The following is a 110184-nucleotide window of genomic DNA, read 5'->3' as shown; positions in this document are numbered from 1 at the left end:
CTAATGCAGCTAATGGAAACTCGTAGTCTGCCAATTAGCACGGCACTAACTGCATGACTACATCATCACACACTTGCGTCAAACCGTGTTGAGTTGTTCAGTAACCTGTAATAGATGTGATTATGTGGTGTCTGACTCTATATTATGTATGTTGTTATATATTGTATATTATCTATAAACAAGGACGAAACTACATCACTTGGCTGAAAACAGCTGTAGCACTTAGTGTTGTAGTGCTGAAGTCTGGCGTGGGTTGTGTCTCGGTCTCGGGGTGAGGCTGACTCAGAAACACGCTCAAAAAAAGGCACTTGTGTTATTTCAGTGGAATTAAGAGAGTCAGATTCACTTGATAAGCATTTGTTTGGTCAGTGTTACCTTGTTTCCCATTGGCTCCTGGCATTCTCTATTTGCATATTGTTTGACTTTCCTCACCCTTTTCCTGTTTTCTCAGATGGACTGAGACTGTAATCTAATAATTATTAATAAAATTTTTAGGCTATATTTTATTTAATATTCTATTTCAATCCAACACTGAATGTCTTCTGTCACTATGTCTCCATTTCTCTGTGTGGTAAAGAGTTATTGTTGTTAGCATGGCTGTTAGCCACCCAAAGACACCTTGGGTCAAGTCTGTCAACTAATCAGAGTGTTCCTGTGATCCTGACTTGCCGCCAGAACCACACTACCCACTACCACACTGCTATTCTTTTATCTACAACATCCTTTGAAGCTGCATAAGACATCAACGATTATATCTACAGTACATTATATAATGGAGTATATAAGTAGTGCTGACGCATCACGTCGGTGTGAACTTGGTGTTGTCTTGACACTGAACAGTAATATATGAAGTGGGGTTTATAAACCTAGTTAAGTAGTTTAATAGTGATTATAAAACAAATAGTTCCGGTCCTAAAATCTGATTGGCTGAAGAAGTTGCATCAAACCCAGGCTGAATCCCAAACGGCTCCGTATTCCCTAAATAGTGTTCTAACTATGAAAGTTTAGAAATTCTAGCCTTTACAGTCAAATAGTGCATCATTTATCAGGTATGAATGAGTCCCAAATGACTATTTCTTAGCTGTATTTTGCTCTGTTGGGCTGCAGGTTCCAGTATTTAAACTCCTACGTAGTGCACTTTGTAGGGAGCAGGGAGCTGTTTGAGATTCAGCCCCAGTGTGAGAAGAGGAGCCACTGGATTGGTGCTAAATAAAACTTGCGGTGTTAATTTGGTGACCAAAAGTACTTATAAAGTGAAAGTTTTTGCATTAAAGAGTGCTGCGTTATCATATGTTCTTTGTTATATGACTTAAAGTTAAAAATTAATGAAAATAATATACAGCAATGGGCGACTGAATGTTCTCCTCATTCAGCGGTCCATAGTTGCTTGGCAACAATACCAAACTCTAATGTAACTACATTTCTTGGCAGAATACTTGTTTATGTCAATTATTATTAGTAATAACGTTTTTTTCTGAAAAAGTGTATTTTATCATAGTTTATGTTAAGCCACTCAAGGCGGAGCATTACAGTGATTTTATCACAACAAAGGGAGTTTTACTCCACTCTGCGTCGTGCCTAACAACACCCTTTCACCGTGATAAAATCACAGTTACGCACAGCCTCTTATGGCTTATTTCTTCATTGTGCTGTGTTAGTTGACCATTGTGGTTTAGTCTCTGAACAAAGTATCGTCTCATATATGTTTCGTACAAACACACACACACACACACACACACACACACACACACACCTGGGACTCAAAACAGCTGCTGTTCATCACACACACGTGCACAGAGCGAGCACATGGTCTGGTTGGCCCCTGCCCTCGTCTCTAAGTGGTTTGATTATGAGGTGAGGGTCAGGGCTTCCCCTGAGGCCAGCAGGCTGGATGCTGGGGGGTGTTTTGTGTGCTGAGTGGGGTCAGCCTGTTGCCTGTTATGAGTCTTCCGTATAGGACGATGCCGTCTGCGCAGATGCTTTGTGTATGTGTACATATGTATCTGTTGAAAGGAAGCTGATCTCGGGGCTCGATCGATCTTGGAGCCGGCAGATGGAGTGTGTGTGTGTGTGTGTGTGTGTGTGTGTGTGTGTGTGTGTGTGTGTGTGTATTAGGAGATAAAAGTGTGAGGTTTGCAGTGGCGCATGTGTGCACATCAGTGTGTGTATGACTACTAGAAAGAGGCCACCCGTCATTTATTTCAGTTACCATCAAAACGACCATTAAGTACAAACTATTTATTTTTCAGCATCAGGGAAAAAAGCAAAAACGCAAAATTACACAGAAGTTTCAACAACTAAAGATGTTTTTTTCAGTATTTATTGTGTCACTCTTTACCTCTATTACAGCTTCCATTCTTTTCAGGAGACTCACTTTAAGTTTCTCAAAGAAATCTGCAGACACGCCTCCAAAGTTCAGTCTAAGAAGTTATCAACATTTAGTGATGTTGAGGTCTGGGTCTCCAGGGCAGGCAGATGGACTGTGTGGATGTTTATGTATGTAGATTTTAGGATAGAGTGTCATATCCAGGGTCATGTGTTCTGAGGATGTGGAGGGAAGTGTGTGTGGTGGCCTGTATGAGTGTGTATAGTAATGTCAGAGAAGTAATGTGTAGGTGTGTATATATATGTGTGTGTGGGTGTTTGTGTATGTGTGTGTGGGTGTTTATATGTGTGTGATCAAGTTGATCTGTGTATGTTAGTGTGTATGTGTGTACATGTGCGCATGTTTGTGTGTGTATGTGTTTGTGTGTCTGTATGTGTATGTGTGTTTGTGTGTGTTTATGTGTGTGTGTGCATAGATGTGTGTGAGTGTGTATTTGTGAGTGTATGTGTATGAATGTGTACAGTGTATGTTTGTGTGTGTGTTTGTGTTTGTGTGTATATGTGCATCTGTGTGTGTGTCTGTGTGTGTGTATAGGTATGTTTGTGTATGTAAGTGTGTGTTCATGTGTATATATATATATATATATATATATATATATATATATATATATATATATATGTGTTTGTGTATGTATGTATGTATGTGAATGAATGTGTATATGTTTGTGTGTGTGTGTGTGTGTGTGTGTGTGTGTGTGTGTATGAATGTATTAGCTGTGTTCGGAATAGCTCTGCAGTTTGTGGGGGGTGCGGTTGAAGGCGCTCTTGAATGTAACCATGGTTGTGTTGGGTTTGTGCGCAGTGGAGAGGAAGTTGCGATAGTCCAGCTCTGTTAGCGTTTCTGAGTGGATTGGAGTAAAAGTTAGCCATACCAGCCAGGCCTGGTTGAGTCCCAAAGCTGTGGGTGCGGTTCAGATTCGGGCTTCGGTGTCATACCCCTGCAGACCCCTGTGTCTGTCCTGAGGAAACTGGTCTTGCGTACGTCCCTGGGGGCAGGCAGATGGAGTGTGCGTATGAGTGTGTGTGTCCTGTGGGAGCTGGTCTGCAGGCCAGGCAGATGCCATGACGTGTGTGTGGTGTGTGTTTGGGGAGACGTCGGGGTGGAGATCCATAGAAATAGGATCTATTGAGGTCATCTGTTGAAGACAGAGGAGACGTGTATGTGGGGGCTTTGTGTCTGCGTGGCTCTGTTCATACCTGATATACCTGATAAAGAACCCTTAAGGTTGTCATTTCAGCCAATAAAATATGTGTTAAGAATTGTATTAGTGGTGTTATTGCGATGTTATTAACACCACAATTTTTTAATGCTGTTAAAATATTTTCCTAGTTTGACCGTTTAACTATTTGTAGTTCCAGCCTGAAGCCCAGCTGCACACATGCGGTAGGTTGCATTGACTGATCCATGATTGTAGTCCAGCTTTTAAATGGCCAGTTCTATTGATGGCCCACTTGATAGAACATTTGACCATTATCTGTTTATCACTGTTGTGCAAGCTTCACACTGCAACAATAGAAGAACCCTTTCTGGAACAATTTTCTAAATGGTAGTATATAGACCCATCTACAGCACGTTCTCCATCAATTTGAAGAACTCTTTCACGATGCAAAGAACCCTTCAATTATGCAAAGAGTTCTTTGAGTGTTCATGGTTCTATATAGAACCACTTTCTTTACTAAAGAACCCTTGAAGCACCATCTTTTTTAAGACAGCAAGAGATTCCACTGCTGTTCTACAAGTACACGGCAGTTTTTGACCTGACGTTTTTCTTTCTTTTCTTTCACTCGGCTACTTTTGCTGATAATAATACATTTTATTTTTATTTATATCATATATATGTTTTTAGTTATACCACTTTTTTATTTGAGTTACAAGAATTTGCACAATAATATGAGTAGAACATTGGAAAGAAGTATTGTCAAAATAAAAATAATAGCACAAGTTCAGATCACAGACAAAAATGAGGTGCAGCACTTGAGGGAAACACTAGCCTAAAAAATTGTTTTTAATCTGGATTTAAAGACACCTCCTGAGCTTGCATATTCTCTGGGATGCTATTCCAGATTTAGGAGCTGTGTAAGAAAATGATCCTCCGTCAGAGCTGTAAGAGATCCTAGGAGTTTTCAGTTATCTGCCTCAGCTGAGCGAATCGGTCCTGATGGACTGAAATGTTTCAACAGGTCAGTAAGGACAACCAGAGGCCTTGTAGTGAGTGAGAAACTGAGCAGGGACAGTTCTGACTGAGCGACTGCTTCGCTGATGTACGTCTCTTTATCGGAGGCTGATTCTGTGCTGATGTAATTACCTCTGCTCTCTATTCTTTAGGTGCAGGTTTGCAAATGAGTGTATGGAAATCTAAAGTCTCCATATGTGTGTATGTGTGTATGTGTGTGTGTAGAGTAGTTTCCTCTATCTTTCCCAGGCTCCTGCCACGCTTGTGTCACCACCCAGGGGACCAACCACCCCTCACCCCCCTACAGGCCAGAAATCACAGTCACTACCCATCTGCTGCACACACACACACACACACACACACACACACACACACACACACACAGTGTTCAATAACAGAGGAGACACACCCAAGAAAATGACCCTACACACACAAAGCTCCACACTCAGCCTTCAGGGGTGAACAGTGTACAATCAAATCATATCACGATATTGTCCGCTGTATGACATCGACAACAACTACATCAACAATAACAAATAATAACAGTAATAATACACATTTACAAATAATTACACATTTGGGTGTTGAAGCCAAACTTTCTCACTCATGTGCTGCACTATGTAGGGAGCAGTGAGCCATTTGAGATTCAGCCATAGGATTTTCAGACATATGATCTTACAGACGTTTCATACTGACCATTAACGGGCTTTTTCTGTTGCTATTTTCAGCCCTTTACCTGCTTATTTAATAATACTTTACGTTTGACGAACACACACACAATGTTGAACTGTGTATAGAAAGTTCATTGTGTGTGTGTGTGTGTGTGTGTTGTGTGGAGGAAGCTGATCCCGCAGGCGCTCCTGAGCAGGCAGCTGGAGTGTGTCTGTAGATTTTAGAGATAAGAGTGTACGTGTTTGTGATGGTTTGTAGATGTACTGATGTATATCAGTATGTGTGTGTATTCACAATGGCAGTGTGTATATGTTCTAGAATGTGTGTGTGTGTGTGTGTGATGGTGTGTATATATGTGTGTGTGTTTGTGTGTGTATATGTAAGTGTGTGATAGTGTGTGTGTATATTTGTGTTTGTGATGGTGTGTGTGTATATAAATGTTTGTGGGCATGTGTGTGTGTGTGTGTGTGTGTGTGTGTGTGTTTATGTTTCTAAGGCAGTGTGTGTGTGTGTATATAAGTGTTTGTGGGTGTGTGTGTGAGAGTGTGTGTGATGTGTGATAGACTGTTTGTGTGTGTGTTTGTATGGGTTTATGTGTGTGTGTGTTTATGTTTATAAGGCTGTGAGTGTGTATATAAGTGTTTGTGGGTGTGAGAGTATTTGTGATGTGTGATAGACTGGGTGTGTATGTGTGTGTTTATGTTTATAAGGCAGTGTGTGTGTGTTTATAAAGCAGTGTGTGTGTGTGTGTGTGTTTATGTTTATAAGGCAGTGTGTGTGTGTGTGTGTTTATGTTTATAAGGCTGTGTGTGTGTATATAAGTGTTTGTGTGTGTGAGAGTGTGTGTGATGTGTGATAGACTGTTTGTGTGTGTTTGTATGGGTTTATATGTGTGCCTTTATGTTTATAAGGCTGTGTGTGTGTATATAAGTGTTTGTGGGTGTGAGAGTATTTGTGATGTGTGATAGACTGGGTGTGTATGTGTGTGTTTATGTTTATAAGGCAGTGTGTGTGTGTGTGTGTGTGCGTGTGTGTGTGTGTGTTTATGTTTATAAGGCAGTGTGTGTGGGAGATCATAGAGGCACGCTTCACTCATTAGAATAACAATACAGCAACGATACGCACAGAGGACAGATCAGCATAAGAACCACAACAAACACACACAAACACACACACACACACATTCATCTCTGCGTCTGCAATGAAAACTTTATAACTTGCCTATTGGAGCCTGTTTGACTTGTCGTAGTGTTTATAGCTGTTTAAAGTATCTTTAAAAACTTTACAGTGGTGCTGATGGGAACCAGGAGTCACACAGTCTACAGCACAAATATAGCCACTTTATTTACTATCAAACCCACCAGTGAACCTACACGAGTCTTCTGAGTTATGAAATGTAATGTTGAAGATGGTAAAATAGTCATAAATCTGAAAAAAACACGTTTTCTTTGGGGACTATTTTGCCTGAAACACCCTGCATGTACCCCTCTGCCATGAATGGGTTAGAAAAGTATTTAGGCCAAATTCTCATCTTAAAGCTATTGAACAACAACGTCTCAGACATCAGGCAGTGAATTCATAACCACTCCATGTACCAACTTTCTGTGTGGGAGCTTTTAGAGGCATTGAACTCATGATTAAGCTCTGATTTCACATCAAACCTGTCTGAATGACCTTGTTTACATCTTATTGATTGAATCTTCTGGACATTTGGAAAAGTTGGTTTATTGTCGATTTGGCTTTAAAATGTTAAGGCATTTACTGAGCTCAGTTTAATGAGTCCTGGCTTTTAGCTTTTTAGCTATTAGGAATTATTTAATGCCAGTCCTTGTCGGGCCATCAGTGCTGGAAGTAGCAGTTACATGTGCTGAATTAAGAAGCGTCCAGTCGCAGGAACAGATGCTGTATAGGCCGGACTCTCTGGAGGAGGACAATAGCCGACCATGTGCCGCCTATTATCATACAGCTGTGCGTGTGGACCCTGACAAAAGCACACGCACAGCCCACCCTTCCACCAACCCCCAACGCAGTCTGTGCTTCACTGCACACCCCCTCCGACCCCCCTGAAACCCCCACACACCCAAAACCACACGACAAAAGCACAAAGAACAGATGAGGCTGAAGCCCTGCCCGCACGCGCCGGGGTAATTACTCCAGCTAAAGTGAATGGAAAGTGGGTGGAGCCAAGGACACCACCCCCATCTCTTTCTTTCCCCTTCTTTCTTTCTCTTTCTCTCATTTCTTCTTCCGGTTGGAGAACAGAGGAAGACTTTAGACTTCAACTTCAGAGAACAAATAAGCAGGCAGAATTAGCATTTAGCAGTGATGCTAATTAGCAAGGACGCTCATTAAAAGAGGCTGAAGGAACAGAGGTGTGAAATTATTTACAGCGTTAGCAGGATAATTATAATGACCACTTTCGTCCACTTCGACATACAAAGCTGTGACTCAACCGGACCTAAACGTTCATATTGATATTAATGTTACACATTTAAACTTCAAAAGTTCAGTTAAACTGTAATTTTCTTTTAAATAACTGCAAGTTTTCTGTTAATCTAATCTTAATCTTAACTAACCCGTTAGCTTGTAAATAATTTTGAAAATAATTTTTCATTATTTGGTCATTTTTAATTTGGTAATCTTCACAGTGTTGATAGAGGCTGCTCGGGTGTTATTATTGGAAAAACAGATGAACAGTAAATGTTTATTAAGTATTTCACATTGTCCTACTTACCTGTTTCTTGTTTGTTTGTTTACAGACGTACAAGCACCATTCTTAAAGCAAATCAGCAGTGTTGAAGAGTTTGATGAAGAATGTGTTGTATATTTTTGACAATGGTTCTGTATAGCACCTAAAAAGGTTCTGCTACTGTTACAAATGACAAGCTGGTTACAATTGAAGAACCCTTTTTGGTGCTACATTGAACCCTTTTCAAAAAGGTTCCATATAGATCCATCTACAGCACGTTCTCCATCAATCTGAAGAACCGTTTCATGATGCAAAGAAAACTTTGAGAACTTTGAGAGCCCTTGAAGAACCATGTTTTGAAGTGTGTAGCTGACTTTGGCCATAGTGTCTTTTTTCTGAGCTGTTATTAATAAACCCCAAAAAGATTAAATGTACATTATACACTATTATACATAACAAAAATATAAATTAACCCTTTATTAGATTACAGTGTATGTTGTATACGATGTATATGATGCGTATATTGTGTATATCATGTTTCATGTTCATTATGAGGTTAAACTGCTGGTCTACACGACAGCCTCCTTCAGCTTTCTCCACAATCAGAGAGCTAGAAGACAATTGAATAATGTTTTATGTCATTTTTCATTTTTTGACCTAATTTGAAAATCACTGTTGTCCTTTACACTGTGTGTGAATTTCATGATAAACGGACCAACAAAAATAACCAAAAATTACTAAAGACGTCTGGTTCCATTGACTTACATTAAAAGTAAAGCAGGTTTTTTCCTTCTCCTGTAAAGTTACCATTTTGGAGACACGAGGTTTTGTTCGGACAGCAGTGATAAGTAGGTTTACACAGTCATATGCAAAAGTTTGTGCACCCCTGGTCAAACCACATGCTTTGTTGGTTTTATTAATGAAAATACAGAGAAACTTAAATATAACAATTTTCTTCACATTTTCATGCACAAAATCTATTTATTGGCCACAACTCTTGCACAGACCACATTTAACGTTCTATTGTTATTATCAATTTGCTAAATCCAGCAAACAAACACTAATTGTGTATTGAAATGTGTATTATCTGTAGATAAACGTGGTCATTTATTTTCACATAGACAATCAACAACACATGGAATTTGACCAGGGGTGCACAATCTTTTGCACATGACTGTAAATGCAGATTATACACAGATTAATATATACATATATATGTCACAGAATAAACCACACCACTATGTCATTTTTCAGCGCTTGAGTTGATGCTGACAGAAATCCATTATATACATTTAAGCTACATTCATTTATATTGGAGCAAATGAAGCTAAGTCAGATTGGCTAACATTAGCATCTGGCCACATTTCCTTCCATTCAAGTTTAGTACTGGTGGTCCTCACTCTATGTGCCCTCTTGCCCCTCCCTCGCACCCCGATTTGTGACATCACCCCCAGGGTGGGGGAGTGGGGGTATTTAAACCTGCTCCATTCAGTTGTCTCAAGACTGAAGAAGCGACAGCAGCGTGAAGAGGACAAAGGAGCTGGATGTTTGGATACTGACTGCTGGTTTTGGAGCCACACGGATGTTTTAAAGCAGCCTTAACTGGATCTCTGGGATTAAAACGTCGGATGCGGACAGCTGGAGAGGCTTTTGGCTCAGGACCTGAGGAGATATGGCTAATGTAGCTTTGTGTTGCCTCCTGCCTCTGTGGCTACTGCACCTGGTCAGTTCAGCAGAGATGTTTCGCTTCTATTTGGCTGCAGTAACAGGACCGAAGTTTTAGACTGTAGTTTTTGAGCGTTAGTGTTAGTATTGATCTCAAATCAAACTTTTGGAGTCAGTTAAATGTGTTGGTTTTCATTAAGGAACTTTCTGCTCTCATATTCTCAAAAATATGTTGCCAAAAATGTTTCATATTTTAACAAAACTCTAAATTCAGTTATTTAGATTAGCTGGGTTAGCTGGATTTGATTGAACACAACAAATTAAACCAATGTAAAGATATCCAAGCAACCTCTTGTCCTAAAACTTAGTCTGTAACCTTTTTATTACAGTGTAATAACAATTATAGGCTGGTTTTAGTATTTGAATATCATTAGCATGATATTCAAACGACTTGCTGTGGTAACTTTGTTTTTGTTTATCAAGGTAACTTCACCAGCAGTGTTGAGTTGCCTTTTGTTAACTTACTACTTGAGGTTTAATGAACTCAGAATTGTGACACAATCGAGAGAGAGTTTAAAAAAATCATTATTTAGAATGTTTGTATGGTCTACATATCTTTTATCACAATCTATATTATGATAAGACATTAATAAAGATGTTAAAGGAGAAGTTTACAACATTCTGGTGTTAATTCCAAGCTTATTCAGTTAAAGGTGCTTTATTATGCTATTATAAATTAGTTATTATAGCGTGATTACGTCTTACTGTCATAAATTCATTGTTATTAGTTTATAGAAAATACTTTTATTACACCCTTAAAAACAAAGGTGCAAAAAAGGATTTTGTGCAATGTGAGAGAGAATCTCTCAGTGGAGGGTTCTGCAGAGAACCATTTTTGTAAATGAGATGTGTGAGAATGAGGAAGCTTTTAAAAGTTTAAAGGACCTTTGCATCATGTAAAGGTTCTAGGAAAATCCATAAGTTGCTAAAGAACCTTTACATTATGTGAAGGTTCTTCCCTTACAAGGTTCTTCACACTCTCACGTCTCGTTTACAAATCTTTTTAAAGCGGTTCTTCGATGGCATCACTCACTTTTTTTAAGATTGTGGATTATTAATGACTGTTTTTTGTTGTTTTTCACATTTTGTACAGTAATAAAGGAAATGATTCTCATGTGTGTAACTCTGTTTTTCCTCTAGGTGGCGTCCTCAGGCATGTTTGAGCTGAAGGTTCATGCGTTTAGCACCTCGCGGCGTTTCTGCCGGCGGCTGCGCGACTGCAACATCTTCTTCCGCATCTGCCTGAAACACTCGGAGGACGTGATCTCCGCCGAACCTCCGTGCACCTACGGGACGGGGCAGACGGGCGTGATGAGGGCGGAGCATAGTGCCATCGCCAACAGCGCCGCCATCCGCGTGCCTTTCCACTTCAAGTGGCCGGTAAAGCGCCTTTACATTTGAAGTGCTAGTGTGTGTTAATACAGTACATCACAATAGTGTAAATATATGCTACTACTGTAGTGGTGATGTAATGACTGACCCACCCACTTTTACAATTGGCCCACCTGTTTTTTGTCACCTTCCCACCCTAAATCCATTTTAACATTAAAATCTTTAGACATTATATTGTGTATAAATGGAAGTCAAAATGTTTTCTTGATAATTATATGAATATATTACTGATATAGAAGTTTAATATAGAAGTTGTATAATACACACTTGTAATTTCCAATAGAGTACAAAAGTGTGTAATAATCATGTAATAAACTTGTAATAAAGCATAATAAGCATGTAATAATCATGTAATAAACTTGTAATAATAGCGTTTTTGCTATATTCTAGTAGTGACAGAGAAATCAACACCTTAGGGCCATCACTACAATGCAGGTTACTCAATAATCCCAGGAATTAATCTGTAATTGAATCTTTTTTGTAATGTACGTTTCTTTTGTTTTTTTATTTAGGGAACCTTTTCTCTGGTCATTGAAGCCTGGAATGCAGAGTCACCCAAAGAGCATCCTGACTACACAGGTATTTACACTCACACACACACTTTTACTATCATTGTTCTAAAGAAATGTCCAGATTTTGAGTGCATAGCAGAGCATGGGGTCCTGTGCTGTTACAATAGCCAACAAAGTGCTACCGTAGGTTTTTCCTTGAGTTGATGTACAGCTACACAGGAATCACGGTTCAAAATACAAGCAAAAACTACAGTATTTTCATAAATTTGGGATCCAAACAATCCAACTCAGGTGACTTAAGTTTTTGTTGTGCATTTAAAAGTGAATTTTTGATGCATTTTCGTAGCAGAATGTGGGATAAATACATTTAAAAACACTCCGTTTGGCCCTCAGCCCCACAAAAAACTTGCCTTTTGGGCGCCTCTGTTCAGTGACGTCACTCCAGTAAACTCTTTTTGCACCTTCCTTGTTGACAGTGTACATCTGTGTGGTTTCTCTTTCCAGAGAACCAGAATAACCTGATTAGCCGTTTAGCGACGCGGCGGCGGTTGGCCATCGGGGAAGACTGGTCTCAGGACGTTCACTTTGGAGAGCAGAGCGAACTGCGCTACTCTTATCACGTCTTCTGCGATGAGTTTTATTATGGAGACGCGTGCTCGGATTACTGCCGGCCTCGGGACGACACGCTGGGACACTACACCTGCGACGAAAGTGGGAACAAGCAGTGTCTGGACGGCTGGCAGGGGGACTACTGCTCTGACCGTGAGTAAACTCCTTCACTGCTTCAGCACTGGACTCAGATATTAGTCTAAACTGTGACAGAATGTTCACTACAGACCTGAGGTTTGGAAGCAAAACTTCAGTAGGGGACAGTAGGAGTCCTGCCCACCTTTAACTGACAGTAATGTATATATATATATATATATATATATATATATATATATATATATATATATATATATATATATACATAGATATATATTTTTAAGCATAGAATGGATCAAATCATAAATATTGTCTAAAACAATGATGCTGAGATATAATTTAGCTCAGAATGATGATAAATAACAAAGAAAATTACACAGATTTACACACTCAGCAACTAAATATAAAGAAATTTGCAGGCAATTTTTTCCACACCTCCAAAGTTCAGTATTAGATGTTGGTTGCCTTTCAATTCCAGTCAAAATGTCCATTAAGTACAAATTAAGGCCTGGTAGACCCCAAAACTGCCCCCATCAGATAAACAGCACTTCAAGCTTTCATCTCTGAGAGAGAGGAGAAAATCAAGCTGCTTCAGATCTGAAAACATCCACAGGTGTTTCTGTCCATCCTTCCACTGTGAGAAGACGACTCAGCGCTGTGGGTCTGAAAGGATGTGTAGCTGATCAAGAAGAACCTCATTGAGAAAAGGAGACGGACACATCAAACAAAGAAGCTGAACAATGGACTGACCACCCCAGAGTCCAGACCTCAACACCACTGAATGTGTTTGGCATTAGTTGGATAGAAATAAGTTTTTAAAAAAAAGGTTAAACCAACTTCTTAGGCTGAACTTTGGAGGCGTGTCTGCAGATTTATTTGGGAAACTGAAAGTGAGTCTCCTGAAAAGAGTGGAAGCTGTAATAAAGGTGAAGGCTGTTTTTGACCTATGTAGTGTGTGTGTGTGTGTGTGTGTGTGTGTGTGTGTGTGTGTGTGTGTGTAGGAAGCTCGTTGAGTTCTTTTGTTTGTGTGAACAATAGAAGCGCAGCACAGGACTCACTAAACACATGCTGGAGACTCGTTCAGTGTGTGTGTGTGTGTGTGTGTGTGTGTGTGTGTGTGATCACAGAAACAAAAGACTGTCAGCTCACCAGCTGCCGGCCTCAACACTTAACACTCCCATTCATCTGCTCACATTCACCAGGGCGTGGAGAGTGTGTGTGTGTGCGTGTGTGTGTGTGTATGCGTGTGTGTGTGCGTGTGTGTGTGTGTGTTTTTGTACACTTTCTGGTTTTGTGCTGTTTATCTGATGGGGACAGCGTTGGTGTCTGCCAGGTCGTCTGGGTGGCTGTTAGGAGTCCCAGTTTTCTCTGTAGCTTTTAATCATTTTTGAATTCTACTTTGGAAACTTTTTCCCTGTATTTATTTTCTTAGTTTGTCTTCTATCTGATTAATTTAGAAGTATCTCATAAAAATATGAATATGAATAATCTGTACTTAACTCAAAATTAAATACAACCAACTTCTAAGACTGAACTTTGGAGGTGTGGAAAAAATCCCTGCAAAAGAATGAAAGCTGTAATACACAATCTGTATTAGTATCAGTATCAGTGCTAAATACTGTTTTTTCTCTTTGGCTTCCTCCTTCCTTATCTCTGCAGAAAATCTCTTGAAAATGAAATAACTTACACTTAAAGGCTGTTTTACTGGAAACTAAGTACCGAAGGTTGATCTCTGTTTTATTAATACATACAGATATTTACATATGTAATACATATGGGATGTGTATGACCCCACGTCTCAACATTGTATATAAACAAGCACGTGAGTGTGTGTGTAACCCCTCCGCTCCTCCCCTCCTGCAGCCATCTGCTCGGCCGACTGCAGCGATCGCCACGGTTACTGCGAGTCTCCTGGGGAGTGTAAAGTGTCGTCTGGGCTGGCAGGGTCCGTCCTGCAGCGAGTGTGTGAGGCACCCCGGCTGTCTCCATGGCACCTGCACGCAGCCGTGGCAGTGCGTGTGTAAGGAGGGCTGGGGGGGACTCTTCTGCAACCAGGACCTGAACTACTGCACCAACCACCGGCCCTGCGCTAACGGGGCCACCTGCACCAACACGGGCCAGGGCAGCTACACCTGCACCTGCAGGCCAGGCTATGGCGGCACCAACTGCGAGCTGGAGATCAACGAGTGCGACTGCAACCCCTGCAAGAACGGAGGCAGCTGCAACGTGAGTCCGCAGGGAAATGCAGCGTTACCGGTGTAAAGTTCTAGCTAACAGCTCCTAAATAGAGCACTGCCTCACATATGGAGAAGTTTGTGCAGCCCTGGTCAAATTCCACATCTTGTTGATTTTTTAAGGGTAAATTAGTGAATTTATTTTAGGAAAAACACACAAAATGTGACCTGTGCAAAATTTATGGCACCCTTTGTATTTTGTGCTTTATTTTATTCCAATATATTTTAAACATTGCAGAGCAGTGCCGTATTTAAGTGACCTGTAGAGAATGTGTTAACCGATTTTCACTTATAAAATCAAACAAAACTGTAAATCGACATGGGGCCCCTTTACATTTAACTATTTAAAAATGCAGATTTTTTATTTTTTTGTAAATTAAGTTGCCTATTTTTAACAGGTGGTTAACTGATCTTTTGCCATGTGACCCTAAATTTGACCTCTTATTAGTAACTGCAAAAACAAAAACATTACTACATTCGATGGTGAAAAATAAGAAGACTCCAGATCACAAAAAGAAAATACAGTCATTAAAATTTACTATTTTCCATCTCAGCTCTCATCTGCACCCCCTGAAACCCATTCACCCACCACCAGGGGGCAGTTTGAATACCAGTGCTGTGTAACAGATGGCTGCCGTTACTGTTTTGGAGCATTTCAACATATTTTCGACAGCAGTGTGTACAAACAGTGTCTATATTAAATTACTAAACAATGTTATCACTTTCAATAGATATTATTTATATAAATATAGATGCTGCAATTGTTTCTTGTTCACTACATTAGCCATGAGCTCCAGTGCACGTCCCAAACTCTGCCCTAAACCAGTGGGGTCTTCTCCACTGTTCTTGCTGCTTCCTCTGTTCATCAGTCTTATTTATAACTCTATTAGAAAACAATCTCTTTAGATCTAGTCTTAATTTTTCTCTTGTATGGATTATAATGAGTGAATATGGAGATGGTAACCACCATGTCTCTCTCTCTCTGTCTTGTCCAGGATCTGGAGAATGACTACTCCTGCACGTGTCCTCAGGGTTTCTACGGTAAGAACTGTGAGATAGTGGCCATGACGTGTGCCGATGACCCCTGCTTTAACGGCGGAACGTGTGAGGAACGCTTCACCGGAGGCTACGTGTGCCGCTGTCCTCCAGCCTACACTGGCTCCAACTGTGAGAAGAAACTGGACCGCTGTAGCCACAAACCCTGCGCTAATGGTGAGTGTGTACAGACACATGATCAGTACTGACCATCTTCTACATGCGCACCAACCAAACGTACCACACACTTAGCAAAGCTAAAAGAAATGGGAGAAAATAGAGCATGTGAGTGTCGTGTGAGTCAGTCTTGAATTATTATAGAGATTTTAAACAGTGTTATTTATACAAATGGACAAAAGGACACAGCTAAAACAGCAGCCATGTTGGTCTCTGACACTTGACGGACTGTATTTACATTGATGTGTATGGCAGACACTTCAGTCCAGAGTGACTTACAGTTGTGTTACAGAGGTAAGTGAGTTTAGCATTAGGATCTTGCCCTAAGGGCTCTTAGCATAGAGAAGCATGGTGAGATCTTAGCATTGTGTGTGTTGGTTGAGATTACATAGACAATATTTGAGATTACAACCTCAGATGACTTGAAGCAAGTGTGACTGATCTAGACATGAACTCAGCACAATGCTAATTGGTGCATTATGAGTTTCCATTACTTTTTAATGACTTTTACTGTCCTTGTAGCACCAGAGCAAACCTCTGATCTGGCTGATTGAAGACACTCAGAGTGTCTCATAGTTAAAGTTTACATCGACATACATGTTAAATTTCACATTTTGTTGACTTTCTAAGTGAAAATAAGTTAACACATCCTCTACAGAGAACACACTTAAATACGACATCTTACTGCAAATTTTACAGCATATATATATTTTTTTTTTGGCTGTCTTTAACATATTGAAAAAAAAAAATAATAGAATATTAAATGTGCCATAACTTTTGCACAGGCCACAGTTTATGTTGTAATCTTTTCCCCAATGTGTTAAATTCAGCAAATAAACAGTGATTGTGCATTAAAATGTGCAGTGTGTTCTCTGTAGAGGATGTTTTCACTTATTATGACTTAAAAAGCATGAAATTGGCCAGGGGTGCCCACACTTTTGCAAACAAGTGTTTATAAGTATAAAATGAAATGAGAAATAGTTTCTGAACGTGACTCACAGAAAGAAAACGACTCAAGACGAGGCTCCAGTTTTAAATACTGCAAAAAAGTTGATATTGAAAACTGTGCTACTGCTGACACCTAGTGGTCAAACCTTGTAAATTCATGTTTGTACAAACTGCTCTAAACTGATGTTCCTCTCCCTTCTTTCTCCCTCCAGGTGGTGACTGTGTGGATGTGGGGTCTTCCGCTCTGTGCCGTTGCCGTCCCGGTTTTTCCGGCCCGCTCTGTGAGCTGAACGTGGATGACTGCCTCCATTCTCCATGCCAGAACTCAGGCACCTGTGTGGACGGAGTAAACGACTACACCTGCAGCTGCACGCTGGGCTTCACCGGCAAGAACTGCAGCGTGCGGGCTCACGCCTGCCTCACACACCCCTGCCTGCACGGCGGGACCTGCTACACACACTTCTCGGGCCCCGTGTGCCAGTGCGTGCCGGGCTTTATGGGCCCCAGCTGCGAGTTCCCCGTGCTGGAGCGGTCAGCGGCCGCGGCCGCTGCTGCTGCTGCCGCCCGGAGCTCCAGGGGCTCCTCACCGTCCACCGTGGCTGCATCGTGTGTACTAGGAGTGCTCGCCGTGTGTTTGGGGATTTGTGTGGGGCTGGTGGTCCTGAGGCGCAGGAGGCAGAGGCTGCGGAGGCGGCAGCTGTGCGATTCTGTCTTCAACGACCTGGAGACGGTCAATAACCTGGACCGGCAGCAGCAGTACCCCTATGAGCGGGACTTCCTGACCAGAGCGGTCAGTCAAGCGAAGCCCAGCAACACTGAGGCCAGACTTAGCTGCCCGCTAGCTCCAGGGCACACGCTGCCAGCTGGGCGGGACTTCCTATGGAGCGCCGGAGGGGTGGGCCTGAGATAAAAACTCAAACATAAACGCGTTCAAAGGTTCAGGAAAACTAGATTCACATACACAAGCAGTACACATTAAAGCAGGGGGCAGCAGGTCTCTGGGGTCGCGCGTCATTCTGTTGACGTTGAGTCAAAGCTGGTTTTCTCTGCGGTAAAAATAAACGGCATTTTCGAAAATCACAGCTATCACATTCTGTGGTAAACAAAAAGTTCCAAAGCTGATGCATTTTTAGGAGTCACTGGATTCTCCGAATTACGAGGTAATTTAGCAGCCAAACTAGAAGTAATGCTAAATGCATGCTGTAAGCAAGCTAGCGCTAGTGTACTACTACACTAGTACTGAGTCTACTACTACACTAGTACTGAGTCTACTACTACACTAGCGCTGAGTTCACTACTACACTAGTACTGAGTCTACTACTACACCAGTGCTGAGTCTACTACTACACTAGTACTGAGTCTACTACTACACTAGTGCTGAGTCTACTACTACACTAGTACTGAGTCTACTACTACACCAGTGCTGAGTCTACTACTACACTAGTACTGAGTCTACTACTACACTAGTACTGAGTCTACTACTACACCAGTGCTGAGTCTACTACTACACTAGTACTGAGTCTACTACTACACCAGCGCTGAGTTCACTACTACACTAGTACTGAGTCTACTACTACACTAGTGCTGAGTCTACTACTACACTAGTACTGAGTCTACTACTACACTAGTGCTGAGTCTACTACTACACTAGTACTGAGTCTACTACTACACTAGTGCTGAGTCTACTACTACACTAGCGCTGAGTCTACTACTACACCAGCGCTGAGTCTACTACTACACTTGTGCTGAGTGTACTACTACACTAATAGTGAGTCGACTACTACACTAGTGCTGAGTCCACTACTACACTAGCGCTGAGTCGACTACTACACTAGTGCTGAGTTCACTACTACACTAGTGCTGAGTCTACTACTACACTAGTGCTGAGTCCACTACTACACTAGCGCTGAGTCGACTACTACACTAGTGCTGAGTTCACTACTACACTAGTGCTGAGTCTACTACTATACTAGTGCTGAGTCTACTACTACACTAGTGCTGAGTCTACTACTATACTAGTGCTGAGTCTACTACTACTCTAGTGCTGAGTCTACTACTACACTAGCGCTGAGTCTACTACTACATTTCCACACTGTTATATACCAACACCAGCTACTCAAACTGTAGCCAAAAAGTGCCAAAGTAGCTAAACTACCACATTTGACAAAACTTGCTGAGGTATTTTGGTGAGGTTACCAGCCTTCTGATGTCAGTTCAGTGCACAGAAGTGTTGGCATGTAGCAGTGCTTGTATTTTGGCTCCTTGATGACCTCACAACTCAGAGAATCTGAGGAAGAATGTCCATATGGAAAAACATTCGAGCTTTGGGACATTTTATTTTACCAGAAAGCAAGATAACTTTCGTAAATGAGGTTAATTTTTCTCAGAAAACTAGCCTAGGCATTCCTAATATGACCATCACTCCGACTACAGAGCAACAACTTCAGAGGTCCAGTAACCTAAGCAGGGTTTCTCAGCTAACTAGATAAGCTAAAGCAATGATTCGGCCATCAAGAACTGACACAAATCCCACCTAGACTTGCTTATGTGGTTTCAGCAATTTTCTCAGTTAACCAGATAACATAGCCCAAAGTGAGAACCATCCAATAGTAAGAAAATCTCAAATTTTAGCTTATTTTATCCAGCAAAAACTGAGAAGCCCTGCTTTATATGGAACAAATTCCTGCTTTGTGAAATACACTTTTGGATGAAAACAAAACTCTGATACGTTAACAGGGACCGAGGGTAAAAATGTGAAATTAGCACTTCTTTTTTCTCTCCTCATTTCCATATTATTACAGTGGGAGTGTTTACATGCACTCAATAATCCGATCATAATGCTGCAGTTATCTGATTATTCAAATGGTCATGTAAACAGCACACTCTGATTTCTTAGATGTGAGTAAGGTCTAGAAATCTGATTAAGAAATCTGATAAAGAGGCTGGATTTTAGCTCAGTAATCAGATTCTCAGCGCATGTGAACTCTTACTCTGATTTCTTTCGCATTTCTCAGTCTGAGCATGTGCAAGAACAGATAGCAGTACTGGAAATAAGCAAGCAGTGTTGCTGCGAGACGCAGCTAAAACACTTTTGGAGCGACGCTGAAACCAAATACATGCTTGATGAAATGTAGGATTTAAATATTCTTCATCTTCTAGATGATGTATGTTCATATTTTCAGATAAAGTGGCGTCATGTTTTTAAAAAAAGCCACGACATGAAGTTTGAGTTTTTTCTGTGAGTTTGTTGGTCAGTTGCAAAGCAGAAATCTGATTACTGTCTGATGCATGTAGACCAGGAGTTTCCCCATTATCCGATTACTCAAGTGTATATAAATGCATTGATCGGATTACTGACAAAATCTGATTTTCTGCAATTCTCGGATTAAGTGCATGTAAACACACTCAGGGACTGACTGAGTGAATGAATGAAGCAATACTGATGATAAAGTGCTGAGAATGAGGATGTGGTGAGTGTTTAAACGCTCTGTCAGTCAGTTCTGACGGGCAGGCAGGATCTCTTCCATTGATGCGGGTGGAAGGATGGAGTTTAGACTCCTAAAACCAAAAAAAAGAGAGATATAAGCGTCTAAAACGACTGAAAAGAACTTAAATGAAAGGTTTAAAGTAAGTGGAACAGCCTTCAGGCCAAGCAGGAGATCAGATCAGATCAGTTCATCCTGACCGGCTTCACTGCTCTACAAAACGAACGTCGGGTTTTCCGAATATTTTGTTCGTAAAAATGAAAAAGGAGACGACCGTCTTTCGTCTTGGTTCTGAAGTCTGCTTTACGGTGGATGTTCTTTACTCTTGTTACCTCGTTGTTCTGATGTTCATATTCTGATGTTCTTGTTCTCTAAGTGAGATTTTCTGGTTAGCTTGATATCTTGATGCTGTCCTGGACGTTCCCACTGGACACTGTTACCTCTGGTCCAAGTTATCCAGCTAACTGTAAAATCCTGCTTTGCGATGTCAAACTGGGAAAGTCTGCATTTCCGCCGACATTGGATTGTAACAAAAACTCCAAAAACACTGGCATGATCAAAAAAAGCTTCCTGGAACTCCTGATATCCTTTCTGGGAGGATGTTTTCTGTACGGATTTGATCTAAAACTCTACTAAAATGGAAAGTTAGGTCTATATTTCCATTGTTGTTGTTAAAGTCAGAAATATATTTATAATATTTTCCTAAGACAAAACGGGGGGATTGTTACCCCGCAGTGGTATTGCTATGTAGCAGTGAGCTTCGTCTCTACTTTGAAGGAGGGAACTGGATGTTTTTTACTGTCTTATGATTTTTTTTGTTTTTGTTTTGTTTCGTTAAATGCGTTAATTGAGCATTCGGAATACGATGTTTCTGACTCACGTTGATTTCTGTGGCCATTTCACTCTCATGAATTTAAACCTGAGTTTATAAGTTCCTATTTTGCATTTTTGTACTTTTACTTTCAATCATTGTGCTTGTAAAAATTTATGTTAATTTATTTTGTACGTGTGTTTGTTCGTTATGTCGATGAAAGAAAAAAATAAATAATATGATGGAAGAAAAACTCATTTGTTTTCATAGACATAACGCCCTTGTGGCTGAATACAATCAAATCCTCACACCATCTAGTGTAAAGCCATCCCAGAAGAGAGGGGGCTGTTACTGCAGCAAAGGGGATTAATATATATACACACTCTCTCTCTCTTTCTCTATCTCTCTTCCTACCTCCCTCTTTCTCTCTCTCTCCCTATCTTACTCTCTCCCTCTCTCTCCTCCCTCCCTCTCTCTAACTCTCTCTCTTCCTCCTTCCCTCTGTCTCTCTCCATCTCCCTCTCTCACTGACTTTCTCTTTCTCTCTCTGTCTGGCTCCCTCCTTCTCTCTAATTCTCTTTCTCACTCCCTCTCTCTCCCTTCCTCCCTCTGTCTCACTCTCTCCATCTCTCACTGACTTTCTCTCTCTCCTCCCTCCTTCTCTCTCTGTAACTCTTTCTCCCTCCCCCTCTCTCACTTTTTCTGACTTTCTCTTTCTCTCTCCTCCCTCTCTCTCGCTCTCTAACCCTTTCTCCCTCCCTCTCTCCTCCCTCCTTCTCTCTCTCTCAAACTCTTTCTCCCTCCCCCTCCCCCTCCGTCCCTCCCTCTCTCTCTCTCTCTCCTCCCATCTCTCCCCCCTCTCTCTCTAACTCTTCCCCCTCTCTCTAACTCTTTTTCCCTCCCACTCTCTCTCTCTCTCTTTAACTCTGTCTCCTCCCTCCCTCTCTCTAACTCTCTCTCTTGCTCTCCACCTCTCTCTCTACTCTCTCTCTCTCCTCCCTCCCTCTCTCTCTCTCTCTCTCTCTCTCTCTCTCTCTCTCTCTCTCTCCCTCTCTCATACGCACACTCCACTCGCCGGCACGCGGAACATGGCGGAAGAGCGGAACGGCGGGCGTCGCGAGGAATCTGACCGGTACCCGCGCGCGGGCGCCTTGCTGAGCGCGCAGAAGCGCCAGGCGCGCGTGACGGTGAAGTACAACCGAAAGGAGCTGCAGAGGCGGCTGAACGTGGAGACCTGGGTCGAGGACGCGCTCGAGGAGCTGTACGCGGGAGCGGTGAGTCACGAGCGCTCCTCTCAGCTGTGAGCGCGGGGCGTAAACTGAGTCTCGTGAGCTCCTGACAGGCGGGTAAAGGGGGTCACGAGCGGTAGAACCTCTCTCAGGTGTAGAAACCCGGGAAAACTGAATCGCGAGGAGCCCCAACAGGTGTGAAAGCGCGCGAGCGGGTCGCGAGAGTTTCTCTGAGGCTCTAATGAAGCGCTCTGATTTGACTCGGTCTGATGAGTCACTGAGGCAGACTTTATTTTGAGGGAACTGCTAGAAAAACAGTCCCTAAAATGTTCAAGCAGCATCAAATTCTTTACTTTTTAAATTAGTGTTGATAAGTATGAATTGATTACGTCATAAAGCGTGTGGAGGTCTGGGCCTCTGCTGAGGGGTCTTCTTGTTGATCAACACCTGCAGCCTTTAGACAGGTGATGAAATTTGGCTACATCATCTGAGGCTTTCAGTATCTCAGAGACTTTGGTCAGCGCTCCCCCTCCCCCCATTCCCCCCCTCCCCCATTCTGTTTTTCCTCAGAAGACAAGAGTGTTGTCTTTTCCCAGGGAGATAGCATCCAGCCCATGTGATCGAGCGAGATAAGACCACTTCTCCATCTCCCTGTAGACCCACATTACACAACAGCACCCAGTGGTCTGGACTGTGGTCCTGCTTCAGTTAGACAGCCCCCCATAGACGATCTATAGATGCTCTAATGATTAACAGAGCAGTGAAAACCAGGTTTAGGTCTAAGACCAAGGCCAGGGTTACGGTTTAGGAAAATTAAGGTGGATTTAATGTATACAGTCTTGCAAAGATGGTTCTTCAAGGGTTCTTCAGTAAAAGGAATGGTTCTATTTCGAAATATGAGTTCCATATAGAACCATTTGCATGTTTAAATGGTTCTTTTCATGGTGAAATGTTCTTCAGACTGATGGAGAACGTGTTGTAGGTGGATCTATATAGCACCAAAATGGATTATTTTATTGGTACAAGCTTGACATCATAACAATAGCAGAACCCCATTTTCTAACTGTTTTCATAAAAGTTCTATATAGAACCACATACAACACATTCTCAGTCAATCTGAAGAACCTTTTCACCATGCACAGAACCATTTAAGCATGGAATGGTTCTATAAACAGAACTCACGGTTCTATATAGAGCTACTTTCATAAAGGATTTATATAGAACCATAAAAGAAAGAACTCATGCAAAGAACTGTTTAGACATGAAATGGTTCTATAAATACAGAACTCATGGTTCTATATAGAAGTATTTTCATAAAGGTTCTATGTAGAACCATATACAACACATTCTCAGTCAATCTGAAGAAACCTTCAACATGCAAAGAACGATTTAAGCATGAAATCGTTCTGTAAATATGGAACTCATGGTTCTAAATAGAACCATTCCCCTTGAAGAACCATCTGAAGCTTTTATATATACACACACATTAAAATTTCTCTACAGTGGTGGTGATAGAAACCAGGGGTCACCATGTCTACAACACAAATATATCCATTTTATTTACTATACAAAAACAGCAGTGAACCTACACGAGTCTATGTTTTTATATGTAATGTTGATGATGATAAAATAAAAAATATATATATTGGAGACACCATGAACATTTTATTCATTAATGTTTTCAACTCCTTGAGACCACCGGTGGTTCCAAAACACACTTCATCATATTCCTCATAACTTTCATATTTCATAAGCTACATTCTAAAGGTGGGGGTCGTATGAGGCTGTAACTGTCTTCTTTCCAGTCAAATAGATGGGTGATGTCATTTTAAACCCTTATAATAAAAGAAGCTGAACTCACAATATTTTTTTGTCTACTGAAAGTCGACCCATTTTTCCACAAATCTGGGCTGTAAACTATAAACAGATGGCGTCTCTTCAGTGATCTGCTCTGTGAAAATGATTTTTATAAAATAATACAAACAGCGTCTAAGATTTTTGTCTTTCAGCCATAAATTGTAAGCATATAGCAATATGTGTGATCATAAAACACGTTCTGTTCATTTGAGGGAAGCTTTTACAAAAAATAAATAAATAACATAAAAATGTACAGTTATTTCATGCAGTTACTGAATAATTTGCCTTACGATTTGGTCATGTAAATTCAGATGGACAATCAAAACATACCCTGGTCAATAAGAGGTTAAACTTTGTTTAACACAAAAGCGTTTCATAAAAATATTGTAAAACAATGTCTCAGGCATCGGGCTCCATATTCGTAATCATTGTGTGTATTAACTTTCTGCGAGGGAGCTTTTAGAGGTGGACGTCTGGTTCCTATCACCACCACTGTGAACTATTCTGACTCTGTAAGTTTCTCTGGAACGGAGCGTTTCACATCAGTCCACTCTGAATGACCTTGTTTACATCTTAACTATTAAACTTTTCAACTTTTCTTAAAAAAAAAGCATCTACAGTGGGCAGTCCATCCAGACTGACGACTAGCCAACGTTTATCCAACAATTTGGAGGGACCAAAGAAAATATGGTCCAGTAGAGCATTCCTGACCTCTCCTCCTTATTGGACAGGGTTTTTGACATAAGTTATGTGGCTTATTGAGAAATCCTACTCTGTGAAATATGCCCTCAGTGATTTCCCAAGCAGCCCCACATCAATAACTCTAAGGCTTGTAGGAGGGCTGAGGTCAAAGGGTGTAGTACAGAAGATCCATGTGGGTGAAACAGTGAAACTTGGTCAGCGATGATTTATTAGCCTGTATTTTAGGCATTTATAATATTTGCATTATGGATGATATTTAAGGTTCTTGTAAAAGGGCTGGAGTGCTTACTTCTCCATTCAGGGTGATGTATGATAGCGTGCTGCCTCCCGCTTGGCCTCATTCAGTCTCAGGGCTTTATAAGGAGCTGTGCTCTGTGGGATCAGCAGGTAGACGTGTGCTGTACGGCTGTAGAGATATCCATTATAAACTGTCAGTGTGGGAGAGAGAGTACACTACAGGCAAAAAGCCTGAGAGCAGCTTATTTTAATAACAAGATAACAGGTATAACAGTAATGTTTATTAAAGCGACCCCTCAGGCCAAAATCACAAACGTAAGCATCGATACACCTCCTGTAAATATAGTCTCTAACCAGAATAAACACGCTGGACAACTTGGTAAACTTTTAGGGGCGGATTGTGGTGAAGTCCCGCTAACAAGGATACGGCCACTCTTAAAGCTGCCCCCAAATAGCCTGTGCTCTTTTTAACGTCCACATAATGTCCATGTGCAGATTAACAACTAATCATCACATTGATTTATCAGTCTACTCAGGCTTTAGCAGAGCTCAGCAACACTGAGATTAATAACTGATCATCACTTTGATTTATCAGTCTACTCAGGCTTTAGCAGAGCTCAGTAACACTGAGATTAATAACTGATCATCATAGTGATTTATCAGTCTACTCAGGCTTTAGCAGAGCTCAGTAACACTGAGATTAATAACTGATCATCATAGTGATTTATCAGTCCACTCAGGCTTTATCAGAGCTCAGTAACACTGAGATTTATAACTGATCATCACTTTGATTTATCAGTCTACTCAGGCTTTAGCAGAGCTCAGCAACACTGAGATTAATAACTGATCATCACATTGATTTATCAGTCTACTCAGGCTTTAGCAGAGCTCAGCAACACTGAGATTAATAACTGATCATCATAGTGATTTATCAGTCTACTCAGGCTTTAGCAGAGCTCAGTAACAATTAGTAAAGCTCAGTAAATTAATGTAAATGTAAACTATAATTAAACTTTAAAGTAGTGAAAATATTGTTTTCTGTGCTTCTTTTCTCTCTCTTCTCTCTTCTTTCACTCTCTCTCTCTCAGAGAGACTCACTCGCTCTATCTCTCTCCCACACACACTCTCTATCTGTGTGAGCTGTCAGACAGATGTGCATGAGGCAGATGTGTGAGGGCCATATAAGGCCAGACGTTCGGATTCTCTGAAGGGGATAACAGACTTCCTGTCCCACACACATGATCCCTGTGCTTTACCACTGCCTTACATGGGCACTATGTGTGCGTGCGTGTCCACTCACAGGGCACTTTGAGCTTTACCTTCCTTAAAGATCCACAATATAGATGTCCAGTGACACCTTGTAGCCCAGCAGTGATGCTGACATGGCAGTGTGTTGTATTATGATGTGTCGCATTGTGTTTTGTTGCAGTGTGTGGTGTATTGTTGTGTTGTATTATGTCACGTTGTGTTGTCTTGTGTTGCATTTTGTGCTGTTTTGTTGTAAGATCTGTTTGTGTCATAGTGTGTTTTGTTGTGTTGTATTATGTTGTGTTGTACTGTGTTGTGTTGTGTTGATTAATTTTGTGTTGTTGGTGTTGTTTTGTTGTTTTAGTGCAGATCTAAGTTGGAGGCCTTCAGGACCGAGAGCTCTCATGGCTACAGAAAGCAGTGATGTTCTCTGGAGTTTGGGTGTTTGTGTTACAGAGAGATAATGTGTGTCTCAGGAGACAGTGTGTCTGTGTGTTTTGGGTGTGTTTGCAGTGTTTCTAAGAAGACTGTGTGTGTGTGTGTGTGTGTGTGTGTGTGTGTGTGTGTCTCAGGGGACGGGTGTAATGAGTGTGTTTCCTCATGTGACTGATGTGTATCAGTGATGTGGGAACTTTCGCTGTGTTCTGAGAGAGCAGGTTCATTCAGTTCAGCAGACCTAAACAATCCAGCTTCATTTACTTATTTTACCTCTTCGTTTAGTGTGTTTATAACAGCGGCGGTCAGTTCGAGCCCTGCAGGGCTCCAGACTTGGCATGTCTCCAATGCCAATGTCTGGCTGGGTTCCTGGTTTGTGTTCTTGGTGATCCGCATTACAACTAGCCTTGGCCAGTATGGCTGAAAATGATATTATGTCTTGAAGTGTATTTTTCTATGCAATTCTATTAGTTGACGTAACAGTATTAGCAGTTAGCGTTTTCTCCACGTGTTGAGCTATGATGACATTCTGTTAGCGGCAGTTTGAAAAGATATGGAAGCGCATGCTGGCTTTCACCCTCTTCAGTACCTTCACTTAGGGGACATAATTGCACCATATTCCACAGCAATAGTGTACTTAAAGCTACACTATGTAAGTTTGGGGGATTTGGAGACCTCTCTGGCGGAAATGTGTAATTGCACGCAACGTGTGGAAGAACACCTTGTGACATGGGTTTTGCTTCGGACCGATGAAATCTGATGATTGTAAACAAATTGAAAGAGAATTCAAAGAGAACTCAGTCAAAACATGGTGAAGGACGTGTCTGAGTGAATTATCTACTGTTGTCATCATATCTTTATCAGTATTATGTTGATTGTGCATCTGAGACCTAAACATTGAGTCAGATCTTCTTTTTTGAGAACAACACACTTTACAAAGTGTTCTTCACGTTGCATGCAATTACACATTTCCACCAGAGGGGTCGCCAAATCAAACACAGTGTAGCTTTAAAGTTAACAGGAATTGGAAATCATACTGCATTTTCATTCCATACTGTGACATATTTGTCAGTTAATCATGGTATCAGAAGGGTCCCTGAGCTAGCTGAGCATTCTAGCTCCATGATAGGTGGGGTGGTGTGAGGTGGGGATGAAACATGAGATCATTGGTTAATATCATTTTGGTGCGCGGTGATGTAATTAAAACTCAAAGGACATTTTAGAGGTGGGCAAAAGTCCTTAGTTCAGTCTTTTAAATGATACGATACGATGGATTGTGTTTAATATGACCAGAAACATGAACGAACAGGGATATACCATTTTGATTTCAGGTTGATCTTAAATCTTGTTGGCAGCAATTCATAGTAAAACCGTGTCTGTATAAATATTGACTGGACACGGAAAAAACCTGAGGAGTGAGCTAATGTTTGTGTGTGTTTGCAGGAGGACGAAATGCCAGAAGAGATCGATATCGACGACCTGTTGGTTCTCCAGAGTGATGAGCAGCGAGCACAAAAACTACAGGTCCCATCATCCCCTTCTGCACCACACTAAACTTCATGTACTGCACTGCCTGCTCAAATATATGCTAATGCTGCATTCATGACTACGTCGGAAACTGGGGAATTTTCTGACTTTTGACTGGGGAAAATCCATTTTGAGAGGCTCTCCAACTCAGAATTCCCTGTGGAAAGTAAAGTTTTCCCAGATCTCAGGCTTCTCCAAGTTCCATGACGTTACTTTTGAGCGTTTTTATGCAGACTTATGATTTTCAATCTGTGTATGAAAGGCTATTTATACATGATAGCTCTAAATTCATGGGGATACTTGTTCTTTGTTCTTTGTAAGATTCGGTATGAAACTCTGTGGTATGGTCATTTTCAGCTGCTTGTTAATGGTGAATTTGCTGTAGCCGAGTTGGCCATTAAAATTAACGAAGCACAAACCAAACCACTTTTTGATTCAGTGTAAAAGCTGTTAAAGTGCTATTTTCATGCGCAAAATGAAGACTGTCCATTTCTTCTGACTTCAGACAGTTGAGGTGGATGTTTTGATGTGGGAAGTAAGAAGCTCAGCGTTAAAAAAGGTCCCAGTTGTCTTGAACGCAGCATAACATCTCACTAAACGTCAGTTTTATTCTGTATACTCTTCCACAGAAGCTGCTGCAGACCTGCAGGAACGACATACAGGTTAGAGACTCTCTCTCTCTCTCTTTCTCTCTCTCTCTCTCTTTCATATAGATAGCACGGCCCAATCCCATTTCACCCTTCGCCCTTACCACTTAGCCCTACCCCCCTGTTTTGCACGTTCTCATCTAGGGGTGGGGTGTCCTGACTCTTGTTTAGATAGAGGGGTAGGGCGAGGTGTTTGGGCTACAAGGTCTTTCAGAGTCACACTGCAAACAGTGTTATGAGAAAAAACAGAAAAACTGGCAAGATGGCTGCGTAAACGACTAAAGAAACCCACAAATGTGAGAATTTTCTCTGTTAGAAATTACGATAACCACTGCATTATCTTTGTTAAATGTCATTTGTAATGTATTATGGTCCTTTTCTTCATAATAAGCATAAAACATTGCTGATGTCTCGGTGGCTAGCTGGCTAAATTTCCCGTTCCATCTTAAATGGGGACAGTAAAATTCAAACAAGAAGCTGGTGAATATCTGACTTCAGCTTCATATCACTGAAGAATCAGGGGTGGCTCTTTGAGCCCTTTGACCCCTCTTTGAAGGCATATGATGCCCTAAATGTAACTAAAGCCCAGCAGTGAGGAGCTGAACTTTCTCTGCTGTCACTGTAGACTGGCAGGGTCACCTACAGAGCAGCGCTAGTAGCCTCTTAATGAAGTAATGCTCTTCTTTATTTGAGGGTCCCGTTTAGTAGGGGAAGATTTCAACTACTACCCCTTCTAACTCAATTCCAACGGGCGGCACTCGAAAACAAGGGGTAGGGGTACAAAATAAGAAAAGGAATTGGGCCCATGGCTCTGGTACGGAGACTGTCAGGAACCAAATGCACAGCAAAATTAAAAAACGAGCTGGAAACGCAGAAAAATCTCTGCAGTGACACTGCAATGTCAGTCACAACACAACGGAAATGTTTCTGAAGGACACTCAAACTTTTAGATTCTGTGCAGCGAAACATCCACGTGTGAAAGTCAGATCACTTTCATTTGAACAGATCACTGGTGTCACTGTATGTAATAGGAATTTGCTGTAGAGTGTAACTGCAACACCAGGTATGACTGATAACTACCACAGTTCAGCTGTGGCCTGTCAGGTCACTGACTACTCGGCCAAGTAACCCTGAACTCTCCGCTGTCTCGGTCAGTGATTTTCCATCACAGATGCTCCGTCCCCTGTGAGAGTCCTCTGGAAAGGTTCCCGCTGTGTTGTGGCTCTGCAGCGGTTCTGAAGTCGCGTGTGTTTCCTGTGTTTGCAGTGTGTTTGTGAAACGTGTCTCAGGTGAAGCTTTGAGGGTGAAAGTGCTTTCTGAGTTTCTGAGTTGGTGCGTTTTTAATGGTGCTGTCTTACAGGCCACCGTACTCTCGCCCTGCCTCTCTCTCTCTCTCTCTTCCCCTCCTGACACTCACTTGTACAGCAGATGAGCTTCTACAATGATCATTTGTTCCCTGCTGTGCTTCTCTCTCTCTTTCTCTCTCTCTCTCTCTCTCTCAACCGTTATGAAGGGATGTCTCTTGCCCTTCTTTTTTCTCCCCTCTCCACCCCCCCTCTCTCTTTCATTTTCTCTGTCTTTCCATTCTCTCTCTCTTACTCTTTCTCCCCTCTCTTTATAGTATAGTAAGTAACTCGCCCTGCCTCTCATTTCTCCTCCTCTATATCCCTCTTTCTCGCCCTCTGTCTCTTTCTCTTTTCTCTCTTTCACAATTATTTTTCTCTTTGTCCAGCATTGAGAAAAGATGTCTCTCGCCCTTCTTCTACTTCATCCCCTCTCTACCCCCTCTCTCTCTTTCATTTTCTCTGTCTTTCCATTCTCTCTCTCTCTTCTCTCATTTTCTCTCGTTCCATTTCCTCCCCTTCTCTCTCCTTCTATTTCCTTCTCCTCCTCTTTTTCAAAGATACCATGTCCCTCGCCCTGACCCTTTTCTCCCCCACACCCCCTTCTCTCTCCCTCTCCTCTCTCTCTCTCTCATTCTATTTCTCTCTCTGTTGTCTCTCTCTCTCTCTCTCTCTCTCTCTCTCTCTCTCTCTGCTCTATCAGCACAAAGTCGTTCTTTCATTAGCTCTCTGTAACACAGTTCACGCTCGCTCTGGTCACAGTGACTGTTTGTGTGGTTCGGTCAGCTCTGTGGTCAGTGCTGAAGTGGTGACTCATAGTTCAGGCCCAGCTGAAGGAGAACAGAGCAGATAAGGCACTCAGTCAGCAATGAGCTCTGATTGATTACGATCTGAACGTGAGCTGGACGATATGAACCGATATCAGTATCAAAGTCGTTTGACTTTAATGATGCTTTACGATGCAGCAAGTTTCGATTTTCCTGCATTTGTAACTTTTGACATGCGTGTATAGGACTGTGCAAAAGTCGGAGACCAAGCTTTTATTAATTTCCAGTCAAAACATAAATTTTCTTAGGAGATTAGATAAAAGATAATCCTCATGCTCAAGGAAGGAGAAAGACAAAGTGGAAAAGAGGAGCTTCCAAAACGGGAATTCAAAAAAAAACTCCAGTTCTTCCAAGTGGGCTCCTAACAACCACCTGGAAGACCTGGTAGACACCAAAACTGCCCCCATCAGATGAACAGTCAGTAACCCCTGTCTGAGGTCATGAACGTATTTAACTGTCCGTTTTCCTTCAGTGTGTGTTTATCATTGTTAGCTGCTGACTGTAGATGTGGGTGTGTCACTATTTATTTGTTCAAACCTGTTGTGAATGAAGTTCGACCAGCCTTACAGCTGCCTGCTCTGTCACTTTACTGCTATGAGAAGAATGTGAGACGTTGATCAGTGTCCACGTCAACACTTGAGCTATGTGTTTGTGTGTGTAGGCGTTCGTCACTGAGCTGCTCCAGAAGCTGCAAGGCCTCCACAAACAGGAGGAGCTTCAGAACGAGGGCATCGGCCATCCCTGTCTCCACAGTTACCCCCATCATCACGGCAACGTCCACCACCACGGCCACGCCCATCACCCACATCAGCAGCAAACGCACCAGACGCTCTAGCTATGTCCCACAATGCACTGTGGCAGGGAGAGCACCTCCCACACACGGACTCTCACGCGTAAACACCTGTGATGTCACTACCGTCCCCAAGATTTGTTACTAACCAGTTTATTTTGATGGTTAACTTATGATTCACTTACACCTCTTGTTGCTTAGTAACCGTGTAACTGTACAGAAGATTTTCACGTAGGCTTACAGGCCACCGCACAGCGGAGGTGTCACGTCAGAGAACTTGTAGAGGAGAATTACCACTCCGTAATGTCTTCCAGGTTTCTCAAACACTAGAGGGCGCTCCCGAGTCCAAAATGAATGGGTTAAGATGGAGCGTTTGAGCAAAATCATAGTTTATAAATGCTTAAACCCTTTTAATATAAAAAACATGTTTATTTCATGAGCACAGAACAGCATAAAACATTTTAACACTGCTGCTGTACTTTTGTATGTATAGCTTTTAAACTCGAGTTATAGGAGTTTAAAACGGCGCCTCATGTATGTTCATGACATCAGTGAGCGCGAACAGCCAATGAGCTGCTCCGCTCGCCAACCAATCAGCACTCAGTAGCAGTAATGTTAGCGTTCTGCTGCCCAAAACCCGTTTACTGTCGAAAAAAGGAAACAAACAGGTGAGTTTTCTTTGCTTTTTTAGTGAAATTCATCCTTCTACTTTCTATAATTAAAGGAAAGTTCTGGGCGAGTGATTAGAAACTATTTTAACTTTTCGTCTTTAGCCGTTGAGCACCATTTACTCCCATTCACTGAGGACTTGCTCGCCGTATGTTAAATAACTATGTTAAATTAAAGCCAAATTGGGACCATAAAAGCGGGAGTAGATCACATTTGGCTTGAAATTTACACAGGAAGGCTGTCAGTGTTTTAAATAAACAGATGCTAACGGTCACCTAATGTTACTAATCTGGTCTTTTTTTCACCTCATTAGCTTGAAAACAGAGAGTAAACTGATGCCAAACGTGATAAATGTTGAAACTTTTCATCAAATGTTCATAAATAAAATGAACTTGAGGTTTGTCAGCTCCTTCACTGCATACACTTTATAGTAGCATTCTGCTATGTGATGCTAGGTGATGCTTAAGCTCTGTGGCACGTCCAGTCCAGTCTGCGGTGGCTTTAATTGTGCAATATTAAAAACATTCAGCAAAAACTTCAAATGTACATGAACCCCCTCTTACCCTGAATGTAGTCGATCAGCCAAGACACATTTGGTGTTTGAAGTTTCCTTATTAGCTAAAAGGCTAATGTAGCTAACACTTTTGTCCATTTTTATAGACAACTGAATGTCACACAGCATCAGAAACCATGTAAGAAGGCTCCTGAGTGGCACTACAATCTAGGCGTTGGCTCTACCATCAGGAGATTGCGAGTCCTATCCCTGGTGATGCTACAACCATCTGTGGCTGATAGTCTAAGAGAGCACAATTGGCCTCGCTCTCTGGGTGGGTAGGATGGCCTCCCATAACTTAGTGTGATGCTAGTCAGCGCAGGCGTCTGTTAGCTGACATAACAGATCTGGCGGTTGGCGCTTTCCTCCGAACGTCCAATGACGTTGCGTGAGCGGCAGTTTGAAAAGATGCGGTGGCGCTTCACAGGTCTCGGAGGAAGCCTGTGTTAGCCTTCGCCCTCATAGCGCTGGTGGCATCGTGTGACTGGGGGAGTCACAAACAACAATGGAACGCGACCAATGGCAGCATGCAGCCACGTAAGTGTTGCCATGGTAAGAGCATAACTGGAATAACAGTGGCGTTCCTGCCACCATGTTTTTATCCAGGAATTTATCTTGAAAATTTTTGGAACACACGCTGATGTTTGTACTGAGAAACCATTGCCGTTTAGGTTTTGTTGAATGTGACCGGCTGGCCTGGACGACTACGAACATCTGTGTAACATTGCGCTCATTCCATCACTGCAGCCGTCTGCGGACGTTTCGAAAAATATTACCTCTTGAATGATCGTTACACTGATGGCTTAATATAAATGCAACATATTTGAGATGACTTGGTTTGACCAGACATGACACAGCACGATATGGTAACCTGATCGAGTGTATGTTTCTTTCCCATCACATAACAGAGCCATAAAAGTAGGCGGAGTTCTCTGTAGCTTGTGTGGTCACATGATTTCTCATGCAACTCCAGCATTAACAGTAAACACAGAAACAACAATAGATGAGCTTCAGGTTCTGATGTACTGACTGCATTTGGTTTTATGATTCACTTGGCAGTTGAAATGACAACAAAAAGTGTGACCGTATCTCACTGTCCGCTGGAAAAATGCCATTAGCTTGCATTACCTGTTAGCTACATTAGCCTCGTAGCTCCAGTGCAAAACTAAAGAAGCAAACTTTAAACACCAAACGTTTTCCCTGGTGGTCTGCATTTGGGGTAAGTGGAAAATTGTGGAAATTTGATTTATCACTTTAGCATCCTAAAAATTGTTTAAATACACAGATACGACTGCCATGTCAGTGCCACTGCTGTGCTGAGAATGGTCCACCCCCAAATAACATCTGGTCAACAGCAGTCCTGTGGTCAGAGAGTGGAATGGAGTAGAAGAAGGCAGATAAACTATGCAGCAACAGCTGAGCTACTACAAAAACCTGTACAAAAAAATGGCAGATTCAGAGCGAAGGAGTGGCCGTTGTGTGGCCTTTCTTTTGATGACTTCACAAAACTGACCGTTCTAAATGACTTGTAAACAGTTCATTGCTGTGTTAAGCTCACCAGGTACGAACGTTTTTCCACTGAGTTCTTACATCACTAAGCCCACAACAACTATAATGTAGGTCAATCTATGTATTAATGTTGTATTTATGTATTTTAAAATGATAATAAAGTTGTGAATCAAACTTTGAGTCTGAGTGTTGAAGGGTAAGAAGAGGACATTGCTAGTTTCCAAGCTAGAAAAACCAGCATGGACCAGCTGGTCACCAGTAAAACAGCATGTGTTGTGTTTTGGATGCTGGTATGCTAGTCAACCAGCATGGCAATGTCGGGTGACCAGCTAAACCAGCACCAGACCAGCACTACCAGGAGAGCCATAGAATGCTTCAAAGAAAGCTAAGTAAGGCTAGCATAGTGTTCATGTCACAGCTGGGTTATTATGTGTTGCTAGCTGGCTTTGTTTAACTTTGTTTAGTTGTTCTGTATTACAGTGTATTACAGCACTGCTGTGTCTGATCCACTCGTACCAGCACAACACACACAAACACACCACCACCATGTCAGTGGTACTACAGTGCTGAGAAAGGTCCACCAACCAAATAGTACATGCTCTGTGAGGGTCCATGGGGGTCCTGACCACTGAAGAACAGGGTAAAAGGGGGCTAACAAAGTATGCAGAGAAACAGATGGACTACAGTCTGTAACTGTAGAACTACAAAGTGCTCCTATATAGTAAGTGGAGCTGATAAAATGGACAATGAGTGTAGAAACAAGGAGGTGGTCAGAATGTTATGGCTGATCGGTGTACAATGTTAGCAGTGTTGTTCTTTGGATCTTATGGGCTCCAGTAACAAACAAATGACAATGTAATTTACTTGTTTACTTTCTATTGTCATGTCTCAAAGAAACTCACTCCACCAGCTAGCTTCTAATGCTAAAGTGTTTACATTAGACCACGCATTGATCATTAGGTAGGTTAAAGTTCTAATGAAATTAATTAATCAAATCTCAAAGCAGATCCAGTTGATCCAGATCTTCTGGTGTTTTGAAGTCTCAGAGGCAGTTGGGTTGGGTTAGTTGGGCTCTGCAGTGAAGGCTAATCTCACTTCTAGCTAATATCAACATTACAATCTTCAGTGCTGAGTCAGCAGATCTGGACCCGCCCACATTTTAACCCTGTGTTTTTAGCTGTTTACCCAGGGAAAAGGGAGGGGTTTGGTGGAAGATGGGTGGGGAGTAGAGGACATTCCAGGGTGATGTTCCTTTTCCGTAATTGTTTCCTTTCAGGCGGGTTCTACTGGTTGGGCCAGATAAGTGGAAGGCATGTATCTGTGAATGTTAAAGATGAGGAACCGAATGTGTTTAAGGGTGTGTTTGGGTGTTTATCTGTGGAACTAGAAAGTGGGTGTAGACTTAATGATTCTGGAATTCTAGGCAAAAGAACAGGTTCTACAGTGTTTTCTTCTATTTTTTTTTTTAATTGTCACACTTAAATGTTTCAGATCATCCAACTAATTTTAATATAAGATAAAGACGAGGCGAGTAAACACAAAATACATCTTTTAAACGATCATTCCATTTATTGAAGATAAAGATTTATTCAAAACCTATATCAAGCGTGTGAAAAAGTAATAGCCCTCTAAACCTAATAAATGGTTGTGCAGAATTGTTTTAATTTTGGCTACATTGGAGGGTTTTCGAGCATGAACTGCCCATTTAGGGTCTTGAGATGGGAATCAAGTCAGGACTTCAACTTTGCCACTCCAAAACCTTCACTTCGTTTCTTTTAAGCCACTCAGAGGTGGACTTGCTTGTGTGTTTCAGATCATTGTCCTGCTGCATAACCCAAATATGTTGAGTGTTAGGTCACAAAGTGATGGGCGGATGTTCTCCTTCAGGATTTTCTGATAGAGAGCAAAACACATGGTTCCATCAATTATGACAAGTTGTCCAGGTCCTGCAGAAGCAAAGTGGCCCCAGACCATCACACTACCACCACCATGTTTTGCTGCTGGTATGATGTTCCTAAAATAGAAGAAATTGCAAAGGGGACAAATACCTTTTCACAGCTCTGTATAGAACTATGAACACTCCAAGAACCATTGCATGCTAAAGGGTTCTTTGCATGGTGAAATGGTTCTTCATATTCATGGAAAATGTGTTGCATATGGTTCTATATAGAACTTTTTTGAAAATTGTTCTATATGGCACCAAAAAGGGTTCTTCTGTTGTTACAAGCTTGGCATTGTATCAGTAGGAGAACACTTGTTGTTGCTATATAGAACCATTTTTTAAAAGATTCTATATAGAACCATATGCCACACGTTCTCCATGAATCTGAAGAACTATTTCACCATGCAGGGAACCATTTGAGCATGCAGATGGTTCTTGGATTGTTCATGGTTCTATCTAGAACCACTGTCTTTGCTAAAGAACCCTTTAAGAACCATCTTTTTAAAGAGTGAAGTCAGTGGATTTAAAGATAAGATGGGATGAGTTTTTCCAGAAACTTTCAGAAAAACTTTCTGTCTTTACACAGTTGTGTCATCACAACATGGAACAATCCATTATAACCACAGCTGAGGGGTGGAGCTGCACTGAAACTACCGCTTATAATCACTCTAATCACAAATAGCAGCTGTTTATATATATAATATATATATATATATATACATATATATATATATTAGAACACCTTATTTACCATCACTATGTGCAGTATACCTAATCTGTCTATTCGTGGAGGCCCTTGGTGGCTGCTTAGCTTCTCCTGGTGCCAGAACCGCCCTGCTAGAATGAGTGTATGTTTGCACCATATAGGTAAATGGTTTGCACTTCTTTTGCACACTTAAGATTGTCTTCCTCATGCATTGTCTTCTGGTGACCACCAGAGGGCAGACCAGGACAAAAAGCTTTTCAGAATTTCACCTTCTCGTCAACCATAAACTGAAAATGGGCTGAAAGTCAGATTCAGATCCAACAAAGCTTTTTCTAAATCACAAAAAGTTTTATTACACTTGTTTATTACTCTCTGACTGTTTTCATGCCACCTGCAGCTCTTGTCATTATCAAGAAGCAGCGCTGATTTACTCTCAGTATTATAGAAAATGCATGTTGGATGCATCATATTGCATGTTATGTAAGCATTTCTCATTAAATGGAATACAGTGTGAAACAGAACAGGACAGTGTTACCTTATTTACAGGACAATGTCACTGATTGCTTAAAATCTGTTCATAATTCTGTGGTTGAGATGTGCACAGTCATTCAGAGTAACCTTCACTATTTAACCCCTTAAATAGCCAGGGCCCACAGTTTATTACACACTTCTATAACCTAAGAATAGCTCAGCCATTTGTATTGAAGTCCCTGTAGTTATTGAATAATAAGCCTGAGTATGTAATCAGCCTGGGACTTTAATTATGCAGAAATCTACTAAAAATCAGTGGAATTTCCCTTTAGGGTGGATAGTAAATGAGATGGAATATTAAAAGTGATCAAATGAAAAAAGGAACAAAATATTAAATAAAATTTATATGAATTTAATAGAATGTGATGTAGAGCAGAACAGGGCTGTCCAAAGGTTGGTCTGCCAGTCAAATTTGGCCTGTGTGGATGTTTGATTTGGCCCACCAGAAAGTGGCCTGACCCCACCCCCCATCACCCAATGAGAGAACAGTCATGTTTTACACTACCTGTAAACATAAATGAAATTCTTGTTTTCTTTAAAAATTGCATTTTTTAATGATTTCATAACAAAATGCAGTGTAATGTCATAAAATACATTTCTACACAGTCGATTTAAACCCGCCTCTCTTCTTTATTTGCATTCTGTGTTGTCTTTATGAACTGGGCCCACCAGCAAACACTGTGCTTTGGCCTCCCAAGACAAAAAGTTTGGGCTCCCCTGGAAAAGAATGATAAAAGGATTATAAATTGGAGTGTAATTTTAAAGCAGAATATGATATCAAATAGGCCTGAATGTTGAATTCAGCAGAGTGAAGAATGCAGATGAATATTAAATTAAATAGAAAAAAGTATAAATTAAATCTCTCTCTCTCTCTCTCTCTCTCTCTCCTCTCTCTCTCTCTCTCTATATATATATGTATATATATATATATATATATATATATATATATATATATATAGATATGTGTGTGTGTGTGTGTGTGTGAATGTATAACTGTGTGTGTAACAGTGTGTCTGTCTGTGAGTATGTGTGTGTATAATGGAGTACATATGTACATATATGTGTATAAAAGATAACAGTGTGCTTATATGTGTGTGTGTGTAACAGTGTGCTTATGTGTTTGTAATGGTTTGTGTGTTGAGATATGTGTGTATAACTATGTGTTTATCAGTGTGTGTATGTGTGTGTGTATAATGATGTGTATACATATGTGTGTGTATTGGTGTGAGTGTGTGTGTAATGATGTGTTTGTACACTGGTGTGTCTGTATAATGGTGTGTGTATGTGTGTGCGTGTGTGTATGTATAACTGTGTGTGTGTGTGTGCATAATGGTGTACATATGTACATATATGTGTATATAATAGTGGAGGTACAACAGTGTGTGTATGTGTGTATATCAATGTATGTGTGTGTATAGAAGTGTATGTATGTGTGTATATAATGATGTGTGTATGTGTGTGTCTAACAGTGTGTGTGTGTGTGTATATCAATGTATGTGTGTGTATAGAAGTGTATGTATGTGTGTATATAATGATGTGTGTATGTGTGTGTCTAACAGTGTGTGTGTGTGTGTGTGTGTGTAAGAGTGTATGTAAGAGTGTGTGTGTTTGTGTGTCTAACTGTGTGTGTGTGTTTGTATGTGTGTATATCAGTGTATCAGTGTGTGTATAACAGTGTGTGTATCAGTGTATATCAGTGTGTGTATAACAGTGTGTGTATAACAGTGTGTGTATTAGTGTATATCAGTGTGTGTATAACAGTGTGTGTATCAGTGTATATCAGTGTGTGTATAACAGTGTGTTTGTGTGTATAACATTTTGTGTACAACAGTATATGTATGTGTGTATATAATGGTGTGTGTATGTGTGTATGTATATGCATGTATAATGGTGTGTGTGTGTGTGTGTGTGTAACAATATGTGTGTGTGTGTGTATGTGTGTGTACATGTGTGTGTGTGTTTGTGTGTCCAAAAGTGTGTGCGTGTGCATAACAGTGTATGTATGAGTGTGTGTATGTTTGTGTGTCTAACAGTGTATGTGTCTATAACAGTGTATGTATGAGTGTGTATGGGTGTGTGTGTGTATAACGGTGTGTTTGTGTGTATGCATATGTATGTATAACCGTGTGTGTGTGTGTGTGTGTGTGTAAAACAGTGTGTGTGTGTGTAACAGTGTATGTGTGTGTGTGTGTGTTTGTGTGTTTAACAGTGTATGTGTGTGTAACAGTGTATGTATGAGTGTGTGTGTGTGTGTGTGTGTGTGTGTGTTTGTGTGTATAACAGTGTGTGTGTGTGTGTGTAACAGTGTATGTATGAGTGTGTGTGTGTGTGTTTAACAGTGTATGTGTGTGTAACAGTGTATGTATGAGCGTGTGTGTGTGTGTGTGTGTGTTTGTGTGTCTAACAGTGTGTGTGTGTGTAACAGTCTATGTATGAGCGTGTGCATGTGTAACAGTGTGTATGTGTGTGTGTGTGTCTAACTAACAGTATGTATGTGTGTTTGTGTGTCTAACTAACAGTATGTATGTGTGTTTGTGTGTGTGTGTTTGTGTGTGTGTGTTTGTTTAAGGAGGGTGTCTCTGTTTCCTCAGGATAACGCATCATCATCTGGTAGCAAACTGAGCGACAGCGTTCAACGTTCCTCCAGAACACTCTAACACCTCACACACACACGCATGAACACACACTCTCTCTCTCCTCACACACTGGAATGGCACTGCAGTGAGGCGCCTGTCCATCACAGCTAAAGGTAAGACCACATATGTGTACCTGCATTTTTTTATTAAATCAGCTGCTTAAGTGACCAGTGACAGTAAGTGTGCTTAAAGAGGGTCTCTCTGTAGTTCTGGACTTCACTGTTTAAATAAGTAACGTTTTATAAGCAGCATAGGACTGAAAAATCAGGAGATCAGGCACCTACAGGAGATGCTTTTAACCTGTATTGAACTGTTTGGTCCCCACAATTTAAGCTTGGATGTATTCAATTTCAGTGAGTATTTTCTATTGAGACTTTGTTCAATGTAAAACAAACAAAGAAACAACCAAAAAACTTTATTTAATAAAAAGTACAGCATTTTTTTTTTTTTTTACATTTTTGACCTTTTTACATTTTTGACATTCTTGATCTGTTTACTTGAAAGGGAACATTTTTATATTTATATAAGATGTATATTTGTAACATATTTTATAGACCAAAAAGAAGAAAAAAGTTTGAAGTTGAAATTTTAATTTCAGTTTTGAAATTGAAAATATACATTAAATTTCAATGCTGAAACGGAAAATTTAAATTGAATTTTAAAGTATTTTTTAAAAAATCTACATTTAAAACTGGATCCAAAGAAGTTATTACAGAATCAGTACTAAAAATTTTGATTAAATAAAAAAAGTGTGGTTCATTGATACATTGAACTTTCTGTCTCCTGAAAACCACATCCTCCAGAAAAAATTGATGTTCCCACTTATTCAGCTGATCATTTAAATCAAGCATGTTAAATCGTGGGAAACACTAAACACTGCAGTGAGCTACACTCCCAGAAGAACTCTCCTGAGAAATCAATTCATTTGAGGTTATTGTCGTACATATACACAGCGTTTCTGCACAGTTTAATGAAATGCAGTCTATTCTCAGGTGCATGATAATCTATATAGATAACAGTAGCAATTAACATACAATATCATAGTGTGACAAATTACACAATGGTTATGCATTAGCATACAGTGCTCTATAGAAGTAATACAGAATGTACAACCAAGTTCAGGTCATCCTAGAGGTCTTCAGTTGAGTCTATTCACAGTGTCCTCAGTTTTAAGGTGGACAAATATTCAAATATATAATGCATTAATTAAATAAAGTGAGCAAAAACAACAACAGTATACAAACAGGGCAAAGAATCACTTGAGTAGTTTGCTGATCTACCAGTAGTTGAGTGTTATAATGTGGGAGAATCTGTTGTAAGTCATCTCCCACATAACAGATCCAACATGGTTTTGGTGGAAACTGCTGTTCAGAGGTCAGTTTGACTCTCAATGTACACTCACTGTTCGCTTTATTAGAAACCTCAACCTTGTAGCTCCACCTAATTAATACCTGCCCAGCTGTGGCCCTGTGGTCAGAACTTGGCCAGTGATGAACAGGGTAGAGGTAGAGCTGATAAGGTAGGTGGAGCTCATAGTCCATGATGGGATTGGTCATAAGGACTACCAGGGAAATACTGGAGGCTCTACCTGTTGGTCCACTATCAGTACAGAGAGTACAGGGGGAGGAGAAAACTGATGAGAGATGGAGAAGAGTGCACCTCTAATAAAACGGAAAGGGGCAGGGATTAAAAATGACGTAAACAAAAACTTACTTGAGCAAGATGGAGCAAAAGGCAATAAATAAATAAATAAATAAATAAAAAAGTACAAAAAATTCAAAGTACTGTTTGGGCATCTGAGAGATTTTGGAAGCAAAGTGTAGAAATGTTCACATACAGTAGCTTATTAAAGACGGCTAACATTACTGATTATTAATTATATTAATAAGGAGTATGTTTGCTAACTGGAAGCCGCAGTATAAACGTTAAGGGTGACTGTCCAGCTAAGATGTACATGTTACCTCACTTTTCTGTACAGCAGCCCTGCTGAAAAAAACATAGAAACCATTGCACGATGTTGCCTCAGGGCAACAAAACCAATTTCCTCACTTCGCAATAACTTTATACATATTTAACAGCAATGACAGAGTTAACAATAAAGAGAACAGTTTAAGTCAATAAACAGCATGCAAGTGGTCATACATCTCTTAGAGGACACTTTTAAATCTCTTTTTAAACAATCAGTATCATTTTTTTGTTCTGAGAATTTGCAGAAATATGTTTGTTGCCTAGAAGCAACATTGTGCGACAGTGAAATGGATTTAGCATTTAGGTCTCACCACTTCAGGGAACACGGATCTATTTCATTTCTTCCTATTGTCTAACAACCAAGCAAAAGCTAACCTAGTAAGCATAACTGAGCTAGTAAGGTAGGTCATCTGTCTGTCATCTATTCATTCATCTAATCTGCCATGCCAGCATTCCCTGGATGCACATCCAGCAATAAAGGGAATAAAGACCTTCCCTTCTTCAAGACTTTGCCATATAAAGGCTGGACAATGTTTTAATGAGTGAGTACAACACCGCCAGCACATATAGAAAGCATTCCACTTGTCAGGCCTGGACCATCCAGTGGGTTTTGTGGGTGCATGCTCAGTGGCCTGTGCCACTAGGGGGCCCCTGTGAGTAATTATGAGAACATTTAAACAGCTGTTTTGACTCATGATGGGACATTTACAAGTGCCACAGAGAAAAAATTGAAAGAATTTGTCACTGTGTTATGGCCAATCATAATCCTGAAGCTCTCCACGTCTTTCCTGAACTTCATTTCCACTTCCACTCGTCGCTGTGGCAGTACGCTTTAGCCTGGATGCTTGACAGTTTGGGTTCAATTTTTCTACTATTTTTCAATTGTTATTTACATTTCAGCTGTCTGATTTGAATTTGTCTTCTATACTGGGGTAAATGTGCTTGTAAAGGGTGGACACATGCATTTATAAGGAAAAGGAAGTGTTGCATTGGTTGTTGGTTTTATGTTAACCTGTGTTCTTGTTGATGTGTGTAATCTTGCTATTGTTTTGTCTCGATTGGAAAAAGTTGTGCGCTTTTAGACGTGGCCAAATCCACGGTTGGTATGCTCTCATCATGGTGCTGCATAGGCCTTATGTAACCTGCTGTGATCATAAAAAAGGTAGCCAGACAGGGGTCCACCCAATGTTTGTGCCCAGTGTCTGATAATGTGATGATCCAGGTCTGGCTCATGCTGCTGTGTTTAGTTCTGCTTTAGTGGTGGAGCAGGCAAGGAGTGTTGGACTGAGGGCTGTCAATCATGCATGCTTGTTAAAATATTAGGCCACACCCCCAGACAACTCTCACATAGGTCTGACGAGCAATTTTCACGTATTTTTTTTATATTTCTGTTGTTTTTCCGTGCAAACGTTGCTGGATGTTTAACTTAACACTCATTTTTATTATAATGCAAACATTTTTAATGCTGTACAATGACTTTAAGGGCGGGTCCGAGTCAGTCAACATGCAACTTGTGTCTGAGTTGCTGAGTGGAGTCCCCATCTCTGCCCTGCGGTACTGTCCTTTCCCTCTCTAACTCAACACAAACGTTGACCCATCACCTCTCATTCCCTTTATGTAGTGCATGCACGTTATCCGGGACTCCCTTGTCTTTTTATGTAACTCTGCGTTCCTGAATTTTCAGCTGTTCTGACCTCTGGGGTTCCTGAAGTCCCTGTATTTACTAACATGCACTGCCCACCATAGCAAAGCACTCAGTGTGCCGGACACACTCTGCACTCTGTGGTCTGGCCTTTTCCTCACTGACCGTGTGTGAATGTGTGTATATATATGTGTATGTGTAGTTTTGGGGGCAGAGTATGTGTTGAAATATGAATGAACGATCACACACTGACCACAGGACACACACTTTTGTCTGGTCGGCAGAGATCTTCCTGCACGGTCAGCAGGTGTGTACACACAACTGTGTGTGTAGGTGTTAACGCTTAAGCATCCGTTCAACACACGTCACATTGAGCGGGTGGCGTTTCCCACAGGTCTGAAATAAACCTTGGTGGGGGGGCATGGGGGCTGGGTGGGGATGTTCTAGTAGTGACGGACGTCCAAACTCAGTTCAGTATTTCAGCCTTTGACTGATTGTGCAGCAGTGAACCACAGAAGTGTTGAAACACAAGCAGCTGATATTGTGTCTCGTATTGAACTTATTATATATAACCATAAAAAATGTTGTAATTTGTTAAAATTGGACAAAAATAGGCTGTCAGTGTACCTGGGGGGCACCTAAGTATAGCCTGTGTGGGGAAACACTGATGTTCTTAAGTGTTTCTTTGTACTTGTATTTATATGCTTGTGAGGACCTGAGGTCCCCATATGGATAGTAAAATTGTAATAAATTAAGACTTTGTACAGGCTTTTTAAAGAAATAACATCATATTTACAAAGTTTTACCCATTACAAAGATGCAGTTCATTAGCTAAGATGTTTGCACAAAGCAGGGACAATCATGGTCTTGCGAGGCCCATAAGTGAGTTTGGAGGCCTCCCTGCACTCCAACAATAACTAGATTAAACAATATTTTATGTTATGTTTATATCTACTTTGAGCAACTGGAAATTTGTTGTGTTTGTTGTGAAAGCAAGCAAAAGTAGCCATATTAATGTGCAGTATCCTATTGTGTCTACTTCATAACAGTGTTTGTGTAAGATCTGATTATTTTTGAGTAAAATTTGAATCATGATTTCTTCTTTTTCCTCTCATAATGCAAAACAGTAAACGCTAACATCCCATTTCAAAGGCAAAAACAATACCCCATGAGTAAATACTCACTGGAAATGCAAACCAGGCCTTTCTTTGCTTATTTAGTCACATGTACATATTCAAGGGTTCGTCTAATGCACATGTGTCAGGCTACAGTCCTCACGGGCCAAAACACCGCAGACTTCACCGCGCTGCCTCATTAAACACAACGGATTCAGCTCATCAGCTAATTAGCAAGGCCTTCATGAACTGAATTCAGTGAAACACCAATATCCGCAGACTTTTGGCCTGGAAGGTCCCCAGTTTGACATGCCTGGTCTAATGTTTCCATTTCCAGTGGATTGTCCCAGACATTTAAGCCACCTTGAGCCTTGTGATCTGAGGCCCCCCAAGGCCCCTGACAGTCTGAGACCCCTGGGCACTGCCTCCAGTGGCCCAATCAGTAATCCATCACTGGTGCAAAGTATCCTTTTTGGTACCTTTATTTTTTAAAAGTGTAGGTCCTCATAAGTACAGTGTGTTTTCATGTGTGTCCTCATCATGCTTGTATGTATTCAGTGGCCACACACTCTATAGCTGTATCTAATGGACTGCCACACTTTTTAGAGTCAATTGTAAGTTGTATTATACAACGTCTTGGCACCTCTGGCCTTGGAAGTCTTTAAAATCTGATTGCAGAAGTCCCTGTTTGTAATTTATCAGTTGAACTGAACCACTTGCACAGCGGTGTGCCAAGCCAAACCCGGGAATTCTCCACAAATCGCCAGTGTTTAGTTAGAACTGTCCTTAACACATACATATTACCAGACAAATAAACAGCCGTTTCCTCCCAAGACTGTAATATTTATGAGGCGGGTTTCCTGCGGCACGGCTGCGCTAACAACAGATACAAATATTGGAAGAGGATGCAGCTCCAGCGTCCGACAAACACAGGCAAAACCTAAACAAGCCACGTAAAACGGGTACCAAGCTGGTCTCGGACAAATACACACATGACTCATAGATCAAATCGATCTTCCTTTCTCTGTCTCCAGAGCATGTGATGTATATTAGCATTATATAATATTATGGTATTAAATGTACTTACATTGTGCATGCAAACTATATCTGAGCTATACTGTTAATAGATCAGACATCAGGAACGTATTGCAGCAACTGTTCTAGAAGTGAAGTACCTCTTAAAGGGGAATTCCACCAACTTTTAAAAATTTCTGCATAATTCTGTGGTTGCGATGTAAACAAAGTCAGAGTGGTTTGATGTGAAGTGGTTCATTTTAGAGAAACTTTCAGACTCAGATGTCTTTAGATGTCTCAGATGGTGGTGATAGAAACCAGGGGTCACCATGTCTACAACACAAATACAGCCATTTCATTTACTATCCAAAACCTATATGTCTTTTCTAAGTTTTTATATGTAATATTGATGATGGTAAAATAGTGGAAAATCTGAAAAAATAAGTTACCTTTGGGAACTATTTTGCCCCACAATGCCCTAATAAATGAATTAACAAGATGTTTTAGGAAAACTTTAAGAAACTTTTATCACCAAACTATCAAGAAACAATGTCTTGGGGATCAGGCAGTGTATTCATAGCCATTTGATGTGATAAACTTCTGTGAGGGAGCTTTTAGAGGTGGACGTCTGGTTCCTGTCACCACCACTGTGAACAATTCTGACTCAGTAAGTTTCTCTAGAATCGAGTGTTTCTCCATTATTTTCGTCAGTTGAAATTGAATAGTTGTCCTCTTACTCAGTTACTGTGCTGAGATCACTGTTCATTTATTTAATTTCCTCTCAAAATAGACATAAATTGCAAGTTGTTTGTTAGTCAGCATCAGGAAAACATATATATTTAACAGAAAATTACCCAGACGTCTCAACAGCTAAATATAACATATTTTCCCAGTATTCAGTGTGTCACCTTTATTCCAGCTTCCATTCTTTTCAGGAGACTCACTTCTCAAAGAAATCTGTGAGAATATTTATCCACACCTCCAAAGTCAGTCTTAGAATTTGGTTGATCATTTTCTGAAGTAATCAAACCCATTCAGTGGTGTTGAGGTCTGGACTCTGGGGTGGTCAGTCCATTGTTCAGCTTCTTTGTTTGATGTGTCCGTCTCCTTTTCTCAGTGAGGTTCTTCTTGAACAGCTACACATCCTTTCAGACCCACAGCGCTGAGTCGTCTTCTCACAGTGGAAGGATGGACAGAAACACCTGTGGATGTTTTCAGATCTGAAGCAGCTTGATTTTCTCCTCTCTCTCAAAGATGAAAGCTTGAAGTGCTGTTTATCTGATGGGGCAGTTTTGGTGGTCAACCAGGTCTTCCAGGTGGTTGTAAGGAGGCCCAATTTGCTCTGTAGCTTTTAGTCATTTTTTGAATTCCAGACTTTCAAAGTAGTTGCTAGTCCGGGTGAAGTAGAGTGTGAACAACTCATGCATAGCATCAGAGCTACTTCAGTGAAAAGGTGGTATCTGTTAAATCTGTTCAAACATTTTCTTTTTGCTTTCATCTACTTATGATTACATATAGTGGCTTTTTGACTTCCACTAAAGTACTTCTTCTTTTGATTGAGCATTTGACACAGTACCCATACTGCTTTGTACTTCTCACTCCCACACTTGCTTCCTTATTCACTCACTCGCTCACTCTCTTGACTTTAACACAATTATAACAGAAGTCAGTGGGCAGGCGCTCCTGCAACTATAATCCAGTAAAAAAGTCCCAGCAAAGAATAAGATTACATATCATCAAATTACATAGTTAAAACAAAAAACAAGCAGCTGTTCACACTATATGAATGATGAATTAACCATTATAAACAGTCCAAAACAACATAGAATAAAATCTTTTTACATTAACTTACATTGAAAGATAAGAAAGTTTTGTCCTCCTGTAAAGTTACTGTTTTGGAGATACAAAGTTTTGCTCTGACAGTTTTGTTCTGTTTTGTTCTTTATCAGTCATTATAAGTTGGAAATAACAGCACATTATAATGGGAAGAAACTGCATCACTGCATTAATAATAATAATAATAATAATAATAATAATGGCAAATTCCAATTATAGCGACGTTTTCTTTAACCCAGTGCTACAAAACAGTGGTTTGAAATAATATGGAACAAAAAATAAAACAAAATATCAAATGTCCATGAAAGCTGATCAAAAATAGAAATTATCAAGAAAGTTGACCCTTTAAAAATAGTGGTCTAATCAAGTTTCTTAAGGCACTTTTGCCCTGGAAGTGGGACTTGTGCCATATCTTGCACCCAAAGCACAAAGAAAATGGCAAAATTTATTATCTTCCTCAACAATGGAACTTGCATTTTTTAATAACTGTCAGGTGCCTGATCACTCTGAGGAGGTCAAAGGAGCTCTCGATGAAAAAAGATTGTGAGAGGAAGCTGTTCTCGCTCTGCTGGCCTCGTGCCGCTTCCAAGCCGACACACGCTAACAATGCTAATGCACTTAGCGTGAGCCCTCACACCGGAATCCTGTGAACAATGAGACACTGAGGCAGGATATAGAACACTTAACATGGACCAGATTCAGGCGGTTAGGGCAGGTTTGAATTATAAGAATGCAATAATGCAATAATAATAATAATAATAATAATAATATATTGAGTCATTCCTATCATTTCATCCATTTCCAGTGCAAATGAAAGAGCTGCATATGGAGAAACTTTGCAATCCACCCATTAAATTCTGACATAAATCATAATCCATTGCAGGCTAGCCCATACACTACATGTCCAAAAGTATCTGGACGCCCTCCTGATTGAAGTCAGCTACTTTAAGGTGCACTATTGACACTAAACTTGTATAATCTCCATAGAAAGGCACTAACTAATAGAATGGGACACTCTGATGCAGCTGCCCATAAGGTCACCATGCCCAATGCCAAATGTGGGCTTGAAGGGTATAAACACTGGGAGGGGAGCAGTGGAGCTGCATTCTTCTCTGGAGTGATGGAGCTCCATCCAATATCTTTGGGATGAGTTGGAGTGATCCAGAAGGCAGTACTACAATCAAAACTCACAATGTTCCAACATCTAGTGCACAGCCTTCACAGAAAAGTAGAGGCTGTTACTGCAGAAAAAGGGGGAAAACTCCCAATTAGTACCCTTCATTTCAGAAGAAACACCAGATGAACAGCAAACTTTTGAATATATACTGCATATAATATTTACATGCTAGATGTAAAGCAAAGTGGACAAAAGTACAACACATTTTGTTTACCTGAATCAGAGTCTAATAAAACTGAACTGAATTTGGCTGTAGTGAATGTAATTGAATTTAAACTAAGCCTAATGTGGACCTCCACAAGCAGCCAAGGCGGTAGAAAAATGCGGAAATGCTGCGAGGCTTGGAATGAGCTATAAATACACGTGGGAATGTGCAGCCACTGTGTGGTGGCCCAATTAGAGTTATGGGCTTTGTGGAATGTGCTTCCCCCTCACCTTTCTATCAACACTTAATGAGCTGCCTCACTGCTTTAGCCTGGGGTTACACAGCTTTAACATTACACATCTGAGGATTAGGATGTTATTGTAAGTGTCCTATACGCTTTAAAAATGGTGCTTCAAGGGTTGCTTTGTAATGTCAATGAGTCCACATAGAACCATGAACACTAAAAGAACAATTGGAAAGCATAATGGTTCTTTGCATGGCAAAATGGTTCTTCTCTATGATGGAAAACTAATTGTATATGGTTTTAAAAGATAATTCTATCTAGCACGAAAAAAGTTCAACTATTGTTACAATTGTTCTAATCCTCTCCAACCGACTTCTTCAAATAGCAGCCCACAGGCCAGACCTTTTCTTTAGTAATGGCAATGGGTCTATATAGAACCATAAGCATTCAAAGAACCATTTGAATGCATAATTAGGTCTCTGCATGCTCAGGATGTTCTTCTCCATAATGGAAAACCAGTTGTACATATGGTTCTTTAAAGAACACTTTAAAAATTGTTATATATAGCACCAAAAAAGGTTCTTTGTGTGAAGTATTTTATTGTGAATCTTTTGGTAAATCCTTTAGTCTAGGCTGGTGTGGGTTCATGCCATTTCCCTCACTGATGCAACCTAAAAGCTACTGGCTCCCCCTTGTGGAGAATCTTCAGACAGCTAAATGTGAGCGAGTGAGTTATAAGTCAGCTGCGCCCTGCTCTACAAATTGTGATAGTTCATAAATGCAGGGAGTACAAGTAATTTATTTGAGTTGGTATAAAACTGCCTAAAAATTTAAATGGAAGTGTTGGACAATCTATAAATCTATAAAAGTCTATGAGGATTCCATGTCCGTATTGTCACTGATTATTCAAATGGTCATGTAAACAGCACACTCTGATTTCTTAGATTGAAGTAAGGTCCAAAAATCGGATTATGAATCTGATAAAGAGAGCTGGATTTTAGCACAGTAATCAGATTTCTCAGTCCGTATCAAACTCTTACTCTGATTTCTTTCGTATTTCTCAGTCTGCGTATGTACAAAAACAGACGGCAGCGGTACCGGAAATAAGCGAGCAGCGTTCCTGCGAGACACAGTAAAACACTTTTGGAGCGACACTGAAACCGACTACATGCTTGACGAGATGAAGGATTTTAAAATTCTTCATCTTCTAGATGATGTATGTTCATATTTTCAGATAAATTGGCGCGGTGTTTTTAAAAAAAGCCGCAGCGTGAAGTTTGAGTTTTACATTTCGTTTACATCTTCTTCTGTGAGTTTGTTGGTCAGTTGCAAAGCAGAAATCTGATTACTGTTTGACTCATGTAGACCTGGAGATTCCCCATTATCTGATTACCCAAGTGCATGTAAACGGGTTGATTGGATTACAGACAAAATCTGATTTTCTGCAGTTATCAGATTATTAAGTGTATGTAAACTCAGTCACTGTCTTATTAAAATCTCAGAATTTTCTAAAAATATTATTTTGAAAATGGACGCTGTCCTTTACATTGCATGGACCAATAGAAACTGTCAAAAATGAAGATCGATTTAAAGAAGGTTTACAAAAGTAATGATTTGCGAAACTGAAAAGTGCTTATGTTTTCACCGTTGTGTCTGCTGGCCATTCTTATTTTTCAGTATCAACCAATTAAGAGCCAAAATGCCCATCCTGAAGAAGCTGCCTGGCAGGTCCAAGAGTAACCACGACAACGTCGAGATGGTGCTGAAGAGTAACCACAGCAACGGCGAGATCAACCTGCAGAGTAACCTAGGCAACGGCGAGCTCATCCTGCCCCCATCCAGCCTCAACCCCTTTGAGGACATGGATCCAGACATGGGCTTCAATGAGGTGATGTCGTCGCGAGAGGGCGAGGCGCTGGAGAACGAGGTAAATGCCGAGTTGCACGGAGGGTTGAAGGTCACTGACAGGTCAAAGGGAACCTTGCCTCTCAGAGGGACCTTGGAACGCATCTGCAGCTCGTCTACGGTGAAGACGCTGGGCAAACTCAGCAAAGGCCTCCGCATCACTGGGCGAAACCTGCGGAGCTCCACCCTTCCGACCACGCCCACTTCAGGGAAGGAGAAGAAGAAGAAGAAGAATCACCGCAGAGCATCTGAGGAAATCATGACCCTGCTGAGGTTTGTTGGTCTACAGTAACCTACAATATTAACCTCTGTTGTCAGTAGCCATAAAATGCAGTGTTGGCCTGTTTTGAAGGTCCCTTAGTTGAACTGTGCGTTTCTTTTTCTCAGCAATATTGATGGAATATATTTGTACGATAGGAAAGTGTATGATTTACAAACTTCACTGCAAAAATTGATTTATTAGCAATTTATTAGCATCTTAAATGTTGTCAATAAATCGAATATTTCTCATTGTGAGTTTGTCAAAGGAACATTAAAGGATTATTCAACTTATTTGCTTTAAGCATTATATCGCTGTTGTTGGAACAAAACCTTGTATCTCCAAAATGAGAACTTTACAGGAGAAGGAAAAAACATACTCTGCTTTTAATGTAAGTCAATGGAACCTGACTTTTTCCCAAGTCAGTTTGGATCATTTATGTTGGTCCATTCATCATGAAATTTACATACAATGTATTGGACAATGGGTCTTTTTAAATTATGTCAAAAACTGAAAAACAACAAAAACGGAGATATGAGGTTTAGTTCCAACAGCAGCGATATCTAATATTATTATTATTATTATTATTATTATTATTATTATAACATTAAGTATTTGATTATATTAATCAGTCATTTTCAATTTCACCAGGGTACACTAGCCTGCAGAAAGATGTTAAAGTAACAGTATTAGTAACTTTTATTACGTTTTTAAGCCCAAACAATTTCAACATGTGCTTTTAACAACAGTTTGGAAAATAAAACTGTCAAATCATTATTTAAGCAATTTGCCCAGTTTATATAAAAAAATTGGGGGTAAATTTGCCTACAACCACCAGAATTTGTCTGACCACCTCAGATTAAATTAATAATTCAAGAAATAATGTTACTTGAAATGCATGATGTGATTTCTTTTTTCATTGTTACCAGCTCATAAATCAAAGGTCTTTTTTACTATAAGACAAAGGCCTATTTGCCAAAAGTGTTCTATGATATGAGTAATACATTCAAAAGCTTAAAGATCTGTGCTTCTGTGTGGAGAAATAGAGGGCCAAAGTTTTTTCTTCAAAATTTTTTTCCGGAGATATTGGGCAAGCCGTAAAGTGGGAAACATGAATCTCTGTTTATTCTGTTTTGTAGTTAAATACCCCTTAAATCACAGAACCTATCCCTGAAAAATTCAGACAAATAGCATCAATAGTTATATTTTACTTGCACATTTTTGTGTACTAATTTTAGGGAAGAAATAAGGCTGTGCAATTTTTTAAGTCTCTTTTTACACACTTTCTATTAGGCACAATGACTTTGTTTCTTGAAAAAATTAAGACAATCTGATAGTGATTTTCACATCAACTGACCCTCTATGAACATGAATCCGAGTGTAGCAAGTATTAGCAGATAGCATTATTATGCTAACAAACTCATTGCAGATATTTTTCAATCACTTTATTGAAAAGTAACGATGAGAAAATTTTAATTTCAACAGAAGGAATGTGTACTTACACTTTTGACAAGCAGGGCACGTCTACTTGGATGTCAGAGACAACCATGCTTATTTCACAACCTCTAAAAACATACAGCTCATTAAAATTTGTTCCAGGATGATCATTTTCAGCTATTCACAAATAGGGCATTGTGAAACATATTGCTTATGTAATATAGCTGTTTGTTTTGCCATATTACCAGTCTGTGAATGTGTGTATGTGTTTTTAAGCAGAAAGTGCTTGAAAGGTGTGTGTGTTGTATCACACAGTGGAAAGACTGGGGGGCTATTAATACCAGCCTCATTGTTCCTCGCAGTCTGCAGCATTAAGGGGTGAATAGCTGGTGGGCCGAGTCACTGTCTCCCTCACATTATAAACACACAAACACACATCCGTTTGTTTATTTATAATACACAGAAAATCGTTTCACGGGATGGACACAATGAAAATCCTCAGGTCATGTCCGGCAACCCCTGCGGGAGTTTAATTAATTCTTACGGAGTCATTCAGGACATGGCTAAAGAAGACACACCTCTGGAGCTGCTCCTGAGCCAAGAAGAACCATAAAGAATGAAATGTACCTACAGTTAAAGCTGGGGAGGGGAGAGGTTTTGGGTTAATGACACCAAGTTCCAACGCAGCTCAATTTGCCTTACCTGAAACACCTTAGCGATAGTTGGAAAAGTCAACTTTACATGTTTTCTCCGGCTTATTACAACTGTAACTGATCAACCAAGACATATTTGTCTCTTTAGCTTTGTAATGGAGCTCTTAGGCTAACGTAGCTAACAAGAACTTAGCATCACAATTAGCGTAGTACAATCTGTGTCTCAAATGAGCTTAATTATGTACTTTCGGAGAAAGTATGACTACAAACTTGAACAAAAGTAAAGCAAAATTAGGCTTCAGTATGGCTGCTACTGCTATTTTAGCTATGCTAATGTGCTTTAGTCCATGTTTATAGATAACAGTATATCACACGGTGTCAAAAACCACATAAGCAAGCCTATTTGTGCTGACTTAACAATTAGCGTGATGTTAATTGGTGGGTATGAGCTTGCACTGGAGTAATGAGGTTAATGTAGCAAGCTCATACCCGCCAATTAGCATTATGCTAATTGTTAAGTTAATGCAAACAGCCCTGCTTATGTGGTTTTTGACACCGTGTGCTATACTGTTATGTATAAACACGGACAAAAGTGAAGCAAAATTAGGCTTCAGTATGGCTGCTACTACTATTTTAGCTATACTAATGTGCTTTAGTCCATGTTAATAGATAATAGTATGTTGTACAGTGTCAAAAACCACATAAGCAAGCCTATCTGAGATGACTTAATAATTGGCATGAAGCTTGCATTGACCTTATTGCTCCAGTACAGAACTAAAAATTGTGTAAATTCATTATTTGCTTTGTCACTTTACTCTCTCTATTTCTGTCTTTCTCCTTTGACGGAAAGTTTTATTGCTCTTTCCTCAGACTGTAGGATTATTATGTCTTGGAAGCTTCCAGTCTTAGTCTCTTTCTCTCTCTTTCCCTGCAGGCTGGCGGGTCGGAAGAAGAAGAGTGAGCGGAGGGAGAGTCTTCCTGCGGGAGATTTGAATGGTGAGGATGATGAAGATGCCCACCGGCGTCCCTCCTTCCTGCGCAGCCTCGGTAAGCTCCGAGGAGACTCGCTAACAAACCGCAACTCTCAGGAGGCCGAGCGGGAGAGCCCAGAGGAGGAGCCGTCGGTCAAACGCAGAGAGCCGCTCTCAGGTGAGTCATTTTGAAACTTTCATTCGGCAAAAAAAAGACATTTTCCCCCTTTAACATGAGAGTCATTCAGTCAGGACACATTTGGTGTCGAAAGTTTGCTTCTTTAGTTTTGCACTAGAGGCTAATGTAGCTAACAGGTGATAGGAGCTTGTGCAATTAGCATTGTGCTAACTGCATGCCTGAAATATCACATGCTTCCCTCTAACCAAGTAGAATTGTTAAGTCCTCTCAAACAGACTGGATGAAAGTATGTTGGCCAGCTAAAAACAGTAGTAGCAGCCAAAGCCTGAGGTTTATCTGTACTTTTTATAGATGACAGCAGGTCATACAGTGTCCGAAACCACATACGCAAGAGATTAATTGAAGTCTGGACAGGGAGCAACACAAATTTGCTGAAGAAAAAAAAAAAAACAGCACAGATCAGCATGTAGTCCATGTCTAGTGCAGGTGTGGCGCTGGTTTAGCTGGCCACCCAGCATGCTCATGCTGGTTGACTAGCATACCAAAACACAACATATGCTAACACTTTATTTGGATAGTCCACTTTAGATGCTTTGTAGTCAATTTACTTTCAAGGTACATTCAGCTAAATATCTAATAAATTGACCATAATTGTCTTTAACTCTAAACCTGCTCTAATCCTAACCCTAACCTTAACCTCAACCCAAAACCTAAACCCAATCCTCACCCTGGTCTTAGTCCTAACCCTGGTCTGCATCTTAACCCCAACCCCAAGTTTCAACAGATGGTTTGTTAACAATTGGAACATCTGTAGAGAATCTATAGGGGACTAAAGATTATCTACAGATGTTCAAGTATCCAAATAAAGTGAGACCCAACATATTGTAGCGTCGACATAGAGAAACGCTCTTTGTTAAACACCAGGACAGAAAGGCACTTACAAAGCACTGAACTCATAAGGGAGGTCACTACTTCACACTCTTGGTGACCACTGACCCACACTAACTAAATCCACTCCCTGATATGGAACAACACAATAAACACCTACTGCGTACTTTTAACAGCCAAACAACAACTTAAATAACAAAAATAGTCCCTCTTTCTGGAGGTCGTGCACCTCTCATGATCCTCCTTGCGCAGCCTTCAGCATGGTCATGCCTTATGGCCATCTAAAGGCCAGCGCCAGCTGATAGCAGGTCGCTACAATATGCTGGTTTTGCTGGTGACATTGCATAGCTACTTTTGTCCATTTGTATAGATAACAGTAGGTGATACAGTATCAGAATACAAGTCAGTTTGGAATTACATTATACATTGTAGCTCCTGTACGAAACTACAGACACAAAATATGGCTTCACTTATTAATCACATTTGGGGAAACCTGGGCAAACTTGATTTTTTGGAAAGTACCGTTGGTTTCAAATGTGAAAGAAAGAGAAGAAGAGTGAGTCACTTAGAGTGAGATCATCGCTAACAAAGGGAGTTTTCTCTATAATGACTCAAATGTGCATTGGGACTGATCCATTTATTTGACCTGACCTAAGTCTTTCCTTAGCCTGTTTACCCACCACTTACAGAACATTCTGTGGTCAGAAACATTAACACCATGTCTTGACCTTCCTTTTTTTCGGAGTGTTGTTCTGAACTGACCTACGCGAGAGCCAATCTGCCTGTTTTACTGCTGCGATCCTGAATCTTTCAATGGCAGACCATCATTGTGTGAGTGCGTAACGTTAACGAGGAGGAAGTGTGTTCCGTTCAGTCAGAGGCTTCCGCAGCCTTAACGCTATACTTGACACTTAACGACCCACTAGAGTTCCCAGACCGCTGTTGAGTCATTGGCCAATCAGACGCCAGCGCTCAGACAGGAAATGACATACGATCGCTGCTCTGCAGATTCCTTTACATAAGGCAAATGGTGTCAACACAACACTTTCTGAACAAGATAACAGGCTTTAATGAGAAAACAACACACTTGCATAAGGCCTTCATTTCAGCCTCTGAGCAGTAAGAGGATGTATCATTGATATAGTAATGATCACACCTGACCATGGATGGACTTGGAGGGGGTGGCCAAAGTCCATGTTATGTCCATTTTCAGATTGATATTAAGAATCTATCATTATTATCATTGCATTTAAAGGAAATGTATTTAATTCTTAACTTACCCTAGATTTAGTCAATCAGCCAAGACATGTTTGGAGACCCAATTGTGCTTCAGTTTAGAACTTCAGCTACAAGTCTCATTGCTAACAAACACTAGAACTCAATAGTCACCCAAATAGCCCAAACTGTATCTCCAGTTTCTCAACCCCCTCAAACCACCTCCAGCTGTTCTTAGGTAGCTCAGACTTGCTGATGTGGTTTAGAGAACAGTATAACTCACTACGAGGTATAAAAATTAACAAAATTTCACGGGCCAAATACCACCAGTGCTGGTATTCACCAAGCAGGACTGATCTAGGATCAGATTCCTCCATGTTTGTGATGGTCATTGTCACAAATACTGATTCTAGATCAGCAATTCTACTCCTGTGGTGCTTTGTGAAATCATCCCCTTCACCTATGTCTTGTTTGTAACACCATATAGTTGGTGTTTCTTGTGGATTCCTCCCAGTATGCATACTTCTTTTCTTTGACTCTGTCTAAAACTGCAAACTACTGTACTAGACGTACTACATTGCTGAATGCACTACTATCGGTAGTGTACTGTTTTGATTTAGTATGGTAGGATGCAGCCAGAATTTGTCTTGTGTTCCGTTTGGCATTGTTTGTTCTGTATCCCCTGTTTTCTTCTTGTTTTTTCCTAATGTTGTTTAGTAATTTTGTTTTGTAATTTTCAAAAGACTGTTTAGTTTTCTAGTTTGTTTGTGGGCCTAGTTTGCTTTTCTAGTTTTGCCTTTCCTTTTGTCCAGTTTATGGATTCCCCTGCTATCAGTAGGACTGCAATAAAACAACCATTTCATACATGTATGCTGCTACTTCATCCCCTATACCTTCACCCATGTTACAAAGCTCTAGCCGGTAGGTTGTGCAGTCCTGTCTGGAGAAATGAACCCCAAGTCATTTTGATATACTATTTAAATGGAATTAGAAAATTACATAATTGCACTCTTATGTAATATGTTGTGTAACTTCTACATTCAATTTAAATTCTATATCAACAGCTGTAAGTCTGCACCTCTGATGTTTTCTGATGGTCTGATCAAAAAATGACAAAAATGTGGCAAAAATATAAAAAAGTTTTTTTTTTCTTTCAGCAGAACAGTACTAAAAACAGGGTTAGGGTTAAAATACTCTCAAGTTTCAAGTGAGAAATAACGTGAAATTCCAGCACGTTTTCACCAGCGATAATCAAACCTGAAACAATCCATTTTTTCATCAAAACATGGTTACTTTTCATTTTTACACATTATTTTGACTTGATTATTTATCCTTATTTCTCTCTCTTGTAGTCCTAGAAATTCTGCAGCTTGTCAATCAGAGGGACCTCCTCCTGGCCGACACCCACATCCAAGAGCTGGAAAGAGAGTGTGCTTTGGACCCTGCCCTCTTCGCACAAACCCCACCAACCGCAACCACACCCACTGCCATAACCCCTCCTCCTCTCTCCTCTCCTTTGCGGCTCCCCCTGGTGGCGGGGCTGTGTGAGGAGGAGCCCCCCAACGCGTGGGACGCGAGTCTCCGCAAGGTCAAAGACGTGGAGCTGCTGTACGAAGCGTTACAGAGGGAAATGTGGGATGTTGTGCGTGAGTCGCTACGGCAACCGTGTGCCGGCCCACAGCTGGGACTTGTGGTCCTCGTCATCCAGCAGGAAGAACATGCTGACCACGTGTGGATGCTGCGCCAGGAGGCTCAGGCCAACCTACAGGATGGGGACAAAGAGCTCCATGATGGGGACCGGTCTGACCTGCGCGAAGGGGCCCACTCCGACCTGCAGGAGGGGGCCCGTTCCTGCAAGAGGCCCAGGAAGCTGAGGCAGAAGTGGGCGGAGGCGGTGGGTGAAGCAGCTGATTGGTCACTGCCGCAGCCGGGGGGTGTGGCCGCAGGGCAGATGGGCATGTTTTTGGAGCGGCTGAGGGGCCGGGTGGTGGAGGACATGGATGCGGCGAGGAGGAATGTGCTGGCAGTGTATCCGACAGATTTCACTGTGCTTCAGGTTTATATGCAGAGTTACCACAGGGCTGTGGCCAAACGCCTAAAGACCATCACCTCTGGGCCTGTGCAGATCACTGATATCTACTCCCTTCTGGACTGGATCTACAACATCTACAACAGGTATGTGGACCTATGTTCTCACTCCACTGGCAAGAAGTAAACTTAAACACTATACAAGCCTAAAGGAAAAAACACCAACACCTTGGCCACACATACAATAAGGGAATTCTAATACTAGTGTAATATGTTGTTAGCTATTTATTGTTTTTATATCAATATTCACACACGCTATGTTGAGCTACAAAAAATCCTAATAAATTTCCTGATAAATTTACGTTTTTTCTTTTAAAATTATTTTTTGATTTTTTCCTCCACTCTCTGATCCAGCATTATATGCTGATATTGGTCCAGTGCTAATTGGAGGTGTCACATTGGTGCCATCTCTAGGGTTAGGGTTAGAATCCTGGTCCTTTTATAGATGGGAAATGGATCTTACATGTAACTCACTCACACATGTTTAGCAGTCTCCACAGATGGGAAGCTATTAGCTCTCAAATGGCAGTTTTTGTGTTCCTCATTGAAAGGGAGGAAACCCATATGGCAGAATCTCATGCATTTATATTTGCAGTCCCAAAATGCGTGGAGGGAAACTATACTAAACACTCTCGCAGCGTACATGAGACCCTCCTGCCCTGGCAGTACAATGACAGATGTTTACTGATATAGCAAAAATTCCTTCGATAGGAGTAATTACACTCCATACTGTAGCTAGAGTTGAGGAAAAGGGGCACCAGATATGACATGGTATAGTAGTACTACACATCAGACATGCAGTGGTGTTAAAAAAGAACACAAATACCTCAAACCCTCATTTGTACAGCTGTTCTGGTCAGCCTAACTGTAGGATTGTGTGTTGCAGGGATGTGTTGGCCACAGTGAAGACGATGGGCTCTATAGACTGCGCTGCTCTCGAGCCACTGTTACCTGAAGAAGTCATCGACAGACTGGAGCAGGAGTGTCTCAACACTGTTTGGGTAAACACATGCACACACACACACACACACACACACACACACACATATATCTATATGTAATTAGTATTACATATAAGAACCTATATATATAACTATATTTAATGATATTATATCCCATATGTATTATATATAATATTATATATAATGTCCCATATGTATTTATGTATAAGTACCTGTATGTAAAATGACCATATGTATCTATATGTAATGATAATATGGCTATGTGTGTGTATAAGTATCTGCAATTATAATGTGTCCCATATGAATTGTATTAATAAATGTAAGTATATATAAGCAATAACAATATATTTGCATTTCATAATGTTTGTATACATTGGAGTATATATACATATGTACATAAATATTAAATAGCCTAAAAATAACCCCTTTCAGTTTTAAAAATGGTTTCATAATGTGCCATTTTCGCCTACATTGATAAAGTCCTGGAATGGACTAGAAAGAGGTTTGTTTCAGCACCATGGACAGGGTCTGTGTTCAGGAAGCCCCCTGTAAAACGTATGGAAGTGTTTTGATATGAGCATTAAGCAGCGCTCAGTGCTGGGCTGTAATTATAGTCATTTTCTTAAAGGGGTGGTGTTGATCATTGGGACCTTTACAGCAACTAAGTTGAGGCTGTAATTAATTACAGTGAATACCAGCTTATAATGTGGCCCTGTATTATAATGTGTGCAGGACAAGGTAACTACAGAGCTGTCTCAGGTTCTGGAGGACGAGGAGAAGAGATGGGCTCAGACGCTCCAGATAGAAGAATACCAGTCGGGCCTGGCGCGCTCAATCATACAGGTAACACGAACGCAGTTACACAGACATGCAAACAAAGTCTACCCTTAGTATACTGTTGTTGTTTTGCTCTGCACTTAACGGCACATTGAGGCTATTAGAAGAAGCTCTTCAGTCCAGGGGAGGCTTGTAACAGAAACATCGACATATATTTGAGCTTGTATGGAGCAGTTTTACGGTGAAGGCACAGAGCTGCTGCCACTGTTTTCCATTCTTAACAACTAATCCAAACCTGCTTAGACTGCAACTCATATTCACAGTCAGTGACGTATCTAATACTTTCTACTAGAACTAGAGTTCTCACAAAATTGGTCCCACCTAATGTCAATCAAAACAAGATCGATTCCACTTTCACTTGCTAATTATGATAAGGACAGTCTGATGCGTAAGGTCTTCAGTGCAGCTCCTGAAGTCCTAACCAATGGGAGAGCTCGCCTGGCTGTATCTACCTACATACCACAAGGACAAACAGTCTGATTGGATCATTTCCTGTTAGGTCTTTTAAGATTTTAACCAGCTGAAACATATCAATGAAAAGTAACAATGAAAGAGAATTACTACAATAATTGAATGAATTTATGAATTTATTTAAATAAAAATGAACTAAAAATGATACACGTCATTTTTAATTCATATAAATCATTAGGCCTTCTTAAGCCTCTTTGCATTATATAACTATTCACATATAATTGTGAAATTACAGAATTGTTATGTAATCACATTAATATTTAGGATAAGATTTAAAGATAAAAACATTAGGAGAGTAAATGAAGCATTACTTCACCCTGTTTCTCAGTGTGTGGTAACATCTGTGTGCGTTTGCAGAGGCTGAAGGTTGACCTGGACAGATCCACAGGTGTTAGCCAGCTGTTGGGCGCCCGAGTGGCCAGATGCACTCTCAGTGGACTGGCCGACTTCCTGCATAGGTGAGGATAATAATGATACTGGACAAGGATTACCTTTTTGTGTTTTAATCCAAAAATAGGCCGTTGAGCTCTTCAGTTCCTGTTTGCTTACCAGTTTATTAGCTTGTTAGTGAGTTACCCCAGATAGAGGATAGCGAGCCACTGTTGGCCCACTGACCACAAATCTGGCGGCTCAGTATCTTCCAGGTGGCCCACTAAGCAGAGTGTTAGACAAAATTCCACTTTTCAGCTCTTTTTCCCCTCACAGTCTAATTTATGTATTTTCCTTACTTGTCTATGTATCCGTTACATCATCCATAAATTAGTTTAGTAATTTTAACAACAATATTCATGTAAGCAACTGTAACCAGTTCAGCAGTGTCAGCAACATTTTCAACAAAATCATTTTATATTAAGCTTAGACATTTTGGTCACACTTTCTATGAATGTCACCTTCGTAAGCATCTATAAACACATTCATAACATGTTATAATGCATTCATAAGACATTATAAACATAGCTATAAATATTTATAAAATGCATTACACATTATAGCCATGCTTATTATGCATTATGAATTGTTAACATAATACATTATAAGTACTGATCATAACAAATTATAAGAGCTCATAAGTTGTATTTGTCTGCTCTAAGTAAAGTGAAGCGTACTGTACTAAAGCCTCCTCCAGTGTTAAGAGTGAGGCTTCAAGTTGAAGTATTTACTGAAGGATTTACTGAAACACTAAAACATACATAATAAAGCACATTACAGGCTTCAAATGTCAGAGTTTAAACTAGAGCTGCCATCAGTGTTTTACCCAATGTGGGAAAGGTAATGTACACCACCGTTAGCTTGGTATTTGTCTTTACTTTACTCTCTGTCTTTACTCTCCAAGCTGGGACTGACTTCTCTGGCACTGACATTATAACATGTTATTAACACTATTTATAATGCATTATATTAACAATTCATAGTGTATAATAAACATGGCTATAAAATGTAATTCAGTGTAATTCTTTTTTATAAATATTTATAACCATGTTTATAATGCCTTATGAATACATTATAACATGTTATGAATGTGTTTATAGATGCTTACAAAGGTGACATTCATAGAAAGTGTTACCGACATTTTTTTCTCTCTAAATTGTTTGTCATATTAGTTCATTTTACAAAATAAAAGGCTGTGTGCATTTAAAATCGGTTTGAAGAGGTTAAAAACTACTTAGGCCGTGTATGCAGGATAATAATCTGGGTGGTCCGAAGGTCGACCAACAGTGACGTACAGTTAGCAGGGTGCAAAACTTATCAAGCCAGCAAACCAATAAATGCTTGCTATCTTCAGCTTTTATTAGACTACTAGCTTGTTAGCTTTTAGCAGGCAGCTCTTCAGCTTTTATTAGCCTGCTAGCTTTTTTTTTATGGGCTACTATTCAGCTTTTGTTAGCCTGCTAACTTTTTTTACATGATCTTCTTTAGCTTTTTTTAGTTTCCTAGCTTTTTTTACAGGTTACTCTTCAGCTCTTGTTAGCTTGTTAGCAGACAACCCTTCAGCTCTTGTTAGCTTGTTAGCAGACAACCCTTCAGTTCTTGTTATCTCCATCATAAACAAGCTTTGTTCTTCACCACTTCTACACTCTGCTGCTGAATTCCCTCACTCTGAGGATCTCCAAATAAAACCCATTTTTTAGCATTTTTGCTCTAGTAATTTAATTGTTTTGATGCGTGTTTTTGTTTGTGTGTACTTGTCTGTGTGGGCGCTCAGTTTCCAGAGAAAAGTGGAGATGTTCCATGAGACTCAGGCAGAGTTCGGAGACCGAGGTGACGGTTATGTTTCCAGGACCATCGCGCTGGCTAACTGTGTTCCTCCATTCAGGTACAGCTGTGCGCACAGCTACACATACCTTTATTTAAATAGACATAACAAAACTGGATCCAGTAAGGAAACTCATCATTTTTCTTTTTAAATGTTTTACATCACTGAAAAAAGAGCTCTGGCTGCTCTGTGCATCAACATTTCATGAAGAATGGACAAATAAAAATGGTCTGGAATTACTTGGAATCAAATCTAACGAAAACTTGCATTAAGAACATTTTTCATATTAAGGTTTTGCTGTGACCAACACCATATCTAAAGACAATAGAAGTTCCTCCACTGCGCCAGATTAGATGAACTTTGCAAGAAATCATATAAACATATTAAAGTGCTCTTGTCCTACATTTTTCTTGTGTTTCATTATTTTTCCTGAGGTCCACTTATATCATTTGTGTGGTTTTATGTACCAAAACAGTCATAATTCATTACATAATTCAGCCTGTTTTTGTTACTGTGCCTTTAACACTGATATATGTAAATGAGCTCTGTTCTGATTGGCTGCCATGTATTTTTCCTCATTCAAAACACTCCTACACTATTACATAAATGTAAAACTGTTAGTTTTTGCAACATCTTAGAAGCAATGAATACAAAACAGGCTGTTTTTTTTTAAGCTTCTCAAAAGTTAGTTTTGCACAATATGGGCCTCAATAGTGCAGTTTAGTTGATAAAGCATGTTGGAATAAAACGATTTAAACATGTATAATTCATGGTAAATATATGTGTGCAGGAGTTTTGTGGAGCGCTGCAGGCAGTGTGATCCTCTGGGTAGTGAGGACTCGTCCCAGAGAGCGCACTCATCACTCGAACGCATCATCAACCAGTCCGTACGGGTTCTGACCGACAGACTGTTTGAGAATATTAGGGTAAGATATGACACACACACACACAAACACACACACACACACACCCACACACACACATATACACATACATATACACAGGGCCGAGTTATCTGCTTTTGCCAAAAAACTAAATTTTAATAAAAAAAAAATCAATAAAGTTACTTTTACATAATCAACACAACCCGGCTGCAGTTTGATTGATATTGCCTGGAATGCACAATGAAAAAGACATGATTTATGAAAATTTATTAAAATAGAATAAAATAAAATCTGTTTTTGCAAATGAGAACAAATTCTCATATTTAAGTTATTGGGATTCTGAATTTTGCATATGACTGTATATTAAGAGGGTGGAGCCCAACTTGAATCATTGACTCAGTTTTATGACCAGTGACAACCAATATATCCATAATAACAGTAATAATCATTTATTCTTGTCTTCAATGCAACGATGACGTGGAGGCCCCCAACACTGCGAAGGCCCTCAGCCTTTGCCTATTTTGCCTTAAATCTTATAACAATCTTATAACATCTTATAACATGATACACCTGAAGAAGTGCTCATACAGGACGATTAGTCGGCTCAAACCTCATGCAGGTGTGTTTCCTCTGTCCTGCAGCCCTTCTTCGATAAGCTGCTGAGGAAGAAATGGCTGAATAACACTGAGGCCTATGAGAGCATCGAGGCCTCCATCAAACAGCACTTTAAAAAGTTCCGCAGGATGGACTGCCCCCCATATCAGGTACCGCACACGCACTCAGACGCAAAAACACTCACACTGTATGTGGTGTTCGGTGATGTTGGGGTCAATAGCATCATTTCACTCAGATTCATTTCAAATCAGTCAGTTCAAAGGTTAAATGCATCACATAGTGGATGTTTACTCTCCCTTTATTAAACAGATTTCTAATTATTATAAATAACTCACACTAATTGAACATTTATCCTGAATTGATCATTAACTTTGACCTGGCTGATAATTAATTGCTGTTGACCTCAACAACACTTGCTTTGAATTGTTTCATAAAGAATCATAATCGAATCAAATCATTGTGAGGTCGGAGATTTAAAGTCTTAGCACTGCAAATGCTGAGTATTTATTGATTGTGAGTCATTTATTGCCTGAATGATTGGCTGTATGATTTATTTGTTGATTGGTCAGTTAGATGTTTGATTCATTGACTGATTGGTTGATTGATTCATTGATTCACTGACTGTCTGACTGAATGATTCATTGATTAACTGATAGATGTAAATGTGATTGACAGACGCTGGTGAACGAGGTGCACAGGCGGGTGATGGTGGAGTACGTTCGGGCCATCATGAGGGGGCGGGTCATCTGCACCTCACTCAAAATGAGAAAGAGGCTGGCATTCCGCCTGCAGGACGAGGCCAAACAGATCAAAGCACTCTTCAAAGACCTGGTACGTGCATATAAACACACAACATACTACACATGTAAAGTTAATTAACCCGTTGAACTGCAGACTTGCTGGATTATTGGCTGGGACTGTATGTAAAGAGGTGTGTTACCCAGGAATGGAAAAAGCAGTTTCCCAGCGCAGCACAAGCTGACACATTTTAGTTTTTGCCAAATAAAAGTAACACAGTTTTCTGATGAGCTTTCCAACCTAAATACAGTAAAAAATATTAGGTGACACTTCATTTTGACGGGTCCTTTTTAGATGAAACAAACACTCAGCGGACTCACAGTAACGTGTCAAAAACACATCACTGCTGTCGGAACAAAATCTGTATCTCCATTTTTGTCGTTTTTCAGTTTTTGACATAATTTGAAAATGCCTGTTATGCCTGTATGAATTGGCCAAAAGAAGTGACTCAAAATTACTTGGGGGAAAAAGTCTGGTTCCATTGACTTACATTAAAAGTAAAGTATGTTTTTTCCTTCTCCTGTAAAGGGCCCATTTTGGAGATACGAGGTTCCGACAGCTGCGATATGAGGGTTAGGATTAGGTTTTGGGTTGAGGTTAAGGTTAGGATTAGGATTAGGGCCAGGGTGAGGATTAGGTGTTGGGTTGAGGTTGACGTTAGGGTTAGGATTAGGACCAGGGTGAGGTTTAGGTGTTGGGTAAGGTTGGTAAGGTCAGGTTTTGCTTAATGGAAGTAACACATTAACAAAACATCTACTTAGTGTAAGTAATGTATCAACAGAACATCTGCAATATATTAACCTCAATGTATTCAGATGCTTCACTACAGCTACTTCACTAATATGTTGTTGGTGTGTTACTGATACTCTGTTAAGAGCTTATTAATCACCCACAAAGGACCACTCCAAATAAAGGCCACTCTAAATATCTGCATCGAAATAAATAGGATTACTGAAAAGAGGCCTCCCCTCCATATCAAACACTGGCAAATTTCATTAATACAGGCAATATCAGAGATGATAAAAAAGTTCCAAAAATAACTGTTTTGAATTCATATGTTTGGGATATGGACGCCCCTCATTACTTATATTACTTAAATGAGTAAAATAAAGCAGTTTTAATAGGCGACTTACAGCCACAGCTCAGTGCACTTGTATGGTATAAAAACAGCAAACATCTGAGAAACATCTGTCTGATTGCTATTAAAATGATGATGGTGCTACACAGATATGAGAATCACCAAAAGCATGTTCTACACTCTTAAAGGGTTCTTTAGTAAAGAGAGTGGTTCTGTATAGAACCATGAACACTCAAAGAACCCTTTGCATGATTAAACGATTCTTCATGATAGAGAATGTCCTGTAGATGTTTATATATTTTTGAAAAGGGTTCTAGGTAGCACCAAAAAGAGATCTTATATTGTTACGATATCGAGTCGGTAACAATAGAAGAACCTTTTTGGTGCTATATAGAACCATATAAAACACATTCTCCATCAGTCTGAAGAACCTTCAATCATGCAAAGGATTCTTTGAGTGTTCATGGTTCTACACAGAACCATTTTCTTTACTAAAGAACCCTTGAAGAACCATCATTTTTAAGTGTGTACTTGACACAGTGTCAGTGTTACATTATAACCCATGTTAGGTTGCGTCCCACTCCAACTTACTTCAACCAAAACATAATGGATTAGTTTTTGACCGAATTTCGCGAGAATGCGACATGAGTGATGTTGCAGGTACCAGGACACTCACGTATATATGAGATGAACAACAGAGACTGACCTCAACAGAGACCTCAAGAATCAGAAAGCTCAGAGCACTCAGCTGAAACTGACCTGAGGAGAGTGTCTGAGAGACAATGTGGGAAGACCCTCAGAGAGAAAGTCAGCTGTTTTATGGCTGCATGTGCGGAGTTGTTGTTGTTGTTATCTGTCCTCTGCTCCACTTAAATCACCCATCCATCACCTTAACTGAAAACAGGAAGTCGGCTGCTCGGCCACTTCCTGCCTGCTGTCTTTGAAGGCTTTCCCTCGCGCTGACCGTTTCCGTAGAAATGAAGAAAACGAGCTTTTAATCCCTACGAGGATATTGAGGATATTTAGTGTGTGTATGTGGGGGAGGATATTTATAGTCAAGTCTGATGTGAAACTCCTCCGGCCAGCTCAAGGCCTCTGTGCTGGAGGTCAGTATCGGACACTGACCATCACTGCGGGCGAACAACTCGACAACTTAACCACTGCAGTAAAATAACGCAGATATTTAGAAAACCTCACAAGTGTTTTTTGGAAATAGCAGTTTGAAAATGCTAGCAGTCCTTTACACTGTATGGACATTTCATGGTAAATGGACCAACAGATGTTTGAAAGTAACACTGAGATGTTGAGACGGTTTCTGTTTCTGAAAAATGGTAAATTTGTAAAGATGTATTAGCCTGTAATTGCCTTCCGGAAAATTGAATAGTTGTATGATGAGGCTGATTTTAGATAAACAATCTGTATTTAGTTGTACGGAGTGTGGAACTGAACTCAATCCAGACCAACCACTGTAGAATATTTCATTTTAGGGGGCCTTTTTCCAGGTGGGAATAGAGGTGGGAGGCTAGCAAGCATTATGTTCCAAGGGACATTGCTCAACAACCATTGCGTTTAGCTTTTAGCATTTTATCATGGACAAAAGTATTGGGACAGCTACACATTACACCTACAGGAGCTTTTATGACACCCCATTCGAAATCCATAGGCATTAATATGAAGTTGATCCATTTGCAGCCATAACAGCTTCCACTCTTCTGGGAAGCTTTCTACAAGATTCTGAAGAGTGTCTGTGGGAATCTTTTCCCATTTATCCAGAAGGACATTTGTGAGGTCAGACACTGATGTTGGACGAGAGGTAGTTTGTCCTAAAGGTGTTCAGTTGGGTTGAGGTCAGGGTTCTGCAGGCCAGTCAAGTTCTTCCACACCAAACACACCCAGACATGACTTGGACCTATGGACCTTACTTTGGTCACTGGTGCTCAGTCATGCTGGAACAGAAAAGAACCTTCCACAAACCGTTCCACAGAGTTGGAAGCATATAATTGTCCAAACTGTCTTGGTCTGCCGAAGCATTAATATTTCCCTTCGCTGGAACTAAGGGTTCTAGGCCAACCCCTGAAAAACAACCCCACAGCATCATCCCTCCTCCACCTAACTTTACAGTTAGCACAATGCAGTCAGGCAGGTAACGTTCTCCTGGCATTCGCCAAACCCAGACTCGCCTATCGGGCTGCCAGCGTCATCACTCCACAGAATACGTTTCCACTGCTCCAGAGTCCAGTGGCGGCGCTTTACACCACTTGATCTGACGCTTGGCATTGTGCTTGGTGATGTAAGGCTTGCATGCAGCTGCTCGGCCATGGAAACTCATGCCATGAAGCAGTTTTTGTGCTGATGTTGATGCCAGAGGAGGTTTGAACTCTGCAGTTATTGAGTCAGCAGAGCGCTGGTGACTTTTATGCACTATGAACCTCAGCACTCAGAGACCTGCTCTGTAACTTTATGTGGTTCCTAAACACTTCCACTTTTCAATAATACCACTCAGAGTTGATCGTGGACTTGTTGCACCAGAGGCGTCCTATTACAGCATCACACTTGAATTCAGTGAGCTCATTCTGTCACTAATGTCTGTAAAGGCAGACTGCATGGCTAGGTGCTTGATTTTATACACCTGTGGCAATGAGATTGAATGAAACACCCTAATTTAGGATGGAGCGGTGTGTCCCAATACTTTTGTCCATATAGTGTATGTCGCATATAGCCTAAAGCCTATAGCACAACTCTAGATCTGCAATCAGGACAAACAGTGGTGTAAGTTAGTGCTGCATATACATGTTGCCAAATTGCAGAACTGCTATAAATCAGTGACCCTTACTGTAACTGCACTCCTGCTACAGAGCCCTTGATGACTTGGGACTTGTCATTTATGAAGTATAAAAGGCATCTCTTATTCATAGTTGTCTTTCTCTCTCTCTGTCTCTCTCTCTCTCTCTCTCTCCCTCTCCCAGGAGTCCACCTGTTCGTGGCTGGATAATGTGATTGGTCACCTGGCCGACATCATCCTCCTGGAGGACATGCCCTCCATTCAGATGGAGGTGGGAGTGCTGGTCAAGGAGTTTCCAGATATTCGGTAAGAAATAAACACATACGTACACACATACAACATTGTGCGCAAAAGTATTGGCAACCCATGTATACAACAGCATATGTCCTCACTGTTGGGAAATTGGGTCCTTTGCACCCCCCACCTTTGCAGTCCCATAGTCATTTATGGGGTCCCCAAGTGTCTGTATTAAGCCCAAAGTTATTTCCTAAGACATGTTACCTTTAACCCGAATAGAAAAATCTATATTTCTCCATGAAGAGCTAGTAAAGTGTGACCTGATCTTCATCTAAGTCATGATAACAAATCATTTGTATGTAACAGATATTTTACAGTATCCTATCTTAATTGAAAATTTAAACTAGTATACTAGTGGAATAAAACGCAGTTGGAAGGTATCTTGACACATTCTATACAAAATTGTTTTAGTTTAGCTTTATTTTGTTAATGGTTTGCTTAAACAGCTCATCTCAGATCTCTACACAGGTTTTCAACAGATCTGAGGTCAGGATTATGACTTGGCCAATCTAAAATATGTAATTTCTTTTGCTGACTTATGCTTGTGTTTTAATGTCATAGTCAGATTGACCCAACATTCTTTACAGTTCCTTCCCAATTTCGATGACGTTTTGGTAAACAGTCTTTTGTTTTCTCTAGACATAACAATAGTCACCAAAAAGTTCAGTATCTGTCTCATCTTCCCTTGGAACAGTATTCCAATAAGGATGTGGAAAATCCAGATGGTGTTTAGAGGAATAGACTTGGTCAGCAGTGGTTAACTGTGTGCCAGTATTCCAGGAATACCACTCTTAGTCTCTGTCTTATTGCTGACTCATAAACACAGACTTCAACAAGTTCAAAAGAAGAATGCAGATTATTTATCACTTGTTTGCCCTTGTACTGATCTTTGTAGGGCATTCATACATTAATTTGTAGGTGTTCTCAGTGAATACAGGGGTGTTCTTCCCCCACATCTCCAGTCACTTAGTCATATATGGGGCCCCCCTAGGATCTATATTAAGCCCAATGATATTTTCTATATACATGTTACTTTTAGGCCACATAGACTGTCTCTTGTATATGAAAGATGGTCAATAACTTTTTATATATTTGATGAGAGTCAGAGGTCATTCTGTTTGGCTCTCCTTATTTGACCAGTGGCTAACTTGGAAAATTGGGTTGTCTGGTGTAATAATCTTAGATGTTCTCAGTGAATACTGGGGATCTGTTGTCCCCCAACCTCTCTAGTCACTTAGTCACTTATGGGGTCCCTCAAGGGTCTATATTAAGCCCAATGTTATTTCCCATACACATGTTACCTTTAACCCAAATAGAAAAAATAATATTATGTTTCATTGTCATGCTGATGATACTGCTTTGAAGAGACTCTTGGATATAAAAGACAGTCAATAAAATTTTATGTCTTTTATGAGAAAAAGTCAGAGGTTATTTTGCTTGGCTCTCCTGATATGACCAGTGGCTAGTTTGGAAAATCGTGTCACCTGGTGTCTTATGATAAATCTAAGGTAAAAACCTTTGATTTGGACCTCAAACATACCTCCTCATTGGTCCAGAGCAGTTGTTCTCACCTCGTCAAATCGTTTTTGTGCTTCAGTGACCAGGAAAAGGTGAATCATGCGTCCGTCTTATCTCACTTGGACTACCGTATCTCATTGTTTAAACCATTTGGTCAATAAAGATATGGCACTGTTCCTTGATAAATAAGACTTTATTGGTTTTTATGACTGAGAGGAGGATCAGATCAGCTATTCATGCAGAAATCCCCATAATTCCAAAGGGTTCATAAACTTTTGGACATATGCACACTTGCACTTTCCACAAATATTCACTCAGACATGTGGAACAGGATGTTTGAGGTGGCGCGAGGCAGGAAAAAGAACACCCATTTTTCAGGTGTTATCTCCACTTCACCTCTTTACCACCCAGCATTTCATCACTTTACATAACGGCCGAAAGAAACGCGGAGCTGCTGGACGGAGGAGCACGGGTCAGGACTCTGTCCGTCACAGACGCTCTTCATTCATGAATAAGTAAAGCTCCTGACCCTGCCCTTTCCTGCCTCAGCACACACACTATTTTTCACAACACTTCACCTTCCTGAACTCCTAAGAATGTGAGAATGTCTTGCTGAAAATAGTCCTCCTGCACTCAGACCTGCAAGGAGTGTCTCCATGCCAGCTTCCCCTGCGTGTGCATGTGTTATAGAGCTTTGACTGGAACCGTAGAGGGGGTACAGGGGGGTCTCAAAGAGGCCCACATTGATGCCGAGTTAGTCCTGTTTGAGTGAATGTGAAGAAAAAAATTGTAATCGCTTATGGGGTCCCTCAAGGGTCCATTTTAAGCCCAGTGTTATTTTCCTTATACATGTTACCTTTAGGCCAAATACTAACATTATGCTTCATTTTCATGCTGATGATACTGCTTTGAAGAGACTGTCTTGAATATGAAAGATGGTCAATAACCTTTTATATATTTAATGAGAGTCAGAGGTCATTCTGTTTGGCTCTCCTGATTTGACCAGTGGCTAACTTGGAAAATCGGGCCCTTTGATGTCTTAAGTTAAATTCAATCTAAAAAACGTAGTTGTTCTCAGTGAATATGGGGGAGGTGTTCTCCCCCCATCACTCCAGATACTTAGTCTTGTATGGGGTCCCCCAAAGGTCTACATTAAGCCCAATGTTATTTTCCAAAGACATGTTACCTTTAACCCTGATGGTGTCTGTTTTGTGAAAAAGACATATAGAGAATGAGCGGGGCTCGAAAAGACATAGACGTACACAAGTCATAACGAACAAATAAATATTTAAAAATATTCATAATAAACTGTATTTTTACAGAACATTACATAAAAAGAACAGATAGAGGTACTTTACACGCGCAGAATAATACAAGTATGTATAAAGACATACGAAGAATAGAACATAACAGGAAAATTAAAGATAAGCTAAAAAACAGGACAATTAGTCAAACACTAACATAAAACCTAATAAAAAACAAGAATCTGCAAAAAATACGAAAGTTAATAAAAATAATTACAAGATAAGAATCACGAAGCAAACATAACAGGAAGACGGTTTATTAAAAGCTAAAGCAAATAAATCCTAGAGAGACAATGAGAGCCGGATAGTTATGGTTATCCAAATACACGGACGTCCGAACTCAGTTTAGTGTTCGTTTACTGTTTGAATAAAACGTGTAATTTGGAATAAAAAACTGAGATCAATCTTGTATTGTTCTCTAATGTTTAGATAGCCGTGTGTGAGTGTGTGTGTGAGTGTGTGTATGAGTGTGTGTGTGTGAGTGTGTGTGTGAGTGTGTGTGCGTGTGAATGTGAGTGTGTGTGAGTGTGTGTGTGAGTGTGTGTGTGAGTGTGTGTGCGTGTGAATGTGAGTGTGTGTGAGTGTGTGTGTGAGTGTGTGTGAATGTGAGTGTGTGTGAGTGTGTGTGTGAGTGTGTGTGTGAGTGTGTGTGAGTGTGTGTGTGTGAGTGTGTGTGTGTGTGAGTGTGTGTGTGAGTGTGTGTGAGTGTGTGTGTGAATGTGAGTGTGTGAGTGTGTGTGTGTGTGTGTGTGTGAGTGTGTGTGGATGTGAGTGTGTGTGTGTGTGAGTGTGGTGTGTGTGGTGTGAGTGTGTGTGTGAGTGTGATGAGTGTGTGTGAATGTGAGTGTGTGAGTGTGTGTGAGTGTGTGTGTGTGTGAGTGTGTGTGAGTGTGTGTGTGAATGTGAGTGTGTGTGAGTGTGTGTGTGAGTGTGTGTGAATGTGAGTGTGTGTGAGTGTGTGAGTGTGTGTGTGAGTGTGTGTGAGTGTGTGTGTGTGAGTGTGTGTGTGTGAGTGTGTGTGTGAGTGTGTGTGAGTGTGTGTGCGTGTAGAACAGTAGAGATTGTCGAGACTCAGCTGATAATGCGTCTCTCACTGTTAATCCAAACAGCCCAATCTGAGCTGAGCTGCATATGAAAACACAGAGAAGTGTATTTATGTATTTGTACAGTGTGAAGTTATTGTTCTGTAGCTGGCAGAGTATTAAATCACCACATCAGCCCAAAACACAAAGACAAATCACTCAATCAAATCATCAATTATTCATAACAATGAAAGAACTTAATTTGAAAATGTGGATGTTTGAATAACAAGAAAGGATAAGATGCCTTAAAAAAGAGTAAAAGAAACCACCTCCACAGAAAGAGAGAGAGAGAGAGAGAGAGAGAGAGAGAGAGAGTGAGAATAGAGAATGAGAGTGAAATATATAAAGAGAGAGAGAGATAAAGAGACAAAGACAAAAAGAATGAAAGACAGAGAGAGAGACAGAGGTAGAGAGATAAAGAGAGAAAGACAAAAAGAATAAAATAGGGATAGAGAGTAGAGAGAGAATAGAGAATGAGAGAAAGAGAAAGAGAGAGCATTTTATAATGCTTTGGCAATGCTGGATCTTACAGTGATGCCAGTAAAGCTGGACTGGAGAGAGAGATGAGTGATGTTCTTTGATGGTGTTGATCCTCTTTGTGGTTATGATGAGGGTTTGATTGACAGGGTCACAGAAGTGTCTAACAGCGCAAAAACGTGTGTGTGTTTGTGTGTGTGTGTGTGTGTGTTTGCGGGCTGGCAGGGCTCCTGGTTGCTGACGCACAACCCGACTCAGCAGACAGGAAGTAGCTGAGGACTACTTCCTGTTCTTGCATGGTCGCAGGAAACCAACTGGTGCCACACTCCTCACACACACACACACTGAAACACTGTGGCGAAGATCCCTCTGTCTGTCTGTCTGTCTGTCTGTCTCTCTGTCCTGTCAGTGCAGTCTAAAGAGATCAAACTCATCTCTGGACCTCCACATTGCTGCTGTTTCCTGTTGTTGACGGACTGTTTTAGCTGAGCTTTGTCACCAAACAGTTCAGAGACAATACCCTGCTGTCCACTGACCGGCCACTTTATTAAGACCACGTCCTTTATCTACACACACTGTCCATTTTATCCTCTCCACTGACCATATAGGAGCACTTTACAGTTCTACAGTTACAGACTGTAGTTCATCTGTTTCTCTGTGTCCTTTATTAGCCCAAGTTTACCCTGTTCTTCACTGCTAATGAAATGCTGCTTGAGTTTTTAAACACCGTGTCCACTCACTGTCCACTCTATTAGACACTCCTACCTTGTCAGTCCACCTAGTAGATGTAAAGTCAGAGACGATAGCTCATCTGCTGCTGCACAGTTTGTGTTGGTCATCCTCTAGTCCTTCAACAGTCGTCACAGGACGCTGCCCACAGGACGCTATTGGCTGGATATTTTTGGTTGGTGGACTATTCTCAGTCCAGCAGTGACACTGAGGTGTTTAAAAACTCCAGCAGCTCTGCTGTGTCTGATCCACTCAGACCAGCACAACACACACTAACACACCACCACCACGTCAGTGTTAATGCAGTGCTGAGAATGATCCACCACCCATATAGTACCTGCTCTGTGGGGGTCCTGTGGGGGTCCTGACCACTGAAGAACAGGGTAAAAGGGGGCTAACAAAGTATGCAGAGAAACAGATGGACTACAGTCTGTAACTGTAGAACTACAAAGAACCAAACAGAACTCAGTGAACTTGCGCAAACTCTCGCAAACTCTTGCGTTCTCCCGTTTATAGGAGACCCACATAAACAAACATGGAGCAGGTAAACATGTTTAAGTGAGGCTCATATAAAAATGTGATCAGTTTGGTATTTCTTAGAGTTTTAAATGTACATAAACTCGACTGTGCTCGTACTTTAAGCTCAGCTCATTAAAAAGCTTCTCTCCACACGTGAGAGACTTTCCGCCATTTTTCTTTGTTTACTTGCTGTATTTTCTTCTTTCGCACTCTCTGTTTTCACTGGCTGTTGCAGGAATCCGTTCAGATTGTGTCATTGACCAGTAGAATACACTCAGAGTCGGGTCGAAAAAATCAAACGTTTGATAAACTCTGACTGGTCTGAAACGCGATTGGGAGGCAAAAAATCTTGAGTCTCGACTCCGACTGACCCAAAAATTTGTGGACTAGAGCCAACTAGCACAGACTCGGCCAGAATAAGAATCGGGGCTAAAATCAGGGTAAAGGTCATGTAGTGTAAACCCTGTCTGATGATTTACACATGCAGTCTGCACAAAGCTAATAGCTAAAAAATGTTCCTCGTTTCTCGAGTGCAGAGCTAAAGAAGCAAACTTTCAGAAACCAGACTTGTGATTTCATCATGTTAACAAAAATAATATTAAGTAGGAAAACTCTAAAACTCTAAAACCAACTTTTGGCCTCCTGGAATGCAGTATAACATCACTGGCCTTTGTAGTCAAGTTTAGGACAACAATTTTGGAGGTCAAGATCTTCATTTGGTTTAGATCAACACAAAAAGAGGAAGTCAGCAGTGCTTCTCTGAGATGCATGATGGAGTTGTAGATGTTGGACCTCACTCAGAGACGGAGGGCCTTAGTAGCCCTCAGTCTGTCCATTTGATCCACAACACACTGACAACTGAACATATTTATTTTGTTTCGGCTTCTTCATTTGGTCTGTGTTTCTGTCTCAGATTCTCTCTCATTTGTCTCTTTCCTCTTCCCCATCTTCGTCTCTATCTCTGTCTCCTCAATCTCTTACTTCCTTGGTCTCTCTCTCTTTCTCTCTCTCTCTCTCTCTCTCTCTCTCTCTCTCTCTCTCTCGCTCTCAGGAGGAAGCATGTTTCTGCTGTGTTGAACGTGAGGGGCATGGTGCAGCAAACGGAGCGTCAGGAGATCCTTGCTGTCGTCCGGGACTTTGAGAACAACAGCGATATGCCCAGAGACCACGCCCTGTTCTCTGAGATTGCCGTGGCAACAGACATGCCCTGCCTGGGACTTGTTCTGATCCGTTTTGCACTGACAGTGTCATCGTGGGTGTCCAGTGCTCGCCCCCACAGGAGACACACCAGAAGAAGCGCAAAGCACAAAGAAGACGATGCCAATCAACACGTTATACAAGTCAACCAGTAACCAGTGAGCAAGTCGACGGGTTACACAAGTCAAGCAGTAGCCAGTCAACATGATAAACAAGCCGAGCAGTAACCAATCAACACGTTAAATGAGTCAACCTTTAACCTACAACACGTGACACGAGTCAGCAGCTAGTAACCAGTCAAAACCTTATGCAAGTCAACTACTAACCAAAAGGGCAAAATGTTACGCAAGACAACCAGCTGCCATTCAACATGTTACACAAGTCAGCCAGTAACTGGTCAACACGTTGAACAAGTCAAGAGGTAACCAATCAACACGTTACGCAATCAGCCAATAACCTGACAACACAGGTTACACAAGTCAAAGCAGTAGCCAGTCAACATGTTACGAGTCAACCTGTAACCAATCAACACGTTAAACGAGTCAACCTTTAACCTACAAGTAACCAGTCAAAACCTTATGCAAGTCAACTGCTAACCAACAAGTCAACATCTTACACAAGTCAGCTGGAAACTGGTAACCAGTTAACCAGTAACTGGTCAAGATGTTGCACAAGTCAAGAGGCAACCAAAAGTCAAAAGTCAACAAATCAACATGCTTTACAGGCCAATACGTAACCAGAACACGTTACACAAGTTAACAAGTAACCAGTCAACACGTAACACAAGTCAACCAGTAGCCAGTCAATACGTTACTCAAGACAGTCAGTAACCAGTCAACACATTAAGCCAGTCAGACAGTAACCACTTAGTGTGCTAAGCAAGCCAACCAGTGACCAACCAACATGTTACACAAGTCAACCAGGATCCAGTTAACTCTTTATGCAAGTCCATGAGAAATCAGTCAACACACAATGTAGTAACTAGTTGACGTATTACACGAGTAATTAGTGAACACGTTACACAAGTCAGCCACTAAGCAGCCATCTTGTTCAACGGCTCAACGAGTACCCACTTAACAAGTTACACAAGTCAGCCAGCGACCAAATAACACGTAACACCAGTCAATGTCGTACTCAAGACAACCAGTAACCAGTCAATACAGTACGCAAGTCAGCCAGTAACCATGCAATATCTTAAGAAAAAGGGGTGTTTTCGTGGCAAATCAACCAGTTGACCCTTCAACTCTTTATGCAAGTCAATAAGAAATGTCAACACACTACATAGTGACCAGTTAATATATTACACAAGTCAGTCTGTAACTAATCAACACATCACAAAGGTTGACCAGTAAGATGTCAGTTAATCAGCATTACATAAATCAAGCAGTGATCAGTTGACACATTACACAAATCAGTAACCACTCAGCTAATCAATACAGCGTCTAGGAAATACGACCCATAGCTGACAAAATCCAATTACCAATAACAACATTCTAGCAGCCTCTGATGAAATGCAGAGTCCAGGGATGTGTCAGAAGACAGAAAAGGGGGGGGGGAAAGAAGAAAACAGACGCGACTGCGTCCCTCGCATTTTTTTGTGGCTTGCAGGACTCAAACAGGAAGTACTCTCCATTATTAACACAGCTAACAGGAAGTAGACTCAGCGACTGCCAAGTCATCAGTCCCTGTGTCTGTCACAGCTAATGGAGACGGAGCACCATCCCAAGTCCATCTAAACAATGGAGTGCACTGGTGAAAGGAGACAGGGTCTCGTCCCATTTAACCTTATCAACACCCGCGTGTGCTGTATTGCTAAAACTGCTGGAAAATAATATATAAAAAGTAAATGCTTACTTTGAAAAAGTGTTTATGGGTTCATGCTATGATGAAGCAACAGTGGGTAGTTCCTTCCTTGCATTAGCGAGGAGCTAATCTCCACAGCTCTTTCGCTAAAAACATCTTTTGCTAATGTTTGTATGTCATGCAATGCTAATCGTAGATTGGACAGCAGCGTATGAGCGTGTATGTGAGGAGCACGGCACAAGGTACTGCTCATTCCCTATTCCACCAGCGTATTTCACCGAAATCAACCAAAAATATCTACTGAGGTGTTGAGAAGACTGGAGTGGAGTCTGGATGAACAGTAGGGGGCAGTGGTGGGAGAGCAGAAGTAGAGTTATGGAGGGGAATCTTGCTGCAAGTTGATGTCAACACATCCCTCTTCTAGGGTTTGTAGGTTTCATGAAAAAACAATGAAACAAGGTAGAAGTAGTTCCAAGGAAAGATAGTCGTAAGTGCATCTTATACACCAATGTTCAAAGGTTTGGAATCACTTGGCCTTTTTTTTCTGATTTTATTCAATATTTCAATAATAACTTCTACAGTGTTATAAACTTGATATCAGAAGGTGTTTTTTGATGTTTTGTTCATTATTTCAGGCTATTACAATATACTGGAGTTATTTATTTATAGTATATGTTTTATCCAGTCGGGCATTCTGGATGCTAATTTATTATAACTTCAAGCCTGATTATTTCTCAGTTATGATTATCATTTCTTCCTCTTTTTATATCTTCCTACTAATTATCATTTTATACATGTATCTGCAATAAAACTGGTTTGATAGTATTAATCGTAGTGATTCCAATCTTTTGAACGACAGTGTGTCAGATAAAGGGGATGCTAGCTAGGATGCTAGCAAAAGGGGTGAGGTTTCAGGCACGGCCTTCCAAACTTTAGTCATAGCATAACTTCATTCGGCATCCAAGATGCTACAGAAAGATGTGACGTGAAGGGAAACACCATAAACTAGAACCAAACATCTGAAGTGACAGGAAGTGATCTTCACAGTAGAGATGAAGCTGAATACTAGCTTTTGTACAAAAAAGCTAATGGCTGAAAAAGAAGCGACGCTACTGTCTAAGCATTAGCTGGCTTAGACAGACAGCGATGCCACAGCCGTCCGTAAGCAGGAGTCTAAGGGAGCATAACTGGCCATCTGAGTGGGTAGGATGGTCCTCCCTCTCGCAATGCTAGCCAATGGGGGCGTCTGTTAGCTGACACAGAATTAGCAGTTAGCATTCTCCTCCAAACGTGTTGAGCTGTCCAATGACGTTGCATTAGATTAGCGGCAGTTTGGAAAATTGCGGTGGAGCTTTGGTGGAAACATGCTAGCCGTCACCCTCCAAGCTTGGTAGCATCATGTGGTAGGGGTGGGAGCGGGACTGAGGACTGAAGAAAACTGGAAATGAATAAAGAAATGAATATATTCAGAAACGTTAGTCATCATATATGTATATGTATCATTCTAGCTGGTCTTGAACTGTAATATCTTTTCAGTTCCTTGCGTATGTATGTACAGTTCCTTACAGAACACTTTGAATAAAATATGGACTGAATGTATTTGATACAAATGTCTTAATGCTAATCTTTAAGAATTTTAGTAAAGATAATAAAAAACAACCCATTGACTGGGTAATAAACCAAAAAGCAGAGGACTTTGTTTGTTTGTGTGTGAATTGTGTGTTTATTTATCGTCCTATTATCAGGAAAAGGACTCTGTTGTGCAAACAGTGTGTTATTTATCATATGAGGTAACAACTTTCTTGGGATGAACTATGTTTTGAGTAAAGGGGATGTTTTGCATGGGTGGGATGTTTGGGATCAGCTGGGCTTTCTGAATAAACAAAGCGTTTTTGGGTGAAAGGGTCTGTTTAGGGTGAGTGGGGGGGGTTTTGGTGGGATGGGTTCCTTTTGGGGTGAAAGGGTTTTTTTGGGGTGAAAGGGTTTTCGGGGAGTAAATGGGTGTTTCCTGTTGTGTTGCGAGGTGCCAAACGGATCCTCCGATTAGAGCCAAGTTTACAAACCAGCGCAGGCAGCCATTTCCTCTCTCACACAGCCACCTGCTTTCATCTCTAACAAAGCGCGCCGTCCGAGAATAGCACACACACACTTACACAGGCGAGCACACACACTCACTGTTTAAAATTAAAATCTCTACAAATTCATCTGCTGTTCACTTTATTCATTCCTCATCCCTCTTTTCTGGGCTAAAATACTAGAAATGGGAATTCAAAAGCAGCCTGTGGATGAACTGTGTGCTAAAATGGGACATTATGCTCTGTCCCAGTCACGCCATAGATTTTACTGAGAAAATTCAAGCAAAAACATAAATTTGATTCAAGCAACTATGCAAAATTTCAAAGCTGTATTCCACTTTGTTTTTTAGTTGTGAATTTTTTTAAGTTTGCCTCTTCAGGTTCTAGATTGAACTACTCACAGAATGACTGAACGGAGTTGAATTTTAACAGGACATAAATACAACACAATAAGAACCATTTACTTTAAATAACTTAAAACAGATGAATAAACTTTCTAGATCATCTAAATGTTCATTTGGAAACTCACAGTTTTTCAGCTTTACCACTTCTTTATCCTGGGCCTCCTATAGTGAATCACCTCATTTTCAAAAAAATAAATGATAAATGAATGAATGAATGAATGAATAAATTAATAAATAAATAAAAATAAATAAATGCTCCTTTTTGAGGATACAAAGTTAAAGAAAACATTAAAACATAAATAAACTACGCTTTTTATTACAAATATAAGCTTTTCTTAAAAAGAGATGCCATGTATATATATATATATATATATATATATATATATATATATATTTATATACAATAGATGTTTAGTTGTAGATGAACTACACAAAACCTTAATTTTTTAACTTCCAGTTTCTTAAGAAATTAAAATTCACAAATTATATACTACATGATCAAATGTACTTGTTGATGGAATATATTAACACAAAACTAGTTCAAGCTAAATATTATAATATTAATCACATTAATGCTATATTTTTTTATGTATTTATACCCAGTTAGTATTTCAGTTCAGTTCAGTTAAGACACAGTTTAGAACCTAAAAGGGCAAATTTTAAAAATCTATAACAAAAAAAAAAAAAGGTTTATAAAATAACTGGGTGCAACTTTGAAATTTCCTATGGCCACATAAACTAAATTGAAGTTTTCTTGAATTTTTTGATGTAAATCTGCAGTTTTAAATCTAAAACATGGACTGTACAAAAGTTATGATGTGTTAAACTCAGCAGCTAAATAGAAATTGCACCATGTATCTATTGTTGACTGACTGTTCATTCAGTATAATCCAGCCTTTGGATCGTGAGGCCGAACGCTTTAGTGAACTCAGACTCAGTCCAGGCCGGCAGTGGATGTACATGCCTGGGCGTTTTCTTTAAGTTGGCTGTGGACCCTCATTCTTAAAGCCCCTCCATCTTGTATGGTCTTCCCTTTGGCTTGTGTTCGCTACTGGGAGCGCTGTAGGTAATTGATTCATCAGACATTCCAATCAGCAAAGCCCGGCGGAACGGGGGAAATTGGGAAATCTCGGAAGGCCACAATGGAATTCCCAGAAGCAAGTTCCAGGCTTCCTCTCATTACTGAACGCTGTGGGGGAACCATCAGCACCTTCATGCAGGGAATGTCTAGGGAGAACTTTCAGCATCTGGCTTTTTTCATTAGCACTCTCTCGCTCGCTTGCTCACTCACTCACTCTCGCTTTCTTTCTGTTTCTGTCTTAATGCGCTGATCTTTTGTTCGCTCTGAATGGTGATTGTTTTGCCAGACACACATACAAATGGCACACACTGCCAAAACCAAACAACCAGCATGTCCTTTGGTGCTGTTTACATCATGATTTTTGTTAATGCAGATGTTTCATTATGAAACAGCTCTGATACCTTACGATACACCCTATGACACATTATTACATTTTATATCGTCTCCTACAGAGGGGGCTTGGTGGAGAGGAGAGCAATGAAGAGATTTCTTACAATAAACTGGGATTTGAAAGGATTTTGGATGCTATAAGCTCTTTACATACAGTGGTGTGAAAATGTGTTTGCCCCCTTCCTGATTTCTTATTCTTTTGCATGTTTGTCACACTGAAATGTTTCAGATCACCAAACAAACTTAAATATTAGACAAAGACAACACAAGTAAACAAAAAATGCAGTTTAGAAATGAAGATCTTTATTATTAAGGGAAAAAGAAATCCAAATCTACAGGGCCCTGTGTGAAAAAGTGGTTGCCCTCTAAACCTAATAACTGGTTGGGCCACCCTTAGCAGCAACAACTGCAATCAAGCGTTTGCGATAACTGGCAATGAGTCTTTTACAGCGCTGAGGAGGAATTTTGGCCACTCATCTTTGCAGAATTGCTGTAATTCAGCCACATTGGAGGGTTTCCGAGCATAAACCACCTTTTTAAGGTCATGCCACAGAATCTCAATCGGATTCAGGTCAGGACTTTGACTAGGCCACTCCAAAGTCTTAATTTTGTTTTTCTTAAGCCATTCAGAGGTGGACTTGCTGGTGTGTTTTGGATTGTTGTCCTGCTGCAGAACCCAAGTGCGCTTCAGCTTGAGGTCACGAACAGATGGCCGGATGTTCTCCTTCAGGATTTTTTGGTAGACAACAGAATTCATGGTTCCATTTACCACAGCAAGTCTTCCAGGTCCTGAAGCAGCAAAACAGCCCCAGACCATCACACTACCACCACCATATTTTACTGTTGGTATGATGTTCCTTTTCTGAAATGCTGTGTTACTTCTATGCCAGATGTAACGGGACATACACCTTCCAAAAAGTTCAACTTTTGTCTCGTCAGTCCACAGAGTATTCTCCCAAAAGTCTTGGGGATCATCAAGATGTTTTCTGGCAAAAATCACTTTTTCACACAGGGCCCTGTAGGTTTGGATTTCTTTTTCCCGTAATAATAAAGACCTTCATTTCTAAACTGCATTTTGTGTTTACTTGTGTTATCTTTGTCTAAAATTTAAATCTGTTTGGTGATCTGAAACATTTAAGTGTGACAAACATGCAAAAGAATAAGAAATCAGGAAGGGGGCAAACACTTTTTCACACCACTGTAACCTGCACATGAATAAATAACGTATCTCATTTATCCTGCTTTTAGCAAAGCTGGCAGGAAGTGGCCCCACACTGACACTGCAAACTGTGTCCTATTCACTTCCTCTGAACATACGGTCAGTCTAACAAGATATCAGGGCAATCTCCTCATTCCATCAAACTATCAAAGAAATCAGACCAATCTTGATGTTTCAACAAGGTATCGTCAGGCCTAAATCCAAATTCTGCCAAGATATTAACATATCAGGCCACTCACCAAAATCCATCAAAATATAACAGTGATATCAGGCCTATCTCCATATTCCAGGAACATATCATGCATTATACAAATCTAAATTCCAGTAGGAATTATTCCAATTCCTAAATTCCATTCCATAAGATATCAGGCCTATCTTCATCAAGATATCCTCAAGATATCATGTATATTCCCAATTCCATCCAGATATCATCAAGATATCATTTTGATTTCCAAATCCAATCGAGATATCTGGCCTGTCTCTGAATTTTATCAAGATATTACCAACACATCAAGCCAGTCTCAAAATACCATGAAGATATCATCAGTGTATCAAGCCTAACTCCACATTCCTTTGAGATATCAAGATATCTTCAATTTCCATTAAAATACCATGAATATATCAGACCTATCACCACATTTCATGAAAATAATATAAAGATATCAGGCTCATGTACGAATTCCTTGAAGATGTCAGGCCTATCTTCAAAGTCTATCAACATATCATAAAGATTTTAATTTCCAAATCCAATTATGATATCACCAAGATATCAGGCCTGTCTCCAAATTTCATCAAGAAAAGATCAACACCTCAGACCAATCTCAGAATGCCATTAAGATGTCGTCAAAGCATCGAGACTAACTCCATATTCCTTTGAGATATCAAGAAATCATCAAAATCCATCAAGATATCATGTCTATTTCCAAATTCCGTCCAGATACCATCAAGAAATCATTTGATTTCCAAATCCAATCATGATATCATTAAGATATCAGGCCTGTCAAGATATTTTCAGTTTCCATCAAGATACCATGAATATATTAGACCTGTGTCCAAATTCCAAGAAGATATTATCAAGATATCCAGCCAGTCTCAAAATGCCTTTAGGATATCATCATATTCCGTCGAGACATCAAGGTGTCACAAGGATATCAGGCCTGTCGCCAAATCCCACCAAGGACTCTTGATGACTAATACAGTAAAAACGGACACTTTAATCAATTATCACATGAGTTATCACTGACACGTCCGAATAAGTCTCCTGAGTGCTGGAGCTTCGCAGGACTTGGACAACGAACTTTTTCCTCCTGATCTTTTTTAAATGTGTTTCCTGGAGGTGGGATGTGCAGGAAAGCGGGCAGCCACTGATTCAACCCCTCGCTTTCCTAGTGGATATTAATCACTTCGTGCATCCCAGCGCGGCCGAGGTATTTGTGCGATTGTGTAAATATTTCTCTGTGTGTAGTTAAGTAATAATCATATCCGTTTATTTTCCATTGTGTGCGGGAGGCAGAGGAATAGTACCTGTCTTCCTCTGGCTTCTTTAAGACACTGGCAGCGGTTATAAATACGTCTGATGATGTCACGGACTTTGTAAACAGTCATCGGGGCGACTGACAGGGCCTTTCCTGTAGGTAAACAATTTTGACGTTTCAATGGTCGTGAGAACAACACACACATACAGTTTATGTCTGAGAGCGTGAATAAACAAAGTGTTTTATTTATGACAGTACATCCCCCTCGTTAGACAACCTGCCAGACAGTGTCCCCACCACTATCACCACCACCACCCCACCCAACAGACTCTAAACTTAACCACAACAATACACTTTTCAGTGACGTACATGTATGATACCACAACGACCGCACTATCATCATTTTAATCTGAAAGCTTATGCTTCAGTTCCTGAAATCTGACAGTTTTATATATTGCCATAGTAACGTTAATACATATGTAATCATTTATTTCCCAAAAAGTTTTAGAAAGCAATCTTTGGAATTCTGCCCAGCAAGCAGTTTTCAGCAGCCAACGAGTGCCCAAAAGGCCTGTTTCTAGCACCTCCTGCCAGCCTGAATCAAGGCAAAGTGGGGCTACTTATCTTGTAAAACAGAAGGTGATTTGTTTTATGTAACATTGGGTTTATCAGCTAGCCACCAGCAAGTTCTCTCTGGTCCCAAACCATCCTGCAAACCTTCATTTTCCAGTTAGTTATTGATTCTCTACATCCATTTTCTTCAGATACCACTGCAAAGACTGTGTTAATTGCCTATTAGCATTAGTTAGCTTTCCTCCAGCAAGCTAACTGTGGTGTATATTTACTGTTCCACTGAGCTTAACACAACATTAATCACTTCACATAACATTCTTCATGATCAGTGTTGTTGTTCTGTTTAGAATCCTATATCTTTGGCTTAAGATGGTTTATGAGGAGCCTGGCCTCTTCCTATTTCCCCCATTATATCAAATACAGGACCGCAGAACAGCAGATGGTGCCTGCGAGTGAGTCCTCAATGAATGGGGGTGAATGGAGCTAAACGACTAAAAACGAAAGTTAAAAGAGTTTCTAATCACTCGTCCAGAACTTTCCTTTCATTTTAGACAGTAGAAGGATGTATTTCATAAAAAAAATGCAAAGAAAAATAAACTATTTCTTTTTTTTCTACAGCAAATGGGTTTTGGGCAGCAGGATGCTAACATTACTGCTACTGAGTGCTGATTGGTTGGCGATTGGAGGAGCTCATTGGCTGTTCGCGCTCACTGCCGTCACGAACATACATGAGGCGCCATTTTAAACTCCTTTAACTCGAGTTCAAAAGTGTTCAAAAAATATAACAGCGATGTTTAAAATATTTGATGCTGTTCTGTGTTCAGAAAATCAATGTATTATTTTATATTAAAATGTTTTGGCATTTATAAACTATGATTTTGCTCGAATGCTCCATCTTAACCCATTCATTTTGGACTCGCTTGGGAGCGCCCTCTAGCGTTTGAGAGACCCGGAAGACACTACAGAGTGGTAATTCTCCTCTCTACATGTCCTCCGTTTGATTCATGCCATTTCCTCTCCTTCACTGATGCACACAAAAGCTACTTGAGTGCTAATGGCTCCCCCTTGTGGAGAATCGTAAGACTGCTAAACATGAGGGAGTGAGTTAGTAAATTATAATTCAGACCAATAAACTGCTTCAGAAATAAAATTACAAATTTAAATTGTTGGACTTTCTTGTTTGGAATTATTTATTATAAACACCAGGGTGAATTCAGCTCAGTAAAGTCCTTAATAATTTTTTTCCACAGACATAATTTGATTGGATAAAGCCTCATTGTCATGTGTTATGACAGGAATAAGTGTCTGATTGGATAAGACTGTTAAGAGTTTTGAACAGAGTGTACCTGTTCGACACTTTTTTGGTCACTGGATAGTTCCATATGTGTTATTTTCATAGCTGTTAAAGTCTTCAATATAATTATATAATATAGAAAATAATAAAATAGTTGGCACGTCCAAACTTTGAGTGGTACTGCTGTTCAAACAATCAATTCAACACCAGTTATTCCAACATGTTCCTCTCGATGGAAAGTTCAGGTTAAATGTTTTCCTCACCATATTGTCTAATAATGGAGATTTTATCTTTTGGCTGTGATTGAGTTCCTCTGTTATATACACAGAAATGTCCTGCTGAGTGGAGAAACATTCTATATTAACCTCCTACAGAGCGCTGATGCAGATTATAGGGGTTTCCAACCTTCCCACACACACACACACACACACACACACACACACACACACACACACACGTTGGTTCACATACCTTGGCAAGACATGTAACTCAAAAATATGACCATATGTGCTTATAAAACATATATGAGTACCTATATATAATATTAATGTGTTCCATCTGTATTACATATGTGTAAATAAATATGTACTTGTCATATATATATATATATATATATATATATATATATATATATATATATATAAATATAAATGTAATGTTCCATATGTATTACATGTGTAAATACTTATTGGTAAAAATAGGTTCTATATACACTATACACTGGCCAAAAGTATGTGGACACTACTACTACTGCTAAATATGGAATTCAGGTATTTCAGCTATATTCATTGCTAACTGTTGTATCAAATCAAGCATATAGCAATGCAGTCTCCATAGACAAAGGAACGGGTCGTACTAAAAATCACATATTCTCTGCTGCATCACTCACTACAGAGTTCCAAACTGCCTCTGTAAGCAACATCAGCACAAGAACTGTGTCTTCATGAAATGGGTTTCCATGGCTGAGCAGCTGCACACAAGCCGCATGCCAAACGTCGGCTGGAGTGGTGTAAAACATGCCACCACTGGACTCTGGAGCAGTGGAAACGAGTTCTCTGGAGTGATGAATCACACTTCACTATCTTTCAGTCTGATGGATCAGTCTGGGTTTGATGGATGCCAGAAGAACCCTAACTACCCGATCGCATAGCACCTACAGTAAAGTTTGGTGGAGGAGGAATAATGATCTGGGCTGTTTTTCAGGGTTTGGGCTAGCAATGCTGTGTCTGATCCACTCACACCAGTGCAACACACAGAGCTGAGAATGATACACTACTCAAATAGTATCTGGTCTGTGGTGGTCTTGAGGGGGTCCTGACCATTGAAGAACAGGGTAAAAAGGGGCTAACAAAGTATGCAGAGAAACGGATGGACTACAGTCTGTAACTGTAGAACTACAAAGTGCACCTATATGCTGATAAAATGGACAACTAGTGTAGAAACTGGTCAGTATATATATATATATATATATATATATATATATATATATATATGTATATATATATATATATATACATAACTGACTCCTGAAGGTTCTCCCTATTTTTCTCTGATTTTACTGCAACGTCATTTTTGTCCTGAAAGTGCTACAAAAACAAACAATGTCTTCACACAGGGCCACATGCAATAGCTCTTATCGTTCATTCTCTTTGAAAACAACAACATGTTCACATCAGCCTTCTGCAAACCAGGAAAAAAGGAAAGTACCACGATCCTGAAGAGAGTTCCCTCTCACACACTTACACACACACACAAACAGAGAGCACACGTAAGTTTCCCATGCTTTGGGTGAGGTACAGGATTTTTTTTTTAAAGTTTTGTTTTTCATAATAGCAGTGAGGTGTAAAAATAACCTGTACATACTTACAGACTCAGAAACAACTCAACCAGCTCAGGAAAAAATACTCTAAAATACGCTACGCCCTATTAATAACAGCCACGGAGAGAGTGTTTGTGTGTTTTTGTATGTGTGTGTGTGTATGTGTGTGTGTGGTACCTCTGATGCGTACAGGGTGGACAAGCGGACATCCTCAGTAAGAGGACCCTCATTATACAGACACACAATCACTCATGCATACATACAGTTAAGTCTGGGCTCTCCAGGCCAAGCTGTTGATTTCTGAAGTGAAAAGCAGAAGAAGGTCTGGAAAAGAAGCAAATTAAAAAAGATATCAAAGTGCTTTCAGCTCTCAACGTCCACTGTTGTTAAGAAATAGCAGTTTAAGGGAACTGCAGAAGTCATGACAGGATCTGGAAGACCAAAAATCTATCAGAAAAAGGCCAGAAAGGCAAAGCAAAACCACCATATGACAGCGCAGGACCTGCAGAAAGGTTTAGTTGACACAAGAGTGACACGGGAATCTGCATGGAATAATCATCAGAAGGAAATCTTCAGCCTCATCACAAAAATCAACATCTGAAGCATGTAAAACATCTAGATAAGCTGGAATGAATTAGGAAGCAAGTGCTGTAGACTGGTGAAGTAAAAAAGGAATGCATTGGCTACAGTCACTAAAGGTGCACTATATTGCCAAAAGTATTCGCTCGTCTGCCTTCACACGCATATGAACTTGAGTGACATCCCATTCTTAATCCATAGTGTTTAATATGATGTCGGCCCACCCTTTGCAGCTATAACAGCTTCAACTCTTCTGGGAAGGCTGTCCACAAGGTTTAGGAGTGTGTTTGTGGGAATTTTTGACCATTCTTCCAGAAGTGCATTTGTGAGGTCAGACACTGATGTTGGATGAGAAGGCCTGGCTCACAGTCTCCGCTCTAATTCATCCCAAAGGTGTTCTATCAGGTTAAGGTCAGGACTCTGTGCAGGCCAGTCAAGTTCTTCCACACCAAACTCGCTCATCCATGTCTTTATGGACCTTGCTTTGTGCACTGGTGCGCAGTCATGTTGGAACAGGAAGGGGCCGTCCCCAAACTGTTCCCACAAAGTTGGGAGCATGAAATTGTCCAAAATCTCTTGGTGCAGAAGCATTAAGAGTTCCTTTCACTGGAACTAAGGGGCCGAGCCCAACTCCTGAACAACAACCCCACACCATAATCCCCCCTCCACCAGACTTTACACTTGGCACAATGCAGTCAGACAAGTACCGTTCTCCTGGCAACCGCCAAACCCAGACTCGTCCATTAGATTGCCGATGGAGAAGCGTGATTTGACACTCCAGTGAACACGTCTCCACTGCTCTAGAGTCCAGTGGCGACGCTTTACACCACTGCATTTGACGCTTTGCATTGCACTTGGTGATGTAAGGCTTGGATGCAGCCGCTCGGCCTTGGAAACCCATTCCATGAAGCTCTCTACGCTGTTCTTGAGCTAATCTGAAGGCCACATAAAGTTTGGAGGTCTGTAGCGATTGACTCTGCAGAAAGTTGGCAACCTCTGCGCACTATGCGCCTCAGTATCCACTGACCCCGCTCTGTCATTTTACGTGGCCGACCACTTCGTGGCTGAGTTGCTGTCGTTCCCAATTGCTTCCACGTTGTTATAATACCACTGATAGTCGACTGTGGAATATTTAGTAGCGAGGAAATTTCACAACTGGACTTGTTGCACAGGTGGCATCCTATCATGGTACCACGCTGGAGTTCACTGAGCTCCTGAGAGCGACCCATTCTTTCACAAATGTTTGTAGAAGCAGTCTGCAGGCCTAGGTCCTTGATTTTATGTGGTCATGGAAGTGATTGGAACACCTGAATTCAATGATTTGGATGGGTGAGTGAATACTTTTGGCAATATAGTGTATGTTTGGAGAGAAAAAGGAACAGCATTTGATGAAAGGAACACCTTGTCAAGTGTTAAGCCTGGGGTGGATCTATTATGCTTTGGGGTTTGTGTGGCAAGGTGTCCAAACTTTTGGGCAAATCACAAGTATTATTTAAATTTGTTACATTTTACTGTATACAATACAGTGCAAAACTCAGCACTCTTGTTCAATTTCCAGTCAGAACTACCATTAAGTACAAGTTATTCATTTTTCAGAAGATATTTCCAAAACATGAACAACCACCATGATAAACAGCACTCAAAGCTTTCATCTTTGAGAAAATCAAGCTCCACTCTTGCTTCAGATCCGAAATAATCCAAGTGCTTTAAATTGTGACTCTATTCTAACTCCTAAATTATGTCGGTAGTTAGTCTGATGTGTAAGGCCTTCTGTCAAACTCCTAAAGTCCTATCCAATAGCAGAGCGTGCTTGGCTGTATCTGCCTAGATACCACAGAGAAAACAATCCTGATTGATCAACTTTCCATTTCAAGATTTTAACCCTTTAGTTTCTAAAGGTTAACAATAAAATAAGATTATTACTACTGTCAGAGTGTAAATACAACACGTATGACGATTGTATTAAATAAAAATAAAGTAATATAAGAATTTTATTTCACAGAAATCATTTGGCCTTCTCTGAAGATCTAGAAGACCCTAAGGGGTCCTCATTGGTATAAACATGTGCACATACATACATAGTACTGTGTGAAAGTCTCACCTAAGCATGTTGTTTGAAAACCATTTATCTTGGCTTTAACTGTGTTTTTCCATTTATAATTGGAATAAATACAAATAAACATAGATACAGTAAAAAAAAATATATATATATATATATATTTATATATATATATAAGAATTCCTTTTTTCAAATAGCAGCCATTATCTTGTGAGATACTTTGAAGTTTGGTTCCAGATTTCTCCTCTAGTCATTACCTGGGTTTGTTAAATTTCATTACTGGCACATTGATTTAACATGATGTATTTATTAGCGTATTGGATCAGAATTACAACTAGAAAAGTGAATTTCCTGAAGGAAATCCAGAGTGACTGCACAGATTAAGCTTGCTAAGGTGTTGCTAGGTGCTTGCCATGGTATCCCAGGTCGTTGCTAGGATGTTGCTAAGATGTTGCTAGGTGGTTGCCATGGTATCCCAGGTGGTTGCGAGGGTGTTTCTAGTAGGTTTCTGTGGCACCCCAGATGGTCGCTAGGGTGTTGCTACGATGTTCCTAGTTGGTTGCCATGGTATCCCAGGTGGTTGCTAGGGTGTTGCTACGAGGTTTTTGTGGTATCCCAGGTGGTTGCTAGGGTGTTGCTACGATGTTGCTAGGTGGTTGCCATGGTATCCCAGGTGGTTGCTAGGGTTTTGCTAGGAGGTTTCTCTGGTATCCCAGGTGGTTGCTAGGGTGTTGCTAAGATGTTGCTAGGTGGTTGCCATGGTATCCCAGGTGGTTGCTAGGGTGTTGCTAAAATGTTGCAAGGTGGTTGCCATGGTATCCCGGGTGGTTGCTAGGGTGTTGCTAGGAGGTTTCTGTGGTATCCAAGATGTTGTTAGGAGGTTGCCATGGTACGGTACCCTAGATGGTTGCTAGGTGGTTTCTATGGCATCCCAGATAGTTGCTAGGGTGTTGCTAAGATGTTGCTAGATGGTTGCCATGGTATCCCAGGTGGTTGCTATGTGGTTTCTGTTGTATCCCAGATGGTTGCTAGGGTGTTGCTATGGGGTTGCTATGGTATCCCAGGTATTTGCTAGGCCGTTGCTGTGGCAGCCCAGGTGGTTGCAAGGTGGTTGCTATGGTTCCCCACCTATGGAGTTTCGGTCACTGTTGATACATTGAAAACTGCAGGGCGAGTTAATATAATAAGTAGTAGTGTTGTGCTTTGCAGTGCGCAGCCACCAAATAATACTGGGCTTCCTTAAAGAGAGGTTTGGAAATGCTTGATATAACATTTCAATATAGATAAACTCATTACTTATTGTATTAATATTATTTATGCTGGTCTATGTTTAGTGTTTTTCTGAGAAAATACATGTTCAGATAAACAGCTTTTCATTATAATTTTCACAAGTGCCTAAACCTTTGCACAGTACTGTAAATATATGTACACACACATGGCCTTTCACCCCAGACCCATAACACACACACATTCCCCCCGTCACACACACACACACTGCTAAGTGTGCTCTACTGAGCTCCATTGTTTTAATGTCAAAGTACAATCACATTAATCTGAAATGTCACCTTTCGGTGCACTGAGGACAGCAGCTCCATTTCTCAAACCCTGTCCACCTCTCCACTCCTCCTTTTTTTCAAATCTGTTTTTCCTTTTCTCCGCTCATGGCTCTGTACGGCGCGCAAGAAAAACATCAGCGTTGGTGTGAAGTGTTTGGCCCCAAAACTGTCGTTCTATAGGCGGAAGGGAGGCACACGTCATCAGCGCTTTTCAAATGTCCTGGAAAACATCCCAACATCATTATCCAGTGCAGTCTTCACACAGAACAGACCCTGACCCAGCAGGTGTTACCAGTACATAAGAGATGCACACTTAAAGGGATAGTTTACTCAGTTCCACCCTCACTCTTAATGTACTCGATCAACTAAACATGTTTGGTGTCTGAATTTTGCTGTTTTATATTTGCTCTGGAGCTACGAGTTAATATAGCTAAAAGCAATGGCGGCCTTTAGCCCACAAATTAGCGTTGTGCTAACTGGGTGCCTAAATCATCACAAACATCACACTGTTGCCTTAAACAGTGTGGAGTTGTTAAATAATCTCTAATAGACTTGATTATTTGGTTTCTGACACTTTATGACACACTGTTATCTCTAAACGTGGGCTAAAGTATGTGGCATAGCTAAAACAGTAGCAGCAGCCTTGAAACCTGTATTTTGGCCATTTTTAAAGATAAAAGTTTGTCAGTGTATCTTTATTAGAAGCACCCACCTTGTACGTCCACTCAGTGGCCACTTTATTAGAAACACCCACCTTGTACTTCCACTCACTGGCCACTTTATTAGAAACACTCACCTTGTGTTTCCACTTACTGGCCACTTTATTAGAAACACCCACCTTGTACGTCCACTCACTGGCCACTTTATTAGAAACACTCACCTTGTGTTTCCACTTACTGGTCACTTTATTAGAAACACCCACCTTTTTCTTCCACTCACTGGCCACTTTATTAGAAACACTCACCTTGTACTTCCACTCACTGGTCACTTTATTAGAAACACCCACCTTGTACTTCCACTCACTGGCCACTTTATTAGAAACACTCACCTTGTTCTTCCACTCACTGGCCACTTTATTAGAAACACTCACCTTGTACCATCACTCATTGGTCACTTTATTAGAAACACCACCTTGTTCTTCCACTCACTGGTCACTTTTATACATGCCAGTGTCACTGATAGGTTGAGAATGGACTGCCACTCAAAAATATCCAGCTAAGAGCGGCTCTGTGATCCCAAACTGTGCATCAACAGGTGAGCTACAATCTCTAACTGTCCACCAGCAAGGTGGATCTAAAGGGAGGGGTTTCTGATAAAGTGGCCAGAGGTATGATATGATAAGTAGTAATGATAAGTTGTACAGTACTGTATGTCTGTAAAGCTGCTGCTCACTGGATAAAAACATGGCACATTCTATGTTGCTATCGTTTGTTTTGTTTTGGTCGTTCTACGTAGGTCAGAGCGTCCGCAGATGCGCTGGCCTGTGATGTTGACGGCCTGTGACGGTCTCGTGCCGTTTGGTCCGGCTTTTCTGACTTCTTTCCAGCTCGTTTGATGTGTGTTTATGATCCCCATGACACAGCGCGGTGACTTCAGAAGGTCACATCACGTCAGTGAGGATGTGGCTAAGTTTCCTTCTACTCACTGACAGAATAACGTTCCGCTGCTCATCCTGCGCTCAGCTGGACCACAGCAGCCTCGCGTCTGTCTGCTTTACTCCTTGCTGATGTTATTCTTTGTAATTTGGGTTCCCCAGTTAATGCGTACGTGCAAAGATCCTGACACACCAATGAGTCCTCTGATTGGCTGTTCAGCCCAGCCCCAACTATTATTATATTAATTCTTAATTCTTGCCTTTAAAATGTTTGGTGACAATTTATTGTAGGGCGGTGTTTATAAAGCTACAGGACACCTATGTAAACGTATCGTGACGAAACCACCATACACGCTTTGGAAGGTTTATTTACGCACCATCCGAAAAGTATCAAATGTTGATAAACTACATTTTTTGTTGGCCTCGTGCGCCTCTGTGGATTTCTGTAATGTCTAGTTCATTTTTAGTTAATAGAACCATCGTGGTTGCTGTATTTAAACCCTGTAAGTAGAGCAGTTTTACTCTTACTCCACTGTTGAGTTGTGTTTGTAAACACAACTATTATCCAGGTAGATACAGCCAAGTGAGCTCTCCCATTGGTTAGGCCTTCAGGAGCTGAACTGAAGGCCTTACATGATTATCTGCCAACGTATTTAGGAGCTGATAGTAGAATCAACTAATCATGTTTTGATTTACAATAGACAGGACCAACTTTGTGAGGACAGAAAAAATCTCTAAGCTTTCTGGAAGCTCTAGATACGCCAATGAGTGTGAATATGAGGGTCAGTCTAGTTGTTAGAAATGGAAAACATCAGCAGCAGCTCTATGCCAGGACTCTATACCGTAAAACTGCAACATATAAAGTGAGCTAAATACTAATGTTGAAAAATATATGAAGGTGTAAGAGTCACAGGTCACTACTGATATAGTGATGTGTCTGTATGTACACAGTTCAGGACAAACGTCAGAGGCCACCCTTCATTTGTTTAATTTTCAACCGAAATGGCCATTGAGTACAAGCTGTTTTTAATTTTTCAGCACCAGGAAAAGAGCAGAAAACATATACGAAACAGAAAAGTACACAGAAGCATCTGAAAAACTGAACATAATATCAAAATTGTTGGTATTAGTGTGTCCAGTCTTTACCTTTATTACAGCTTCCATTCTTTTCGGTTGACTCGCTTTCAGTTTCTCAAAGAAATCTGCAGACACGCCTCCAAAGTTCAGTCTTAGGAGTTGGTTTAGCATTTTCTGCTTCTCACCATCCAAATAATCACATTCAGTGGTGTTGAGGTCTGGACTCTGGGGTGGTCAGTCCATTGTTCAGCTTCTCTGTTTGATGTGTCCGTCTCCTTTTCTCAGCTACACATCCTTTCAGACCCACAGCGCTGAGTCGTCTTCTCACAGTGGAAGGATGGACAGAAACACCTGTGGATGTTTTCAGATCTGAAACAGCTTGATTTTCTCCTCTCTCCAGCTTTAAGTACTGTTTATCTGATGGGGGGCAGTTTTGGGTGTTTATCAGGTCTTCCAGGTGGTTGTTAGGAGCCCCTATTTCTCTGTAGCTTTTAATAAGTTTTTGAACTCCAGTTTCTGAAACTGAAATGCTTTTTTTTTTCATTTGATTTTCTTCTTCCTTATGTAAGTGGATTATCTCACATCTAACTTCCTCAAAAATATCCCCTAAAATAAAATGACTTAATGGGTTTTGACTGGAAATGAAGGAACGTGGAGTCTCTGACTTTTGCACAGTACGGTGTATTTGTGCGTTCGACCTCGTGCACTGCGTGTGCTCTTGTTTGTTTGCTGGAAGACGCGCACACGCTCACACGCCGCGTACTGTACCCGTTGTCCACTTGGTTTGGGCCAAGAACACGTCTGCGGTGCTGAAGATCAGATAATTTATGTCTCCTGGGCAGCACGGGGCGGGAAGCGCTTTAGCCCGAACGCTGAGGGGAGGATTCGGAGAAAGAGAGGGGGAGAGAGAGAGAGAGAGAGAGAGAGACAGAAGGAAACAATAGAGCAGGGGGCTGACGCACGGCAGCGGGAGGTGTAACCTCTGACCCTCCGCAGAGCCCAGCGCCGCCTGTTTACGCAAACGGAGGCCCGCTCCGCCGGCCAGCCAATCAGGAAGAGGCGTCGCAGGAAAAGGCAAGGGGCGGCAAAGGTCTGACACAGGGCAAACTCAAGACAACAGACCCACCTATACACAAACACACACCCACACACACACACCATCCAAACACAAACAGGCACTGAAGCACAACAAGGTCCTGATCTAACGAACCCTTCTACCCACAGTGCACCTCTACTCATAACACCTCGCTCTCAGGGGGGCTGTACGTCACTCTTCATGCTGCAGAGTTTGGCATGAGTCGATGCCGCAGCAAACACTGGATTTCCACACCCAGATTAAACAGATTAAAGCAATAGTTTAGCCAAGAACAAGTCTAATTTACACAGTCTTTTCCTCACCCCCCAAATGTGGCAGACAGCACAGCCAGCTCTCACGCAGTTGGCTGTGAGACTCACGCAATTGACCGTTTGCAGAATGATGACTGACTCGCCTCTTACAGTTGTCTATAAACATTCCTTCCTCTGTCCAGCGAAGGACAATTTCCCAAAAACAAACCTGCTGTGAGAATGGCGGCGGCAGTAAATTAGACTAAGCAGTCTAGCAGAATAACTACGCTAAGAAATGGTTGAAAGGTATTACTGAGGAACGTATCCCAGAGAGCGAGCGTATATCGGCCCGCTGACTGGACAACCCTGCTAGAAAACCCAACATAGGCCAGCACTGCTGGTCACCAGCAAAACCAGTATGTGTTGTGTTTTCGATGCTGGTATGCTGGTTAGCAGCAATGGAAGTTGATAAGATGGTCACCAACAAAACCAGTATATGTTGTGTTTTGATGCTGGTATGCTGGTCAACCAGCATAACCATCCTGGGGTGATGAGCTAAGCCAGCACCAGACCAACATAAACCAGCACCAGACCAGTATCACCCAGCACAGACCAGCTTCATCGGCCGATAAATGACAATTAATAAAGAAACAGAGAAGCGAAAGATTTTTCAACTATTGTGTAGTTTGTCCATCAGAGGCTGCTCTGCAACTTCCCCACTGGCAACACATATATGTTTGTAATGCCACACATCACAGCAGTCAGCTGACTAAGCAGAGTCAAGCAGAGTAACTTTACCCCATGAAAGAGGTCATCAGCGTTTTGTTTTGCTGATATTAATCATGTGAAATACATTATTTAATTAATAATAAAAATATCCCCATCGCTTCTCCTCTCAGCCTAAATAAGCCTGGAAACATTCGTATCAGCTGTGCCTGCTGATGCTGCAGCAACACAGAAGCCGGTACTGGCCAACATCACAATTAGCCCATGTTTAACGTTGTGGTAGTTGAGTGTTTCAGGCTGAGCTTTTGACAAACTTGACTGTAGATTTATTTATGAAACAGTTGCACTTCTAGCGAGTAAACAAAGCAGCAGTCCTATATTTCTTACTAGCTCGTCACTTCTAAAAATTCTCTGGCAACATCGCCAACAGCAGTTTATGATGCTGTTCCTTGCTCAGTTAAGTTACCCACAAAGCTAGCTAATGCTATGTTTATCAGTGGAAAACAAATAACGTTAATGAGCAGTGAAACTGTAGCGTTTAACTTACACGGCCTAAATGATGAAGCTGAAGTCAGCTCCTTATTCAAATTTTTCCGTTCTACCTTTAATGTTGCATCATTTACATTCTGTCTGCCTCAGGCGCCAGAATGTAACTGCTGCACCATTTAAGGTGGAACGAGAACCGGCGAATAGGAAGTCAACTTCAGCCTCGTCCCTAAATGAAGCAACAGTAAATATATCTGTGCCTTTCATGTCTGTAGTTACAGTTGGTGCATTGGAAATGATTTAACCAGAGGGGACATGTAAATAAACGTGAGCTGAACAGGTACCTAACATGGCTTGGAAGCCAAACAAAGTTATCTAGCTTCTTTTTCAAAGGTGTAGTGTGTCTGTTGTAATGGCACTATTTTGTCTGAGCGCAGAGCACATTGATATGTTGTGAGATGTTATTCACACCTCAAAAAAGCTCCAGTACAGTTATGAGTCGCACACTTACATACATTACAACATCAAATCCCAAAGTTGCAAGTTTTTTTTTAAACTTTTTAAACTGTATTATGTCATATTATCTTTGATAGAACTCTTAAATAACTGCACATAAGAAAAGAAAAAAAAAGAAGAACATCGGCCAATATACCGAATTTTTAAATCCCCATTTATCGAAATCAGTATCGGATTTAAAAATCCTATATCGGTCGGGCTCTACTGGTCTGAGCTGGCTTTTTCAGGAGGGAAGGCCGGCACCCCACTGACTGTATGCCACTGCTGGTCCACCCTCGGACCACCCAGAATACTGTCCTGCGTAAAAGATCTAACTAGTTTTTAATCTCCTCAAACAGATTTTAAAGGCGCACAGTCTTTTATTTTGGAAAACAAACTAAGACGAATATTAAAAAAAAATAACTGAACTAAAAAAGTAGATGTCTAGGCCTGAGACAAAATGATTTGGTTGAAAATGCTGCAGATACTTTTTGCTGATACTGCTGTTAAAATGATTTACTAAACTAAGTTACAAGGGATAATGAAAGAAAGAAGAAAGGACAAGTAAGTATATTGGACTTTGAGTGGAAAATGAGCACTGAAAAGTGGAATATTGTCTAATACTCTGCTTAATCACTGGTGGGCTGCCCAGAAAACACTGAGCGAAAGGCCAGTGGGCCGCCAGCTTTGTCGTCATGGGGCCAACAGTGGCCCGCTGTCCATTTCTGACACGTTATCCGGATCGTCTGAAGTGGGTTGGTGCTCTTTTCATTTCGTTTCTGAAGATAGAAATGTTTTGGATTAATGACGCCGGCTAACTCGTTAGCTTTTCTTAGTTTAGCTGTTGACCGATTGAGAATCAGGCACAGTAACCAGGACTGTGCAGTGAATAAACTATTCTTTATGAAGATAAATGCTAATGTACTCATTCACAGGCCATTCCTTATATTGTTTCACTAAACGTTCCTAAACGAAGATGACGAGTTCTCCTCAGCATCTAACTTTGCTCTGAGCAACTCCAGCTCCAACTCCAGCGCATTAGCTCATCTGAAGGTGCAGGCTCCATTGCTAAATCTTCCTCCTTATTAGACATGATAACCAACCACTTTAATGTAGACTGACCTTTCGATTTCCCTGTAAACAAAGTCTCTAGAATCCAATTTTTTGTGTTATGGATGCTGAAAGTTTGACTGCCAAAGCGACAGTAACTAAGGGAGGTGGGACTTTTTCCATATGTCTCCCCCTGAAAGAACCTGGCGATGAATCTGAACAACCCAGCAAACACACAACGATGTCACAACATTGTCTACTTTCTTACAATATTGCTACAACGTTGTCAAAAGGTGGTGCTGTTTACGTTGTCTGTACAAGGTTGTCACAACGTGGTCACAACCTCGTTATTTAGTAACGTTGTCATACGGCAAAGTTCCATGACGTTCCATGCACAACGTAATAGAACGTATGGGGATTCTAGGAGGTTGTGAGAATGTACTGACAATGTTGTCACAATGTTGCCAGATAACGTCACAACTTCCTTACATTTCAACGTGGTGACATTGTTGTGGGCACCAAAACAATAGGTGGTCACAACGTTGTCACAACGTAACTGTGTTTGCAGGGAAGCTCAAAGTTTTCTTCTAATGCTAAAGCTATCGCTCCAACATTCACCTCCGGCAATTGTGTTCTTAAAAATAAATGGAAGCGAGGAAGAGCTAACTAACTAACTAACTAACTAACTTACTAACTAACTAGCTAGTCATTTCGTTTCAGATCACTGGATGTTAGACTGGTATCCATAGCAACAGAGAAATTGGTGGAACGACAAACCACTCCTGCAGTGTGCTAATGGAGCACCCGATGCTAAACACACACAAACTGAAGGAAAATGCGCTGATCAATAACAAGGCTTGGCTGGTGAAATAAACATGATCAAAAACAAGACAATTTAAAATAAAATGATTGGAAAATCAACATTCATAATTACACATAGCAACAGCTGCAAAATGACTGTGCATCTATTTTATTAGCCTTACTTACAAGCTAAACGGTGTCCAGTGCTAAAACCTGGCTATACTCTTTTCCTATCAATGCAACTAGCTGAACTGGTGCTAGTTGCTGTTAACTGGCTCTTTTTTAAACCGGTCTTTATTTTATATTCCCTGTAATTGGACTCACCTGTTCAAGGTGTTTCTTGCCTTCCGCCCAATGACTGCTGGGATAGGCTCCAGTTCCCCCCATGACCCAAAAGGATAAGCGGCTTTGAAAATGTGTGTGTGTGAAATTGGACTCTATTTTGCCCTCATCCAGGTATACAGCTAACAGCAACTGTCAATGCTGAATGACAGTAGAACTTTCCAGCTTTCGATCTTTTCAATCTTCCTATCAGGCTTAAGTGATGTCACTCCATCATGTGTTATTTTAATGTGTTTAATGTGCAAAACTCAAATTATATTTTTAGATATTAAATTTCATATTTTACAATTTTATATTAAATTGATGTAAACAGATTTTGAAAGTTAAAATTTAAATGACATTTTATTTAGTATCATTTGAGACAGAATGTCTACGATCTACACAGATATGTGAAAATACCATGGAATAAAAATCATGGAATCATTGACATTTCTGTATTAAACATTTATATGAGGCGGGAATGAAAGATTAGCAGAAGAAAAAATCCGCTAACTCGCTGAGTATAAACATTAATTACAAAGACGTGAAAAAAATGATAAACTCTCAAGAGTATAATGCTGCACACTGATCTGTAGCAAAAGAGCTAGATAACCGACATGGTTGGTGACAGTGGGGTGACCTGTGTGCAGCTGAAGTTAGCCAATGAGCTAACATTGCAGTTAGCAAGCTGGCTAACTCACCTACCAAACAGTAAAACCACAAAAGTAAATTTAATATCTCAGTATCCTGACTGACCGCGTATGATACAGGCTCTCGTTTGTGACCTTATTTAAAGCCAGTGGGGAAGAAATTAAAAAGTTTGTGCTTTAACACAGATTTAGAGCTGCTACATTAAGCTCTGCCCCTTCAGAGGTCAACGCAGCCAAAGCAGCCAAGTAGCGCTGTTGGTCACAAAGATCAGTCGCAAATTTGTGTGTCAAAGTTCATCAAAGTTGAACTCGAAGCAACATTTTGATCACAAATTGCTCATTACAGTAAATTCCAACTGTGATTAATATGGACCCTTTTCACATTTCTGGGCTCTCATTCTGTCAGTTTTTGTTAGTGGGTCAAACGAATAGTGCAGTCCAGCTTTAGGGCATTTTGCTGTGTTCACAAAAAGGATGCAGTCAGTCTGAAGGGTAAAAAGTCTTTATTTTAGAGTCAATTCTTTGCTGAGGCCAATGTTTATAAGACTCCTCTGGGTCGATTCATGCTCGGATGTGGTGCTGTATTCTGCGCTTTCCTTTGGAAAAAAGTTTCAAAAGCCAAAGACTTGAGAAAAGAGTATCTACACGGCTCAGAACAGAAGTTAACATGCAGAATAAGGAGGAAAATGAAGTCGGCTTCTTATTCAATTTCCTTTCTACCTTAAACGAAGCAGCAGTCAGCTTAAATATCTGTACACACACCAGAACATAACTGCAGCACCATTTAAGGTGGAACAGAATATCTGAATAAGAGGCCGACTTTAACTTCATCAGACGTTTACAGTCTAGCAGTTTACTGAGCAGCCTGACCTCACAGAGCACTGCAACCTAAGCTAAGCTAAGACAGGCTGGAACTGTGTCAAAGCTGTACTTTGTGAGGTTCGTCGTTCTTCCTCATTGATCTGTACAATCAGCCCCTCACAATCAGCCCCTCATTCACAACATTTAAACTACATGTACATATAAAGACATTAATACACACCGATCAGCCATAACATTCTGACCACCTCCTTGTTTCTACGCTCATTGTCCATTTTATCAGCTCCACTTACTATATAGGTGCACTTTGTAGTTCTACAGTTACAGACTGTAGTCCATCTGTTTCTCTGCATACTTTGTTAGCCCCCTTTTACCCTGTTCTTCAGTGGTCAGGACCCCCATGGACCCTCACAGAGCAGGTACTATTTGGGGATCATTCTCAGCACTGCAGTAACACTGACATGGTGGAGGTGTGTTAGTGTGTGTTGCGCTGGTCTGAGTGGATCAGACACAGCAGTGCTGCTAGAGTTTTTAAACACCTCAGTGTCACTGCTGGACTGAGAATAGTCCACCAACCAAAAATATCCAGCCAACAGCGTCCTGTGGGCAGCGTCCTGTGACCACTGATGAAGGACTATAGGATGGCCAACACAAACTGTGCAGCAGCAGATGAGCTATCGTCTCTGACTTTACATCTACAGGGTGGACTGACAAGGTAGGAGTGTCTGACAGAGTGGACAGTGAGTGGACACAGTGTTTAAAAACTCCAGCAGCACTGCTGTGTCTGATCCACTCAGACCAGCGCAACACACACTAACACACCACCACCATGTCAGTGTTACTGCAGTGCTGAGAATGATCCCCAAATAGTACCTGCTCTGTGAGGGTCCATGGGGGTCCTGACCACTGAAGAACAGGGTAAAAGGGGGCTAACAAAGTATGCAGAGAAACAGATGGACTACAGTCTGTAACTGTAGAACTACAAAGTGCACCTATATAGTAAGTGGAGCTGATAAAATGGACAATGAGCGTAGAAACAAGGAGGTGGTCAGAATGTTATGCCTGATTGGTGTATTAAATATATATAAATATCAAAACAAGCTGATGATTTCCAGTCAGATTAGCTAAGTTGGCTCGCTTAGGTAAGTTTGCTGGCTAGGCTATACTCTTTATTCTTCTTGGTGTTTTGTCTGTATATTCTTTTATAAATCGCACTACATCACTGCCTGAGATGTGAAGAAGGTCCTCAGGACAACTTGTGAAGTGTCTTACTTCCATGTTTTGAAATGACCGGCAGGCTAATGTGTTTTTACCGGATGTGTTTTTATCTGCTTTGTCACTATTTCCTCTTAATGGCTTCAGAGTGTGAAAAGGGCCTGTTGGCACAATCACTTCGGAGATAAATCTGATCTCTTTACTCTCTCTTTTCTGTTTAATCCTCAGTAGTTTTGAGGTCTTTTATCTCTCAGCCCTGTTCCACCCTTATTTAATGTAATCTATACCGCTATATTGATCTAAACCAGGGGTACCCAAACTTTTTGCTTTTTGTCTTGGGGGCAAAAGGGCAATATTTGTGGTGGGCTGAGGGCCAAAAAGACCAAACAATATACAAATAAAGAAGGTAGGTAGGTTTCAATTAGCATTTGTAAAAATTTATTTCATTTTATAGTTTTCAAAAGTGTTCAGGACAAAAATCACAGTATTTACAGGTACAGATTTATGGGACTCTTTAAATTAGAAGACACTTAAGTGGCCATACTTTAATGCTGTACTTAGTTTTGTTTGTTTTTTTTGTTGTATTTTTACAAGAATAAATGGAATTGAATACGGACTTTTACTCAGTTACATTTCCAAGAGTAAAACAACAAAACATACTTTTAAGTACATACATTTTCATTTAGACAGTCCATTGAGTGCAAATCTCTAAGGCCAGTCCAGTCAAGGAGATTCATATCAGTGTGAAATGAAACTGCCCAACCAATGCTATTTCATCTTTGTGCTGCCTTTTAGTCGTGTATTAAATTGGGTTTATGTACCAAAAACAGTCATAATTAAATTTTACACGACCATCTTATAAATAAACAGACTGTTTTGGTTACTGTGCCTTTAAGACTGATAAATGTAAACAAGCTCTGGCCTGTCCTGAGTGAAACACTCCTTATAACTTCAGTGTGAATGGGCGGAGCTGAACAGCTATAGGCTGAATAGGCAATTGTATGTAAATGGGTAGGTGGACTGTATGGACTGGGGAGTAAACGGTATGTCTTTAAAAATTTACATACTGCATTAAACACTTTAATTCCAAGAAGTGAGGGAAATCCATAATATGGTCCCTTTAAAGGACAGAGATTGGGTTACAATGCTATGGTTACTTATTAAGACGTCTGGTTCCATTCGCCACCACTGTAAACTCTGGAACAGAGAATTTCACATCAAACCACTCAGAATGACTTTGTTCACATTTTCTTGATTTATATATTCAGAAACTTTAAGAAATCATTGGAATTCAACTTTCAGTACCGTTTATCTGTATTTTTAAACCTCTTACAGCTTTTTTAATTCACTGGTTTAAACAGTTCTGAGTGGGAACCGTGCAGAAAACACTCTGATTCACTGCTGCCATCTAGTGGCGGCGAGTGTGATTGCACATATCAGCATTCAGCATATCAGTGAGTCTCCCATTAAAAATACGACTCTTTCTAAATAAAATAGCGAAAATATCTTAGCGATACAGTATGGAAAGGATAAACAGACCGTATTATCCCTTCAGTTTAACAAATGTAACAAAAAAATTTAATATTGTTATGAAATAACAGCCCGTGTACCAGAAGAACTGTTAGCTAGCTTTGTTGAACGTTAGCATTGTGAATTTTGCTCACTGTGTTCACTGAAAGTCTCACTGGTGTTCAAATCTGTGAACAGTAAACGGGTTCAAACTCTGCTATGTGGTGTTTTGATGTTTCAGAGTTTCTGAAGAGGGTAAAACGTTTCTAAGTTTAGCTAAATTACTTTTTACATCAGCGTCTTGTGTTATTGCTTGCAGTCATCCTGTTGCCATGGAGATTAATTTAGATTAAATGGGGACTTCACGTTTTTGGGATGTGAATAATTTAATTCAGAGTAGTTTGGTGTGAAACGATCAGAATTGCTCACAGTGGTGGTGATAGGAACCAGACGTCTGGGTTTAATGCCTCTGAAAGCTCCCTCACACATGAGTTTTGTGATAAAGTTTTGGCTTAAATGTATTTTAATCCATTTATTTTAATCCACTCATGGCGGAGGGGTACATGCAGGGCATTGTAAGGCAAAAGAGTCACCAAGAAAACGTATTTTTTCAGATTTATGACTGTTACACCATCATAAACGCTCAGAAGACCCGTGTAGGTTCACTGGTGGTTTTGGATAGTAAATAAAATCTGAATCTACAGTGAACCATTTCTACAGAGCCCTGCTGGTGATATTCCATATAAATAAAAATAATGTGTGGCCACAACTTAGTAAGGCATGGAAACGAGATCCTAATGCATAGCTACGATTTAGTAAGCCGTGGGAATGAGATAATTAAGGATTGACCATAGCTCAATAAGGCATGATCTCATTCCCACGCCTTACTTAGTCATGGCCATGCAGCAGGATCTCGTTCCCACACGTTAATACGCTGTGGCCACGCATTATTTTTATTTATACAGGATGATAGCAGGGCTCCATACATTTCACACCAATCCGCTCTGAATGACTCTGTTTACATCTCAAGGACTGAATTATTAAGGAATTCTGAAAAATTGGTGGAGATGCCCTTCAATGTTAAACAAAAGCTGTGCTTGAATGAAGGGCCTAGTCTATCCTCAGCTTATATCTGAGAACATGAACTTCTGAGCACAGAGGTGGATTTAAGCACACTTTTTAAGTTATTTGAGCTCACTCAGCTCATTTAAAGGGAAATTCCACCGACTTTTCAAAATTTCTCCATAATTCCATGGTTGAGATGTAAACAAAGTCAGTCAGAGTGATTTGATGTGAAATAATTCATTTGTAGAGAAACTTAGCAACACAGATGTTGTTCACAGTGGTGATGATAGGAACCAGAAGTCCCATCACAGATATAGCCGTTTTATTTACTATCCAAACCCACCAGTGAACCTACACGGGTCTTCTGAGTTTATATGTAATGTAGATGATGGTAAAATTATTGTCAATAGAAAAAAAAAAAGTTTTCTTTGGGGACTATTTTGCCTTAGAACATCCTCCATGTATCCTTCCACCATGAGTGGATTAAAATACAATTTAGACCAAAACTTTATCACACAGCTACCGTAAAACAGTCTCTCAGACACCAGGCGGTGTATTTATAGCTTTTAGAGGCGGACGACTGGTTCCATTCACCACCACTGTGAACAATTCTGACTCTGTAAGTTTCTGTAGGATGGAGCATTTCACACCAAACCACTCTGAATGACACTGTTGACAGGTCAACCATTTAATCATGCAGAAATGTTGGTGGAGTTCCCCTTTTAACACACTCTATTCGAGTTCATAAGCTGTTTCACATATGTTTGTGGCGCCATCTGCTGGCCGTGAGCAGTGACGTGTGCTCACCTGGCTCTGATGATGCCTGCGTACTTGCTGAGCTGTTGGTTGTAAACCTCAGGACACAAATTCAGTGCTTGGTGATGTTCTGTGATACACTTTACATTCGTGTGTTATTAGAATAAACCCCTCTAAAATCAGGTCCATGGTAAACATTTAAGCGCAGTGATCTTGTAGCTTTGACCACAGTTTTCAGTAAAGAAAATGGAAAATTAATTTTTGGCACATTTAGTGCCACATTTGTTAATCAGAAACAGATTCAGAGTTGCTTTACTGGCCAGTAACACTTGCATGGTGAAATCAGTGCTTAGGTAAATTAAAAAAATACATAGATGTAAATACAAATAAATTCAACCCCATTTCCAAAAAAGTTGAGGCACTATGCAAAATGTAAATAAAAACAAAATACAAAGATGTGCAAATCATTTAAACCCTATATTTAATGGAAAATAGTACAAAGTCAACAAATCAAATGCTGAAACAAATTTGATTGTTTTTTGAAAAATGTTTGCTCATTTTAAATCATTTAAATGCAACAAGACGTTCCAAAAAAGCTGGGACGGGGGCAACTAAAGGCTGGTAAAGTGGTGTAAGGGTGCCTACACACAAGACAACGCAAAGACGGAGCTGTAGACGCAGACGCCTGCAGATCTTGTCCAGACGACGTCTTTTTCAGGGAAGGACTTGATTATTTCAGTAAGACAATGTAAAACCACATTCTGCATGTATTACAGCAGCATTGGCTAAACTGACCTGCCTGCAGTCCAGACCTGTCACCACTGAGAACATTTGGCACATTATGAAAAATAAGACAAAGGAGACCCTGAACTGATGAGCAGCTGAAATCCTATGTTAAACAAGAACAGGAAAACATTTCACTATCAAAACTACAGCAGTGTCTCCTCAGCTCCCAAACGCTTAGACGAGGTGATGTAACTCAGTGGTAAACAGGCCCCAACTTTTTTGCAAAGTGTCGTTGGCATCGAATTGAAAATAGGCATGTATTTTTCAAAAACACTAAAAGTTTCAACATTTGATTTGTTGTCTTTGTAGTATTTTCCTTTAAAAACATGGTTTACATGATTTGCAGATCATTGCATTGTATTTTTATGTACATTCTGCACAGCATCCCAACTTTTTGGAGATGGGGTTGTACAATGCGCAGCCACAAAGGGTGAATTCACCATCTGTATTCACTAAATGCAAATTACATGCATACAAAATATATATACAACACACATTTACATTCATTTACAATATACTGTTGTAGGCAAAAAATTTCGCACTCTGGCACTATTTTTTTGACTTTTGAAGTGAAAAGAAGTAAACACACCCTACTGAACTACTAAAGAAAAAAAATATCTGCAGATGTTGATGCACAGTTACTTTATATGAGATAAACTGGTCATTGTAGTATGCACAAAACTTTACGCCCAGTTGTAAAGTCTCAGAACGTGTCAACGGCTCCCTCTTCTTCAGCACGGCGGTCTTTACGCGTCAGTTTCATATGAGTGTGATGAGATACTTCGACAGATTGCTTGTCAAGTTTATGGTGGTTGCTGTGCTCATTCAGCAACAACCACCTGGGAGAGCACAGCAATAACCTAGTACTGCAATAAACCTAATAACCAGTAGGATAACGCAGCAACGACTTAGCAACACCTTAGCAACCACCTGGGATAGCATAGCAACGGCTTAGCAACATCTTAGCAACCACCTGGGAGAGCACAGCAATAACCTAGTAATGCAATAAACCTAATAACCTAGTAGGATATCGCAGCAATGGCTTAAAAACATCTTAGCAACCACCTGGGATAGTATAGCAACAATTTAGCAACATCTTAGCCACCACCTGGGATAGCACAGCAACAACTTAGCAACACCTCAGCAACCACTGGGATAACACAGCAACAGCTAGCAACATCTTAGCAACCACCTGGGATAGCATAGCAATGACTTAGTAACACCTTAGCAACCACCTGGGATAGCTTAGCAATGACTTAGCAACACCATAGCAACCAGCTAGGATAACACAGTAATGACGAGGCAACACCTTAGCAACCACCTGGGATAGCATAGCAGCTGCCTAGAAACGTCTTAGCAACCACCTGGGATAACACAGCAACGATTTAGCAACACCTTAGCAACCACCTGGGATAGCATAGCAATGACTTAGCAACATCTTAGCAACCACCTGGGATAGCATAGCAGCTGCCTAGAAACGTCTTAGCAACCACCTGGGATAGCATAGCAATGCCTTAGCAACACCTTAGCAACCACCTTGGGTACCATAGCAACTGCCTAAAAACACCTTAGTAACAACCTGGGATAGCTAACAATGGCTTAGCATCACCTCAGCAACTACCTGGAATAGCATAGCAACGACTTAGCAACACCTTAGCAACCGCCTGGGATAGCATAGCAACGACTTAGCAACACCTTAACAACCACTTGGGATAACACAGCCACGATGTAGCAACATCTTAGCAACCACCTGGGATATGTGTTTTCTTATTTCCACTCAGAAAATGAACAAAATGTGTCATTTGGCCAGGAACAGGCTGTACACTGACCTAGTCTAAACTACATTAATTACATTTAAATTAATTTAAATTAATTTTCAAGATTAAGATGCGATACAGATGACGTCACAGCCAGGGCAGAAAGCAGTCTGGTTGATCGGTAGTTCACTGCGGTCTCAACTCAGTTTCACTCATGTGTTTATTATAGACGGTTTTTTTTAATATACTGCACGTGCGTTCCAGACCAAAGACCTTTTAATCTCACGCGGGCGAGCAGCGGCTGGCGCATCTCGCGAAACCTGCAGCTGGAATAACGGAGGGGGGGAGGAGTGAGAGGAGGGGAGGGGGGCTTCAGTACGCGAACCGTTCTGGTCTTCGTCATCCGGTCCAAGCTTCCGCTGTGTTTTTATTTCCACACACACACACACACACACAGACCGGGAGAGCGAGCGCGCGCGAGGCACCGAGTGCTCTGCTGCGGGAGGGGGGCTGCCGCTGCTGCTGGGGGGCACTGTTTGTTTTCTCTCGCGGACATGAGGCTCGGGGCGGCGGGCAGCTGCAGCAGCAGCAG

At 40.7% G+C, this 110184-nt stretch overlaps 3 protein-coding genes across 3 annotated transcripts; all 3 read left to right on the top strand.

Annotated features, from left to right (window-relative positions):
• Positions 1-9465: 9465 nt before the first annotated feature.
• dlb (deltaB) lies at positions 9466-17800 on the top strand. Its single transcript, XM_036580948.1, is given in 8 exon segments — positions 9466-9643; positions 10786-11025; positions 11550-11616; positions 12054-12311; positions 14118-14176; positions 14178-14480; positions 15484-15700; positions 16861-17800. Coding segments are annotated over 8 exon segments (1893 nt in total). The 5' UTR covers positions 9466-9592; the 3' UTR covers positions 17559-17800.
• A 4121-nt stretch (positions 17801-21921) lies between these two features.
• Positions 21922-32152, top strand: ppp1r14aa (protein phosphatase 1, regulatory (inhibitor) subunit 14Aa). The gene is made up of 4 exons (XM_036580126.1): positions 21922-22218; positions 28096-28176; positions 28809-28841; positions 31658-32152. Exons 1-4 carry the CDS (start codon positions 22033-22035, stop codon positions 31829-31831), a joined length of 474 nt encoding a protein of 157 aa, XP_036436019.1. The 5' UTR covers positions 21922-22032; the 3' UTR covers positions 31832-32152.
• An 8149-nt stretch (positions 32153-40301) lies between these two features.
• On the top strand, positions 40302-80329 carry exoc3l2a (exocyst complex component 3-like 2a). Its single transcript, XM_036580125.1, has 13 exons — positions 40302-40445; positions 51151-51651; positions 54662-54876; positions 58293-59115; positions 59915-60029; positions 60723-60833; positions 61656-61756; positions 63502-63612; positions 64343-64478; positions 65078-65200; positions 65727-65882; positions 69894-70015; positions 76687-80329. The coding sequence occupies exons 2-13, from the start codon at positions 51173-51175 to the stop codon at positions 76985-76987; spliced, it is 2793 nt and encodes a 930-aa protein (XP_036436018.1). The 5' UTR covers positions 40302-40445; positions 51151-51172; the 3' UTR covers positions 76988-80329.
• Positions 80330-110184: the final 29855 nt, after the last annotated feature.

The sequence above is a fragment of the Colossoma macropomum genome, unplaced genomic scaffold (genome assembly GCF_904425465.1).
Source record: "Colossoma macropomum unplaced genomic scaffold, Colossoma_macropomum, whole genome shotgun sequence".
NCBI classification, from domain to species: domain Eukaryota; kingdom Metazoa; phylum Chordata; class Actinopteri; order Characiformes; family Serrasalmidae; genus Colossoma; species Colossoma macropomum.
The sequence above is the reverse complement of the archived record's forward strand: the minus strand, read 5'-3'. Positions and strand labels throughout refer to the sequence as shown.

Bases quoted from the DNA above. Each gene is read 5' to 3' on its own strand.
- ppp1r14aa (XM_036580126.1), top strand. From the start codon at position 22,033: ATGGCGGAAGAGCGGAACGGCGGGCGTCGCGAGGAATCTGACCGGTAC. The intron at 28,177-28,808 runs GTCCCATCATCC...ACTCTTCCACAG, and splicing joins AGCGAGCACAAAAACTACAG to AAGCTGCTGCAGACCTGCAG. The intron at 28,842-31,657 runs GTTAGAGACTCT...TTGTGTGTGTAG, and splicing joins CCTGCAGGAACGACATACAG to GCGTTCGTCACTGAGCTGCT.
- exoc3l2a (XM_036580125.1), top strand. From the start codon at position 51,173: ATGCCCATCCTGAAGAAGCTGCCTGGCAGGTCCAAGAGTAACCACGAC. The intron at 60,030-60,722 runs GTAAACACATGC...TAATGTGTGCAG, and splicing joins AGTGTCTCAACACTGTTTGG to GACAAGGTAACTACAGAGCT. The intron at 60,834-61,655 runs GTAACACGAACG...GTGCGTTTGCAG, and splicing joins TGGCGCGCTCAATCATACAG to AGGCTGAAGGTTGACCTGGA.